The sequence below is a fragment of the Leucoraja erinacea genome, chromosome 5 (assembly GCF_028641065.1).
Source record: "Leucoraja erinacea ecotype New England chromosome 5, Leri_hhj_1, whole genome shotgun sequence".
NCBI lineage: Eukaryota > Metazoa > Chordata > Chondrichthyes > Rajiformes > Rajidae > Leucoraja > Leucoraja erinaceus.
The window spans coordinates 47,696,819-47,840,997 of record NC_073381.1 but is presented as its reverse complement, the minus strand read 5'-3'; the positions used below and the strand labels follow the sequence as shown (position 1 = coordinate 47,840,997).

General features: G+C 41.3%; 2 protein-coding genes across 4 annotated transcripts in view; both read right to left on the bottom strand.

Annotated features, from left to right (window-relative positions):
* Positions 1 to 41,394: 41,394 nt before the first annotated feature.
* Positions 41,395 to 94,160, bottom strand: ccm2 (CCM2 scaffold protein). Of its 3 annotated transcripts, XM_055635529.1 has the most exons (11): positions 93,870 to 94,160; positions 86,102 to 86,234; positions 66,393 to 66,569; positions 61,516 to 61,599; positions 60,310 to 60,493; positions 57,798 to 57,919; positions 56,508 to 56,643; positions 54,494 to 54,551; positions 52,960 to 53,089; positions 51,145 to 51,283; positions 41,395 to 45,017 (listed from the first exon to the last, which is right to left on the bottom strand). In XM_055635529.1, the coding sequence occupies exons 1-11, from the start codon at positions 93,890 to 93,892 to the stop codon at positions 44,737 to 44,739; spliced, it is 1,467 nt and encodes a 488-aa protein (XP_055491504.1). In that variant the 5' UTR covers positions 93,893 to 94,160; the 3' UTR covers positions 41,395 to 44,736. The 3 variants fall into 3 exon arrangements, with proteins under 3 accessions (XP_055491504.1, XP_055491506.1, XP_055491507.1); XM_055635531.1 differs by lacking the exon at positions 86,102 to 86,234 and having other exon boundaries at positions 93,870 to 94,159; XM_055635532.1 differs by lacking the exon at positions 86,102 to 86,234 and having other exon boundaries at positions 93,878 to 94,159.
* Positions 94,161 to 131,614: 37,454 nt separating this feature from the next.
* LOC129697201 (XK-related protein 6-like) overlaps positions 131,615 to 144,179 on the bottom strand; it is a 357,932-nt gene continuing 345,367 nt past the window's right edge. Inside the window, 1 exon segment of the mRNA XM_055635528.1 lies at positions 131,615 to 134,423. Coding sequence (XP_055491503.1) covers positions 133,459 to 134,423 — 965 coding nt within the window. The 3' untranslated portion in view covers positions 131,615 to 133,458.

Genomic DNA, 144,179 nt, shown 5'->3' with positions numbered 1-144,179 from the left:
ATCTCATTTCTTGAGCTCTTACTGCAGTGCCCACATAATTCCACACTTCACTGTTAACAGATGGAACTCCTAACAGAGCACAATTCTGCGGGATTTCATATTTGTTCACAATTTCATCCATCGTTGGTTCTTCCAAATGATGGGAAAGCAGGTAATTTATACTCTCTGCTATCTCCTCTGGTAGAGGTTGTCCCTTGTGTCTGGGACTAGAGAACGTTTGGGCCAGCCCTGGTACTTTTCTTTTTTGCATTGGGCTCTGGTCCTCAAATGATTCGTTATCAGAGTATTCTGGATATTCCTCCTCATAATGGTTTTCACCTGGATTTTCATCATCAGGTATTTCATGCGATGGCTCTGATAGGCCTACGCTTTTTTGTCCCTCTTTGGGGTACATCAAGCTCTTCCATTGAGCTGTATATTGGCAGCCCACTTTTGGGTGCTGCTCCATATTCTGGGTCTCCTGTAGACCAACGCCTGTATTGTCTTTCAGACATTTCTGGTGCTGCCTCCGTGCTAGGCCAGCCCACATATTCATCTTCATCATCAGGCATTTCGGTCGCTGGCTCAAATCTGGGCCAACGTTTCCCAGAACCTCTTCTGGGTGTTCCATGCGGTTGCTCTTTAAGCCCACGTTTTTTATACTCCTTCTGGAGTTTGCCTTTATAAATCATTTTACCCATGAGGAATTCCAGCTGAGAAAGTCTGTCTGATACGATCTCTGGTTCAGATTCGTCCAAGTCTACCAGCCGATTAGTTTTCTTTTTGGCTTTGCTCCCTGCAGGAGTTTCAACGGGACTTTTTTCTCCCGGTTTAGAAGTACTTTTTAGTCGGGCGCCTGCTACTCTCGGACATTTTGTCGTCTTGAGTGCTTACTGTGGTGCGCTTTCCCTTATTCCTCCCACCTTTCTCCATAAACTAAGACTTGCCTGTCTCTGCACGCAGTCTCCCAGGAGAAAAGCAGCCTGAAAGTGAAAGTAAAAATACTTACTTTCAGGTTTTCTTTCACTCACCGCTTGGAGGTCCGTACCTCCTACCGCCGTCGCAGCGCAATAGTCTGACGAGATGACTGGACGGCCTTCTTCACGTAGTCACTCACGTGACTCCGAAGTAAAATATATATTATAAATCTTAAATTAAATGATGGATGAAAGAACTGAGGACTTAAATAGCTTTGAGACAGACTAATCCACTGCTGCTGGACCACTTCTTCCCACTTTGCTTCCTGCATAGACTCCATCCATACTCCATCCCCTACCAATTCCATCATCTATATCGCATTCGTGCCCAAGGTGAGGTGTTCCATACCAGAACATCTGAGATGTCCTCATTCGAGGCCCTCACGTTTCCTCAGTACGTCGCAGTTCTGCCCTTGCTCCCCCTCGTCATAACAGGGACAGAGTCCCCCTAGTCCTTACCTTTCACCCCATCAGCCGTCGCATAGAACACATAAATCCTCCGACATTTTTGCCACCTCCAGCAGGATGCCATCACTAGTCACATCTTCCAATCGCCAGCCTTTTCCGCACATCAGTAGAGAATGTTCCCTCCGCTATTCCCTGGTTAACTCATCCCTTCCCACACAAACCACCCCCTCCCAAGGTGCAACTGCAGGAGAAGCAACAGCTGTCCCTCTACTCTGTCCAGGGACCCCGCAGTCCTTTCAGGTTAGGCAGAGGTTCACTTGCATCTCTTCTAACCTCATGCACTGTATCCGTTGTTCAAAATTTGAACTCTTATACATCGGCGAGACCAATCGTACATTGGGTGATCATTTCACTGAACAATTCGCACAGTCCGCCTCAACCTACCTGATCTACCAGTTGCTGAACACTTTAATTCTCCTTCCCATTCCCACACTGACCTGTCTGGCCTAGGCCTCCTCTATTGTCAGAGTGAGGCTAAATGCAAATTGGAGGAACAGCATCTCATAGTTTGTTTGGGCAGCTAACAACCCAGCAGTATATTGATTTCTCTAACTTCAAGTAACCCCTGCATCTACACTAAGAGACCTGTATCAGCACATGCACACCCTTGGGTTCTCTTTCCAGCAGCAATGGATGAATCTGTCTTAAAGCTATTTAAGTCCTCAGTTCTTTCATCCATCATTTAGTTTAAGATAACTTTCTTACTTCCAGCTGTCAAAAAAGTACATTTCAATGAAAATGCAAGAATTTTACAGATGCTGAAATCTTGAGCAAGACACAAAGAGCTGGAGGAATTCAATGGGTCGGGCAGCATTTATGGAGGGAACGGACAGACAATATTTTGGGTCGGGACCCTTCTTCAGACTCAGTTTTTTAGGTAGTTTGTAAATTGGTGTTTAAATGACTGTCTTGTGGGTGAATATGCTAATATTAGAATTTTGCTTGGATTTATCCGAATTACATTATGTTTTATAATGCCTGGCCAAAATATGGTAATTTAAAAGGTGTGCTCCATACCTACAAAACACTTGTATCTCACAGCCAAGTCAATGTACTGGGCAACTTCACATAATAAGAGCAGGTTTAATCATTGCTCATTTAGCAGAAATAAACCACAAATGGAAAACAAAAACAACATTTGGGTATTTACAGCAAAGCACTCTGAATCAATTGATAAGTACATTGATTAAATCAGGTTCAAGACCAATCTGACCGCTCACCGTTCTCTATAATAAAACTTAAGTTTTGGTTATCAAACACTCCCAGCATCATTTTCTCATTTGGGTTACTCAAGCCAATCATTAAGTCTTTTACATTATTATCCTGAAACCTTATCCTAAATGTCCCTTCTTAATGATGTTGCTGGCATAGATAACGATGCCATAATTGCTGACAATTAACTATGATTAATGAACGTTCAAAATGTATTAATAATTAATTTTAAGCTTGGGGGGGTCAAATGGTCACAAATAGCGTAGTAATACCTTTATTGAAGCTGCTTCAATTTTTTTCTTGGGTTAATGGGTCTCACATCTACAAAGGATTATTGATCAAAAGATCTTATGTTGAATTTCTTAACTGCAAAACAAGCTCATTAATCATTAAAAATATATTTGAGGAACGGTAATACTTGAAACAGGAAGACGTATTATTTTGATTAAGATAATTTTTACTGTTTCTAACATATTTTATCCAAAGGTTTTGATGAAAGTTTATCAATCCGAAACATTAACTTTGCTTCTCTTAACAGATCCTGCCTGATCTATTGAATGGTCCATAATTTTTGGAATTGAATCAAACAGGCTAAAAGCCTGTGGTGCACAATATACAAAGCATGATATTCTTTTTTTGTCTGCTCTGAAATCTTCAATACAGACCCGACATAAGCATATTAGCCTAATTCAAATCTTTCATCCATCAGACCTTAACAACCCAATATAACTAAACTCTCCACAGGGTGTCCAGAAATACAAGACTTGCACAAAGGTGCAGCTGGTAGAACTGGTGCCTCACTGACGCCAGAGACCCAGGTTCGATCCTGACCCTGGGATGCTGTCTATGTGGAGATTGCATGTTATCCCTGTGACCGCATGGGTTTCTCCAGGTGCTCCGGTTCCCTATCACATCCCAAAGATGTGTGGGTTTGTAGGTTTAATGATCTCTGTAAAATTGTCCCTAATGTACAGGGAGTGGGTGAGAAAGTTGGAATACAAGAACCAATGCGAATGGGTGATCCATAGTCGTCAGCATGGACTCTGTGGGCCATGCTGTATTTCTAAACTAAACCTACTCTTAGAAGGCAAGCTGCCCCGAGATGCCTGCCCACCCACTGTGCGGGATGAGGCTTCTTGCATTGCTCTCAAAATGGCTCTCAATAATAAGTGACCATAACTTTTGACAGAAATTAAGATCAGCATGTTTGTTAAAACTAATCATGCACACATGCAGGCGTGCATGTTTTGCTGTTATCCAGGGGATAAATCCATGTCAAAATGGCATCAACTGTCTTGCTTTTCCTCAAATAGTTTCAATTCCTTTTGAGAGAGCAAATTAAGTAATTCCTATCTCACCTCATGCAGTTTTGTGTAAGTATTGCACAGCTGTAAGAGACAAATATTTGAGTTTCTGATATCTAACCTTCTGATTTAGCACAAGCCTTTTATGCTCCGAGATTGCTTAAAATAAAATAAATAGGAAGACTTGTTAATGTATCATACATTGTTTGAAGTTTGAAACAACCAACCATAACCTTATTTCAATCTTCAAACAATTTAAGAAAGAAGGCAATTTCATTGACCACATTATGTCCAAACTTATATATACCTCTGGCTTTCACTAATGAGTGAAATGCAGAGCAACTAGTCATCTTGCAAGCGGAATACCACGTAATTGCTGCACTCTTTTGACCATACATGCAAACTTCTCTTACTGTATATAACCAATAGAGCACGTCCTCGATCACCAAGGAGGACAAGGACTGCAGGAGTATGGGAACACCACAAGGGTCACCTCTAACTCAGCTTACACCCAGACTTGGAAATATATTGCTGCCCCTTCATTGTCCCTGGGTCCAAATCCAGGAACTCCCTCTCCAGCAGCACCCTGCGAGTTCCATCACCAGAATGAGCACTGTGGTTCTAGAAGTGAGCTCACTGCCAGCTTCAAGTCATTTAGGCTTGGACAATTAGTACTGATCTTGCCAGAAATGTCCATGTCCCCTATATTAATAAATAAATATACTTATTTTCAATCAAAAAATAACACCCGCATAGCAGAAGCGCGGCATTCATACTTTATATGCTCTTGGATTATGGATTGATGATGTTGGAAGAGGAAGAGTCAGAGTATCGCATTACTGCAGACATGCTAAGGACAAACACCATTTTTGGCTTGGAAGTGTGTCTCTGATTATAAGCAATGTTTCAGTGATAAAAATCTGCAGCACATACAAATGTTTTTGCACAGAGGTATTACTTCCTTGCTTGGAATTAAATCTGGCACCGGTGGAAAAAGCAAATGATCGTACACGTGCAACATTTTCCTCACCACTGACCCATGGAGACCCAAGTCTGAAGAAGGGTCTCGACTCGAAACGTCACCCATTCCTTCTCTCCAGAGATGCTGCCTGGCCCGCTGAGTTACTCCAGCTTTTTGTGTCTATCTTCAATATATGTACATGAGGTATGTTAACACAAAGTCAGCATTAGACAATCTCCTGCACTGGATTACTCAGGAGCAAATCCCATGTGCTTTCCAACAGGGCATTTACTTTATCAAATGCACTGAAGCACAGCAAATACAAGAGAGAGGCTTATTTATATGTCTGTACAATAATTGCAGTCCTCATGTGGAGCCTATTAGCCTTTGCTCCAGATCTGGGTGCTGTAAAGCTGTAACATTGTTTGCGAAAACAGCATATTCCATGCTCAATGATACTATACATTTTACCACCTGGTATCTAATAAGTTCTAGCAACCAAAATATCACACACAGTTCTAGCCACCCCAACCTGCAGAAAGATTTATTTGTGAAAGAGGAAATACAATGAATGCTCACTGGATTCTTTCCTGTGAGTGTGTGTTTGCTGCATGAGGGTAGATTTAGAACATTGATTCTATGCTCTCCAGAATTTAGATGAATAAGAAGGTGATCAAACAGAAAGGAACACTATTTTTAAAGGACTAAATGCTGTGCTCATGTTTTCCCAAAATGAGGTATCTATAGCCAGTGATTACAGACTCAAAATAAAATCATTCAGGACAGTGTGAAAGAGAAATTTCTTAAACCAGGGATGATAAATTGGTGGAATTCACTCCTCGAGATGGCCACATTGCTCAGTGACTGAGTATATTCAAGATAGATCAACTGTTTGTCAATATTAATAGAATCAAAAGCATTTGGGGCTCATGCAGGAAAGAAAAGTAGAACTAAAAGATCAACCATGGTCTTGTTGAGTGGTGGTCTAAAATAGCCGAATCTCCTGCTCCTATTTCTTATAACCATATAACCATATAACAATTACAGCACGGAAACAGGCCATCTCGGCCATACAAGTCCATGCCGAACAAATTTTTTTTCCCCTTAGTCCCACCTGCCTGCACTCATACCATAACCCTCCATTCCCTTCTCATCCATTTGCCTATCCAATTTATTTTTAAATGATACCAATGAACCTGCCTCCACCACTTCCACTGGGAGCTCATTCCACACCGCCACCACTCTCTGCGTAAAGAAGTTCCCCCTCATATTACCCCTAAACTTCTGTCCCTTAATTCTGAAGTCATGTCCTCTTGTTTGAATCTTCCCTATTCTCAAAGGGAAAAGCTTGTCCACATCAACTCTGTCTATCCCTCTCATCATTTTAAAGACCTCTATCAGGTCCCCCCTTAACCTTCTGCGCTCCAGAGAATAAAGACCTAACTTATTCAACCTATCTCTGTAACTTAGTTGTTGAAACCCAGGCAACATTCTAGTAAATCTCCTCTGTACTCTCTCTATTTTGTTGACATCCTTCCTATAATTGGGCGACAAAAATTGTACACCATACTCCAGATTTGGTCTCACCAATGCCTTGTACAATTTTAACATTACATCCCAGCTTCTATACTCAATGCTCTGATTTATAAAGGCTAGCATACCAAAAGCTTTCTTTACCACCCTATCTATACGAGATTCCACCTTCAAGGAACTATGCACGGTTATACCCAGATCCCTCTGTTCAACTGTATTCTTCAATTCCCTACCATTTACCATGTACGTCCTATTTTGATTTGTCCTGCCAAGGTGTAGCACCTCACATTTATCAGCATTAAACTCCATCTGCCATCTTTCAGCCCATTTTTCCAAATGGCCTAAATCACTCTGTAGACTTTGGAAATCCTCTTCATTATCCACAACACCCCCCCCTATCTTGGTTTCATCTGCATACTTCCTAATCCAATTTACCACACCTTCATCCAGATCATTGATGTACATGACAAACAACAAAGGACCCAACACAGATCCCTGAGGCACCCCACTAGTCACCTGCCTCCAACCCGATAAACAGCCATCCACCATTACCCCCTGGCTTCTCCCATTCAGCCACTGTTGAATCCATCTTGCTATTCCTGCATTTATACCCAACAGTTGAACCTTCTTAACCAACCTTCCATGAGGAACCTTGTCAAAGGCCTTACTAAAGTCCATATAGACAACATCCACTGCTTTACCCTCGTCAATTTCCCTAGTAACCTCTTCAAAAAATTCAAGAAGATTAGTCAAACATGACCTTCCAGGCACAAATCCATGTTGACTGTTCCTAATCAGACCCTGTTTATCTAGATGCTTATATATATTATCTCTAAGTATCTTTTCCATTAATTTGCCCACCACTGAAGTCAAACTAACAGGTCTATAATTGCTAGGTTTACTCTTAGAACCCTTTTTAAACAATGGAACAACATGCGCAGTACGCCAATCCTCGGGGACTATTCCCGTTTCTAATGACATTTGAAATATTTCTGTCATAGCCCCGGCTATTTCTACACTAACTTCCCTCAATGTCCTAGGGAATATCCTGTCAGGACCTGGAGACTTATCCACTTTTATATTTTTAAAAAGTGTCAGTACTTCTTTTACTTTGAACCTCATAGTATCCATAGCTACTCGACTAGTTTCCCTTACCTCACATAATTCAATATCCTTCTCCTTGGTGAATACCGAAGAAAAAAAATTGTTCAATATCTCCCCCATCTCTTTTGGCTCTGCAGATAGCTGTCCACTCTGTCTCTCCAATGGACCAATTTTATCCCTCCTTATCCTTTTGCTATTAATATAGCTGTAGAAACCCTTTGGATTGACTTTCACCTTACTTGCCAAAGCAACCTCATATCTTCTTTTAGCTTTTCTAATTTCTTTCTTAAGATTCTTTTTACATTCCTTATACTCCTCAAGCACCTCATTTACTTCATGCTGCCTATAATTATTGTAGATCTCCCTCTTTTTCCGAACAAGATGTCCAATTTCCCTTGAAAACCAGGGCTCTTTCCAATTTTTACTGTTTCCTTTCAACCGAACAGGAACATAAAGATTCTGTACTCTTAAAATTTCCCCTTTAAATATCCTCCATTTCTCTTCTACATCTTTCCCATAAAACAAAATGGCCCAGTTCACTCCTTTTAAATCATCTCGCATCGCATCAAAGTTAGCCTTTCTCCAATCAAAAATCTCAACCCTAGGTCCAGTTCTGACCCTCTCCATAGTTATATTGAAACTAATGGTATTGTGATCACTGGACCCGAAGTGCTCCCCAACGCATACCTCCGCCACCTGTCCAGTCTCATTTCCTAACAGGAGGTCCAGCACTGCCCCTCCTCTAGTAGGTACCTCTATGTATTGCTGCAAAAAACTATCCTGCACACATTTTACAAACTCCAACCCATCCAGCCCATTTACAGAATGTGTTTCCCAGTCTATGTGTGGTAAGTTGAAATCTCCCACAATCAACTACCTTGTGCTTACTACTAATCTCTATAGTATGTCATTATACTTATAGTATGTCATTATTCAAAGTAACAAAATTCCCTCATTGGTTGAAATGGATACTGGGATCACGATCACTTGTCCCATTTTCCAGGAATAAAATATGAACTGTAAACCAAAATGCATTTTACTCCACTCAATTTTAGTGAAAATTAGTTGGATTCTCCTTGGTTCTCGTAGCTCTTAAAAGTATTACAGACACTCCCCGACGTACGCAAGGGTTACGTTCTGTGGACCCTTGCATAAGTCAGATGTTATTTAAGATGGAAATGGAAGTGCTACTGCGCACACGTAAATTTCCTATTCGATGCAGAGACCACATGGGAACATCCATGAGAACAGCTGACCGACCTGTGGAAATAGTCACACGCACTGTAGCACATTGCTACCGAGATGCGCAATGCTGAAATAAAGCTACAAGCTTAAAGAATTGCTTACTTAAGAGCAAGTATACGCAAGTCACCCATTATGTAAGTCAAGAATGCCTGCAGTAGTGGCTACTCAAAAAAAATCTTTAACTGGACTGAATAGAATGAAACTATGCTATCATCGTATCTATGATCACAGAAATGATTAATTGGCTCTTTCGATGTAGATTGCAAACCATGCAGCTCAACTATGAATTTTGTTCCTTCCTGATTGGAATGTCACCCAAGAAATACCATGTGGCCAGAATAGTTTGCTTGCAAAACTTAATCCAAAATCTCCCCAGTCAAAATGCTCAACTGCAGCAATATGCCACATAACAAAATATCTAAATGATTTCTGTTATTAGATAACAAGAAACTAGGACATATTGCTTCACATAAAATATTGTTGATAATTTGAAATGAATTTTCTCTTACCATTTCCTGGTGAAATTAATGCCACCGTGAAGGCCACAAAACTAATCAACTCAAAGGTCGGCTGCATTTCTGGTAGGCAAATTACAGTGGTATGACTTGTTGAGATGCTGCAGAGAGAAATAAGTTACCGGTAACTATCTGTACTATAAAGAACTGTAAAAAGCTCAGTTATAAACTTTTTACATGACTTTTTAATGAATTGTATTTGAAGTAACTGTTATTGGTAACAAAGAGCTTTGAGATTATTAAAAGTTCAGAATCCTACTTGGGGAAAGTCCAGTCTGTGACCATTTTGCTCACGGAACGCCACTATGAAGCCGAGATGTTTGCATTTCTGAAAATGACATTCAATGTCTTACTTGATGGAGGCAGCAGCTAATGATCCGACCTGGTAGTAACCTCCGATCCATTTCTCCCATGGCCAATTCAGAAAGACATTTTCTCATCAACATGAATAGTTACTTTATAATGGCTACTTTCTTCTTTAGTCCATCTATTCTAGCTATTACTTGCATTCCCTAACACAAATGCATGGTGGATTACAGTACTAAATTATGGACTTTCATAAGCAAGTCTTTTGGATAGTCATAATAAATTACAAAACTTGCGCAATAACCAGGCTTATATTAACAGCAGAAGAGTTGACATGGTTGTCCACCTTTCTTTCCTATTAGCCAATTCCACTTAAATGCTTTGAGATTTCACGTTGCAGAAATTGCAGAAATTAATGTTGCAGAAATTAATGTTGTGGCTGAAGATAGGCACAAAATGCTGGAGTAACATAACGGGACAGGTAGTATCTCTGGAGAGAAGGAATGGGCTTCTCTCCAGAGCTGCTGCCTGTCCAGCTGAGTTACTCCAGCATGTTGTGTCTATCTTCGATTTAAACCAGCATAAACAGTTCCTTCCAACATTTAATATTGTAGCCACTGCAGAGAAGAATAATGTCAATGTTGTTCCATGCTGCAAAAGCTTCCTTTTTGAATCCATCCTGTACTAAGTTGTTGTAATTTGTCCTGAATTTTGATAAAATAAAGTGTTAACTTGGCATTACACATAATCTGGCTAAAACATATCAGAGATGTGATATACCTGATATGACATACCGTATAATAATTGTCAACACAAATTAATGACATTTTAAACCAAAGCACTTAAGGGTCAGTTCGAGAAACGTTAATTAGACAAATATTAAATAGTACATGATGTCACTGACAAGGTTGCTTTGCTGTATTCGATGTGGTGCCACATCTGTGCAGCATTAGTTTACCGGGCTGCTGCCACAAAATTTACTCAAAATTTCAATATTAAAGAAAGAAAATCTGCTCCTTTTTCAAGGCTTTGTGTAGATCTCCAGCAAAATTTGACTCTACAAGATTGCACAGTACATACTTTTCAAAGTCTAATTGCTGACTTGAAGTGTGCAACGGGACATCAGAAACCTGGTGACCTACTGAAGACATTCCACCACAAGGCCTTTTTAGAGGTTTGGTGCTGTAAAATACTAATTTCGACACCATTATTTCATAACATTTTAAACTACCAAAGTAGCAGCGCAGCACAGAATTTCTCAAGACTCTGTCAATGAAATAAGAATGCAACTGTCACAGAAATGACTAATTAAGGATAATTTAAGAAGTAATTGATTGAAAGTGGAGGCAGGATGGCAAATGAAACATTTGAGCCTTGACCCAATGTCGTTCTCCAATTTATCCTCAGTTTGCCATGAATCATTCTCATTGTGAATGCTTATCAATCTCTGTTATGTTCCCATTTACCACAAAAATCATCGTCCGTCCCCGTCCCCCCCCTCTCATTGATGTGTAATGATGACTTTGTTTTTGATGTCAACACAAAGGAGTAAAATACTGTAGATTGTGGAAATGTGAACCTTAAAATGCAGTCTGCAGGTGCGGTGAGCTGTTAATGGACTTGCTGCTTGTTTCCAGCATTTTCTGTTTCAGCTAAGTGCAGTGCTGAAAAGGGTTCAGTTGGAACAGCATCAAATTATTTTTATCTTGCTATTCACGGCACAAGCTTTTGGTATAATGCAGACCTGAAGTGATTTAGCACATTGCCATAGTTTCCTGAAGACATGAGACGGAAGCATTCTGAAAGCTTTATTAATAACTGGACCAGTTGGGTCCCGTCCCCTCAGAGCACAGTTGCTGAGGCTGGAAGGGGGCGGCCTGTGGCGTCACACACACACACACACACACACGCACACACACGCACACACGCACGCACACACACGCACACACACGCACACACACGCACACACACGCACACACACACACTAACCCCCCTCCCCTTGATGTTATTTAATATTATTCATTTGCTCTTTTTCCCCCATCACCCGCCCAATCCAATAACCCATAGCCACCACCTGCGCAGGAGCGGTTACTGAGGGAGTGGGGTAGAAAGGGAGGGGGAGGACGTAGAGAAGGAGAGGGTGAGGGTGGTAGAGAGGGAGAGTGGAGGGAGGGGGGAGGGGGGTAGAGATTGAGGGTTAGGGGGGGCGTGTGGCGTCACAGGGGAGTGCGGGTCCCCCAACGCAATACGCCATAAGTAGTACTCCATACTCACCACTCTCTAGAGAGGGAGGTGGGGGGTAGAGATGAAGAGGGGGGCAGAATGGGGGGGGGCAGAATGGGAGGGGGACAGAATGGGAGGGGGACAGAATGGGAGGGGGGCATAGAGGGAGGGCGCAGAGAGCGAGTGGGCAGAGAGGGAGTGGGCAGAGTGAAAGGGGGATGCAGAGGAGGGTGGTGGGGGGGAAAAGAGGGCAGGGGAGGGGGCGGGGGGGAGGAGGGGAAGGGGGCGGGGGGGGCGGCAGGCAGAGGGGGGGAGGGCAGAGAGGGGGGGCAGCAGAAGAGAGGGGGGGGCATAGGCGGGGGGCAGAGAGGGGAGGGGCAGAGAGGGGAGGGGCAGAGAGGGGCAGAGGGGGGAAGGGGAGGGGAGGGGGGGGAGAGAGGGAGGGGGACGACAACTTGTTCTATTTGATCTTATTAGATTGTGCCCGCCAGGTTGATTGCATTTGTGGAAACACATGATGACGACAGGACGACAAGGGCAAGTTGAACTTTGACACCAGCCCGGTGAATCCGGAGACGGGCGAGGAGATCAAGAGCTGGTACAAGCAGGGCGAGACCCGGGACAGCAAGTTCTGCACCATTGCCTCTACCTACGAGGAGTGCCGTGAAGAGTGTGTCGGCTTGTACCTCTGCCTCAGCCGCGAGGTACTGAAGATCTTCGGCCACGAGGGCAGGGACGCAAGGCATGACGGGACACTCCGCGCAAGAGGGGGACTCAAGCGCTCCAAACACAAAAAAATCAATCCACTCTCAAGTGGGGTCCTTGGGTCAATGCCCGCTCGTGGCCTCGGGTCGACGCCTAGGCTGGAGTAGAGCCTGGAACTGGAGTGAGGGCCGAGCTTGGGGCATGGGATGGGGCCGTGACCGGCACCGAATAAGAAGCCGCCGGTGGAACCAAGGACGAGCCGGGGTCAGGGCCGAGCCCGGAGATAAAGTCGGGGCCTGGACTGGGGACCATGCAGCGGCCGAGCTGAAGGCTGCAGTCTGAGGTTTAAAGGTTTATAGCTCTAGTAATACAATTTGAATAAAGCAGAATAGAAACAAAATGCAGGATATGAAAATAATCCTTCAAACGATGCTAAGAAAATGTTTTCAACACAAACTTATGAATTCACTTGACATCCATCTCACAAAAAAAACATTCAACAAGCCACAATCTACAGCAAAAAATGAACAGCTTACAACAGTATTAAACACGGGACCAGGAAAAATAAACTGAAATCAGACCCAGCAGTGGCTACATCCCACATCTCACTCTTGCAGATTTTCTTAACGATCACAATGGAGTACAGGAGCTATTTAGTTGTACTAATCCTTCGTTGTCACATGGTGATCCTCAGTTGTATTATGTTCAATTCTGGGCACTGCATTTTCGGTGACACTGGGTGTTTGAAAACAGAAAGAGAATTATGAGAGTGATGTCAGGAATGAAATGGTTTTAGAAATGTGGAGAGCCTGGATAATCTTTTGCTGTTCTTGAATCTTAAAGGCTTAAGAGGTGCCCAAAAAAGTGCCCAAAATCATGAATGGAAGAATTAATTATTGGCTCAGTGTTTGATAAGGATTAGGAAAAGAATCATCAATGTAGAAATCTATGAATATTCAAATCCAGTGTTTCCATGGCACAATTAATACAACTCACTTAAATTAAAATGTTTGGCATGCTGCATCTCATTCCAAGGTTAGAATTTACATTTGACCACTTTTGGGAATACTCTTTAAACATTTGCATATTGTTTAATTATATTCTCATACGAGTGCTTTAATGGGTTTAATAGTTAGAGGAATGGACTGGGCCCTAATACATGTGCACATACAAATATCTAACATTCCATATTCAAATATATGATCTAGTAAGAGAGTGTTGCACTGGTTTGCATTAAAAGCCTTTTTGTCATTTATAGACTTGTTCAATAAAATCTTTTGTGGGAACTATTTGAAAAGAGAAGAACCCTTTCCTGAGATCTAGGCCAATATGTCTTTCACAACTAACAAGTATGATGAATTTCATTCACTGAGAGCCCAGTATGGGCAAAGTTAATTAGCTTGCTTAACAACAGTGTCTTTCATGTCGTGAGAAATACTCTAATTAACAAAGAAATGCCTAACTGTAAAAGCACCCAGTCCTGTCAAAGAGCCATCTAGTGCTAAGCTTATGGAATTCCTACCCCCACATTTATGACTACTAAAGGAAGTTTTGAAAAAATGCTTAACAGCTTTGTTTTTTTTAATGTGAATCTCCAATTAAGATAAAAACTCCAATAAATTCCAAAATAATAAGATATATTGCCAAGAGGTTTTGACATCAGGATATAAAGATATCCGTGAAAAACTTAAAATTTCCATTTGCAGCCTCAAGTTGCTTGAAAAATATTAAGTTCGTGGAATATTCTAAATTTCAAAATAAAGAGAAAAAACTGCTGAATTTACAGCAAATAAAAAAATAGAAACAAAGTTTTATGTGATTAGAAATAAAGTTTTGTGTAATTAGCTTTTTTAACAACAGTCTTTAATGCTGTGAGCAATACTCAAATTGACAAAGAAATGCCCAAGTGTAAAGAATCGTGAGAAGCAATATTTCAAAAATTCTATTGGCTCAATAAAAATAAACAAGAAATAAAAAGCTCAAAACATCTTCTTAGGCAATGCCTTGGGATTCAGGAAGACTTGCTTCCATTTTGCTTCTACGAGTTCTGGGGTGCAGATGAAGCCAAAGTGGGCCTGAGGACTCTGCCACAGCTAGTGCAGGAAGTACCTGATGGGTGTGAGTAGTTTGAAAGGCTGCACGTCCTCTGCCATGTGCAGTGGGCATCTCCTGACAACAGGATTGAGATTCCTAGTGCCATCTCAAATATACAGTTTCCAATTTGAGTGGACATAGGTCAAGGATTCCCATAAATTGGTAGGAATCTTACACTTCCAAGGAGGCTTTGAAAACATTCTTGAATCAGGCTTTGAGAATATCCCGAATCTCTGTCTTCAACGTAACCTCTTGCAGTGATGCAAATCGGACCAGAGTCACTTTTCAGACAATAGCTCTTTGAAAGTGAGACCCTGTAAAACGTGGACCACATCCAACATTGAGAGTTCTTTTCCAATGCTCGGCAGGCAAACAAGTGGGCATTTGGAGCGGTAAATGAAGTCTCCATGTTGAGAATGCTTTCCGAGAATCTTAGATTACTAGAATATTAGTTTACTTATCCTATCAATGGATTTGGGGATTTTCTGATGTATTGATGGTTTAAATCCAGTGATTTGAAGTGTTTATTGCAGGTAGTTCAGCTATCAGAAGAATACAAGAAAGCACAGATAACTGCTGTCCAGAGACACACGTCTCTATAGATGCTGGAAGTTTGAGCAAAAATGAACTGCTGGAGGAACTCATTAGATCAGGCAGCATCTGTGGAGGGAAATGGACAGGCGACGTTTGGGTTTAGGACCCATCATAAGTTCATAAGTGATAGGAGAAAAATTAGGCCATTCGGCCCATCAAGTCTACTCCACCATTCAATCAGGGCTGATCTATCTCTCGCTCCTAACACCATTCTCCTGCCTTCTCCCTTAACCCCGGACACCCATGCTAATCAAGAATCTATCTATCTCTGCCTTAAAAAATATCCATTGACTTGACCTCCACAGTGTTCTGTGGCAATGAATTCCACAGATTCACCACCCTCTGATTAAAGAAATTCCTTCTCATCTCCTTCCTAAAGGAATGTTCTTTAATTCTGAGGCTATAACTATTGGTAGACTATGAAGATGTAGAGGTTTACTGAGGCAACAATGTTTTTCAACATTTGTCTTCATTGAGAAAGGTGACTCCCAAAAATGGAAGATAGACAAAAATGCTGGAGAAACTCAGCGGGTGAGGCAGCATCTATGGAGCGAAGGAAATAGGCAACGTTTCGGGTCGAAACTATTCTTCAGACTGATGTTAGGGTGGGGGGGGGGGGGGACGGGAGGGAAGAAAGGAAGAGGTGGGGTCAGAGGGCTGAGGGAGAGCAGAGAGAGGGAGGAGAAAGTAAAGACTACCTGAAATTAGAGAAGTCAATGTTCATACCACTGGGGTGCAAACTGCCCAAGCGAAATATGAGGTGCTGCCCCTCCAATTTACGGTCGTCCTCAATCTGGCCATGGAGGAGGCCCAAGACAGAAAGGTCGGATTCGGAATGGGAGGGGGAGTTGAAGTGCTGAGCCACCGGGAGATCAGGTTGGTTATTGCGAACTGAGCGGAGGTGTTGGGCAAAGCGATCGGCAAGCCTACCCTTGGTCTCACCGATGTAGAGCAACTGACATCTAGAGCAGCGCATGCAATAGATGCAGATGAACCTCTGCCGCCCCTGGAAAGACTGCTTGGGTCCTGGAGTCAAGGGGGGGGAAGTAAAGCGACAAGTGTAGCATTTCTTGCAGTTGCAAGGGAAAGTGCCCGGAGAGGGGGTGGTTCGGGTGGGAAGGGACGAATTGACCAGGGAGTTACAGAGGGTGCGGTCACTGCGGAAAGCAGACAGGGGAGGAGATGGGAAGAGGTGGAAAGTGGTGGGATCACGTTGGAGGTGGCGAAAATGTCGGAGGATTATTTGTTGTATGTGACGGCTGGTAGGGTGGAAGGTGAGGACAAGGGGGACTCTGCCCTTGTTACGAGGGGGGGGGGATGGGGAGTGAGAGCAGAGTCATGGGGTATAGAAGAGACCCTGGTGAGAGCCTCATCTATGGTAGAAGAAGAGAACCCCCGCTCCCAAAAATTGAACGTGGCTCACATTTTCCAGGGTTTCACCATGAACCTAACGGTGTGCAGCCAATCCTCTTGTTTGTTTCTTTAAATGCAAATCTCCAAAACAAGAGTTTTAGAAATTTACCAACCTGTCTATGTACAACATCCCTTTGAGAGTGAAATATAGTTGACGCATTCAAAAGAAACAGAGGAATAGTACTATACATCAGCAAAAATGTGTGGATTGTGCAATGTATTGCAATAACGGTGATGTAGGTTAAATAGTTTCCAATTTGCTCTCTGGATAGACAATAGGCAATTGACAATAGGTGCAGGAGTAGGCCAATTCGGCCCTTCGTGCCAGCACTGCCATTCATAATGTTCATGGCTGATCCTCCACAATCAGTCAGGGGATATGGGGAGAAGGCAGGAATGGGTTACTGATTGTGGATGATCAGCCATGATCACAGTGAATGGCAGTGCTGGCTCGAAGGGCCGATTGGCCTATTCCTGCACCTGTTGTCTTTGTTTCACTGCCTCATGAAAGCAGTGAACATAATCAAGGACACCACTCCACTCTCCTGTTGGGCAGAAGATACAAAAGCTTGAAACTACATGGATGGCACCTGTTTAAAGACCAATTTCTTCAGTTATCAGACTCTTGAACAGACTTCTCCCAAACTAAGGATGTATTCCTGACCTCCAAATCGATCTCATTGTCGCCTTTACATTTTCATCGGCAGTTTCTCTGTAGTGATAACACTATATTCTGTACACTGTTTTCCTTCTCTTTATGCACAACCATAGCAATCTGCTATGGCTTGATTGTAATCATGTATGGCTGATTTATCTGGATAACATGCAAATAAACTTCACTGTGTCTTTGTGAACATGAAAATAATAAATCGATACTAATATTGGCAGGAAAAATAAAAGTGCATTCTCATATTATCTAAATAGGATGAACTCCAAAGGATGTGTGTGTTCCATTGCTTAATTAACAGAAGGCTGGTATGTTAGCACAGTAATTAATTGCTGGGAACACCAAAAAACATATTTTACACATTTTAATCGCATTAGCACAAAATATGTTCAAGGCCCATGAGTGTATTTAACTGTGGTCTGTTCATCATTGGTGAAAGCGGATATGCCTATCTATTCCACTGCTGGTAAATAGGTTTACTTTTATGTTCATGGTAACTTTTATGTACATTGTGTGGATTGTTGCATTTTTAGTGTGGCTGTATGATAATTCTAATATCACTGTACACGTGACAATAAAAGACCTTTGAAACCATTTGTTTAAGAAAGAATTGCAGATGCTGGAAAAATCAAAGGTAGACAAAAATGCTGGAGGAACTCAGCGGGTGAGGCGGCATCAATGGAGAGAAGGAATAGGTGACATTTCGGTTTGAGACCCTTCTCGAAATGAAATCATTTAATTTGTTATACACTTCACTCCTCGACTCACTGCCGAGTGCTATTCTGACATGCAATTGGGTGGCAAGTGTTGTGGGAAAGATCAAACACTCCACTGGGTATCAGAGGCATTTGGATATGTCTGGATGTTGTAGGAAGTATCATGGATAAAATTAGGCATCGAGAGAATATATTGATGAGGAATGGGATTACACTATGTGCTAACATTGAGTTGATGGGCTAATGACATGTTGAAATACGGAATATGCCGATGTGCTGATGGGTCAGATACACAATTGGGGACGCAGAGAACTCAGATACACAATGTTTTGTGAGTGATTGGACACTAAATTGGGTACCGGCGATCAAATACAAGATTAGGTATTTGGAACTATTGGACATATGAGTTGGTATTGTAGACCCACTATTGGGATTTGGGAAGTAGTGGACGAATGCTTAGATGTTGTGCGGTACTGACACATTATGTTCTATACCCAACCCTCTGATTCAGGGTTGGTGTTGGACATAAATATTGGGTGGAAAGGACCGGTCTGTGAACGGGTGTTGATGGGGTCAGACACCCATCTAGTACAGGGTCGTGAGTAATGTGAAGCTTTCAGACTGGTCCATGGATGGCTTAATTTCACATGTGTGTTGTTTCAATGTATTATGGAGAAGATAATTTCTGGTTGGTTTCATTATCTAACACTTCTATAGTTTGAACATAATTAATTGGTTCTGCGGCTGTAAATGTGATGGAAAAAGTATTCATTAAAATTTCTATGGATTATCTTTGAAACCCAGTTCAAATGTGTGATTTATTTATGCCTCTGTATAATGCAGCACATTGCTTTATTGTAGAAGTGTGAAAGAAGCAGCAGCATAGTGCTGAATACTAATGGCCAGAATCAGTCTTACTGTTAGTCACATGGATTAAGTTGACATAGTAACCAATTCATTCTGAATCATGAAACGGTGTGACGACTGAGCTGGTGGGAAGTTCCTCTTCACAGCTTGTTTGAATGGAAATAATCTGGAAACCATGAGGCATATTTAGATGTGTTTTAACTTATGCATTAGAAAGATATACAAGCCATTAAAAATCTTGAATTGTCAAGGTATCTATCGACCTTGCAGAATATTTGTCAAACACCTTTCAACTGTGTAGACAATTTCCTTCAATAAAGCAGTTCTAACATTTAAAATTAATGCAATCTGATAAGAAATAGTAATTTTATTTGTATTTAGGTTATAGATGTATTTTCTACCAGTCAATCTTATGAATAACAAAGTAACATTAGAATTTAATGGTGAAAGATTCCTGAATGCCTTGTAGTTTTAATGGTAATATTCGGCACTGCCCCATCATAATTGTTTTAAAGATTGGCAAAGGAGAGAGAGCAATTTAATGATTCCATGTTAACATACTGTGGAAAGATCAGCACTCTCATCTATATTCTAGTCTGCATACAACATTCTTCACAGGGGAAAGAGCTGCACTGGTATTTGCTCTTATATGCATGTGTTTCTCCCATCAAGTGACACAATCTGTGAACTTGTACACTATTGACTTGAATCTTTGTTTAAAATTACATTAGTGATTAGTTCCAGCTGCCAAACTGGACAGGAATCATCTGCTTGGGATCCACCTTAACACCTAGCCATCCTCAGACAAATAGCCTGTGATGTCAATCAACATGAAGCCTTCCTGACGGAAGAACTTGACTAAAATAGCTGCTATTTAGCTGGCACAAAAATAAAAGAACATGACTCAGTGTTTGACATTTGGATGTCAAGGGCTCCTCAGCAAACAAATGGACTGTTCAAATGGCAGCTTCAGGAACCAAAAGTTTCTTCCAAAGTGCTTGGACTGTGCCTACTCGATCTCCGTTGCCAAACACAAATTTATTCAAGTAACCATTACTTTTCCTCTTTCCGTCCCTCCCTCATCCTCGTTTTCCGACTAGTTTCACTGTCCTCTTGATTAATTTTACTGATTGTATGTCTCCTTGTCACCTCCCGCTCAATTAGCAATGAATCATTCTACATTTCCTTATCATCGCCTGCTTTGATAGAAACATAGAATCATTGACAATAGGTGCAGGAGAAGGCCATTCGGCCCTTCAAGCCAGCACCACTATTCATTGTGATCATGGCTGATCGTCCCCCATCAATAACCCGTGCCTGCCTTCTCCCCATATCCCTTGACTCCACTAACCCCTAGAGCTCTATCTAACTCTCTCTTAAATCCATCCAGTGACTTGGCCTCCACTGCCATCTGTGGCAGGGAATTCAATAAATTCACAACTCTCCGGGTGAAAAAGTTTTTTCTCACCTCAGTCTTAAATGACCTCCCCTTTATTCTAAGACTGTGGCCCCCTGGTTCTGGACTCGCCCAACATTAGCTATTCTCCAATCCACAGGAACTGATCCTGAATCCATTGAACATTGGAAAATTATCACCAATGCGTACACTATTTCTAGAGCCACCTTCCTGAGGACCCTGGGATGCAGACCATCAGGCCCAGGGGATTTATCATCCTTCAGTCCCATTAGCCTACCCATTACTATTTTTCGCCTAATGAAAATTTATTTAAGTTCCTCTACCCCCTTAGATCCTCTGTCCTCCAATACTTCTGGGAGATTGTTTGTGTCTTCCTTAGTGAAGACAGATCTGAAGTACCTGTTCAACTCTTCTGTCATTTCCTTGTTCCCCATAATAATTTAACCCATGTCTGCCTTCAAGGGACCCACATTTGACTTTGCTACTCTTTTTCCCTTAACATATCTAAAGAAGCTTTTACTGTCCTTCTTTATATTCCTGGCCAGCTTCCCTTCGTACTTCATCTTTTCAGCCCGTATTGCCCGTTTTGTTTCTTTCTGTTGTCCTATGAAAGTTTCCCAATCCTCTGGCTTCCGGCTACTCTTTGCTGTGTTATACATCTTTTATTTTAGTTTTATTCTATCCCTAACTTCTCTTGTCAGTCACGGTTGCCTCCTACTACCCTTAGAATCTTTCTTCCTTTTTTGGAATGAAATGATCCTGCGTCTTCCGGATTATGCCCAGAAATTCCTGCCATTGCTGTTCCACTGTCATTCCTGCTAGGATCCCTTTCCAGTCTACTTTGGTCAGCTCCCCTCTCATGCCTTCATAGTCCTCTTTGTTCAACTGCATCACTGACACTTCTGATTTAAACTTCTCCTTCTCAAATTGCAGATTAAAACGAATCATATTATGATCACTACCTCCAAGCGGTTCCTTCACCTCGAGTTCTCTTATCATAACTGGTTCATTGGACAACACTAAATCCAGAATTGCCTTTTCTCTTTCGGCTCCATTACAAGCTGCTCTTAGAATCCATCTCGGAGGCACTCTACAAACTCTCTTTCTTGAGGTCCTGAACCCACCTGATTTTCCCAGTCTACCTGCATATTGAAAGCCCCATCACCACAGTGGCATTATTTTGTTCCATGCCAGTTTTAACTCCTGCTGCAACTTACACCCGACATCCGGGCTACTATTTGGTGGTCTGTAGATAACACCAATTAGTGACTTCTTGCCTTTACAATTCCTCAACTCAATCCACAGTGACTCTACCTCATCAGTCCCTATGTCTTCCCTCGCAAGGGACTGAATTCCATCCCTCACCAGCAGAGCTACCCCCCCCCCCCCCCCCCCCCCTCCTCTGCCCACCTGACTGTCCTTTCTATAAGATGTATAACCCTGAATATTAAGTTCCCAGGCCCGATCCTCCTGCAGCCACGTCTCAGTAATCCCCACAATGTCATATCTACCAACTTCTAACTGAGCCTCAAGCTCATCTACTTTACTTCTTATACTTTGCGCATTCATATACAATACTTTTAATTCCTTACGCATCTCACCTTTCACATCGATCCCTATTACACTTGGCCATACTCTCCTATCCCTTTGTGAGCTTCCCTTCCCGTTAATTCTCGGGTCATTAACCATCCCTTTACTCTCTTTCCCTTTAACTCAGTCCTTGACTACCCCTTTGACACCCCACCCCTGTCGTTTTAACACCTTACCCATCCATATCTCTAGACTCCCTCTCTCCTGACAGTCTGAAGAAGAGTCTTGATGCAAAATTCCTTCAGAGATACTGTCTGACCCACAGAGTTCCTCCAGCATTTTGTGTATCTTTGGCACTTTCAAAGAGCAATGTACTTGTACCCCTAGGTTCATCTACTCTACAAAACTCCCGGGCTTTACCATTCAGTGCTTTTTGCTATCCGACACAGGTTTGAAAAGGAATAACAAGGATAATTAAAAGGGACGAGGGGCAACTTTTATCACACAGAGGGTAGTGTGTACATGGAAAGAGCTACTAGAGGAAATGGCAGAGGCAGGTACAACTACAACATAAAAAAAACACTTGGACAGGTTCATAGATAGGAAAGGGTTTGTGTAATATGGGCATGGATGAGTTGGGCCAAAGGGCCAGTTTCTCTACTACATAGCTCTCTCAGACTCTAATCAAGGAAAGCACTGCCAGCAAATTAATGCAGTTACAATTTTTAAAAAGAATGCTTGTTAATCATATCTATCTTGTTTATTTATCAACAGCAGCAGCCACATAATGCAGAGTCAACAGATTAAATAGCCGTTAATGCTGACCCTGACCTTGTACTTCCAACAGTTAATACATTCATGAACCATGACATTGAAAGAGCAGAGGGAAAATTATCAAAGTAATTGAAGTCATTTATTGCACATTAATTCCAAGACCTATTCTTTCTTCCAATTATCTCAGATGCAGGCTTCATTTGCCCGTGAAACTAATCGGTTGTTTCAGCCAAATTAACATTTTCCAAATACAAAATATCAGTGCCATGATGCATTGGGTTGGTGGTGATCTATGGTTGGCAGGGGGGGGGGGGGGGGGGTTGTTGGGACATACCCACAGCTGATCACAATCCCCATTTCCCAAATAAATACATGAAACGAAGCCCCAGACTCACCTTTCTTCCCAATGAAGAACCGCTGAGTTCAATTGGATTCAAATGCCACAATCGTACCTAGGATCAATTCACTCAGCACAAAGTTTGGTTTGGGACTGTATCACAACTTCCATGGAAAGTGTTGCACTTCTCTATTGAACTGCATTGAAGAAATATAAACTTTTATTTATATCTTTTGCACACCTGAAATACAAAATATTTTTACTAATCAACTTTTTTTTTTTGAAGAGAAAGGAGAGGAAAAAGTACACAGGATGTGCATATGCTTTTCTGTTAGACTGTTAGTGAGATGTCAAATAAGAGACACTCAAAACTCATTTTGCCAGAACTGTTGAGGTTTGAATGATTTATTTCTACACCTTAGCAATCTATGAATTTTAAAACAATTGTTTTTCACGGAGGTCCAGAGAAAATTTGGCCACATGGGCGGCACAGTGGAGAAAAAGGCAGCACAGTGGCACAACGCTAGAGTTGATGTTTGTACAGAGTTTGTACGTTCTCCGTGATCACGTGGGGTTCCTCCCACATTGCAAAGCCGTGCAGGTTTGAAGGTTAATTGGCTTCTGTGAATTGTCCCTGATGTGTAGGATAGAACTAATGGGTGACCGTTTGCCGGCGTGGACTCGATACAATAGATACAATACGATAGAACTTTAATTATCCCAGGAAGGAAATTGATCTGCCAACAGTCATAAAAACACAAAATACATTAAACATGAAATTAAAGTGACAATATTAAAGTGACTCGGTGGGCCGAAAGGCTTCGTTGAACGCTGCATCTAAACTAAACCAAAGTGACAGTAGTTATTCTATTTAATTGCAACATATGTTGCTGATAATCTCATGTTTAGTAATATCAATGGTGTGCTTTTTCAGAAAGTAGCATGGCAACATCGGACTTCAAAACCCACTTGAAAGGTTCTGAGGAACTAGCTGACTGACCCTGTTAAAAGAAAAGTACAAAAAGTCCCAAAAAATCCATTGCATTTTGGTACAAAATTCTTGCATGAGATACCACCAGACAGCGACATCAGTTTTAAAATTTCAAGCTTGAAACATTTTTAAAGCAGACTGCAGAGAATGCTTAATTTCCAATTTGTATCATACCCCTGAACATTACAGAACTACAGGCAATAATCAATGCAGTGGCTTCACTGCTGCACTCTGCTGGATATGCTCTGGCACTGCAATCTACTCAGAAGCCTGCAGACCCACCCTTGTAAAACTCCACAGATAGGAACCAATTCCAAGTATAATGAAAATGAACTGCAGATGCTGGTTTATTCCATTATTGAAGGGTCCCAACCCAAAATGTCACCTAGCTATTTTCTCCAGAGATGCTGCCTGACCCATTGAGTTACTCCTGCTCAACCAGCCTGACCCATTGGGTTACTCCTGCTCAACCAAGTATAGAGTTTTACAATAAAAAACATTGTCATAATGAAAATACTCATAATCACAATAAATTCTTCCTCCAAACTCTTTCAAGATACAATACAGAAGTTTTCAGTTTTTGAGAATTATGGAATATGTGGTATGGTCAGAAGCCCATTATGCCTTTAAAAAACGCGAAGTGGTTGTGCAAATAACGTTTCCCGCTCAGTCCGTAAACTTATAGATCATAACACAAGTATGTGAATGGGAAGAGTTAAAATGGTTAGCAACCAAGAGATCCAGATCCAGTAGCTCTTGGCAGACCCAGCAAAAACGTGTTCGGCAAAACGGTCACCTAGTCTACACTTGTACTCGCCAATATACAGGAGGCCACATTGGGACCACCATAGATGAGGTTAGGGAGGTACATGTGAACTTCTGTCTCACCTGGAAGGACTCCTGGGCTTGCTGGATGAAGGCGAGGGAGGAGGTATCATGACAAGTGTTGCATCTCCTGCAGTTGCTGGGGAAAGTACCTGGGGCGGGGGGAGTTGGGATGAGGAAGCAGTCTCTGGACACAGAGGAGACGTGGGTGACAGCAGGGGGGAAACCACTTTTATTAAAGAAAGACAACATGTCGGATGTCCTAGAAGGGAAAGCCTCATCTAGGAGCAGAAGAAGGCAGAAGATGAGAGTGGAGGATACGGTCATTGCAAGAGACATGGCAAAAGATGGTAGATTTGTAGCAGATGTCAGTCAATAGTCTCTCCCCTGTGTTGGAAGCAGATCAAGAAAGAGGAGAGGTGTCAGATAGTCCAAAGTGAATTTGCTGGCAAGGTAGAAGTTAGCAGTAAAGTTAATGAAGCCAACTTGCTCTGCACGGGTGCAGGAGGCAGCCCCAATGTAGTTGAAGTAGTGGAGAAAGAGTTGGGGGTTACACAGAAAAGCTGGAGAAACTCAGTGGGTGCAGCAGCATCTATGGAGCGAAGGAAATAGGCAACGTTTCGGGCCGAAACCTGCCTGTCTGAAGAAGGGTTTCAGCCCGAAACGTTGCCTATTTCCTTCGCTCCATAGATGCTGCTGCACCCGCTGAGTTTCTCCAGCTTTTCTGTGTAACCTTCGATTCTCCAGCATCTGCAGTTCCCTCTTAAACACTGAGAAAGAGTTGGGGGTTTACTGAATTTCCCAGTTACCAACCATTTTAACTCCTCTCCCCATTCTAACTTCACTGTCCTGGGCCTCTTCCACTGGCAGAGCGAGACCACGCACAAACTGGAGGAACAACACTTCATATTATGCATGGATAGCTTACAACGCGATGGTATGAACATTGAATACTACAATTTTAGGAAACTAAACAAACACCACCCCCACCAGTCTCCTCAATCCATCTTGCTTCCCCAACACTCCACCTCATACGCCTCCGCCCACCCACCACCAAATTCCTTCATCTTCTTTGCAACTCTTCAATCCTTTCGTTTCACACCTTTTGTCACTTTGTCTCTGGCCTTTGTCCACCCATCTGTCTAAGAAAAAAACCTCACCCGAATCCACCTGTTACCTGCCCGGCTTTGTATTGCCCCTCCTCTCGTCCTGCTTTTTCTCCCCCCACCCCCCACATTCAGTCTGAAGGAGCATCCCAACCCCAAACATTACCTACTGAGTTGCTCCAGCACTTTGTATCTGTTTATGTAAACTAGCATCTGCATTTCATTGTTTCTGCAGAACCTCAGAATATATGCTTGACATATGATTCAGGTTTAGAAGATTGATTGGAAAAAAACAGCATTGATTGAAAAATATAGATCTTTGGCCTACCAATCCATGCTGACCATCGATCACCCGCTCACACTGGTTCTATGTTATCCCACTTTTGTATCTACCCCTGACACACCAGGTTCAATTTAGAGGCCAATCAACTTACAAACCCATATGTGGTATGTGGGAGGAAATCTGGGCACCTGGTGGAAAGCCATGTGTCACAGGGAGAGTGTGCAAACTCCACACAGACAGCACCAATGATCAGGATCGAACCCAATTCCCAGGACCCAAGAGATAACCAGCTGAAGATGTAGATAGTATTTGTGGGGCGAGGTAGTAGAATGCAGGAAAAAGGTAAAATAGCCAGGGAAAATCGGCAGTCGTGAGCGTAGTGGTAAAGCCCCGATAAGTCAGCCGTGCCAGGAAAATGTATAAATCAAGAAATGTTATGGCATTTTAAATTAATGGTGCATTAATCAGGAGTAATTTCAATCTTTGCACGGAATGCATTAATCAAATTGCGAGCGACAGCCATGAGAATGCATTTGGGATAGTTTCCAGGAGCAATTCATGATGCAGCCAGGCAGAGAGCAGGTCTTTTTAGATCTGGTAATTTGTAACAACCAGGTTTAATAAATGACCTCAAAGTAAAAAATCCCGCAAGAAGTTGTAACCACAACATTTTAGAAATTAGCATTCAGACAGAGATTGTTAAAAATCCTTGATCTGAAGCAACTGTTGAACTTGATTACGGGAAATTACAACAGAATACGGAGAGTGTTGGGTAAAGTAGACCAACGAGTAGAATATCAGATAATTAACAGAAAGCAACAGGGATAAAGGACTCATTTTCAGGATTTCAACCTGTTAAACACTGGTACTACAGGGATCAATACTGGGACTATAATAGTTCACGTATAAATAATTTAAAGTAAAGATATTTAATATCACATAGCCAAATATGCAGAAAATACAAAGTGTTGGTGGAAACAAGAGTAGTTGAGTATAGGAGCAAAGTGGTCCATCTGCAGTTGTACAGGGCCCGAGTGAGACCACACCTGGAGTACTGTGCGCAGTTTTGGTCACCAAATTTGCTATCGAGGGAGTGCAGCGACGTTAATTCCCGGCACTGTCATATGTGGATAGAATGGAGCGGCTGGGCTTGTTTACTCTGAAATTTAGGATGAGAGGTGATCTTATTGAAAAATATAAGATTATTAAGGGATTGGACATGCTAGAGGCAGGAAACATGTTCCCGAAGGTAGACAAAAATGCTGGAGAAAGTCAGCGGGTGAGGCAGCATCTATGGAGCGAAGGAAATAGGCAACGTTTCGGGTTGAGACCCTTCTTCCAAGAAGTGGAGGCCCATTGTGACTGGTGCAGTGCGAGTGGTATTGTGACATCATCACTGGAAAAAGGGCTGTCTGTGAGAAGGCAGTTTCCTGAGGTGAACCTGATTACGGCGTGGAGGGGAGTCAGAAGTTAAGGAGCAGCCCATTCAGATATTAGCACAGTGGCAGCAACCTCGTTACCATTGGCAATGTCCCATTGTGATGTCATTGTGGCAAATGGCAGCCAGCTTGAGAGCCCATCGCTACTGTTGCCAACGTCCCATTGTGATGTCATTGTGGCAGTCGCCTTTCCTACCACTATAATCCATTTATCCATCTCAATTCCAAATTCCTTTACCTAACAGAAATGTACAATTTCCATTTTGAGATATTTATCCCAGCCTCTACAGCTTTAAAAATTACAGATTTCCATTACTCCTCATGTAATGAGATGTTAACTTATCCTGCCTCCTAGAACCCAGCTTAACTCAGTTATGCTTTCTTGTTCCTTAGAACAAAAAAAGCATTGCTTTGGACTTAAGAGCAAAGTTTTAGTTCTGATCCAGCTTTGCCCTGAACTGTGAACATTATTCCTTTTTCCACAGATGCTGCCTAACCTGCTGAGGATTTCCAGAATTGTGTTTTTATTTCCAGCATCTGCAGTTTTTGTTTTGACTTCTAAAATTTTTGATTTCCTCATCATATCATTTAATGATCTAAAGTCCTCAGGTAAAAAGAAAAACGTTGTTATGTCTTATATACACAAGAATACGAATAGATGTCTGGTTCATGGGACCAATATTTAATTTTAGCCTTGCATCACTTAAGATTCTGCACTTCACCGCTTCAAGGACATGCAACAACCAAATATTTGAGGTACAGTAAAAAAAAAGCTTTTGTTTGCGTGCTGAGCAATCAAATCAGATAATACCATACATGAACACAATCAAGCCAAACAAGTACAAAGGTAGAGCAAAGAAACCAGTGAGCAGAATATAGTTCTCAGCATTGTAGAGTAACAGTTCCAATGGAAACACTCCAATCTCCACAATGAGATAGGTTGGAGAACAAGGACTGTTTCTTAGCTTATGAAAAGCTTGTTAGATCGGGGTCATAAATGTCCTTGATTATCTTGGACATTTTCCTGAGGCAGCACAAGGTGTAGATGGAGTCAATAACGGAGTCTGGTCTGTGTGAAAGACTGGACTACATCCACTACTAATTTCTTGGGCAGTGCAATTCCCAAACCAAGTTACATTACATCACAAAACTTTGTAATTTAAAGACTAAAATTGGTGCAAATCTTCCAAACAGCCAACATGACTGCAATGCTAATGAAGCGGACTAATGAGCACTGGCAAGTTAGTGAAGTGAAAGAATGAGTAAAGCAAAATCCAGAAGGGCACATAGTCCCTAGCACAACCTCATCATTCAGTATCATAGCTATTCCTTTGTGCATTTTAACACCCGGTTTTCCATTGTGCCCAAGATTGTTGAGTCCCATAATGATTACTTCGAGCATCGACATGACACAGATTGATAATTCCAAAGATTCGGACATGAAATCTAATTTTGGTCTAAATAAACATTCCCTGATCTTGAGCCAATGCACCCCAGATATGGTCATAACCTGCCATTCTTAAAAACTACAACTTTAGTTTCTCCTTACAGGACAACAACCCCCTTGCCTCAGGAACAATCCCGCACACCGACACAAGCATTTACATCCTAGTGCCAGGGATCAAAACTGTAAACAGTACTATTAAGGCTCTGATATGTTTTTCTATCCAAATTCATTCAGATAAAGGTTTTCCTTAATATTTGCAGTCATGAACAATGGGTTTTGGACCATAAGTTAGCACACCAAGACCAATCTACACACCAACATTTACTAGTCTCCCACCTTTTGCATCAAATATGGATGCATCAATAGCATAAATCATTGGCCTGTTCTGACAATTCACTAACAAATAGGGCAGAAACAGCTGGTAATGAACAAGGAAGGTGGATGGGTGGGGAAGGGGCAGTGCCTCTGCTCAAAATTTCCATTTCACTAGAAGCTAGATAGATTCTCGTAGCACCACATTTTCATCTTTGCAATGATCTAGATAATAAATGTTTTCATTGACCCTGATTTGCTGAGTGGTCTCTTGCTCATATCCCATTAAAGAATGGGACATGGCTCTATCCAAGATTCAGACTGAAAGAGGGTTGATGGTAATTATATAGAACTTGTGTCCACAAGTTTAGATTGCACCAGAAAAAGTTTTACCTATCAAAAATGAAAACTTATTTTCATTTAATTACACAATATCTTAATAATGCTTAATTTTTATAACTTCAATCTAATTTACCTTTTATTGACACAAAATGCTGGAGCAACTCAGCGGGACGCAGAATCTCTGGAGAGAAGGAATGGGTGACATTTCGGGTCGAGACCCTTCTTACCTTTTGTTCTTTATACAATGGGAAAAGATCACTAAAGGATCTCAAAATTAGGACTGCTTATAAAACTGAGGGGCAATGTTCAGTTTGATATTAAAACCCAAGAAGTTGTTCAAGCTGCACAGGAAACCATTTTAATGAAGTAAATACTATATAACCCAAACTCATCAAATTAATCTCTCCATTACATGGCATCTCAGCACGTGATGTTTCGTGGACTGTGTGGGATGGGAGGACCCGTTGCTCCTCCCGTGCAGCAGGTGGCGCTGCACAGGACAAAGGGAGTCTTGTATATAGTTTATTCCAAAGATTATAGAGCAGAGCAAGATGCGCCACTCTGCGAAAAAAGCGTAGTATGACATGGGTATGACATGACGCCACTTTATTGATCTGTAATTTACAATAATATTAATAAAATTTACAATAATATTAACTAAATATGTAAAGTGATCGGTGCTATATAAAACACTGTTCCCTACAACACTGATTACACCAAAGATGATAGAGCGGATCAATCTTTGGAACGGATTACACCAAAGATACTAGAGGAGCATTGCCCGCTGCCTCGGGAGCGCCAACCGCGGGCAGACGCTTGAGGCTCTCCCGCCGGCTGCCTTCATCTGGTATCGGGGGGGCCGGGAATCAGTCCTGGATCAACTCAGGAGTGGAGAGACTCAGGAGCCTCTAGTATCTTTGCTTTTTCCTGCGACCTGATATAAGAGCAGATTGTAGAACAGTATAGTCCGTCCCCGCTACCAAAGATATCGCATTTGGCATAAACAAATGGCGGCCGTGACGTTCCGTTACGTACTACACGTCAGTCCATCGGATTTTGGAGGAGTGGTCTATCTTGCTCTGCTCTATAATCTTTGGTTTATTCTGTGGGCAGACAGTATGCGGGCAGCCATTGTGACTAGTCTTGCTGCCAGCATTGAGTGAAACATCAAAGACTTCTGTTGTAAACTAAAGGCTCTCACATTTTTGTGCAGACCTAGAAAACGAACACGAAAGTGGTGTCAGAAGTGGGATACTTCGGATGCGTCCAAAGACCCAGATAAGAGCCGAATTTACAATTAAAAAATAAATTTAAAAACATTTGAGTTCTGTAGCGTACTCAAACTAACATACCTCGGCTATTTGATCGTTTTGATCCCGAGCGAGTAAGGTGGTCATCATATTTAATGCGAGCTGAGTTTTATTTTGAAAGTATGGCAATTATGACTGACCAGAGGAAGAAGACTCTCTTGTGTTCATCAATGTAGCAATGTTACAAAACTATGAGATTTTAAAAATCAAGTCTGTAATTTATCCCATCAGATAAAGCATAAAAATAAGTTTAATTTGACGCCTAATTCACTAATTCACTTTCATATTTTCTGTATTAAAAAAGTTCATAAAAATGTCCATTTTCATACTCGGAAATTAGCATCTTGTTCCCTATTGCTTTTCTATTGACAACACAAAAGCTGTGATCGAGAACAGTCAAAACCCCATAACCTTCTTAAAAATTAAGAGAACTGAATGACATTTTCAGTTATTATAGATTGAAGCATTCTGAAACAAATATGAAACAATCTTACTTAGATGACTTGAAATTAAAGCATATAATTAGTTAGTTACCTAATTGTAGCTAATTACAAAATTCAATTACTAGATCTAAACATCTATCCATTTCTTAAGAATAGATTAACATTTTTAAATAGCCTAAGTGTCCAAATAACATTCACACAAGAATTCACAATATAACATAATTTTTAAATCTCATTGTCATGGGGTTTATAGGCCAAGTGGAAGGAATTTAATGTTTAATACCTGTAAATTAATGGCCATTTAAATCAACTTGCGAGTGGGTTTTTCTGGAACGCGATCAATTGGAATGTTGCAGTTGCAGTGGATTTAAACCCGTATCGGCAGCAAAAATACTGCCGGTTCGTGCGGGGGAAAAAAATCACCGTTTCGCAACCTAAAATGTGAATTAAAGGCATCTTAAGAAACACTTTTATACATAAAAATAAACAACTTTCTTTTACCTGTCACCTACGTAAAATCCATCCCCGTTGTCGCATTGACAGCTTCAGAAGCTGATTTTAAAGTCACTCCAGCGATTAACTTGTCGGGCGAATTTTTTTTTAAAACGCAGAACGGCCGTCGGAACGATTCTTCAGCAAAAGCTTGCAATCCAACAAAATATAATCCAGGCCAAGGTAGGAGAAAACCGCGTTTTAACCCCCCCCCCCCCCCCCCCCCCCCCCCCTCAAACGCTTCAAAATCGCGCACACGGCCAGTGACAGAATTGCAGCGCCGCTGAAGTTAAGTATTGTAACATACCTAATCAACGTCTCCAGAAACTTTTGCACTGCTTCAAAATTTACTTACAGAAGAAGTAACTGAAGCCTCATATGCTGAAATCACAATGGCTTTGCAGCTGCATTTCGAAGAAAGTCGAAATTTCCTCGCAGCTCGCCTAGATTTCTACAGGACGGTGCAACAGGAAGGGCAATCGATTACCGAATTTCTTGCCGAATTTCGCAGCAATGCAAAGACATGTGATTTTAAAACTCAATGCTGCAAAATGTGCCAAGCCAATGCATTGCGGGATAGGCTGGTCCTGGGCTGCAGGCATGCATTCATCCAGCAGGCGATTCTCAATGAATCAGACGCCTCATTGAAGAATGTGCTGCAGTGTGCTAAGATGGCTGAGCTGCTGAGCAAAGAACTGCACAAAATGGCCTGCGAAACAGCGTTGAAGCTCCCTCAGGAGGTGCATACAGTTTGTCAGACTCGTCCTCAACGCCAGAAACCAGTTGATCGACCCAGAGCAAATCCGGAGGTGGGACAGTTTCAGAAGAGCCATCCCCCGGTGGGGGGAGGATCGAAACCCTGCTATCGGTGCGGCTCAACTGCTCATCATCATCGTGAGTGCCCGTATATCAAGTCCGTTTGTTATGCCTGATACCAAAAAGGTCACCTCCAGGCAGTGTGTCAATCCATAGGACAGCAGAGAAAGGGCAAGAAAGCGCAAAACACAGTCGACCAAATTGCAGAGACCATTTCTATTGAAGTGCTCGGTGTGTCCACGATCACTGACAAGCCGAGGATTTAGCTGCGGATCTCAAACGTCGATCTACAGTTCCAGGTGGACACTGGTGCGGCTGTGTCGCTAGTGGGTAAGGACATCTGGGAGAGGATCAGATTGCCGAAACTGAAACCGGCCAACATCCGCCTTTTTGGATATGGACAACAGCCTATTCCCACGAAAGGCAAATGCACTGTCGCTGTTTCCTGTAATGGTTGACACAGATATTGCCGCTGATCGTCGTTGGTAAAGAAGGTACATCCCTGTGTGCCATTGACTGGATCCATGCTTTCAAGCTTGACATGAACGCCTTGATCTACGTTGGATCAACTATGGTATTGACATAGACCATGGGTTGCAAGATGGTCAGCAAGTGCGAGAATAACCTGCGAAAACAGGACATCAAAAGACACTGGTCCAAAGAGTGTGACCACACATTCACTAGGTTGAAGGAGATGCACGCCTAGAAGACGCGTTTGGTCCACTATGAACCATCGAAGCCGATCTCGCTGGCCGCCGATGCATCGCCGTATGGTCTTGGAGCTGTAATCTCACAAACAGCAGCAAACGGCAAGGAAGACCCAATCGCGTTTGCATCCAAAACGCCGACGACCGCCGAGAAAAACTACAGTCAAGTGGAGAAAGAACAGCATACAGATAAAGCAAATATTGATATCTCTTCAAAAGAGAAACACTGAGAAAAAGTTGGAGCACAACTCAGCTGGAAAAAAGACAGCACCTGGAGAGCAAGCAAATATTGATATTCTCCTTCCTTTAAAAAACAGAGAGGACACTGAGGAAAAAAAAACGCCGTTGATTCTGAGCCTTTGATAGCAAAGCAAATATTGTTCTCTTCAAAAGAGAGAACACTGGAAAAATTAAGTGGCAGTTGATTCCAGTCCAAATTAGAGTCGGAACAGTCCATATACAAAAAGGCTGGAAAAAAGTTGAAGCGGAGGTCCAGTGGACATGACCCGTCGTTCAAACTGGCGCTGGGGGAGTGTGATGTGGGTGGGAGGACCCATTGCTCCTCCCGTGCAGCAGGTGGCGCTGCACATGACAAAGGGAGATGACTTGTAAATTATTCATCCTGTCGGCAGACAGCATGCGGGCAGTCATTGTGACTAATCTTGCTGCCAGTATTGAGTGAAACATTAGACTTCCGTTGTACATTGAAGACTATCAAGTTTTTGAGCAGAACACGAAACAGCATAACCCCCAAAATTATTATAGGCAATGATGATCACTTGGTCTTCAGCACGTGCTTTATTCAGAATTCCTGACAAGTTGACAGCCAAACTCCATTGGGAAATTGACAACATAGAAACAAATATATAAATAAGTGGTATCAGGACCTGGTAACGGGAGGTAGAACAACAAAAACAGACTTGGTTGGTGGTCCCCTTTCTGCGGAGTTTAATGTTATAATAGAGCGATTGTTTCTATTTTCTCTCTCTTTCTTTTCTAGGGTCTATTTTCTCACTTTACTTCCTTCTCTAACTTCTTTCCTAAGGGGCTTTCTTTTCCCAACACTCTTGCACTTCACGACTCTCTTGCACTTTCTTTACTTTCCTTACTTCTACTTTTTTCTTAAAGCTCAAAAAAAATGAAGCGGTACAAAAAATGTATTAAGATATATGTGTTGTGTAGGATTGTAATTTACCGTACTTCTAATAAAAATAAAATTAAAAAAAATAAAAAATAAAAGAAATTGCAGGCGTTGCGGCCACATAGAATGTAGCTGGTGATAGATTAATTAAGCAGATAGCTCAGGACCCGGATGTAGCACCTAGTTTACAAACCGACAATAACATAGAAATTAGGTGCAGGAGTAGGCCATTCGGCCCTTCGAGCCTGCACCGCCATTCAATATGGTCATGGCTGATCATCCAACTCAGTATCCCGTACCTGCCTTCTCTCCATACCCTCTGATCCCCTTAGCCACAAGGGCCACATCTAACTCCCTCTTAAATATAGCCAATGAACTGGCCTCGACTACCCTCTGTGGCAGAGAGTTTCAGAGATTCACCACTCTCTGTGTGAAAAAAGTTCTTCTCATCTCAGTTTTAAAGGATTTCCCCCTTATCCTTAAGCTGTGACCCATTGTCCTGGACTTCCCCAACATCGGGAGCAATCTTCCTGCATCTAGCCTGTCCAAGCCCTTAAGAATTTTGTAAGTTTCTATAAGATCCCCTCTCAATCGCCTAAATTCTAGAGAGTATAAACCAAGTCTATCCAGTCTTTCTTCATAAGACAGTCCTGACATCCCAGGAATCAGTCTGGTGAACCTTCTCTGCACTCCCTCTATGGCAATAATGTCCTTCCTCAGATTTGGAGACCAAAACTGTACGCAATACATAGAAACATAGAAATTAGGTGCAGGAGTAGGCCATTCGGCCCTTCGAGCCTGCACCGCCATTCAATATGATCATGGCTGATCATCCAACTCAGTATCCCGTACCTGCCTTCTCTCCATACCCCCTGATCCCCTTAGCCACAATGGCCACATCTAACTCCCTCTTAAATATAGCCAATGAACTGGCCTCCAGGTGTGGTCTCACCAAGACCCTGTACAACTGCAGTAGAACCTCCCTGCTCACATGTGTTTTTCCTCCAACAAACAACCTGTACAAATGTTAACTTTAACACCGAGCCCGTGAGCTCCAACACAAGTATTGATAATTCCAATGAAATACATTAATCGATTCCCCATTATCTTTCATGCTAACAATCTTCAAAGCATTGACAACTGAGTTTTATTTTCCTTTCAGAAAATCATTCGTTGAAATTTTAAATGAACATGGAATGGGACATTATCCTTATTGATGAAATCCAGCAACTTGCCGAGAAAAGATTATGCTAACTGGTCTACTTTTTTCCTCCTAACTGATTAAAATTGCAGTATTATGTTGCCTTCCAATCTGTTGTTCTAGATATCCATTTCATCTGTCATTAAAAACATGCAATTCTGCAGGTTAGTTTTTAGTCCTTTTAAGTTCTCCAGTACTTTCTCTATTAATAAAACAAAACTTATTAATTTCACTGTCATTATGCTATCAATTCCCTTCAACTTCTGCTATACAATACAATATACAATTCGGTTTTATTCGTCACAAGTGAAATGAATTTACCAGCAACGGTACAATGATAACGAACACACAATACACAATAAAAATTTAACACAAACATCCACCACAGCATTCATCACTGTGGTGGAAGGCACAAAATTTGGCCAACAATTCTAGTCAGTGAAGATAAGCAATTTCATGCCTTGTATTTCTTTATTCCTTTATATATCTATATAGCTAAAAGTCTCATCTTGACCACTTCCTGTCTGTGCTGTGTATTGATTTTAGAAAAAACGCTACCATATATCACTATGATTTTTGGTCATCTTACTCAGTCCTCAGTCAGGCAGCCCTGAGGATTTTTCCGATCAATAAAAAAAAAAAAATATGAGTGTTTAAAAAATCTTGAGATCAGCTGATTGTTAATCTTGAGATCAGCTTGTTAATAAATGATTTGTTAGCCGTTAATGACAATGCAATGAGTTGTTTGGCAATTCGGTGGACTACACTCTGCTTGAAATGCTATGAAATTGAATATGGTGGCCTGCACTCTGCTTGAAATGGAATTTCAAGGAATAGCCATGAGTGAACTGCCAGCCCTGAGTGACTGAGCTGCCAGCCCACCAGCCATGAGTGGCTGAGCTGCCAGCCCACCAGGTCTGAGTGACTGAGCTGCCAGCCCAAGAATCCATTGGGCCCACAATGTCCATACTAGCCCTCTGGAAACCAGACCCTTTGGCCCACAACACCCATTCTAACACTCCAGAACCCCTCCCACTAGCCACCAATATTGGAATTGGTGAAGAGGTGAAATATTACGTTGGGGGACCAGCCCTCCAGTGTGAACATGGGACCCAAGGGGTCCCACTTAGTCTAGTATTCTATTATTTTAGCTCTAGGACCCGTATCAACCCTCCATATACATATCTCAAATTGCGGAGTAAAGGCAAATAAATAGATGTGACTTTGTCCCCAAAATTATGGAGGGCACTGTATTTCCACCAGCCTACTAGATTACCAAGGAAGAATGTGATTTATCTTTGACATTTTCTCGTCCAGTGTTAGACAATAGACAAAGGAGTAGGCCATTCGGCCCTTCGAGCCAGCACCGCCATTCAATGTGATCATGGCTAATCATCCCCAATCAGTACCCCGTTCCTGCCTTCTCCCCATATCCCTTGACTCCGCTATGTTTAAGAGCCCTATCTAGCTCGCTCTTGAAAGTATTCAGAGAACCGGCCTCCACCTCTGAATAAGAGAATTCCACACTCATAACTCCATGAGAAAACGCGTTTCCTCGTCTCCATTCTAAATGGCTTACACCTTATTCTTAAACTGTAGCCCCTGGTTCTGGACTCCCCCAACATCGCAAACATGTTTCTCGCCTCTAGCGTGTCCAAACCCTTAATAATCTTATATGTTTCAATAAGATCCCCTCTCATCCTTCTAAACTCCAGAGTATACAAGCCCAGCCATTCCATTCTCTCAGCATATGACTGTCCCTCCATCCCCGGAATTAACCTTGTAAACCTACACTGCATTCACTCAATAGCAAGAATGTCCTTCCTCAAATTAGGGGACCAACACTGCATTATTCCAGGTGCGGTCTCACTAGGGCCCTATACAATTGCAGGACCTCTTTACTCCTATACTCAACTACTCTTGTTATAAAGACCAACATGCCATTTGCCTGCTGTACCTGCATGCTTACTTTCATTGACTGATGAACAAGGACCCCCAGATCCCGTTGTATTTCCCCTTTTCTGAGCTTGATTTAGATATTAATCTGCCTTCCTGTTTTTGCTACCAAAGTGGATAACCTCACATTTATCCGCATTAAACTGCATCTGCCATGCATCTGCCCACTCACCCAACCAGTCCAAGTCACCCTGCATTATCATAGCATCCTCCTCACAATTCACACTGCCACCCAGCTCTGTGCCTTCTGCAAATTTGCTAATGTTACTTTGAATCCCTTCATCTAAATCATTGATGTATATTGTAAATAGCTGCGGACCCAGTACTGAGTCACTGCCTGCCATTCTGAAAGGACCCCACTAGTCACTGCCTGCCATTCTGAAAGGAACCCTTTAATCCCTACTCTTTGTTTTGTCTGCCAACCCATTTTATATCCATGTCAGCACTCTACCCCCCCAATACCATGTGCCCTAATTTTGCCCACTAATCTCCTATGTTGGACCTTATCGAATGCTTTCTGAAAGTTCAGGTACACTACATCCACTGGCTCTCCCTTGTCCATTTTCCTAGTTACATCCTCAACAAATTCCAGAAGATTATTCAAGCATGATTTCCCCATCGTAAATCCATGCTGACTCGGACTGATCCTGTTACTGCTATCCAAATGTGCTGCTAGATTTCATCTTTTATAATTCACTCCAGCATCTTCCTCACCATCGATGACAGGCTAACTGGTCTATAATTCCGTTTTCTCTCTCCCGCCTTTCTTAAAAAGTGGGATAACATTAGCTAATCTCCAATCCACAGGAACTGATCCTAAAGAACATTGAAAAATTATCACCAATACGTCCACGATCATTAGAGCCACTTCCTTAAGTACCCTGGGATGCAGACCATCAGGCCCTGGGGATTTATCCGCATTCAGTCCCATCAGTTTATCCAGTACCATTTCCTGCCTAATATAGATTTTCTTCGGTTCCTCCATCGCCCCAGATCCTCTGGCCACTAGTTCCTTAGTGAAGACAGATCCAAAGCACCTGTTCAACTCATCTGCCATTTCCTTGTTCTCCATAATATATTCACCCTTTTCAGTCTTCAAGGGTCCAACTTCGGTCTTAACTAATTTTTTCCCCCTTCAAATACCTAAAGAAGCTTTTACTATCCTCCTTTATATTCTTACCTTTGTGGAAGATGAACATATTCAACCCAAGTGCACTGGCCCACAGGAGTGACAGAGGCACAGAAATGTTGGCATTGCTGTAAAAATGAAAACTTGTGGGCTTATTTTCAATTCATCGTTGTTTCTTAAAACTCTGCCAGCCCTCTAGCAGTTTGACATGCCACATTGCCCCAAAGGTTCAAAGGCAGGTATCAATTATATTAAATGCAGTCTTCAATGCGTCAACACCCGTTGGCCAATAGGATAGGATATTTGAAAATCAACACGTCAGACCTGGTTACAAAACTCATGTACCATGCAACACTGAATCCTGCCCAATGCAAACTCTGAGATCTTTCTATTCATTGGAGATATATTTTGGAAACCAACATCACCATTAACAGGAGTGGAGGTGTTGGGCGAAGCGATCGCCAAGCCTGCGCTTGGTCTCACCGATGTAGAGTAGTTGACACCTGGAACAACGGATGCAATAGATGAGGTTGGAGGAGGTGCAGGTAAACATCCGTTGTTCCAGGTGTCAACTGCTCTACATTGGTGAGACCAAGCGCAGGCTTGGTGATCGCTTCGCCCAACACCTCCGCTCAGTTCGCAATAACCAACCTGATCTCCCGGTGGCCCAGCGCTTAAACTCCCCCTCTCATATTCAAATCCGACCTTTCTGAACTGGGCCTCCTCTATTGCCAGAGTGAGGCCCAGCGCAAATTTGAGGAACAGCTTCTCATATTTCGCTTGGGTGATTTACACTCCAGCGGTAAGAACATCGACTTCACCAATTTCAGGTAGTCCTAGCTTTCTCCTTCCTTCCCCTCCCCTTACCAGCTCTCCCAATGCCTACTGTGTCCGCCTCTTTCTTTCTTTCCACCCCAACCATCAACATCAGTCTGAAGAAGGGTCTCGATCCAAAACGCGGCCTATTCCTTCGCTCCACAGATGCTGTCTCAACCACTGAGTTTCTCCAGCTTTTTTGTCTACCTTCGATTTTTCCAGCATCTGCAGTTCTTCCTTAAACTTACCATTAACAGGAGACACATGAGTGTAAATACTAGCATCTGGAGCAACAAGCATTCTGCTGGCGGAACTGTTGTGAGTTGTGCAACATCTGTGCAGGGAAGGTTTGGTCAACTTTTCTTCAGCTGAAACTCCTGCATAAGATCTTCAACAGGTTGGAAGCGAAAAAGTTAAAAGGACATTGAAGCAAGACTAAAAAGGGTATAGAAGTAAAAGATCAGTTTTGAGAAAATAAATACTGGATGCACTTAAAGGGCCTGTCCCACTTGGACGTCATTTGCGCGTCACAATGCACGTGAGGCGTGGTGGCGTAGGCAGTGACGCACGGTCGCGCGCGGCGCCCCAGGATTTTGGGATTAACAAAACCTTTGGTGCCACCTGCGTGACAGGCGCTTAAGTATCCATAGAAATGAAAATTTGTTAGCTAAAAATATTAGTGCAAGGTTATTACCAGCAGCTACTGCCTAAAAACTGGAATCAGTCAAACAAAATTGTTGGATATTCTGTAGACCTTTGAAAATGGTGAAGAATTAAAAAGATGGTGGACTAAAAATCTCCAGATTTAATGGCAGTGTCGGAGAAACAGGACAAATCAGATGAGGCATGGAATGGGAAAAAATGCAGTGGAAAGCTCAAAGCTACGCCTGCATTATGAATACTTATTCAATTTGAATTGGGTTTCAAAGAAGAATTTTCATGAGCAGTAAATAGAGTATTATTTTGCATTTGGTACATTTGTTTTTGGCCCTGCATTCTAGGGAGGTGGTGAACAGATGTGCATTCTCTACTCATGCAATGGGATGGCAAGTAGTGTTGGGAGTAATGAGTGATCTGCAATGTCAGAGATTATCAAGAGGGGACAAATAAAAGTTTGCTGATGGCATCAAGCAAACTGAAACAACATTTAATGATTTGGAATGCAAAGATTGTTAATGAGACGACTGGTAAACTCTCACAAGGAGAGAAACAGTGAACAAATCTGTCGTAGTAAATTGGATAGACAGATGACCAAGGGAATCCTTGGCTAAAGACATTAAAAACTTTTGTAGGTTGCTTCAAGAGGTAAACTCTGAGGAAATAAGTAACTATGAATTTTACTAATATTAATTATTGGCAAAGTCAGGGAAGAAAAGTTGGAGATTGCTCTCAAGGGACGGAAGAGATTAAGTTAATGATTTTTTTAATACTCTAACCAGGAAACAATAGCACAATGCATTAGAAAACGTGAGAATGAGCCCCACAGTAATACAGAGAAAATGTTCATTATATTCCACGAAAAAGGAGGAGCAACAATTTGCTCCCAGAGCGACATCTTCATTAGGAGATAGTGAATGGAGTCATGATGAATTATCATAAGACTGGGTCCATTTGCCAAGGGTGAATGTGGATTGTGTTTGGCTGCAGACAATCTGTGCATGGCTCAGATGAGGAATAGCTATTCTCATAAAAGTGCATTTCATATTACAAAGTGAAATAATTTTTAATTTTTGTCAGTACATTAAATATTTGAATTATGCAATCTTTCTCTCAGATGTAACCATGTGCAATTAATACCCAAACTCAAATGTAAGGCAATAACTGCAAAAACACACCAAAACTTTGCTACATATGGTCCCAGTACACATCAATACTGACCATAAACACAAAATGTATCACGACAGAACATTCAGAGATACGAATCTTTAAAAATTGAGCAATATAACAATGTGGATTAAAGGTTTTAGTCATAGGCAGAATATGCAAGCTGGAACAATTCTCCACATAGGAATATAGCAAAGATGCCAAATGTATTAAACTGACATAAATAAATCCAAAAATAAATATGCATTTGACCTACTCTAGAATATAGCTTTATTATTTGCTGAAAACCGCTATACTTCCCATGGTCAGGAATTATTTTTTTACCAGAATGGATACTGTAGGTAAATTGCAGGAAATACATAATTTTTTAATGACTAATTAATTTCTTCACATGTTTAACACAAAGTGCACATGTCCCAAAACTACAGGATTAAAAATCAATTCTGGTATCTTCAAACAGGCAACGTTTTCCCCTTACTGCATATGTGCTACATTACTGTATGACCTTAGAATACTGCAACTGTTAATTTTAGTTTAAAGGAAAACTAACAAAATCTCTTGCCTTCAGTTTGCTAAGCCGCCATTTGATTTCTACAGTGGTTCTATTTCTAACTGGGACTATTACAGATAAAATGTCCCTTTGTAGCATGAACTTCAAAACAAAAAATATGTCACTGGCTTCAATTTCATCCACCCCACCACAATCAATGGAACAAGGACACCCAAAGAAAATCTGTGCTGAAAAAAGTAAAACCTTGGAGCGTGCCCATGTTATTTCCAACCCCCATCCTTCTCCAAGGATTAAAACTGGTAAGCAAATAGATGTGCTATCAAGCTATAGTACAACTGCCACGAGTGACTACAGAAAGCAGGATTTGGTGGGAACAGTTTCATTGCAAGTCTGGGCTAGAATCCCAATCTTTAAGTTAAACTTCTGGGTTGTATCAGATGATCCAGCTGACAGTGCAAGAAAATGTTAAATATTTAACACAGGTAACAGCAGATTGTAGCACAATCATTCTAATTGGCTGACCACTGCAACATGCACAAGTTTTAAAATGGCCAATCATTCCTTCAGTCATAATTCACAGTCTACATATTGAAAACAATGGCTAAAAACTTCATACAAAAACACTGGATCTTTAACAAACTTAAAATTGAATTTATAAAAGATCATTAAAAAAAATGTAGTCCTTGCATAAAAAGCCAGTTTGTGCTTGTCACAAAATGATAGATTGTCACAGAAACTAACATTTTGAAATATCTACTGTACAGGACTAAAATGAAAACCTTCAAAACATGCTTTCACTTAATCAGTGCATTTCTACAAGCAGGAATGATGTTTTGAATATTAAAATAAGCATGGATCTATCTCTGAGATAGTTGGGGTTCTAACTTGCCATAAGGTTTTACATCAAGTCTTGCCACAAACAACTAGACCATTATAAGTGAGCAAGAATTTGGACACAGGATTACAAAAGGATAATTTTAGCCAAAAATGTATTGAATATGCCAACATAGTTCCCCAATGACAAATGTTAAGAGAATATGGAAACTAGTTCAAATATTCTTATCCAGAGTGGGCTATTTACATTGCTTGATAGTTATATGATTATTCCCATCACATTACATGTACCTGAAATTGTTCACAAGATTGTACTTCCCCAAATCCTTTCCAATATTTAATAAAAGGCAATTATTGCAATTATACTATTCTCACACACACACACCATCTTGCATACATGCAATTAATGTTTAACACCTAGTCTGGGAAACCCACATTGCAACTTTACCAGAACAATGTCACTGGTGTTCAACTCAATATTTTAAATTACATTAATCAAAGGAGAGTAACTCTGAAAACAAACTTAAAGTAGCATATTGCAATTGTGAATATAACTCAAGAGTACAATTAAAATATTACTACTAATTGATTTCATGCATGAAAAAGATGGGATATTAAAACATACACTCGTAACAATAATGCATGTGGTTCCAAGGACAGTGATACTGGCATTACTAGCAAAACCGATTAATTCAGATTGATTGAGGTTTTCTAGGATTACATGCTACACAAAAATTCCCACATTCTATCCACTCCACATCACATACAAATAACAATACAGTACATGCAATATTATAAAATCCTGAAAGATTCCAATAAATAAATTTGTTGAATTAAAATGGGTCAAGGTGTCATTTATATGCAGTCTATATACAGCACCCAAAAGGACCATTCCCCAAGTTTTAAAGTTAATATTTGCTGTAATTTCATGATAAATGTATTCACTTCAGTTTTCATTTGATGACAAAGCAGCACATAATAGCAAAAGTGTTCAATTAATGGGATATGATTGAGTAATCCTTTTTAGAATGTCATTTTAGATTTTGAAAATATTTGCATTGGGTGTGCATAAACATACCACACAGTTTTAACAAAGTATATGCAGCCACCATTATGGTGTAGCCTATTATTTCATTTCACCAGAACATTAACCCTTTGTTTTTAAATAAAATTATTTATTGACATTTTCTTATGTCATATTACGATCATGAAGCGTTTAAAAAAATAAAAAAACTGGGAGTAGATTATTAACATTAAAGGAAAATAGGCGAATTGCTGCAGAAATTCTTAAAGCAGCAGAATGATGCAGGATCCTGGCACCTTCCAAACTCTCATCGTCCTTCCCCAAGAAAACAAATACATTGCCTATTTTGGTCACATTCAGCCAAATTTATAGTTATATTTAATGTGCAGCCATTTAGTTATGAAGCAGTTGAAGTGTGCAGTATTTGATGACTGCACCAGGGAGCATCTATCACACTGCATAAGAGTTGGGAAATACAGCTTCTTGAAACTACACGGTAAAAATAGATGATTTGTCCAGAAAAAAGTTTAAATCACCCCCATCACACCATACTGTAATATGTAACCTTGTGCAGATGAGATACAAAACCATGTGATACGACCAGAAAGGCCTTGCCCACTACTGGAACAATCAAGCCTAAAACTACTTGCTGTTACAAAAATGTTTGAATACAAATACGCAATTTTCTACAATAAAAAAGTTATGGCATGATTTCATGTTCTTCATTTTGTAGAAATGTTTTAACAATTCATTTAAATATTCACATTGTAGTAAACTTCATTTAGGAACACATCTGTATAAGAAACAAGTCTGAAGGCAATAACAGGATGTGCAAATATTACATTTTCAAGATGAATCATGATCCATGCTGCTACCAAGCGCTTCAATATCATGGCTGATATCGGAGATCATTTTGTCCCATTCATCACCTTCGGAAGGCACTGACTGATCATCTGAGCCTGCGGTTGCTCCATTGCCATTGGTAGTAGAATTGGATGCATTACTTAAAGTCCTTCTGCATCGGCCAAAACTGTCTGTTATAATGCCCCTTCCATCCTTGACACCAATGGTTTCTAGAAAGTTTTCAAAATGTAAGCTGTCTTTTTCTGGAATAAAAGGCCTGAGCCCTAGAAGACATAACAATACAAACATTTAAAAACATTGAAGTAAATCTTTGCTAATAGAACAAAAAGAATAATAAGAATCTAATGGGCAGATGTTTATTTGCTCTCAAAACATGGATCCTGATTTATTGGAATTACTGCATTCACCATTCTGAATTATGCAAAGATCTAACTTGGTAAATCAGTCATTTAAACCACATAAAAAAACTTATTCCAGTTCCATATTTGCTATGCCAAGCTAACTCCTTTGCTGCAATATGTTAAAGGAAAAATTAGATATACAATGCATTCATAAATTATTCAGACCCCTTCACTTTTTCCACATTTTGTTACGTTATAGCCTTATTCTAAAATTGATTAAATTCATTTCTTTTATCATCAATCTACATACAATACCCCATAATAAAAAAGCGAAAACAGGTGTTTAGAAATTTTGGGACGTCGAACGAGGGCAGGACCTACACAGTAAATGGTAGGCCTCTGGGTAGTGTTGTTGAGCAGAAGGATCTCGGAGTACAGGTGCATGATCGAGTCGCAGGTATATAAGGTGGCCAAAAAGGCTTTCGGCACTTTTCATCATTCGGAGTATTGAGTATAGAAGTTGGGAGATCATGTTGTGTAAGAAGTTGGTGAGACCACAATTAGAATAGTGTGTTCAGTTCTGGGCACCATGTTATAGGAAAGATATTGTCAAGCTTGAAAGAGTTCAGAAAAGGTTTGAGGATGTTGTCAGGACTAGAGTGTGTGAGCTATAGGGAGAGATTGTGCAGGCTGGGTCTCTATTCCATGGAGGATGAGGGGTGATCTTATAGAAGTGTACAAAATCATGAGAGGAATAGATCTGGGAGATGCTCAGTCTTTTGCCCAGAGTAGGGGAATTGAGGACCATAGGTTCAAGGTGAAGGGGAAAATATTTAATAGGAATCCATGGGGTAACTTTTTCACACAAAGGGTGGTGGGTGGATTGACCAAGCTGCCAGAGGAGGTAGTTGAGGCTGTGACTATCCCATCGTTTAAGAAACAGTTAGAGAGGTACATAGATTGGACAGGTTTGGAGAGATATGGACCAAGCGCAGGCAGTGGGACGAGTGTAGCTGGGACATTGTTGGCCGGTGTGGGCAAGTTGGGCCGATGGGCCTGTTTCCGCACTGTATCACTCTACGACTCAAACTCAAATTTTTCTGGAAGATTCTGGCCTCCGCCTAGTATTTAAACACAGTAACTCAAATTTAAATAGCTACAATACCACTTACTAACTTAATGTATAACACTAATGTTTACTACTACATTATACCATGTAAATGGATCTATGATGAAAATACAAAATCCTTAATGCAAACTCCAATGACTGGCAAGCCAACTATTAGGAGCAAAAGGAAAATACTGCATTGGTTTTCTAGGCTTATTTCTTGAATCAACATATTACAGACTGAGCACACTGGATCCTTTTTGATAGGTGTAAAATTCCATTAAAAGGTAAGACAGAGCAGAAGTAACTCAGCAGGACAGGCAGCATCGTTGAAGAACATGGATAGCAGACTAGCAGTCTGAAGAGGATTCCCACCCGCAACGTCACCTATCCGTGTTCTCCAGAGTTGCTGCCTGACCTGCTGAATTACCCCAGAACTTTGTATTTTTGTAAACCAGCATCTGCTGTTCCTTCTTTCTCCATCAAAAACTAAATTTGGTACTCAACAGAATCATGAAAACTGTTCACTACAAATAAGAAACAAATACCATAGTTAAAGCTTGAATGAGGTCTGAGCAAAATGCTGAAAATACACAACAGGCCAGGAAGTGTCTGAGGAGATAGAGTGCTAACATTTCCATTGATGATCTTCACCAGAAAGATTTTAAAAAATTGAAATCATAGATGCTTTAGGTTATGGATGTAAACAAAAATTTTGCAAAAGGCTGCAAACCCAGGCAGACCAATAGACAGATTGATGAGGTGCTGACATGGTTTGTATTTCTAAGCGGGAGTTAAATGAAAATAAGTGGGGAGATGCTGGAATTGTAAGACAGACTTAAGCAAAACAACCTTCTGCTATCATTGGTTTGGGATTAAGTATCAAAGGATAATCCACAATGAGATGCCGTTTGTGGCATGTATTGAGCTTTTAAGGAATAATACAAAATGCCAGAACAGAGTTGTAATAGAATGAAAAATTACTGCAGCAGACAGGGGAAATTCAAGGGTACTTTTACAAACTAAAAAGTGTTCTGCAAAGTAGTCATCCCAGCTGTACTGGCCTCTCCAATGATCACAGCTCTTTAAGCTGTTTTGCATAAAGAGTTAAAGTTAAGGTATCTGGTAGTGGCATTGCATCAATGGTGGCAAGAAAAAAGCAAGTGCAAAGAAAGGTCTATTATTTTTCAGGCTGGGAAGAAGCAAGGAGAGAGCAGAAGTGCAAGCAATTAAAGCAGATTCAGCTGATAGCACTATCAAGTTTCTTTTAGGGGAAGATCGTCGGATTCCAGACAGTAGTTCAGAGATCAGAACAGATGGGACTGTGCTGGATAAACTGGAAAAATAAACTTCTTACAGGAAGCAGGGATGGGCGTTGATGGAAAGTAGTCAAGATAGCTGTGGGAGTTGAAACTTGTAATAGCTTTGGCTGCTACTCTGTACTGATATGGAGATGAAAAGTGAGAAAGGACAAATCAGAAATTAACCATGTGAAAAAGCAGGGGAGAGGCATGGAGCAAATGTTCAAAAATCTGTGTTAGAACAATAATCTAGTACCAGTCATCAACATAATGCAGATTGAAAAAAACACCCAGCTGGAGAAATTCAGTGGAACGAGCAGGATGTGGGGGGAAAAAAAGGAATTGTTGATATTTTGGGAAAGACACTGCACAATTCTCTCTCCTCACTCGGCCCACTGAGGTTCCCCAGCGGTTTGTTTTAGCTCGATTCCAGCATCTGCAGTCACATGTTTCTATCACTTCCTCTAAAGCAACAGCAAAGACATGGAGGCAAAGACATGGGAACCACCTGGTCTATTTAAGCTATGCCCATCTTTTTCAACAAACCGCTATTTTCTTGCATATTTTAAAGATCCAGCATTACTTTTCCCATTCTCATCACACCTCACACTTTTGACACCTGCCATTTTCCATCTTCTCTATTTACAACTCCTCTAGATAACTCATGTCCAACTAACAAGCCTTAAACAAGCTCTCTCAATTGGCACCATCACTTGTGTCAATACTGATCTTGGTCCCAGCAACCACCAGGTTTTTGAGAACTAGACAACATTAACCTCAGCAACTCTCATCTACAATGGACCATGTCTCTCATTGCATTGCAGTCTTTGGTTTTTGCATTATTACCGTTGTGTAGTATTATGGCTATTCATTTATTGTATTTTTTATTATATACATGTGTGTGTTATTGCATTTGTGGGGCTGTTAATCTGCAGCAAGAATTTCACTGTACCATTGCCAGTACATACGACAACTAAACATTATTGGCCCAAAAAATGAACTATTTAATTTTCCACATATGTTGTTTGACCTGCAGAGTAATTTTTAGCTTTTTCTAGTTTTATTTATCTTAGATTTGAACTCTAGAAAGAGCTTAATGATTTCTAGCAAATATTAGCAAACTCTGAAGGTTTTAATCGAAGAAAGATAATTATTTATGGTAGGTTTTGTCAGATGCTGTAAACCAAAGTGAAAAAAGGTTGCAACTGAAAATATGCCACCTGTTGCATGGTGGTATCTGGAAATTGTGGAAAATCGATGCACTTTCTGTTAACTGAATTGATAGCCCAAATTGTAAAACAATTCAAGACCAACAAATCACAATTAGCAGGGATAACATGGCAGTAAGTTAAAATCATGAATAAAAAGATGCATGATAAAATATAATGGTATTACTTAAGGTGCAGGAATTTGTAAATTTTGCTAGTTGAACACTGCCATACATTAAATGCAGTATTCATTTTGTTTGGTTCTATAATGAAGCTATGGTCACCAAACGACTTCATACACTAGGAACAAAATACACCCCAAAAGCAACCCAGAGCGACAGGCAGCATCACTGGATCGAAAGAATGGGTGATGTTTCTATCACATCTCCGATATATAAGAGTCCACACCAGGAACAGCGGATGCAGTAGATGAGGTTGGAGGAGGTACAAGTGATCCTCTGCCTCACCTGAAAGGACTGTCAGGGTCCTTGGACAGAGTTGAGGGATGAGTTAACCAGGGAGTTGGGGAGCGAACGGTCTCTGCGGAAAGCGGTGGAGATGTGGTTAGTGGTGGGATCTTGTTAGAGATGGCGAAAATGTCAGAGGATAATGTGTTGTATGCAGCAGCTGATAGGGTGAAAGGTGAGGACTAGGGGGACTCTGTTCCTGGTCCGACTGGAGGGAGGGGGAGCAAGAGTGGAGCTGCAGGATATCGAGGAGACCTGAGTGAGGGGCTCATCTATGCTGGAAGAGGGAAACCCCAATTCCCTAAAGAATGAGGACATCTCAGATGTTCTGTTATGGAACACTTCATCTCGGACACAGATGTGGGATAGAAACATAGAAAATAGTTGCAGGAGGAAACCATTCGGCCCTTCGCGCCAGCAACGCCATTCACTGTGATCATGGCTGATCGTCCCCAATCAATAACCCGTGCCTGCCTTCTTCCCATATCCCTTGATTCCACTAGCCCCTAGAGCTCTATCTAACTCTCTCTTAAATCCATACAGTGACTTGGCCTCCACTGCCCTCTGTGGCAGGGAATTCCACAAATTCACAACTCTCTGGGTGAAAACGTTTTTTCTCACCCCAGTCTTAAATGACCTCCCCTTTATTCGAAGACTGTAGCCCCTGGTTCTGCACTCGCCCAACATTGGGAACATTTTTCCTGCATTTAGCTTGTCCAGTCCTTTTATAATTTTATATGTTTCTACAAGAACCCCCCTCATCCTTCCAAACTCCAGTGAATACAAGCCAAGTCTTTTCAATCTTTCCTCATATGACAGTCCCGCCATCCCAGGGATCAATCCTGTGAACCTACGCTGCACTGCCTCAATCACAAGGATGTCCTTCCTCAAATTAGGAGACCAAAACTGTACGCAATACTCCAGATGTGGTCTTACCAGAGCCCTGTACAACTGCAGAAGAACCTCTCTACTCCTATTCTGAAATCCTCTTGTTATGAACACATGGAGTTGGGGATAGCGTCTTTGCAGGAGGCTGGTTGCGAAGGTATAGTCTGGATAGCTGTGTGGTCAGTAGCTGTCCCCTTGATTACATTTTTATCTTTGTATGCTTCATTTGTCACCAAGCAAACAATGATCTATTTTACATTTTCCTTAATCTTCGTCCCATTTGATGTCTCATTTTCACATCTTACATTCTTTATTTCAGTGTCTCCCTCTCCCGCCTCCCCTGTCTGAAGAAGGGACTTGACCCGAAATATCACCCATTCCTTTTATCCAGAGATGCTGCCGGTCCCGCTGAGTTACTCCAGCATTCTGTGTCTATCTTCAATGCAAACCTGCAACTGCAGTTCCTTGCTACGCACAAAGCTACACAAAAGCAACTCTATGTGAGCTAACTGATTATAAAATACAACTCATTTGACAAATGTTGGTCTGCTAGGCTATTTAACGTAACTTTGAAAAACTATTCACACAAAAGACCGTGGAAATTTGGAATGCATTGGTGTATGCTGTATAAACTGAAACTTAAGATCTAAGAAACTTGTTGCTTAAGAACATGTGACATTAGACCAAGCATGGCAAGCCGAATTGTGATTTGGATCACATGGCTGAAAATGATAAAACAGCATCTACAAAATAGTTTGCTGTTATGCAGAGCAGTATGCAGTGAAATTATTTGCAGGAGTAAGAGGGGTAAAGAAGGCAAGAACAGCTTTGTTAACACAAAACTTAAAAATAATTGAAGCAGAGTAACAATAAGCCATAGATTTTTTTTAAATCGAAACTACTATGAAACAAAAATTGCGGCCTAATAGACATCTATGTTCTCCAGATATGCTGTCCGACCTGCTGACTTACTCCAGCACTGTCTCATTTTTTTTATACAAAACTTTTTGTTGTGACAATTAAAACACCAGACAAATATTATTCATTCTACTAAAACTGGTTTAATCTTTCACCTACCAAGCAATAGAAATTTTCTACCATCACCATACAATTGTCGAAGACTGATGCAAAATTCATGAATTGAGGCACCATTTCGATATTCATGCAGAAGCATAGCAAACTTTTGGATTTCTTCAGATGTCAACTTGGTTCTCAACTACAAAATAGAATTTGCAATTATTACAGTATTGGATCAGAGCTGATGATCAGAAGAACTTATAATCATCCCAATAATATAATTAAATAAATCTTCACTTTTTACATGGTTTACATCAACTCAATGAAAGTACTGTATATTATTAGTCTACAGACAACAAGCAGCTCATTCCTGATAAGGCAATTTGAAATTATTTCTTACAGAGCCGTCAACTCTTCATTGACAGAATTATTAGCTAAAAGGAAGACAGTTGATCTAGTAATGTTCATAAGATCAATTTTTTCCTTTTACTATAATAATTCTGCAGCAAACGATTTGAGATAGCAACAATAGAAATGTATCGACACAACCGTGTACTTTGGGAGTTGTAACTCTACCAGGTGCATTTGACATAATTAAACATTTAGTTCAAATTGAGAAGATTTACAAAATGTTAAATGTTAGCTATTTCAGGTAAATTACTGCAAGTAAATGTTCAATAAAAAGTGGTCAGGATAGTTGATACGATTAGGAATGTTTTAGACTGAGATCTACACCTGGTGTCAAATATAACCTTCTTACAGTTACATTACAGATTGAGAGGGGGAATTATATTTCACAAACTATAAAGTTAAGATCATTAAAATTTAAAATCTGATCCAATTTACTTTCATAAGGTGAATGGCAGAACAATCAAAACCCTGAGCAACAGCCAAAGATTAAATTTAGTAGCGATTATATAAATTATAGGACATCCGTGGTTGTCATGTAGCTACTTCATGAGGGCTAGTATCAGTCCATCTACATTCACTCTCAAGCTACCACCCCCTCAAAAAAAGTCAATGTGGAAACCAAATAGATTGACCAACTGTTGCATTAAGTGAGAACAATAAATCACACTGAATTACACACCTCCAAGTTTTACAAGTACAAGAGCAGAATATGTCAATGATGACTTGCTATATAGTGCAGCTATTATTCAAGATGTCAGAAAAACTAATGTTATAATTCAGACGATCTGGTTTGTGAAAGATAGTACACTTTCAATAGTTATGACAACTGGAGAGGGAGTGGTGACACAAGGGCTGACAATTAAGGGAAAAGTTTTAAAGGGCTTGGATCCATAAATGATTCCTATGAATTTCCATGATTAGTGAGTCAGAAATCATGAACAGCCCAATGAGCACACCTAACACTTATTTTTGTACTATTTTCACCCTAGCCTATTTTTATATTCTCCTTACATTCTTATGGTCCATCTCCAAGATTCTTATGCCTCACTTACATACTAGAGGGAATTTACAGTGTGCAACTAACCTATTAAAAAACACATTGAGATGTGGGAAGACACTGGAGCACCCAGCAGATACCCACAAGGCCACTGGGAGAAAGTGCAAGCTCCAGATGGCGCCAAAGGTCAAGAGTGAACGCAGATCAGTGGAGCAGAGGCAAGAACTCAACTCAGTGTGCCACTGTGCTGCCCAGTTGCACCACTATCCTTATCTACACCATGATTATCCACGTACCCTTGAAGACAGATATTGCACAATTCTACTTTCTAGGAATTGTCATTAACTATGGGACACTCTACTGGCCTGAATGGCAAACAAATGTCATGGACATAAATGGCAATATTTGGAATGAAAAGCACAAATACAAAGTAAAAGCTTGTTCTGAAGCCACAAACTGCAACTTACTGTCATCATATAATCCTGAAGGAGTTCAGCTGCAGAAGCACTTAGTTCTCCTTCGTTGATATTTTTCATCTGAGGAGATGGTAGAGTTGAAGATGGAGAATTTCCACCAGTATCAGATCCCTGAAAAGACCTGCATGAACAAAGTTAAAATTGACTATTCGCAAGTTACAACAGCCAATAAATCTCTACTTTAAAACAATTTATATTTTGGCTCCATTTAATATTTTCGATTAATGGCTAACAAATTTCTTCAATTCATTTTGACCGGATACATACGATCACGGACTGGAATTTATTGCCTGCTCCTAATTGCCAAAAAGCAGCTGATGCTGAGCAACTGAGTTATTGTTGCAGTCCTTCGGGTGAAAGGCACTCTCACAGAATTGCAGGCTAAGGAATTCCAAGTTTTAGGAATATATTTTGGCACAATAGATGATGAAAAGGTTTTGTGGAGTCAAAAGGTGAGCCAATGCTGCCCAACAGTCAACCTCTGACCTACACGTTATTATGATATTTATGCATCTAGTCCAATTGTGATACCCAGGTGAGTGTGATAAGTATGTCTTGCCACAATTAAACAAGGCACTGGTGAGATCACACCAGTAATATTGTAAAATTGTCATCTTTCTCAGGAAGGACATTTGTCTTAAAAGCAAAGGGCTTATGCCAAGTCAAGTCAAGTCAAGTCAAGTTTATTTGTCACATACACATACGAGATGCGCAGTGAAATGAAAGTGGCAATGCTCGCGGAACAACAAAACAACCAAACAAATTATAAACACAATCATAACACACATATTATTTTATGCTGCTTCGAGTTTAGGTAATAAAGGTCATCTCAGATTCAAAAATTCTGAATGGGCTTACTACGAGAAAGTAATTTTCCTTCCTGAAAATGGCATCAAACCTAGCGACACTTGTATACCATCTCAGAGTACTATTCCAGTTAACTCACAGTCCATGTTCAGTTATGAAAGCTCTACAAAGAAACTAAGTTTATTGAGCATGGAAATGTTTAAGCACAGCAAGTGTCATTGATCTTCAGCCAAAAGTGCTGCGTAATTGATCCTTATCTGCTTTGAAAACTCAGCATTACAGAACCCAATCTGATAAAACTGAAGTAAATGAGAATCAAGTTAAATAGAAATTCCACAGACTAATCAACAAAAGCACAAAATTAGGATCAATTATTGTGCAGATAAACATTTCAATTACAGCTCATTCAAGAAATTCTTCACAGCTAAGTCTTAGGCCCAACCTCATTTATTCTTGCGGAGGAGAAAAAGAGTGAGGACATTTGCAGAATGATTGGTGGCATTCTCAACTAAGAACAATGCAGAAGTAAAACAAAGGATAGAAATCTTAATATCTTTATTCCTGAAAATACAGACAGCACAATTTTAACATTGTTAAAAGTATCAAAAACATTGAGACAAAACAACTTGATATTTTAGATAAATAAAGTGAATTTAAACACAGAAACAAGTAATAATTTCAGATATTAAAATGTTGAGATAAAGAGTCAGATACTTACAAATTACTAATTTCTGCATCATAAGGTTCTTTAACATCTGCTTTACTTGAAGAATCATCTATTTTCAAGAGAAACATTAAACAGAATGCTAAGGAACATGCAAACCTCGAATTGAAACATTTAAAAGCAGAGTTTGGCATAACTGCAGTCACAAGACCACAAAAATGCTCGAGACAAAAAGGAATACATTTAGAATCAGTGAAATGTGAAGTTGAAATAATAAAGTATGGGTTTAATCTGTCAAACATGATACACATGTTTTCAAAATATAACTACAATTTGCAATGGTGACAATTATATAGTTAGCATGATATATCATGAAGTTTGCTGGATTTCTGGTGTGGCAAACTACTTGTGTTTTGTTGCAAATTTGCAAATAAAAATGCATCTCTATAAAAGCTCCTTTGAGGGTTAGCAGGAGTTTAAATTGTTTCCCCCTATGTTTGATTTTTTACCAGGTTCAGTTCTAGTCCACACAATGCACTAATTATCAGTTGAGGGAAAACACTTATCTTTAGCACAATGAGGTGGAAGACAGGGACAAAGGGAAAGTAGGACAAATTCAGAGAACACAGAAGGGCCCCCCAAAAAAATTACTTTGCAAACTTAATAAAAGCCAGGAACATTTAGTTTCAAGATCTTGGAGAAATCTTGTATGGGTGATGGGACGATAGAACAGACTGAATTAAGGGTTAAATGAAGAGGCGGTTTAACAAGGTTCTCAAGTCAACCAACCGGATGGTAGTTAGGTCGGACGTGCAGCAGATTTGACGTGCAGAAATTGGTGTAGGGTAAATCTTATTCAAGTCCGAATATCTCAGTTTTAATTCTCAAATGACCTTTGTTGAAAGCATCATCCAATTAATTCCATTTTTCACCATACCCATTTCTACACTGTAATTTACCCATTTCCCTTATAAAAATCAACATTAACATTTTAATTCAACCTAATGCCCAAGTTATTAAATTGATTGCACAAACAAAAATACCCCAACTACAACATAATCTGAAATAAAAACAGATCTAGGGTCACTAGGAGAGTACAATTATTTGTCATTTTTCCCCCTCAACTTTTTCATGTTGAGCCTTACTACAGACTTCCTGATGACAGGAAGTCTGTAGTAATTGAATCTGTATACTTTCCAATTAAACGGAGTACCTCTGGGTTACAAACGGCTGAGTTCAACCAAATTGAATAAGTGGTCAATCTGACTAATAAAATCTTGAAACAAATATCCACGTAACAAGTGTGACATTTAACTTTCAATTTATTACTTCAAATTAGGCAGGTAACAGTTAATTCTTCAGTTTCTGCACACTATTTAAAGTTTCCAGATTCAGTCTAACTCTTAACTTAAGCTTATACAAAATATATGCAGATTTAGGACTGAAACATTAAAACAGTTGTCTCAATTCAAATGAAAACACTTTCAATATCAGTTTGAGCAAGATTGTTAAGAGACAAATAAGCAAAATTAGAAATTGCAGTAAAAATTAGAATAGTATAGCACAGACATGATGCCTAGTTGATCTGATCTCATCTCCCTGTATATGATACATATTGAGGGAAAAAATAAATTGTATTTATATGTATCATGATCAACCATGGACCAATGCTTTGCTCTGGGATGGTTTTCACAAGAGTTTAATTTTGTTCCCAAAAAAAAAAATCCTTGGGAAGGATGGAGCTTGACATATGATTTTGGACAAATGTGCAAGGATGGGTTCATTCATGTAAATCTAACTTCCACCTCCACCAATCCAAACTAAAAATTTCACATAGGATGCTGAATTTATTTAACCCAGTAACGAAGCAGCAACATTTTGCAAATGGGCCAATATCAGTCTTGAAATTTGACACTAAGAATCCGATATAAAAACTGCAAAAATCTCAATGGACTAATAAGCTCACGCGAAACCAACATTTTATTAAAGTAGGCAGAATTTTCATTACATTGATAAAGATTATAATTAACACGTTTTTCTCCCCCTCTGGACCATTAAAGTTACCTACCACTGTATATGGACATGGGCTTAGTTGGAGTAGAAGCACCATCAAATATTGCTCTATCCAAAAAGTCTATTGTGGACTCTGTGTAAACAACTTGGAAGACTTGACTGAGAAGGGAACAAAGTTCTTCTGCAGCTGCCTACAAAAAAAATGAATACAATTATGTCAATTCAAAGGCAATTTGCATTTCATGAGCCAATGCAAATGTATTCTTTATACCGTCATGGGAGAGAAGTGCAACTGTACTCCAGAGAAAGATTTTATTTTGTTTATTATTGCCATGTTTACCGAGGTACAGTGGAAAGCTTTCATTCGTGCGGTATCTAATCAAAAGACTATACATGAATACAATCAAGCCATCCACAGTCCACAGGTAATGGATAAAGGGTACAACATTTAGTGCAAGATATAACATTGAAGTCCGATAAAGTCTGATTAAAGAGTGTTCAAACGTCTCAGACGAGGTAGACAGAAGGTCAGGGCCACACTCTAGCTGATGAGGACCGCTCAGTTGCCTGATAACTTCTTGGAGGAAACTGTTCCTAAATCAGGAAGTATCCTAACCTCTAGGCATCTGGCATTATCCAAACCTCTGAAATAGCGAGCACATGCAAAGTGCACAGTAGATCTTGGTTGTTTCAATCCATTAAAAGAGCTTCCTTCATTAATAGAAACTGGTTTGGTACCTCCAAAATTAATTTCACAGAAATCCCTGTAGTCTTGTATCCAGTTATTGGCTGGATTTGAACACAAACCTCCAAATAATGGCACACAGTCACCCTAATATGTTTAAACCAAAGAGAATTCTCATTAACAGGGGAAAATATATTTTACATACTCAAACCAGCAGTTTCCTCAGGATTAAACTACCACCAAATAGGGTTCACAAACCTCAATTGATCATGTGGCTACATCTAAGAAATAGTCACCCGATTGAGATTAAAAAACCTCTTCAGGAAATTGCGACAGCTCTAACCATTTTTGCAGTATTTCTATAAACTGTTGGTCATAATGTAGCCTTTAAAACTGAGGAAACAATGCAAAAAACGATCCTCTTTTCTCCCACAAATAGGAATGTCTATTTGTATTGACAGAAAGAATAAAAAGCAACTGAGAAACTTAGATCTCATGATTGCCTATGGAACAAAGTAGAGTTGCCAACCGCCGTGAACCAAATTATGACTGCTATATCGTTTGGAGAGTGGCGTTGCAATGATTTCATGTATTGAGGTGTGATGCCCATTTAACTCATTATCCTACAATTTAACAAATTAATAAAACTCGGAAACTTACTTTGTTTTCTACAACAACAACGACCAGAGTACATGCTTCCATGGTTCCAGATCTACTTTCTGACACCTGTAATTTAGTTAAACCTTCAGTGTTCTGATTTGTTGAATTTCCAGAGTCACTGGCTGAAAGAGAGTATCCACAATGAAAGGTTTATAATGTCCATCACATCCTTACGATGTCAGAATAAGATTGAAATGTAGAATGACACATGGGACAGGTTCACTGTTGTTAAATAAGGAATTCAAGGCTTGAAACTCGAGCCACCTTTAATCAATCAGCCTACCCATTATCTGAGACACTTCAAAAAGGTGAACTCAAAAACTAAATTCAAAAGTGGCATAATTCCTCAAATTCAAGAGCAGTTAAGAATGCTCAATGAATGTTGTCCTTGCCAGCAACACCCACATCCTGCAAATAATGATGCCATTATATTGCTCAGCTAGGTGATAATAGGTCTGGTTGTTTTTCTAAATTACTTTGGGGGAATTTTGACACTGAAAAGTACTAGAGGATGCAAATGATGGGCAGGTGGGAAGAACCTCTGTTCAACGTCTGGATCTGAAAGACACCACTTTATCGCAGTCACTGCCTCAAAAAGGCTGGCAGTATCATCAAAGACCCACACCATCCTGGCCACACTCATCTCCCTGCTACCTTCAGGTAGAAGGTACAGGAGTCTGAAGACTGCAACAACCAGGTTCAGGAATAGCTACTTCCCCACAGCCATCAGGCTATTAAACCTGGCTCGGCCAAAACTCTGATTATTAATAACCACTTTCTGCTATTTGCACTTTATCAATTTATTTATTCATGTGTGTATATTTTATATCATGGTATATGGACACATTTATCTGTTTTGTAGTAAATGCCTACTATTTCTGTGTGCTTAAGTAAAGCAAGAATTTCATTGTCCTATACAGGGACACATGACAATAAACTCACTTGAACTTGAACACTTCTGTATAATCTAACATTGCAGAAAGTTCATGGACTATTTGTGGAAATATTCCTCAAACTTTGTTCACTCAAAGTTTGAGTGAACAAAGTATGAAGAATATTTATTACAGACAATATGTTGAGGGTACTACAAAGGAAGAGGTGAAAGCTTAACCAACTGATAAGCAATTGGGCAAGGCAAGTGACTGAAGTGTCAATAGGCTAGCCTTTTACGTCCAGTGACCACATTTCTATTAGCTTTAAAAAAAGTTTATGCATAAGGACAAGGCTGGTCATAAGTTAAAGTTCTAAATTGCAGCAAGATCAACTTTGATATTTGACAGGAACTTGCTAAAGTTGATTGGACCCGCATGTTTGTCCACTGAAGGGACATAAAAAAGTGGAATGCTGTTAAGTGTGGCAGTGAGGGGTTACGCTATGCATGTTCCTAGTGAAGGACAATGCAAGTGGGAGTAAGGAACAATGGATGATGAGAGAAATTGCAGCTCTGGTCAGGAAGGAGGCATGGGACAGATTTAGGATGCTGGAACAACGTGCATCCCTGGAGTACACAAAATTAAGGAGCATACGTGAGGAGGAAATCAAGAGGGTGAAAAGGGTGTGCGAGGTAACTAGCAGATAAGATTAAGGATAATCGAAAGCGATTGATCTTCTGCTAGAAAGAGGTCCTTCTGTTAGAAAGAGGCCAAGGCCATCTACTGCTCTATATCTAAAGTTTGCATAATTAGTTTATTTTCAATTCGCAGAACACCGTTTATAATCAAAATTTGTAATTAGTGGAAGAAAACATTCTATCCATTTATTTATTTTCTGTAAAGATCCATGTTTTTTTAATCTATCACAAACACATAATGCTTCACCAGATATATATTTGTTTATCATGAATCAATTAAGCACAAAAAGTAGTGTTTGATTATTTACTTTACTATTAAAGTCTTAAATACTTAGGGAAGACCACATAACTCAAATGTATGTTTCCAACTTGGAGTCACACAATGTTTCTGCACTTATTGACTGCTATCAATAATGGTTTTTGGTAAACAGCCAATTCCAATGTCTTTCAGGAATGTTTTACAGAATATCCACTCTGATTAAAATATTTTTTCAGATGGTCAAAAAATGTCCAAGTATTTATTTTTCTAAAAGACAAATCCAACCCACACATTAGCAGTTAATATGCCAGCTACATTTTTGTTCATATAGGATCATTGTCAAATATTCTTGTCTTACTTTTTTGTCTCTATTTGAAATTTGCTGCCTTGACGAGCGTCGCAAAACATTCCCTCTAAAACTCAGTTGGGTTTGGGGAAACAAGTTGTTGATGGAAGTATACACATAGGAAAAACAGTTGCAAGTTTCTTTCAGCATGAGCAGTACTGAAATAGACATTTTTTTAAATGTCTGCAAAGTGACATTTTCCTAAAACTCTCACCACGTTTATTTCAGATTGTTGCTTTACCACAACAAACCTCAAAATATTCCCAGATTTGTAATTACAAAAAAAGTATCAAGTTGCTGGAATCAACTAAGGATTTCCCTCACAAACAGAACTTACCAGTTTTAAAAATGACCAGATGAAGGGAATCATCCCGAATATAAGAGACTGCTGCAATGTCATGGATTGGAACTCTAAGAATGATGTCTTCTCCATCCCGCCACACCAATTTAATATTGTATGCAGACACAGTAATTACTGCGTCCTGCTCTTGCGTTAGTGGTCCTGGGAGTTGATGTGCCCTCTAAACGAGATAGTAAATTAAGATATTGTTTACTTTAAGCTATTTTCTTAATGAATATGCAAAAACCTGATTGAGTTTTAAGTCAGATCACATTAACTTTTAAGTGCATACCTGTGAAACTGACTATCAGCTTTGTACTGAGCCAATATTACAATTATATAACACTGATACTCCAATAAATGGCTTTTTAAGTGCTCAGTTGTATATGTATTTCAAAAATGTTGTTACAGTATATGGTTGTATGCAATCTGTGCTAAAGCGCTTAGACAAGCAATGTGTGTCAAGCAATGTGTGTCAATCAATGAAATACTATTCATCCAAAGGCAGATGTAATTAATTGAAAAAGTAAACGTGTGATCAGCAAGGCAGCAAAAGTAGCAGAGAGAAGAAACAATAAGGATGGACAACCAGTGGAACAGGAATAACTAACGAATGAGGATGGATGAAAACTTCTGATGGAGGTTATTGACAAGTCAATGGATTGCAATGTTACAAGACTAGAAGGATGAGATGGTGTGGTGGCAATGTCAGAATGGATGTACAGGAATCAAAGCATAGACCAAAAATACTAAAATAAAAAGAGAATAGACCAAAGGTTCAATCCTGAATATTAATTTCAGAAATATTCCAAAAAGTACATTTTAGAACTTTTAGAATTAATGATCTCATTATGAAGAGAGCTAAATAGACAATGACCATTTGGCCAAATTCTAAATGCTTGGGCAGCATTTGTTAATTTTGAAAAATGTTACATTGTTTTGTTCACCAAGCATCTTCAAACCAAGTAAAAATTCAATGCATTATCTCTAAATTCAGCATCATGTTTAAAGAACTATTGCAACATTTACAACCCCTACTCACATTTACTATTGATTTACAATAGTTTGGATCATATGACAAGGAAGCTACTAATTATTTGAACATTACACCCACCATTAAACATTCCTAGTCACAGTTTTATGAACATGAGGATGTTTTATTTTTAAAAGCCTACTTATCCATATCAAAACAGCATTACTCACCCTTGCATTATCCAATAAGTGCAATATTTCAGTTCGGCTGGATGGATTTAGATACCCAGGCACCGATGCGAGCTGCCCCAAATACTAAAATTTAGATTAAAAAATACAATTGAATAATGAAAAAATAAGTGAAGGCAACTAAAATGCAAGTTACCTTTCAAATAAAAGAATACTAAAAGGTTATCAATTACAGGTCCACAACCAATTTTCTAGCACCCTTGGTTCCAGATCCGTGCTGGATTATCTGTTTTGCCAGATCAAGAGGTCACAGCCTCTGAGAGTAGTTAAACAGTACCAGAACGCCGGAGACCCAAGGTACCAAGATGCACAGATTGCCTCTGAAGTCAGCTATGGGAACGGAACTGGCAGTCCAGATCCCCGATCTCACGGGGGAAAATTTAATGCTGCTGATTGATCACGGAAATTGGCTATGGGAACAGGTCTGCCAACTCCGGCTGGGCCACAGGAGGCAAATTCGAATCACCGATCGATCGCGAAAGTCCTGATGAGCGTCGAGATTGGCCGCCTCACCCAGCGTAGGCGCCACATTTTTGGGGGGGACTTCTGAGGGGGGGATTTTAAGTGCACTTTTGTAATTTTGCCCTGATTAAAGGAGGTACAGGATCACCAGCTACTGGAAAATCAATGGCTAAAGCTAAAATTATTTTCAGTCAAAATATTCACCGAAAACAAAAGTCACAACTAGTTTTCTAGATGATTAAATACTTTTGGGAACTGGCTGCAATTCAGTCCAATGCAACATAATGGCATTCTGTACCTACAAAAAATGGGTCGGGGTGAAAGAGGGCAGATTAGAATTAATTGAAAATTTTAGATGCAAACTTTGAACCAAAACATGTGGGCATCAGCTAATAGCAGATAAGAGACCAGGCTATTATTTCTTGCAGTTTATTATTTCAGTTCCAACGCTAGCATATTGTACTGACAAGTGAGTGGCTTGACTGAATGCCTTTACTACTTTGTTTTGGCAATCTGGTGTCTAATCTCCGACTATTAAAGATAAAAAGGTTTGGACAAGCAGTGGCAGACCTCTGAGACAAACTTGTTGAACATAACTCATGAGAATGCCAATGTTCTGATGAAGTCTAGTAACAAAACATTTTTTGCAGATGCTGCCTGACCCATTGAGTGATCACAGCACTTTGTTTTGTTTCTGCTGAATATAGGACTTGAATCTATCAGGAATCTACCATTTGTAAATGGCCTATGCACACCAACTCTTGAAACTGCAAAATGACACGAGGGGCCTAGAACTCGCAGAGATAATGGAATCTGCACAGTAATTCTTTTTTCAGCAAAATAAAATGATTGGAAAGTAACACACAAACTTCAGAGGATGGTGAATTGGAGGTTGAGTGCTATGTCAAATTGGATGAGTCGCAGTCAATTTTTAGCTCTGGATATCAGTTATCAAGTGAAAACTGTTGTTGAAAGAGTCATCGTGTTACTAATCTCACCTCCAAATACACTAAATCAAGCAACTGCAACAACTTTATGACATTCAATTGTAATTAGGGCATTTTGCTCTAATTTTCATATTGGATTGGTACGATTCAAACAGAAATAGTGGACAAAATATTGTCCCGACCCAAAGACAAAAGGACGAGTAATGAATAAAGTGTCATTTAACACCATTTTGAATTCCAACTGCGGACATTAATCAGGTCCATTTTTAATGGATTCAGTTTTCTGTATCTGGAAGTCACCAACTGGGGTAGCATTTATTGCATAAAATTGTAAATTGTAGACCTTGAGTCATTGGAGATGTACTCAGACAAATGATGGTATTCCATCAAGCTCCTTACTTGCACCCTGTACATGGTCAGCTATCTTCTTTAAACTATGCAGTCCATCTGAATGTACTCCAGTGATGATGGGTAGGCAACTCCAGGATTAAGACCTCGTGGAGAATCAGTGGCATATTTCCAAATCAGAATGACATGCAGCTCGAGGGGAACCTGCCAGGTGTGATGCTCTCACACTTGATGCATTTGTCCTTGTGGTGCTATATGCAGTTCTGAAAATGTTGCTGGAGTAACTTGTGCAACAACAGCTGTGCATATACCAAACATACACACTACTGCAATTGTGCACTGTTGTTGGAAGGAATAACAGACTTAAGGTGAAGGATAATAAACCAAGTGGGGTTATTTATTCCTGGACCCAATTTTTTGAGTCACTGGAGCTGTACTCATCCAGACAAATGGGGACATTCCATCAAGCTCCTTACTTGCACTCTGTACACTGTGGAATGGCATTGGAGTGTCAGCTAGACACAAAAGGATACCTAACCTCCAACTTTCACATGCCCAAAGTATATTGTTATATCATGAATTACAAGTGCCTGTTTTTCCATCACAGTTTTCTTTCATTCAATTACTTTTTTGGATAAGTCTTCAGGACATGAAAACTCTGGAAACAAATACTTCTACTCCAACTTAATCCAATTTTCAGGAGATTGCCAAGCCAAGCTCCTCTCCATTGCCCAATGCAGAAGAGTAGACCTATCTGTATTTGAGAAATATCTGCTTGCGAACCTATGGTTGTTGTCAGGCATAAAAAGCGCCAAGAGGTAGCTCAGCTTGTGTGGAATATTGCAAATGTTTGGGGTCACCAAAAGGTAATATGTAAAGGCACACTGGGCCTCAGAGTCCAATGTACCATTCTCCACTTACATTCCTCCAGTGTTCGCACTGCTCGGTAAAGAGTATATTTAGGACATGGCTGTAACTTCTCACCGTTGTTTTGTCCTGAATGTCATTTACACAGCTACCTAAGATCCTGCCACCATCTTTAAGCTCATAGATCTTCATTAAAATATACAACTAAAAAAACAGAATCCATTGTGGATCCATTCCCTGATTTAACACCCAAGATTGACGTGCAGTAGAAAAAGAGCATTATTGTCAAAATCATCCAGTTAACTATTGAAACGGTTTAAGATTCAGGTTTCATCATATTCTAAGCACATTCCCCAAGTCACTGTTGCTTCATTATTTCCCAAAGCTTCATTTAAGACTGAGGTGAGAAAAAACTTTTTCACCCAGAGAGTTGTGAATTTATGGAATTCCCTGCCACAGAGGGCAGTGGAGGCCAAATCACTGGATGGATTTAAGAGAGAGTTAGATAGAGCTCTAGGGGCTAGTGGAGTCAAGGGATATGGGGAGAAGGCAGGCATGGGTTATTGATACGGGGCGATCAGCCATGATCACACTGAATGGCGGTGCTGGCTCGAAGGGCCGAATGGCCTCCTCCTGCACCTGTTTTCTAGGTTTCTACGTTTCTAAAGGAAAATACAAGGCAAGCAAATAATTGTTTGCCCTTCTTTCAGGATAATACTCATTTTTCCAAGTTTTATTTTCAGTTCCTAAAATTACCATGCTTACCAAATTGTTCTTTAATTGCACTTCAGCTCCCTCAAAATTTACATCTGTCGGCTTAGTTATGCACATATGATTATTGCAATAATTATTTTGGTCAAATCACAAATAACACGGACATAAAAGTACATCATGAAGGACTAATTAGGAATTTTTAAAAAAAACCACTAACCAGTTAAAAATAAAATTGCTATTTTATAAATTATCATTACCTGCAAATGGGGTCTGAAATTTAATGCAGGTTAATATGCTCCAGAGGCTTTGAGTAGGGTAGTTTATCAGAATACTGTAACTAGCTTCCTGACAGTGAACAAAAACACTGCCGTGAGGCCATGCTGGTAAATACACTCCAGAATGTTCACCCGAGTACTGAACAACAAATGAGCTACCCAAATAAGGATTCAACTAAGTTGACACTAAGGTGGAGAACCAGGAGAGAAGGAAAAAAATAATTGCTTTGAAAGGTCAATAAATTCACAACTCTATAGATTTAATTGTTACAGCAATTCAAATGAGTTACTTTTCAAACCTCAAAACAGATCTATTTAACATATTTGGTCCACTGTTGTGCCTAGTGGGCAGTTTGCTCATAGGAATAAAGGCGTAGACTATATTCTAAATGTGGAGAGAATTCAGAAATAGGAGGTGCAAAGGGTCTTGGGAGTGCTGGTGCAGGATTCCCAAAAAGTTAATTTGCAGGTTGAAGTGGTAGTAAGGAAGGTGAATGCAATGCTAGCATTTATTTCAAGGGGGCTATAATAGAAAAACAGGGTAGTAAGGCTGTGGTTTTATAAGGTACTGGTCAGACAGCATTAGGAAAATTTTGAGCAGTTTTGGGCCTCATATCTGACGAAGGATGAGCTGGCAGTGTGGAGGGTCCAGAGCTTTACAAGAATGATCCCACAAATGTTTGGGTTAACATATGATGAGTGTTTGAAAGCACTGTGCTTGCACTCGCTGAGATCTAGAAGGACGAGAGGGAACCTAATTGAAACTTACCGAATAGTGAAAGGCCTGGATAGAGTGGATGTGGAGAAGACATTTCCACTCGTGAGTCTAGTGACAGATCAGAATAAAAGGACGCATCTTTAGAAAGATGAAAAGTCATTTCTTCAGTCAGAGGGTAGTGAATCTGTGGAATTCATTGCCACAAATGACTGTGGAGAACAAGTCAATGGATATTTCAAGATTGACAGATTCTTGATTAGTAAGGGTGTAAGGGGTTATGGGTTGAAAGCAGGAGAAGGGTTGAGAAGGAAAGATAGATCAGTCATGATTAAATGGCAGAGTAGACTTGATGGGCCAATGGCCTTATTTTGCTCCTAGAACTTATGAAAACAGAACCAATGATTATGTCCTTTAAATGGGTATGTATCCATTGCAATCCCAACTAACCCAAGTGACATTCACACATCGATAAAATCTATAGTAAATAAAAACTTAAGCATCTAGGATTCATAAAAGTTTTATTCGAACCTTTACTTCCTTTTCAATGTAATCATTCAAGAGAATCTCCGGATCAACTCTATGATCTGGCAAGGCCAGTGTAACTGTATGCAAGGGTCTTCTCTCTGTAACCTTTTCTTGTGCCTTCTTATCACGCCCCTTCTCTCCTTTCAGGAATACCCGCTTAAATGGCGACACGATTCCAGGCTATTAATAAAGGCAGAGAGGTAGATAAATATAATGTTTTCAAAGAATTCCGTTAACATTTTTAATAAGAATTTAATAATCAGATGAATTAACCTGTTAAAAACAACAAGATTATTCTGGCTCTTTATGTGATTTTTGGCAGTGACACTAGCTTTTATATGGAAAAAATGTTCAGGCCACAATACATAAAGATCCTTTTGATGAAATTTAACTTGGATGAAAAAATCTAACCATTTTCAAACTTCTACACTAACATTTTTAATCCATTAGGTCATGCTTTTCCCTACACTTGGGCATACTTCCAAAATAAATAGTTCCAATAGCCAGTGGTGAAAATTAAATCACTATCATAAAATGGAATCTGTAGCCAGAAAATTGTTGAGTAATATTCTTATGTCAGAAGTACTAAACACGGGATGTGATCCATCTGGTACATTCATTTTAAAAAATGGAGCAACAAAATGCTAAAACAATAACGGAAAAACCAATAAAACAAGCAGTTACAGTGCCCTCCATGATGATTGGGACAAAGACGCATCATTTATTTATTTGCCTCTGTACTCCACAATTAGATTTGTAATAGAAATAAATCACATGTGGTTAAAGTGCACATTGCCAGATTTTAATAAAGGCCATATTTATACATTTTGATGTCACCATGTAGAAATTATAGTACAGGTGCACAACCTTTTATCCGAAAGCCTTGGGACCAGACACTTGTCGGATTTCGGACATTTTCGGATTTCAGAATGGAAGATTTTTAGCGTAGATTAGGTAGGTAGCGCGGGCGGCTTGAAAAGTCTGGAGCAGCTGCCTCCTCCCCGGAGACTGGGAGAATCATTGCATAAATGTTAGTCAGTTAGTTTGGAGGGATTTTATGTGGTGGTGGTGGTGTAGGGGTGAAGGGGGAAACTTTAATTCTTAGTCCCCTACCTACCTGGTCGGCGACTCCCAACCTCGCGGAGCTGGGTCCTCCGTCCGGCCGCGGGCGGCGCCGGTTGTAGCTCCGACCCCGGCAACTCTACCCCTGGCTGCGAGGCGCTCCAAATCCAGCGCGGCCCGCGGCCGGACGTCCCAGCTCCGGGAATGTCGGGAGTCGGCGACATCGCAGCGCTGGGATACCAGCGGGGAGCGAGCAATGCCTTACCGGGTCGCCGTGCGGCAAGCTCCGGAGCGCTGTGGCCGCCTTCTCCCAACATTCGCGGAGCGTCGCTGGATTTGGAGCCGCGGAGTTGGGGGCTCCGTCCGGCCGCGGGCGGCGCCGGTTGGAGCTCCGACCCCGGCAACTCTACCCCTGGCTGCGCGGCTCCAAATCCAGCGACGCTCCGCGATGTTGTGTGTCGGCGGCCACAGCGCTCCGGAGCTTGCCGCACGGCGACCCGGTAAGGCATTGCCCGCATCCCAGCGCTGCGACGCCGCCGACTCCCAACATTCGCGGAGCTGGGGCGTCCGGCCGCGGGCCGCGCTGGATTTGGAGCGCCTCGCAGCCAGGGGTAGAGTTGCCGGGGTCGGAGCTACAACCGGCGTCGCCCGCTGCCCCACCGGCCACAGCGCTGCGGAGCTTACTGCACGGCGACCCGGTAAGGCACTGACCGCTCCCCGCCTCTCCGACCAGGTAGGGGACTAAGAATTAAAGTTTACCCCTTCACCCCCCTTCACATAAAAGCCCTCCGAACTAACTGACTAACATTTAAGCAATGATTTACAGATGTTTAAGCGTCTCCCGGTCTCCAGGGAGGAGGCAGCCGCTACAGTAGTACAGACCTGGGTTGACCGTGGGTCGTTTTGGGTCAGGTTTGGCGCCAAACGCGAGCTTTGGTGCGCAGACGACATCTGGAAAAAATGGCCGGTTTTCGGAGCTTTTCGGTTTCTGGAACACCGGATAAAAGGTTGTGCACCTGTAGTGTTTATACATAGTTCCCCCCCCACCATTTCAGGGCATCATAATGTTTGGGACATAGCAATGTAATGTAAATGAAAGTAGTCATGTTTAGTATTTTGTTGCATATCCTTTGTATACAATAACTGCTTGCAGGGCTCTCACTTAACTTTTTTTCCCTGTTGCCAGCTGGGCGACTTTGGCAGCTTTTTAGGTTGCCAAATGACAGTTTAGGTGGTCATTTAAGACGGTTTGCATGACGCGTGCGTGAATGTGCTCGGACGAAGTGCATAGTTACCAGTCGGAATTATGCTCAATGAAGCATTCACATGTTATTTCTGCTTCAAATAAAGTCACAAACTAAACATATTCACCAATCAAGACATGATATATCCCACAATGACATACAGCAAAATTATAAGACAGTATCTCAACTCTTTTTACACATTGCAATTAATGCAATTTCTATTAGTTCTTTTCACTTCCAAACTAAAATGTGGTTGGATTATTCAGTGTATGATCAACCTGCGTCAATAAATCCTGGACCATGGTAACATATATGCTTAACAATGCACACTACAGATTGATGCAAACATGTTTTCTGTGAAGGACCGAAAATTACCATGACATGGCCATAGCATGGGTCGTTATTGCTATTGGTACAGAAACACTCTCGCTTCCCACATAATTTATCCACAACAAAATATACAGGTTGCAAGGACATTTTTATAGGCATTTTATGATAATAGCTGTTAAAACCGACTATACCCATCTGACAGGTTAAACATTACACTAACTGACAAGAGATGGCCAAAGGACATAACTGCAGCAAATGTTCTTTTGGTAATATGTTTAAAGGTGTCAAAACGCCACATTACAGGACATTCAGATTAGATGTACGTGTTGTGAACAGCAATGAAGATACCCAGTTTGTACACACCAGATTTAAAAAAAAATACTGATAAACACTGTTTCCATCATTCCCACTTCAGAATTAACATTAAGATTTCAACTGAAATATCTCCTGACCAAATTTGTGACTGTAGAAGTAAAATCTGGATAAATCCTATGTATAGTTGTGAATGTAGCTCACTACAGTACTAACTACAGTACTGATACTCCATATTAAGAGAATTGACTTGCCATTAAAATGAATTATGTAATAACGTGTCAATGGTAGCAGTGACAATCGAACACTGCGGTTTTAATGTTCCACTTGTTCACAATTTAATTAATCCATCTTTATGGACTAAAACAAATAATAACATTGGGAATTAAAACACATTTGATTGCATTCCGTTATCAAACATTGTCAATGTTCGCTCTGAAGCCATTTCCAGCACAATAGGGTCAGGGAGGGGAGGGTGTTTGAATCAGTGCGGGGTGGGTAGATGGCGGGGGGTGAGGTTTAGAAGGCAGTCGGTGCGGAATGGATGGATTGAGGCAGTTGAATTAGTACGTGTTGGTTGGAGGTAAAATTGTGAGGGGAGAGCAAGGGGGATGTCAGTGGTGTTGAATGGGGGGGTTCAGTACGGGATGGATGGGGGTAGACAAAAGTGCTGGAGAAACTCAGCGGGTGAGGCAGCATCTATGGAGCGAAGAAAATAGGCAACGTTTCGGGTCGAGACCCTTCTTCAGACTGTTCCTCCCCATTCTTCTTGAATGGGAGGATCAGTACAGGATGGATGAGGGGGGGGGGGTAGAGATCAGTGCAGGATGAATGGGGGGGGAGGGGGGTCAGTACAGTGTGGATCAGAGGGTCTGTGCAGGATGAATGGGGGATCACTACCGAATGAATGAGGGGATGGTGCAGGGTAAATGGAGGGTGGGTCAGTACGGGATAAATGGGTGGATTAGTACAGGATGGATGGGGGATCAGTACAGGATGGATGGAGGAGAAGTGCAGGATGTATGGGAAGGGGGGTAAGTACAGGATGAATTGGGGGACCAGTATAGGATGGATGGTGGGGGGGGGGGGGGGGGGGGGGGGGGGGGGGGGGGAGAATCAATGCGAGGTGATCAGCGCAGGATGAATAGGGGATGGGGGGGGGGGGGGGGGGGGGTTAGATGGGGAGGGGGAGAGCACAGGGGGATGTCAGTGTGGACTGAATAGAGAGCGGATGGGGATCAGTGCGGGATGGAGAGGAGGGGGGATCCCAGGATAAGGGGGGGGGGGGGGGAAGGGGGGGGGGTACAAGAGAGAGAGAGAGAGGGGGAGGAGGGGGGGGTGGGGAGGAAGGAAGGTCAGCGCTCCTCGGACAACATCGCCCCGCTGCCTTGGCCGTCCCTGTCCATCGCCAAAGGCAGAGGCGGTTGCTCTTGTCATCACTCTGATATAAGTTAATCTTTGTCTCATCTGTCCACAAGACCTTTTTTCCAGAACTGTGGTTGCTCTTTTAAGTGCTTCTTGGCAAACTGTAACCTGGCCATCCTATTTTTGCGGCTAACCAGTGGTTTGCATCTTGCAGAGTAGCCTCTGTATTTCTGTTCATGAAATCTTCTGCGGACAGTGGTCATTAACAAATCCACACCTGACTCCTGAAGAGTGTTTCTGATCTGTCAGACAGATGTATGGGGATTTTCTTAATTGTAGAGAGAATTCTTCTGTCATCAGCTGTGGATGGCCTACCAGTCCCTTTGCGATTAGTAAGCTCACCAGTGCTCTCTTTCTTCTTAATGATAACAGTTTTATGATTGTGTCACAGTCTCATAATGGCTTCTTTGCCTTTCATCGGCACAACTTTGGTCCTCATGTTGATAAACAGCAATAAAAGTTTCCAAAGGTGATGATAAGAATGGAGGAAAGACTAGGTGCTTAGAGCTCTCTTATACCTGCATTAAGAAGGCAATTACAAACTCCTGTGAAGCCATGTGTCCCAAACATTATGGTGCCATGAACTGGGGGGCACTATGTATAAACACAGCTGTGATTTCTTCTAATTTTCCATTACAATTATCAAATTGTGAAGTAGAGGCTAATAAATAAATGATGGGTCTTTGTCCCAAACATTATGGAGGGCACTGTATATAGAAATTCTAGTACAAGGACCAGCCAGGCAAATGCTACAGCCAGCCAAAAAAAGAGCTGGGCAGAAAAGTGAAGATTAATAAAATTGTCTATTGCTTCCACATTTATATTAATAGATACATTCACTTTCACTTGGAAACTAGGTCCCACAGCGAGGGCAATCCAGGGGCAACAGTAACATTAAGAATGACCAGAGTCCACAAATCCACTACGCAAGCAAAATTACAATGTTGAAAATTTTAAAAAGCACTCTCCTGTCAGACACCATTTGAACAAAAATGCTATGGACCTGGCCCCAAAATTGTAACTGTTATTCTGCCGATCTGACCATCTGCACAGAGCCTGATTTGATTATTTCATATTTTCTGTTAAGAACAAATCCAAGTATAATTTGTTGATTAATAAGAATGAAGAATAATGTAATGATTTATCTAATAATGAGACCACTCTAGATAGTGAGGTAACAGAGTAGAAGTCACAATTTTCAGCGCAAACTTGATTGCAATGATCCACTAGCAGGGCAGACATAAACAGGAGATGAATTCCAAGACAGAGTACTTTCCGGATTGTGAAAGTTTATAAAAATCTGATGGAGGAAACAAGTTTTTATATAAAGGTCAACATAATACAATGTAAACAAGACAACAGGGAACAAAAAAGTTTAAGTTCTATATTATCAACACTGTATACTGAATACAAGAGTGGGGCATCAAGTAATGGGGAGGGGGGTGGGGGTAGAAAAAAACGATGAGAAGAACATAGAAACATAGAAAAATAGGTGGAGTAGACCATTCGGCCCTTCGAGACAGCACCGCTATTCAATATGATCATGGCTGATAATAAAAAAATCAGTACCCCTTTCATGCTTTTTCCCCATATCCTTTGATTCCTTAAAACCGAGATGAGGAGAACGTTTTGCACACAGAGAGTGGTGAATCTCTGGAACTCTCTGCCACACAGGGTAGTTGAGGCCAGTTCATTGACTATATTTAAGAGGGAGTTAGATGTGGCCCTTGTGGCCAAGGGGATCAGAGGGTATGGAGAGAAGGCAGGTACGGGATACTGAGTTGGATGATCAGCCATGATCATATTAAATGGCGGTGCAGGCTCGAAGGGCCGAATGGCCTACTCCTGCACCTAATTTCTATGTTTCTATGTTTAACCTCAAGAGCTAAATCTAACTCTCTCTTGAAAACATCCACTGCCTTCTGTGGCAGAGAATTCCACAGATTCACAACTCTCGGAGTGAAGACGTTTTTCCTCATCTCAGTCTTAAATGGCCTTCCCCTTATTCTTAAACTGTAACCCCTGGTTCTGGACTCCAACATCGGGAACATTTTTCCTGTATCTAGCCTGTCCAATCCTTTAAGAATTTTGTATGTTTCTATAAGATTCCCTCTCATCCTTCTAAATTCCAGTGAATACAAGACCAGTCGACCCATTCTTTACTCATGTGTCAGTCCCGCCATCCGAGGAATTAACCTGGTGAACCGACGCTGCACTCCCATAATAGCAATAATGCCCTTCCTCAAATTTTGAGACCAAAATTGCACACAGGGCCCTGGTGCAGTCTCACCAGGGCCCTGTACAACTGCAATAGGACCTCCTTGCTCCTAAACTCAAATCCTCTCGCAATGAACGCCAAGTAGAATGTCACTCGGGGAACTGCTGTTTATGTACAAAGCCACAATGAAACTTGCATAATCTTTCCTGCCAATGATTTCTAGCTTACAGCGTCTCAGAAAATTGATTACGGTCAACACCTCAAGTTAGCAGGCTCTACTCTTACAGTATCAGCATATTGAACAATGGAGGACGCGGCGGGGGGCGGGGGGGCGGGGACGGGGGGGGCGGGACCATCATGAGGGAGGTGGGGGGAGAACAATGGACAATGTGGGGGGGGAAGTTGGGAGACAAAGGACAATGGGGACCCGGCGTGAAGGAACCGCTGTGGGGGGGGGGGAAAACAAAAGGTGGAGCCGGCATGTTTTGTAACTTTGTCAGTGCCGTAGGTGGCTGCTATTTGTATACATTGTGTATGCAAGCAAAGAATCTCACCGTGCCTATAAAGTATTCCTATTCCTATTCCAACTGTTCTTTCAGATATTTTTTCCTACCATCTAAACATCTGTCTGCTTGCATTGTTCTCAAAAACTGAAGACTGCTTCCCCAATTATATACCCCACCCACTAACTTGTTTTTTTTGCAAAGTAAAAGTGCACAGTGAATAACTTAATTATATGAATGATTTATTTCAGAAGGATTATCTTGTCAAATTGATAAAAATATAATTAAGCAGAAAAATTCATACCCTTGACAATACATTTTGTCAGTAGATCAGCAAACACAAAGTAGATATAGACTAATTTTATTCTTGATAGATACAAAACCTAAATGAGAGTCCTTTCCCAACTAGTGGTTCTCTTAAACGTGGAATTATATTAACATCAGTACTGAATTAGGCTGCACAATTTAAATGCAAACCGAATTTTGGTTTATTGGCTTCCATTTTTTCTCCTACTGGGTGTATCCACTGGGTGTATCCACAGAGATATTTAGTGCTCAGTTTGTAGATTTTTTACAGCACATTAACATGCAAAACCATGTAATTACAAGGAAGCTCGTATCCATGCTTGCAGGGAGCTAACCTAGCCAGATATTTGATAGCGAATTGCACGACATAAAATGAACTGTTTCTTTCAAATTAAATTCCATTAGTTTAATTTATACACTAAAATCCAAAATGGCAGTCAAAGGTTTGCTGAAAACTTGCAAATGCGTGCTGAATGCAAATCTGACTACCTTTGAGCTTTAATAGCAGTAAAGAACAGGAAATACTGTCACCACAGTTTCCTTCTCACTGTTTTATATAATATGCATTTCACATGTAAACAAAACATTCACAATGAAAGAATGGAGCTGCACCATAAAACATTTAAATGTTTTTTAAGCCTACATTCAAGGCACAAATCATTTGAACACTTCATTATTGCCCTGTCTACATTACTGCTGTTCTATTATAATTAACTTTACACAATTAGCTGCAACACCGATGTCAGTTGCTTGGTAAACCCTTGGTGGGACACATGCATCACATTGATTCTCAAAACCAAAATAGATGTCAAGTTGCAAATGTCTTGAACCAACCTGCACAACCCTGATCCTATGTCCACAGCAGAACACTATAGTCCACCTTCTACATTTGTTTTCTTTTCTAATTAAATTTTTGCTCTAAAGTCTTGTTTTTTTTGCAGTCTTCGTTTGTTTAGAAAGGTTGTGCTATGTATAATTTACTTTTGTGCGTTTCTGAGTCTATATGCCAGTGAATCTGCTGCAGCCAGATTTTTTAATGCACCTGTACCTCACCTTGTGTGTACGTGATAAATTCGACTTGCTCAATAGATTTTGCACAAATGTGCTAAATCATGCAACTTAAAAACTTGCGTTACATTCACATCATAGTGATCCAATAAACTGGTACAAAAATATATCATGATTATTTCACTGCAATCAGAACCAAAGTAGATTGAAATTGGAATGTTGCACTAGATTTCAGATTACCACTTCAGAGAAGCCATTCAGTCTAACAATTGCAGCTATTACTTTACCATCTAAAACCATTTTAGTGCTTAGTTGCCCCATGACAATCCTGCAATTTTGATATTGGTATTTATATAAATATATTGGGTAACAAGGCAAAGAAGTTACGAGATTGGTATCCTGAAGCCCAGTCCACAGATCTAAATGCACATTTGTATCTGATCATGTCAGCTGCTTCAATAGCATAAGAAAAAGACAATACAGTGGCTTGCAAAGGTATTCATACCCCTTGAACTTTTCCACATTTTGTCACGTTACAACCACAAACGTAAATGTATTTTATTGGGATTTTATGTGATAGACCAACACAAAGTGGCGCATAATTGTGAAGTGGAAGGAAAATGATACATGGTTTTCAAATTTTTTTACAAATAAAAAACTGAAAAGTGTGGCGTGCAAAAGTATTCAGCCCCCCCGAGTCAATACTTTGTAGAACCACCTTTCGCTGCAATTACAGCTGCAAGTCTTTTGGGGTATGTCTCTACCAGCTTTACACATCTAGAGACTGAAATTTTTGCCCATTCTTCTTTGCAAAATAGCTCAAGCTCAGTCAGATTGGATGGAGTGCGTCTGTGAACAGCAATTTAAGTCTTGCCATAGATTCTCAATTGGATTTAGGCTGGACTTTGACTGGGCCATTCTAACACATGAATATGCTTTGATCTAAACCATTCCATTGTAGCTCTGGCTGTATGTTTAGGGTCGTTGTCCTGCTGGAAGGTGAACCTCCGCCCCAGTCTCAAGTCTTTTGCAGACTCTAACAGGTTTTCTTCCAAGATTGCCCTGTATTTGGCTCCATCCATCTTCCCATCAACTCTGACCAGCTTCCCTGTCCCTGCTGAAAAAAAGCATCCCCACAGCATGATGCTGCCACCACCATGTTTCACAGTGGGGATGGTGTGTTCAGGGTGATGTGCAGAGTTTAGTTTTCCGCCACACATAGCGTTTTGCATTTAGGCCAAAAACTTCAATTTTGGTCTCATCTGACCAGAGCACCTTCCTCCACATGTTTGCTGTGTCCCCCACATGGCTTGTGGCAAACTGCAAACAGGACTTTTATGGCTTTTTTTCAACAATGGCTTTCTTCTTGCCACTCTTCCATAAAGGCCCGATTTGTGGAGTGCACGACTAATAGTTGTCCTGTGGACAGATTCTCCCACCTGAGCTGTGGATCTCTGCAGTTCCTCCAGAGTTACCATGGGCCTCTTGGCTGCTTCTCTGATCAATGCTCTCCTTGCCCAGCCTGTCAGTTTAGGTGGACGGCCATGTCTTGGTAGGTTTGCAGTTGTGCCATACTCTTTCCATTTTTGGATGATGGATTGAACAGTGCTCTGTGAGATGTACAAAGCTTGGGATATTTTTTTATAACCTAACCCTGCTTTAAACTTCTCCACAACTTTATCCCTGACCTGTCTGGTGTGTTCCTTGGGCTTCATGATGCTGTTTGTTCACTAATGTTCTCTAACAAACCTCTGAGGCCTTCACAGAACAGCTGTATTTATACTGAGATTAGATTACACACAAAATGGACTCTATTTACTAATTAGGTGACTTCTGAAGGCAATTGGTTGCACTGGATTTTATTTAGGGGTATCAGAGTAAAGGGGGCTGAATACTTTTGCACGCCACACTTTTCAGTTTTTTATTTGTAAAAAAATTTGAAAACCATGTATCATTTTCCTTCCACTTCACAAAACATGCGCCACTTTGTGTTGGTCTATCACATAAAATCCCAATAAAATACATTTACGTTTGTGGTTGTAACGTGACAAAATGTGGAAAAGTTCAAGGGGTATGAATACTTTTGCAAGCCACTGTATATGCCAGCCACCATCGATGTCTACATCTCACAAAAATATTACATTTTCTTGACAGATAAAATGTATTTCCTTCAATTGCAGTGACAAATGGTTTTATACTCTCAGATATCCATCTCTCAAAAAACTTAAGCACATGTAGTGATCCTTTCCAATTCCTTTTTATCTCAGGTCCACCCATATAGCCTCACTGGATGATCCTTCAGTAATGTTATCTCAGACTACTGCCATGATATTTTCCTTAACGAATAAATGAACACCCTCTTTTATCCCCACCTATATCACATCAGTACCCTGGAACATTATGTTGCCAGTCTTTGGCCAAGTTTCGATAATGACTATAACGGCCCTGTTGCACATACCCATCCACACAGAGTTCATCCGCCTTGCCCATCAGGCCTCTAGTATTGAAATAAATCCAATTTAATCCAACCGCGATTTCTTAGTTCCTGCCATGCTCCTGCCTATACGGTCTAGCAAACCTGTTCCCATTGACTCCTCTGCCGACATCCAGGCTCCCAACTGCCTCATTACTGCATTGGGATCCTATTCCCCAGCCAATCTTGTTTAAAGCCACCCGTGGCACTTGCAAGCCTACCTGCAGGATATTGGTCCCCCTCTAGTTCAAGTGCAACCCGTCCTTCTTGTACAGGTCACCTTTGCCCCAGAAGAGATAGCAAAGGCCCAAAAATGTGATTATCTGCCCCAGCTCCTTAGCCACATTTATCTGTCCTACCTTCCCATTCCTAAACTCACTAGTATACATCACTGGGATTAATCTGGATATTCCTGCCCTAAAGGTAAAGTTAGAAACGTAGTCAATAAAATCATAATGCAAGCTCCTGCTAAGGTTCCACGTACAAAAAGAGAACACAGGATGCCATCAAATGGCTATAAAACTTCAGCAAAACAACAGTTTTCAATCATTGCTTGCTTTAACCACAAGATCGAAACAGTACAGATGAGCACAATAGCCTTCAAATTTGATATACTCTATTTCCAGAGCACGTTGGTAGTGAAGAGCTATTCTTACATAAAAACATAGAAATTAGGTGCAGGAGTAGGCCATTCGGCCCTTCGAGCCTGCACCGCCATTTAATATGATCATGGCTGATCATCCAACTCAGTATCCCGTACCTGCCTTCTCTCCATACCCTCTGATCCCCTTGGCCACAAGGGCCACATCTAACTCCCTCTTAAATATAGCCAATGAACTGGCCTCAACTACCCTCTGTGGCAGAGAGTTCCAGAGATTCACCACTCTATGTGTGAAAAAAGTTCTCCTCATCTCTTTTTTAAAGGATTTCCCCCTTATCCTTAAGCTGTGACCCCTTGTCCTGGACTTCCCCAACATCGGGAACAATCTTCCTGCATCTAGCCTGTCCAACCCCTTAAGAATTTTGTACGTTTCTATAAGATCCCCTCTCAATCTCCTAAATTCTAGAGAGTATAAACCAATCTTACTTGATACTTACATTGCGACTCATGTGTTTGCTATATTGTAATGCTTGCTTCATGCCAGTAGCACCTACTTTAAAAAGTATCAACTTTCCAAAAATATGGGAATGATTGTTTTCCCGGCATCAGATCAGCAGCTTATTGAAATTGGTATTGGAAGAGGTAAATATACAATTCTTGCTGATGAGAATAAAAGTTCAGAGTTGGGTTCAAGAAATTTCCTCAAGGAGCAGGGAAGTGAAGAGGTAGATTCAAATCACAGTCTAGGTTCAAGTATTTTTTGTGCTTAATAAAATTATAGCAATTAATGGAAATATGAGAGACTTCAGTTTAAACAAAGATTTACAGCACATTAAAAGTAGACATTTAAGGACTGAGAATGTTTACCCCGCACTTTCAATTTTTGTATTTCAATTTAATCTCAGTTATGAAACTAGTTTTTTTAAATGTTTGGAAAAACATTAAGCTGCACAATTGCTAATTCTAATGCGTGCATTCTGTGCCGACTAATAAAGCCAGGCTAGTGGAGAATAATGATGGAAAGAAAATCTTATGTTCAAGAAAGCAATAAATACAATCTGCTTATAACATATAATTGGAAGTGTACGCTTTCAACATCTTCAGCAAAATAAATTACTGCCAAAAGCTCAATTTTCACTTCAAATTTGAGTACAAGGCTACCAGTCGCTACAATGTAATATTTTGCACAGAAATTCATTCTCCCATTACACCTGAAATATACGTTTACAGATATTTGGAAAATTATTCATGAATAATTTAAATGCTTCTTCACATGTTGTTACAACCGATTAACCCTCTTAAACTTGACCAGTCCCAGAACTCGGAATACTAGAATTAGACTGGAAAAAACAGGTAAGTTATCCAGAGCTCTCACTCAATTACATATCAATGGGAATACTGTTTAACAAAGTTTCCCGAACATAAATTAATAAAAGGGCATCATTCAAGCACGTTACAAAATGATTCCAGCACACGTGGCATTGTAAACTAGCAGTGAATCAAGGGCAACTGGGGAAAATCAAATTTTAAGAGAAAGTTCCAAAAGCCAAGAGAATAAGTAGGCATTGAAGTTTAACTACATAGGACCTGGCTATATTTAAGGTTCATAATCATAAATTATTTATTAAGCTCTGGTCATGTTCCCATTGGCCATGACATGGTCTGATTTATTTTTAATATGCAAAATCAATTACACTTTGGATGCAGCAATACTAAATTGTATTATCACAAGTTGGTTATCTTATGTGATTTTGTATTAAAAAGATATTTATAGACCAAAACCATGGAAAAGGTTTCTTCAGAGCAGAGCAGAAGACATTAATAGATCTCCACTGCGCTAAGAGACAAAATCTGCTGATCTCTATCATATATCACATCATATATCATATCATATCTATATACAGGTGCACAACCTTTTATCCGGTGTTCCGGAAACCGAAAAACTCCGAAAACCGGCCATTTTTTCCAGGATGTCGTCTGCACACCAAAGCTCGCGTTTGGCGCCAAACTTGACCCGAAACGACCCACGGTCAACCCAGGTCTGTACTACTGTAGCGGCTGCCTCCTCCCCGGAGACCGGGGAGACACTTAAACATCTGTAAATCATTGCTTAAATGTTAGTCAGTTAGTTTGGAGGGCTTTTATGTGAAGGGGGGGTTGAAGGGGTAAACTTTAATTCTTAGTCCCCTACCTGGTCGGAGAGGCGGGGAGCGGTCAATGCCTTACCGGGTCGCCATGCAGTAAGCTCCGCAGCGCTGTGGCCGCCAACTCCCAGCTGGGGCTGCGGGCGGCGCCGGTTGTAGCTCCGACCCCGGCAACTCTACCCCTGGCTGCGAGGCGCTCCAAATCCAGCGCCGCCCGCGACCGGACGCCCGCAGCCCCAGCTCCGCAAATGTTGGGAGTCGGCGGTGTCGCGCAGCGCTGGGATACCAGCGGGGAGCGGGCAATGCCTTACCGGGTTGCTGTGCGGTAAGCTCCCGGGCGCTGAGGCCGCCTTCGCCCAACGTTCGCGGAGCTGGGGCTGCGGGCATCCGGCCGCGGGCGGCGCTGGATTTGGAGCGCCGCGCAGCCAGGGGTCGAGTTGCCGGGGTCGGAGCTCCAGCCGGCGCCGCCCGCGGCCGGACGGAGCCCCCAGCTCCGCGATGTTGGGAGTCGCCGACCAGGTAGGGGACTAAGAATTAAAGTTTACCTCTTCACCCACCCACCCCACCACCACCACATAAAATCCCTCCAAACTAACTGACTAACATTTATGCAATGATTTACAACGATTCCCCGGTCTCCGGGGAGGAGGCAGTCGCTCCAGACTTTTCAAGCCGCCCGCGCTACCTACCTAATCTACGCTAAAAATCTTCCATTCGGAAATCCGAAAATGTCCGAAATCCAACAAGTGTCTGGTCCCAAGGCTTTCGGATAAAAGGTTGTGCACCTGTACTTTTAAAACTCTGTAGGTGTGTGGGTGTACAGCATTTTCCATTTGATTCATTATTCTGCGCAAACCAGATATAAAAATGCCGACATTTTTACCATTTCGCTAGCGATTTTACTTTTACATTTGCACATCCACTCCTTGGTCAATTATTTCCCCAGATTTTGAGTAAAATTGATTACAAAACTCAAATTTTAAGATCTGAACGGCTCTTACCAGCTCTGACGTCACAATGCCCACATGCCGACCAATCCAAGCCGCTTTCTCTCCCTCTGTCTTCATTTGGCAGCCCGGCTCTCCTCCACTACCCCCCCCCCCACCTCGAAGTACGCTCGCGCCACGCCTCCCACAGCTCCCACGCCCGCCCGTCAGCTGGCTCAGAGCCTCGCGACCAAACATGGCCGCTTGAGGCGTACGGCCACGCGGGACCGGTCCAGATTCGAACCGCGGAGGCATATGGTCCCGACATCATACTCACCAATCAGTTGGGCGGGAGGCGGGCCTACAGAATTTGGACATCGTATGGCGTCGGGCGGTGACATCATCAGGCAACGGCACGCCGGGCGGTGACGTCATAGCGCAACGCCACGCACTAGGCGTACGACGTCAAGACACTGCGTACGCCCTCAATGTGCCTGCGGGCCGACAAGCCGTTGGCGCGCGGGATTTTCGGACAGTGCAAGATTTTTGGAGCTCCGCGCGAAGTCGGGACCAGCCCAACGAGGCCGTTCCCCCCCTCCCTGTTCTCCCCCTCCCTGTTCCCCCTCTCTATCTCTCCCCTCCCTCTCCCACTCCCCCCCCCATTGTCCCCGTGTGACGCCGCATGCCCCCCCCCCCACCCCCACACCCCCCGCGCAACCACGCGTTGGAATAACAGACCAGGCACGTGCCGTGAGTAATTACTCAAGATAGGCAGTCAGTCGGCTTTAAAACAATACTTAAGGATAGGGGTACAGTGAGTGACATAAAAACTGACTGCAAAAGCTTTTATAGATACGTGAAGAGAAAAAGATAAGTTAAAACAAATGTAGGCCCCTTGCAGTCAGAAACAGGTGAATTGATCATGGGGAACAAGGACATGGCAGACCAATTGAATAACTACTTTGGTTCTGTCTTCACTAAGGAAGACATAAATAATCTGCCGGAAATAGCAGGGGACTGGGGGTCAAATGAGATGGAGGAACTGAGTGAAATCCAGGTTAGTCGGGAAGTGGTGTTAGGTAAATTAAATGGATTAAAGGCCGATAAATCCCCAGGGCCAGATAGGCTGCATCCCAGAGTATTTAAGGAAGTAGCCCCAGAAAGAGTGGATGCATTAGTGATAATTTTTCAAAACTTTTTAGATTCTGGAGTAGTTCCTGAGGACTGGAGGGTAGTTAATGTAACCCCACTTTTTAAAAATGGGGAGAGAGAAAACGGGGAATTGCAGACCAGTAGGTCTAACATTGGTAGTGGGGAAAATTATTAGTTATTAAAGATGGGACAGCAGCACATTTGGAAAGTGGTGAAATCATTGGACAGAGTCAGCATGGATTTATGAAAGGTAAATCATGTCTGACGACTTATAGAATTTTACGAGGATGTATTAATGATTTGGACGAGGGAATTGAATGCAACATCTCCAAGTTTGCGGATGACATGAAGCTGGAGGGCAGTGTTAGCTGTGAAGAGGATGCTAGGAAGGCTGCAAAGTGACTTGGATAGGTTGGGTGAGTGGGCAAATGCATGGCAGATGCAGTATTATGTGGATAAATGTGAGGTTATCCACTTTGGTGGCAAGACAAGGAAAGTAGACTATTATCTGAATGGTGGCCGATTAGGAAAAGGGGAGATGCAACGAGACCTGGGTGTCATGGTACACCAGTCATTGAAAGTAGGCATGCAGGTGCAGCAGGCAGTGAAGAAAGCGAATGGTATGTTAGCATTCATAGCAAAAGGATTTGAGTATTGGAGCAGGGAGGTTCTACTGCAGTTGTACAGGGTCTTGGTGAGACCACACTTGGAGTATTGCATACAGTTTTGGTCTCCTAATCTGAGGAAAGACATTCTTGCCACAGAGGGAGTACAGAGAAGGTTCACCAGACTGATTCCTGGGATGTCAGGACTTTCATATGAAGAAAGACTGGATAGACTCGGCTTGTACTCGCTGGAATTTAGAAGATTGAGGGGGGATCTTATAGAAACTTACAAAATTCTTAAGGGGTTGGACAGGCTAGATGCAAGAAGATTGTTCCTGATGTTGGGGAAGTCCAGAACAAGGGGTCACATACACAGTTTAAGGATAAGGGGGAAATATTTTAGGACCGAGATGAGAAAAACATTTTTCACACAGAGAGTGGTGAATCTCTGGAATTCTCTGCCACAGGAGGTAGTTGAGGCCAGTTCATTGGCTATATTTAAGAGGGAATTAGATGTGGCCCTTGTGGGTAAAGGGATCGGGGGTATGGAGAGAAGGCAGGGTACAAGATACTGAGTTGGATGATCAGCCATGATCATATTGAATGGCGGTGCAGGCTCGAAGGGCCGAATGGCCTACTCCTGCACCTATTTTCTATGTTTCTATGCTGCTCATGCGCAGTGCTACAAAGGCCCTCTGGGCAGCTGCTGATGTTACAATGCCTTTGCTGCTCTCGACCAGCTGCGCAGATTTTTCATGCGCAGACAGTTACGCTCCCCGCTCCCTTCCTCCTCTGCCCCCCACCTCTTTCCCCACGACCGTTCTTCAAAAGGTGCAGAAAGAACGCAAAAGTTCTGCAGATCGCGAGGTCACCGGCGCTCACGCGCTGAAGAACTTTCTCTCTCCTCGTGGCCGGCGCAGCTTGTGAAGCCATGCCCCTCCCCAGCGCGCTCACTCCAGCTGCGGGTTTCCAGTCAGGCCGGTTCTCTCTCCGCTTTTCGCAGCCCACTCACTCGCCCTTCCACCTCTCCCACCCCCCCCCCCCCTCTTCTCACCTCCTCCCCTCTCCCCCTCCCTCGCTCACCTCTGCTTTCCACCCATCACAGGGGACAACCTCCTCTCCGTCTCCCCGGCCCGATCGTCTCATGCTGGTGGGTGGGCTTCCCCCTCGCGTAAGCCATGATCAGCCGGTCCTCCGCAGCATTTGGCAGTCCTCAGCAGAGCCTATAGCGCGCGGGCCCTCGTGAGCTGCTGCCCCGCCGCACGCCTCCCTCTCTCCCCCCCCCTCTCTCTCCTACCTCCTCACACACCCCTCCTCTCTCTCTCCCACTCCCCTCCACCACCCTCCCTCCCCTAAACCCCCCAACCCCCCCCCCACCCCCCCCCCCCCTCCCCTTAGTGTGTGTGGGTGGTTCGTGTGCATGACGCCGCATGCCCGCCCCCCCCCCCCACCCCCCCCCCTCCCTGCAACCACGCGTTGGGGGAACAGACCCAACAGGTCTGCACTTGGTCTAGTAACTTATAAAACTCTGATCTTGGATGTGTGTGTGTGTGTGTGGGTGTGTGTGTGTGTACGTCTTTTCATATGTGATTCACATCTCCTCGAAAACCCGACGCGGTAACGGTGAAATTTGCACATATTCTGGTAGAGATTTACCTCATGACTTCAAAAATCCCCTCATCAGTTTTTTTAACTAAAATTGTTCACCAATCTGACATATTTTTTAAATCTAACTGCTGAAGCGAGCTGATGACGTCACAATGCCTTAGCTCCTCACGGCCAGCTGCGCAGAGTTTTCAACCTGTACCCATGAGCTGCGAGTTACGTGGCCCAGCTGCCCCCCCGGGCTCTGGATTGAATCCGATGACGAGTTACGTAAACCCCCCCCCCCTCCGACATTTTGTCGCCTCCCGACTCACAGTCCACTCGCACTTTTTTTTTCACAGCTGTGGCATGCAACAAACACCTGAGCTGCAACACGGAACTCGCCAGCCGCCCACCACCTCCGCGGCAGAGAGACCGTGCCCCACCTATACATGCAGTGTGAGACGCCGCAGCCCCCGCTCGAACATCCGAAGGGGCCGCTCCCCAAGCCCCGGACACATTCCAGCCCCACACTCCCGACACCCGTTACAGAAAGGGGAGGGCCTGGAGGGATGGGGGATCTTCCCATCCGTCTGCTCCTGGGCCCTGCCAAGATGGCCACCCGCGGGTCCAGGCAGCCGACGGCCGCACCGAGGTCGACCGCCTACCCCTCCTCCGGGAACACGCAGTGTCCACGGGGAACCCGGATGCCCTCCGCGAATGTTGGTCGCCGCAGGAGGTCGACGCTTCGTTGATAAAGTTGGTGATACATCAACTCGATGATCGCCTGCCTGCAAACTGTCAACACAGACAGTCCCTGATTGTGTCAAAACTCGCACTCGGGCCGGCCTTCCGCAGCGCCGCGCCCCTCCCTACCCCCCCTCTCCCCCTCCACCCCCCCCTTTGCCTGCCCATCCCCTCTCCCCTCCCTCCACCCCACCCCCCTTTCCCCTCCACCACCCTCCCACCACTCTGCCCCACTCCCCCCTTCCCCCCTCCCCCACCTCCTCCTCCCTGTGTGTGTGGGGGGAGGTTAGTGTGTGTGTGATGCCGCAGGCCCCCCACCCCGCAACCGCGCGTTGAGAGGATGGGACCCAATGGGTCCCCCCTGGTCTAGTTTATCTATAATAGTTCACAAAGCAGAGTGTGAGTTTTAGATAACATCTCCGAGATGAGAAATAGGGCATCGCAGACAGCTGCATCGGCAACTGTTCAGATGCAAGAGAAGCCATTACTGTCAATTCTCTAGCTGCACAGGACGTATAAAAACCACCAATGCTGGTGTCTCACATCTGGTGAGTATGTGAAGGGTGTCAAAGGTTATAGTGGTCATAACAGAAGGGATAATTTCTCATTTTCATAGTCAAAAGAATTCTGACTTTACCAAGAATGGATGTGTGACAATGCACAGGAGCAAACACAGCTTTGTTACTGAAAAAATTATCTAGAAAGACAGATTGATGACTCGAATGCAAGATCATATCGTACCAATGCAGCTAAGAAATTTAGTTAAACCTTGAAAATTGAAGTACATATCATTTAATCACCAGACTGTCAAAAAATCAATTTTGGTCATTAACATCTTTCAGGGAAGGAAAGAAAGGAGACAATCTGGCATCACCACCAAAGGATTGAATTATGCTCTTACCCACCGATTTAGAATGGTACCACAATTAGAATTGTACCACAATTAGGTTTTCCACATAAACACTTTACACTTGAATATTTCCTATGCAATTATTTTTCCTTCTCTACATTTAAATCCTGGTAAAGTTTCACCTCTAGATATGACAAAGGCTCCATATCTAAAAACACTTACTTGAATCTTCTGCCTATCAGAAGACTCCAAATTCCCAGGCAGTTCTGATGCATAAAAGTTACTTTGAGAATCAGTCAAGTCTTTCTTCATTCCTCCCATTGATCGAGATTTGAATGTGTAACTGACCCTCAAACTAGAGACAAAATAATACAAAAAATTACCTTTGCAAGAAATTAGCCTCTTCTCCTGCAGGCATTTCTTGTTATTAAAATGAACGGACACACTCCATTTCTGCTGAATGATTAATGCTTGCTGACATTTCCAGTCTTTTATTGGATTTTCATTCCAAGTTAATTTGCAACTGAATATTTTACAATATTCTCTTCCAGCTAACAGGAACTACAAACACTAAACAGCTGAAAAATACCAAGCACTAAAACTCATCTTTGTTGTTGTTGTTGTTGTTGTTATTTTCAACTTCAAATAAAAGTTGTCCACATTCAGAATTTTCACTCCCGAGAAATTTGGAGCCGTTAAACATGGGTACATCAGATTCTTTTGCACAATCAAATGCTCATTAAGAATGCAACCACACTGCTATAATTAGAGCGTTCATTGAGGCCAAATCGAAACAGATAAGATGTCATACAGCACATAACCCTCTGACCTTTTCGCCACCTCCAACGCAATCCCACCACTAGTTACATCTACCCATCCCCACCCCTTTCCGCAGAGACCGTTCCCTCCATAACTCCCTGGTTAGCTATCCCTTCCCTTCCCAACCAAACCATCCCCTCTCCAGGTACTTTCTCCTGCAACCGCAAGAGATGCAACACCTGTCCCTATACCTCATCCCTCAACTCTGTCCAAGGACCTTGACAGTCCTTTCAGGTAAGGCAGAGGTTCACCTGCATCTCCTCCAACCTCATCTGCTATATCTGCTATTCCTGGTAACTGTGTGGAATGAGCTTCCAGTGAAAACGGTGGAGGCAGGTTCGAAGTTATCATTTAAAAATAAATTAGATAGGTATATGGAAGGGAAAGGAATGGAGGGTTATGGTCTGAGTGCAGGTAGATGGGACTAGGTGAGAGTAAGTGTTCGGCACGGACTAGTAGGGCCGAGATGGCCTGTTTCCGTGCTGTAATTGTCATATGGTTATATGGTTGAGCAACTTCACTCAATCCGCCTAGACCTACACGATCTGCCGTTTGCTACATTTTAACTCCCCTTCCCACACTGACCTTTCTATCCAGGGGCTCTGCCACTGTCAGAGTGCAACCAAACGCAAATTGGAACAGCAACTTATATTTCGCTTGGGCAGCTTACAACCCAACAGTATGAATATTGATTTTTCTAACTTCAAATAACCCTAGCTTTCCCCCTTTCTCCATCCTTCCCCCATTCTGGTTCTCCGATTAGTTTCACTGTCTTCCTGATTACTTTTTCATTTGGTATGCCTCGTTGTCACCAACGAACAACTCTACATTTCCTTGAACATCGTCTGCTTTGATCTGTCGTTTTCACACCTTATATTCTCCTTGTACTCTTCCACGTATTCAGTTTCCTTATACCCCGACTCTCCGTCTGAAGAAGGGTCTCGACCGGAAACATCACCCATTCCTTCTCTCTAGAGATGTTGCCTGTCCTGTTCAGTTACTCCAGAATTTTGTGTCTATCATAGAAACATAGAAAATAGGTGCAGGAGTAGGCAATTTGACCCTTCGAGCCTGCACCGCCATTCAATATGATCATGGCTGATCATCCAACTCAGTATCCTGTTCCTGCCTTCTCTCCATACCCCCTGATCCCTTTAGCCACAAGGGCCACATCTAACTCCCTCTTAAATATAGCCAATGAACTGGCCTCAACTACCTTCTGCGGCAGAGAATTCCAGAGATTCACCACTCTCTGTGTGAAAAAAAAGTTTTCCTCATCTCTGTCCTAAAAGATTTCCCCCTTATCCTTAAACTATGACCCCTTGTTCTGGACTTCCCCCACATCGGGAACAATCTTCCTGCATCTAGCCTGTCCAACCGCTTAAGAATTTTGTAAGTATCATATCTATCATAGGCTTCTCCTAACGTGCTCTATGCCCAAAGACAAATTAGTCTAAAAAAGGTTCTATAATCTAAAAGAAAATCATTTTTTTTACCCAGATTTGGCTACAACCACAAACACAATTGATATTGGAGTGCATAAACATGAAATAAGAATCAAAAACTCAACAGTATTCTGCCCTCAGCATAATAAATGCTAATAATACACAAACCATGCTCCTTTCTGTGTTTCCCTGTTTCTCATGCCTCCTTTAAACTTAGCTGTTCACTCAGAAATTACAGTATTGCCTAGAACAGTATAAAAAACGAATTCAAAATGTTTCTGGGTATGAACAATTAACAATGGTACTGCAACATCTAGATTCTCAGACAGTCAAGTAGGAAGTAGTGCCCCCTTTAAAGTTGGTTACTGCTATCTTGCAGCCCAGCTGCATCTGATTGGTTGCAAGAGGAGCTGTTGCAGATGGAATGCAGCGTAGCAAAGTATGTGGTCATGCAATTTGGAAGTAGGAATAAGGGCCTTAGACTATTTTCAAAATGTGGAGAGGATTCAGAAATCAGAGCAGCAAAGATCATGCCGTCTGCACTGAATGCAGTACACTAGACTGGAAGTATATGTGAAAGATTGCACTTCCTGGTCAGATCAGAAGTGCACTGGAACTTCTGGTCCAACTGGAACAGTGGTTCCAGGAACCTAGAAAAAAAATTGGTACTTTCCTGGAAAGCTCATCAGGAAAGTTGTTGAACTTGGAAAGACTCTGTGTTCTTGGCTAGTGGGAAGAAAAGAAGTGAAAGGACATGTGCTGCATCTCAAACAAATGCAAGGGCCACAAACAGAGTAGCTCAGGGGCATGTTAGCGGCTCATAAAGAAAGCAATCCCTTCAAAATTCTGCGGGGGGAGGGATTGAAACATAGGTTACATAGAAACATAGAAAATAAGTGCAGGAATCAGCCTTTCAGCTGATTATCCAAAATCAGTGCCCCGTTCCTGCTTTCTCCCCATATCCCTTGATTCCGTTAGTCCGAAGAGCTATATGTAACTCTCTTGAAAACATCCAGTGAATTGCCCTCCACTGCCTTCAGTGGCTGAGAATTCCACAGATTCACAACTCTGGGTGAAAAGGTTTTTCCTCATTTCAGTCCTAAATGGCCCAACCCTTATTCTTAAACTGTGACCCCTGGTTCTGGACTCCCCCAACATCGGGAACAATTTTCTTGCATCTAGCCTGTCCAATCCCTTAAGAATCTTATATGTTTCTATAAGATCCCCTCTCATCCTTCTAAATTACAGTGAATATAAGTTCAGTCGATCCATTCTTTCATCATACGTCAGTCCCGCCATCCCGGGAATTAATCTGGTGAACCTATGCTGCACTCCCTCAATAGCAAGAATGTCCTTCCAAAACTGCACACAATACTCCAGGTGTGGTCTCACCAGGGCCCTGTACAACTGCAGTCAGACCTCCTTGCTCCTATAATGGAATCCTCTTGCTATAAAGGCCAACATGCCATTTGCTTTCTTCACTGCCTGCTGTACCTGCATGCTTACTTTCATTGACTGATGTACAAGGACACCAGCTCTCGTTGCACCTCCCCTTTTCCTAACCTGACACCATTCTGACAATAATCTGCCTTCTTGTTCTTGCCACCAAAGTGGATCACCTCACATTTATCCACATTATTCTGCATCTGCCATGCATCTGCCCACTCACCTAACCTATCTAAGTCACCCTGCAGTCTCATAGCATCCTCCTTGCAACTCACATTGCCGCCCTGCTTTGTCTCATCCATAAACTTGGAGATGTTACATTTAATTTGGTGGTGGATTATTTTGGAGCTGGTATGTGTTGTGAAGCATGATGTTTGGACTTGGAACATTGTTGGCTCTATGGATGCTGAGAGGATAGTTTTGACAACAGAATGATATTGATGTTGGTAAGGAGGCCAGTGCAATGGCAGTTGGAATGTAATTCTGATAAGAGCAAGGTGATGCACTTTACAAGGATGGTAAGGACTTACAGAATGAATGGCACATCTCTAAATTGTGGTGATGAACAGAGGGACCTAGGTGTAACGATCTCTCGTTAGCTAAGCCACTTAGCATTCAGGTTATGGTACAACTGCATTGTACCATATGGTACAAAAAAGCATTCAGGTTATGGTACAACTGCAAAAAAGCATGAATCCACATTGAGCAGTTCTATAGCAACCAGGCTACCAGAATAATGCGAGTACGCTGGAGAAGGCGTATGAGGGGGTAGAATATTTGTTTCATCCAAAGAGCGGTTGTAATCTGGATCACACTGGATGGGGTGGTGGAGGCAGGTACTCCCACAATGGGTGGCACAGTGGCACAACGATAAAAGCTCTGCCTTACTGTGCCAGGGACCCGGGTTCGATCCTGACTACAGGTACTGTCTGGACAGAGTTTGTACGTTCCCCTGTGACTGCGTCTGTTTCTTTTGTACAGGTTTGTAGGTAAATTGGCTTTGGAAGTTGTAAAATTGTCCTCAGTGTGTGTAGGATAGTGTATGGGGTAATCGCTGGTCAGTGCGGACTCAGTGGGCTGAAAAGGCCTATTTCCGCACTGTATCTCTTAAAAAAGGCCAAAGTGCCAAAAGCCTTTTTGACCACCTTATCTACCTGCGACTCGACCTTCAAGGAACCATGCACCTGTACTCCTAGATACCTCTGCTCTACACTACCCAGAGGCCTACCATTTACTGTGTAGGTCCAGCCCTTGTTCAACGTCCCAAAATGCAACACCTCACACTTCTGTGTTAATTTCCATCAACCATTCCTCCGCCCACCTGGCCAATCAATCCAGGTCCTGCTACAATCTTTCACAACCATCTTCACTATCTGCAAAACCACTCACTTTTGTCTCAGCAAACTTGCTAATCTTGCCCTGTACGTTCTCATCCAAATCATTGATGTAGATGACAAACAGTAACGGGCCCAGTACCGAACCCTGAGGCACGCCACTTGTTACAGGCCTCCAGTCCGAGAAGCAACCTTCCACCATCACCCTCTGCTTCCTTCCATGGACCCAATTTGCTATCCATTCAGCTATCTCTCCTTGGAGCCCATGTAATCTAACCTTCCAGAGCAGCCAACTATGCGAAATCTTGTTGAACGCCTTACTGAAATCCATGTACACAACATCTACAGCTCTGCCGTCATCGACCTTTTTGGTCACATCTTCAAAAAAATAAATCAGATTTGTCCTTCCACATACAAAACCATGCTGACTATCGCTAATCAGCCCTTGCCCATCCAAATGCCTGTTTAACCTATCCCCCAGAATACACTCTAGTAGGGCCATTCTTTGGAAAGTGAACCAAAATGTGACACGTGACCAGATGGCATCACATAAAGTAATACATTAAAAAATTCTTGTAATAGATCAATCTTATTCATTGCTATTTTCCTACCAACAGAACTCTAATGCACACCATGCTTTGGTCACACACGTGACTAAGAATGGGCCAGTAACTTTCACACTACAGCATGTTTTTAACATCCAAAAAATAGAGTAAAGCTGCACCTTAAACACACAGGACTTTTGCAGGGTACAATTGAGATTTAAATAACCAATTCTATCTACAGCTCAGAATTGTAGAACTGTATTAAACTTCATATTTATAAAATAATCACAAATGTAGTGAATCGGTACAAGACTTCAGACAACTGGTCCGATAGTCATACGACACGGAAACAGGCCTTTGGGGCCCCAACTTGTCAATGCCAACCGAGACAGTAAACTTCTTAATTTACACTAGTCCCACCTGCCTGCATTTGGCCCATATCGCTCTTAATCGTTGAACGTTAATGCCTTCCATCACAGAGAATATGTTAATTCCACTGTGGTTGATGTTTACGTTAAATTCTATTGCGTATTGTGCTCTTTTCGATTGTATGGCTGCTTGGTAACTAATTTCACTGTATCCTAATTGGTGCATGTGACAAATAAATATGAACTTGAACTTGGAAACATAGAAAATAGGTGCAGGAGTAGGCCATTCGGCCCTTCGAGTTGCCACGCCATTCAATAGGATCATGGCTGATCATCCAACTCAGTATCCTGTTCCTGCCTTCTCTCCATACCCCCTGATCCCTTTAGCCACAAGGGCCACATCTAACTCCCTCTTAAATATAACTTGACTTATCAATTGCTGCCGTTTTAGGTATACAACTCTGTGGAGGAAGGGTAAAAAGCCTGGTGCAGAATGATCAAATGAGTATATTAAGAATTAAGTGGCATTGGGATTATTAGAACATGATTTTATTATTCACCTGACGAGTTAAAGATTAGTTGAAAGGTTATGAGAAGTGACATTATTAGCATTGGCTAGCAACACCATAACAATTGAAAAGGGAAGGCAAACAAATAAAAGTTCAAAATGGGTGTGGTTAGAATGAGTTTCTTTGTCAAAGCCCACCTAGCTCAGAAATCGTACCATTCAAAAGGGGAATTTAACAACGGGTCAAAAAAAACAGGCCTTACAAAACGGTTGTGAAAAGCATATTATGGATGAGCCAGGCAACAGATTTGTTGGAGCAAAGCCCATTTATGTATTATTAAATATTATATATATTGAAACTGAAACCCCATTTATTGTCCGGACACCTTATGCCGCTCTCCCTAAAATAGCAGTTCGTCAAAGTGTGTAAATTGGAAGTTACTGAATATCAGGCTTGTGCCATATCAATCTGCCTGCAAAAGAAAATAAGTTATATGTTTGAAGCTATAGAGGTAAAGCCCATTAAGAAACCATATCGTTAAATGAAACAAGGAAAACAAAATAAAAAGTACAAGCCATTTTCAGCGTAAAATTCAGTTTTATATGTGTGCGTTATATCAGTGACACGGTGCCAAATGAAGTGAAATACTGCAGCCGCTGGAAATCATGTGGAATGTACTGGAAAACTACCAGTTTACATTTAGAGTAGGGACCGTTCTTTCAGTAGGATGGCAGCATAAACGTCAGTAAACCTCAAGTGAATTATCACCCACTGAAGTACCCACGCCTAAAAAGCTCCCCAGCGGACGTTAAAAAAGTCTCAATCGAAAGAAAACAACCCAACCCAAAACAAGCGACAGGAACGCCCTTCACTGGGCAGCAAGTTTTAAGGTTACCCGACTATAACTAGTACTTCAAAAGTGCCTCGACTTTCTATTTTAAGGATATCCTTTGAGCTTCAAACACTGCAACCACACATCCCCTCTCCTCCAAAAGAGTAAACATGTTTTTTGGTCCAACGACATTGTGGGTGGGGGACTCTTTAATAATCTTCTCGTCTTGGGGAAAAAAGACCAGAACGCTTCCCCCGCCCCCACCCTCATCAGAACAGTATAACCTCCTGCCACCCCTGGGTACCCCGTCCCACCCCACCCCTGGGTACCCCATCCCCATCCCTGGGTACCCCCCCCACCCCACCCCCTGGGTACCCCATCCCATCCCACCCCACCCTCACCCCCACCCCTGGTACCCCCTCTCCACCCTCACCCCTGGGTACCCCATCCCCACCCCCCTTGGGTACCCCCTCACCCCCCTCACCCCTGGGTACCCCCCCACCTACCCACCCCTCCCCCCTACCCACCCCACCCTCACCCGGCCCGGCTCCCCCGGTCAGAGCCAGAGGGAGGGTCCAAGTCACCCATGGGAAGCGCTGGGCACCAGGGACCGAAGAGAGAAGTGGGTGGAGTAGTTACTTAACGGCCACCGTCACTTGTTTACACCAGTTTAGGCCGGACTCGGACCTCACCTTTTTACCTTTCTTCGCATCATCCTCCATCTCTAGCTGAACAACCGGCGACAACTCCTTGCAATCAGGGCGACGGCGGCGACAAATCCCCCCGTTCCCGCCCACAATGACATTACTGCAACCGCATCTGACGGATGCCTCAACGCACGGCTACCGCGGCCACACCGACACGGCTGTAGCTGCTGCTGACCGCCGCCCGCCGCCCACCGCCCGGTTACAGCACAACCCGCCGGGCGAAACTTTTCAATCCTGCCGCCATCTTGGGCGTGTCTTCCCAACTCGCACCGGGTCGGCGCCGGAGGACTCCTCCCGCCGGCAGGGGGCAGAAGCGCACCCACTCCACTCCCATCCTCCCGCCGGCAGGGGGCAGAAGCGCACCCACTCCACTCCCATCCTCCCGCCGGCAGGGGGCAGAAGCGCACCCACTCCACTCCCATCCTCCCGCCGGCCGGAGGGCGTTCAAGTTTTTACATCGGCCGCCCGACCAGCAGGGGTCAGTGGCGGCAGGAAGTGGGAGGACCTCCCGACCAGCAGGGGTCAGTGGTGGCAGGAGGTGGGAGGACCTCCCGACCAGCAGGGGTCAGTGGTGGCGACCAGCAGGGGTCAGTGGTGGCAGGACCTCCTGTCTGCTTACTGCTTGTGAGCGCCATCTGGAGGAAGGCATCAGTTTTTATCCAGTTCCCAAGACCAAACATACTCAATAGGCTGTGGGCCGAGGAGCTTTTCTTGTGCAGTTTCGTGACCCAACTCACGGAATTACATGAAATGTTCACATATTGTGTAAGAATATTATATGTCATCCCTGAAACTCGTCACGAACAAAACTTGCAGATTTTTATGAAATTAGAGAAAATACGGAAAATTTTCAGGTAATTTTAGTCCAATCAAAGCATGTTTGACATTGAGTCGGACGCCAGTCACACGCTTTGTTTCAGGCTAGTTAGGCAGGGAGCACACAACATGGCTTTGATACAAATACATCGATAGATGCTCCTGAACACATCATCAGTGATGTAACCTGGGGTCATTGGGTGTTTCGGGTCTTTCAACATCAGACATCCTCACCCAGGCGACCCAGCTGCGGTTGATCAGACCACGACTTGTGTTCAGGTGGCATTCGCTCCTCCCCATGGACCTCCTCTCCTGATCCAGAGCCATCTTGAGGCCTTCTCCGCTGCCTCTGTGGTGTTCTTGATGGCCCTTCTCCTTGCCACTCTGTTGATGCCCACTGCACTCAAGGCTTTGTAGAACGATTGCCCTGCAAAACCTCTGCAGCCAACCTCGATGGGCATACACCTTGCTTTCCAGCCCTGCTTGCGGCAGTCTATGACCAGTTCTTCATATTTGACCATCTTTCTCTCGTGGGCCTCCTCCAGACGGTCCTCCCACGGCACTGTCAGTTCCAACAAGACGATGTTTTTGGTCCCCTCTGAGACCAGGAGGATATCTGGCCTCCGGGTGGTCGTGGCAATGTGCTGTGGGAACTTCAGCTGTTTCACCAGGTCTATGGAAAGCTGCCAGTCCTGCGCAGTCGCCTGGATTCCTGATGGATTCCTGGCTGCTGTGGTTCTTGGCAGCTGCACTCCGGCCTTCACGAATGTGATCATCTGGGTGGTGGGGCGTTCTCATCTGCAGCTGCTGATTCCCATGGTGATGGCTTCTGCAATGGGTTTCAGAACCTGGTCGTGATGCCATGTGTACCGGCCCTGCCCAAGAGCCTTTGGGCAACAGCTCAGGATGTGTTCCAACGTCCCCTTGCCTGAGCATTGCGGGCAATCTGGAGATTCCGCTTTGCCCCAGATGAAGAGGTTCGATGGGCTGGGCAGGACATCATACACTGCCTGGACCAGGAACTTGATGCGCTGTGGTTCAGCCTGCCAGAGCTCAGTCCATGTGACTTTTCGGTCCATGGCCTGCTCCCACCTTGTCCAGGCTCCCTGCTGCCTCAATCCAACTGCTCTGGTAGACCTCTCCTCCTCCACCACTGCCCTCACTCATTTCCTTCTGGACCAGCCTGCGCCTCTCCTTTTTCTTGGACTTGTCAAACTGGGGAGATGGGAAGATTCCCAGGCCTGCTCTTCCCGAGTCACTGCTCCCACCAGGACTCTGTGGCGTATCCGGGACTCTGCTTGCAGCACGGCTTTGCCGGCTCTCCACTTCCTCCCAGTTTTCACCTCAACCCCTGCTTGAGCCACCTTGGGGTCGCTGGAGTCCCTGTACAGCATCACCTCTCTGGCCCGAGTCACCTTAAACTCCTCCTCCAGGGACTTCAGGGGCAGCTGGAGCTTGGTGTTATTTCTGTAAAGGGCGATGCTGCTAAGGCTCCTGGGCAGTCCCAGCCACCTGCTGACTTTTCTCTCCAGTCTCTCTCCGATGTATATTGGGACCGTAGACAAGCAGTGGCCAGAGTATCCTTGGCAGGATACCATGCTGGTAAATCCATGCCTTGAACTTGCCGGGAAGCCCCGACTGGTCCACTGCTCTCAACCAGCTCTCCAGCTCCTGACAGGTTGCCTGGACAGATGCTGTATCCTTCAGGCTGCTGTTAAACACCTTGCCAAGACTCTTCACTGGCCTTTCGGAGACAGTTGGGATTGGTGTCCCTTCGATGCTGAAGCGGAACCTGTCCATGACTTTGCCCTTCTTCAGCACCAGTGACCTTGATTTTCCTGGCTTAAACCTCATCCTTGCCCATCCAATCAGTTTCTCCAACCCCTGCAGGATCCACCTGCCTCCTGGCACTGACTCAGTGGTGACAGTCAGGTCGTCCATGAAGGCTCTGATTGGTGGTTGGCGCATTCCTGACTTGGTCCGAGGGCCCCGGCACTCTGGCTCAGCAGACTTGACGATCATGTTCATCGCCAAGGCAAAAAGGATCACAGAGATGGTACAGCCTGTGATGATCCCAACCTCCAGTCTGTGCCACTCTGATGTTACTGACCCTGATGAGACTCTCATGCTGAACTGGTTATAATAGTCCAGGATGAGATAGAAACATAGAAACATAGAAATTAGGTGCAGGAGTAGGCCATTCGGCCCTTCGAGCCTGCACCGCCATTCAATATGATCATGGCTGATCATCCAACTCAGATCCCACTGAGATCTGCCACTTGGCCCGGCACATGATGCTTGGCCATGACTGTCTGGATCAGCTTGTGAGGGATGGAGCCGTAGGCGTTGGCCAGGTCAAGCGAGAGCACTATCAGGTCACCCTTGTTCTCCCTGGCTTCTCTGATGAGCTGAGTCACCACTCCCATGTGCTCTAGACACCCCGGCACTCCAGATAAGCCTCCCTTTTGCACGGAGCTGTCGATGTAACAATTGCTGGAGAGGAAGTTGGTCAGCCGCCTCGCCACTATGCTGAAGAAAATCTTGCCTTCAACGCTTAGCAAGGAGATGATTCTGAACTGATCGATCTTCTTGGAATCTTCCTCCTTTGGGATCCAGACTCCTTCAGCGAATCGCCACTGCTGCGCCACTTTTCCTGTCCTCCAGATGACTTTCAGGATCTTCCACAGCCGTTTCAGTAACAAGGGGCAGTTCTTGTAGGGGACTTTGCTCGGGCCAGGGGCTGAGCCAGATCTTGCTCTCTTCACAACGTCCTGGACCTCTTTCAGGAGTGGCTCTCTACTATCAACCTCCTTGATGGGTGGAGGTGGTTTTACCAGGATGTTGCACTGGCCTAGCTCCTGCTGCCTGACGGGGTCACTGTAGGTCGTCTGGATGTGCCGGTCGATCTCCTCCTTAGAGCAAGCCAAACTCCCACTGCGCTTCTGCCAGAGCAGTTGTTTGGTGAAGCCGAAGGGGTTGGCTATGAAGGATGCTCGCTTCCTGGCTCTTTCCTTCCGTCATCTTCGGTGCCACTCAGCTCTATGGAGGGTCATCAGCTTCTTCCTCAGGATGGTTCGGAGCACAGCCAAGGGGGGGATGTTGCTCTTCCCTGGCCTCTTTATACTGCTTCTTGAGGGACTTCAGCACCTGCCGGATCTTGTGGATCTTTGGTGCTCGTTGGTTCATGGTGAAAGGTGTTCTGGCCGGCTTCTTCTCCACTGCTCCAAACCTTTCCACTGCTAGGCTGATGATGATTGTCGTCATCGACCACAGCCTTCGGTCCAAGTCTCCCTTCGCAGTTGCTTCTAGCACCTTATCGACGTCCTCGTCGAACTTATGCCAGACTGCCATCTTGCAGGCCTGAGGCCATTTGACTCGTACCTTCTCCGGAGAACTGTTCCGAGGGACTAGTTGCACCACTTGGAGGCTTCGGGCTCTATGGGGTGATTCCGGGCCCAGCTCCTCCTGCATCTCACCAGGTATTGTGTAAAAATATTATATAAGTCATCCCTGAAACTCGTCACAAACAAAACTTGCACATTTTTATGAAATTAGAGAAAATACGGAAAATCTTCAGGTAATTTTAGTCCAATCAAAGCATGTTTGACATTGAGTCGGACGCCAGTCACGCGCTTTGTTTCAGGCTAGTTAGGCAGGGAGCACACAACATGGCTGAGAGTACTTCCACTGATGCCTGTTTTACTGGAGATTCCGATGAAGGCTCTTTGTAGTTTTGTGGAATACGTAGTGGAAACTTGCAGCAGGGTAATTGAATTTAGTGAGAAAAGCATTAAGAAGTCTGAAGAATGTGCAGCTAAGTGGATAGAAGTGGAACAAAGCCTTGAAAGCAAAGTCCCTGCTGAAGTGCTGCAGTCAAACTTTGTGAATCAACTGGCTTAAAGGTAAGATCTAAAGTCTGAATTTATGAAAATTAATCTGTATGGACTTTAATTAACCATATAACCATATAACAATTACAGCACGGAAACAGGCCATCTCGGCCCTACAAGTCCGTGCCGAACAACTTTTTTCCCTTAGTCCCACCTGCCTGCACTCATACCATAACCCCTCCATTCCCTCCTCATCCATATGCCTATCCAATTTATTTTTAAATGATACCAAAGAACCTGCCTCCACCACTTCTACTGGAAGCTCATTCCACACCGCTACCACTCTCTGAGTAAAGAAATTCCCCCTCATGTTACCCCTAAACTTCTGTTCCTTAATTCTGAAGTCATGTCCTCTTGTTTGAATCTTCCCTATTCTCAAAGGGAAAAGCTGATCCACATCAACTCTGTCTATCCCTCTCATCATTTTAAAGACCTCTATCAAGTCCCCCCTTAACCTTCTGCGCTCCAAAGAATAAAGACCTAACTTATTCAACCTTTCTCTGTAACTTAGTTGTTGAAACCCAGGCAACATTCTAGTAAATCTCCTCTGTACTCTCTCTATTTTGTTGACATCCTTCCTATAATTGGGCGACCAAAATTGTATACCATACTCCAGATTTGGTCTCACCAATGCCTTGTACAATTTTAACATTACATCCCAGCTTCTATACTCAATTTAAGCTTCTATAATTAATTTAATTGCACCCTTTTATAATGTGAAAAAATTAGATTTGGAGGCTGTTTATATTCACTCATTCACTCAATCATGCACTCATTCACTCACTCATTCACTCATCATTCATCCATGCATGCACTTATTCACTCATTCATTCATGAAGTTGAGGGCCTAAACTATGTGTTTCCATAACAAAGTAAATTAAACATTTTCACTAATGCCACCTTGTTGAAGTATAATAAGTTTTCTTTAACATCTATTCTCGGAGCTGCCTGCGATAACTTACTGGGAAAAAGTGTTCCAATCGCGGGGACTAGTGAAGTGAACATAGCGAAGCCACGGTCTCAATTAAAAAGCGGCCGATTCGCGAACGCGCAGCCGCGGAGTGTGTTTGTATCATCTCTGCGTGGGGGGGGAGAGCTCTGTGCAGCCAATGTGAAGGTTCTGTGAGGGAGGACCATGCTTTAGTAACCATCCACTGATAATAGACAATAGACAATAGGTGCAGGAGTAGGCCATTCGGCCCTTTGAGCCAATGTGATCATGGCTGATTATCCCCAATCAGTACCCCGTTCCTGCCTTCTCCCCATATCGCCTGACTCCGCTATTTTTAAGAGCCCTATCTAGCTCTCTCTTGAAAGCATCCAGAGAACCTGCCTCCACCACCCTCTGAGGCAGAGAATTCCACACTTACCACTCTCTGTGAGAAAAAGTGTTTCCTCGTCTCCGTTCTAAATGACTTACTCCTTGTTCGTAAACTGAGGCCCCTGTTTCTGGACTCCCCCAACATCGGGAACATGTTTCCTGTCTCTAGCGTGTCCAAGCCCTTAACAATCTTATATGTTTCAATGAGATCTCCTCTCATCCTTCTAAACTCCAGAGTGTACAAGCCCAGCTGCTCCATTTGCTCAGCATATGACAGTCCCGCCATCACGGGAATTAACCTTGTAAACCTACGCTGCACTCCCTCAATAGCAAGAATGTCCCTCCTCAAATTAGGGGACCAAAACTGTACACAATACTCCAGGTGTGGTCTCACTATGGCTCTGTACAACTGCAGAAGGATGCAAAATTGGATAGTTATATGGATGGGAAGGGTATGGAGGGTTATGGTCTGAGCGCAGGTATATGGGACTAGGGGAGATTATGTGTTCGGCACGGACTAGAAGGGTCGAGATGGCCTGTTTCCGTACTGTAATTGTTATATGGACCTCTTTGCTCCTATATTCGATTCCTCTTGTTATAAAGGCCAACATGCCATTCGCTTTGTTCACTGCCTGCTGTACCTGCATGCTTGGGCTGAGTCTGGTGGGGACATCCCTCAAACAATGGAAGGGACATGCCCCCAGGAGGGCACTTACATGGCAATGGTGTGATATGCAAAGAAATGGGAAGGTGCTAATGCTAGTGAGCAATACACTAGAAAAAATTAATGTTTAAACGCACAATTAATGTATTAAGAGTTTGAAGAGTTTTTATTTTGTCTACATGTTTTATTACTAATAAAGTTTATTTTTGAAATTAAAAAAATTGAACTGAACGTTTGACAGCACTGGGCCCCTACTCGCTGGAGTTTAGAAAGTTGAGGGGGACCTCATTGAAACTTACAGAATAATGTAAGGCATAGAGAGAATGAATGTGGAAAGGATGTTTCCACTAGTGGGAGGGTCTAGGACCGGAGGTCATAGCCTCAGAATTAAAGGGCGCTCTTTTAGAAAGGAGGTGAGGAGGAATTTCTTTAGTCAGAGGGTAGTTAGTCTGTGGAACATTGCCACAGAGAGCTGTTGAGGCAAGTCAGTGGATATTTTTAAGGCAGACATAGACACATTCTTGATTAGAACAGTTGTCATGGGTTATGGGGAGAAGGCAGGGTAATGGGATTAGGAGGCAGAGATCAGCATGATTGAATGGCAGAGTAGACTCGATGGGCCAAATGACCTAATTCTACTCCTATAACTTGTGAAATTGTGAAAAGTATTGGAACAAAATATACGGACGAAAAGATTGCTGAAACAAAGATGACCAATTGGTTGGATCAAGATGGGTGAACAACCTGCAGATGCTGATTTGGTTGGTGATCAAGTCAAGTTTGGTGGGTGGTCAAATTGTGAACTTTCTAAGCTGCCTTGACATTTAAAAAATAAACATTAGAATATTCAACAAACCTTCATTTCCCCCAAATCTTAATAGGTAAATTCCATTAAATATTATTAACATCAGGACCCCTGCCCTTCTGTTCTCAATCCTGATCCCCTGGTGCTCTGAAACTCAGAATATACCACATCCCCTCATTAACTCAAAACCCCTTAATGTAGCAGTAACCCTGCCACCCTTTGCAATGTGTAGAAGCCATTTATGTTTAGGCTAGTTACTGTTGGCATATTATATGTTTTTTTTAGTGATCTGTTGCTTTTAATTGTATGACTGACCTGGCCAATGAAATTCCTCGTATGTTGCAAAACATACTTGGCGAATAAAGTGTGATTCTGATTTTGATTCTTATATTATTTTGTCTAGATATTTCTTGCAGTATTATTTTGGACACTAGGGGGTGGTCATTTGATGATAGAGGGGCGTTGTAGTGACAGATTATTATATCGTTCAAGGAATCTTTAGCCACTATGATTGAAGACGGGTTAGGAGATTATCATCGATACGCATTCACGAGCTCTCCACGAGTCATTCAATGCCGTCGAAAGATCTTCAAAATAGTATCTTGCTTAATAATTTCTTTATTGCATTAGTAAAAACAGTAAGATATTCATCCAAACTTTTTCTTGTTTAAGTTCATTTGATCTTACTCATAGTCAAACTCGTGCATGGTGGAACTCGTGCATGGTCGAAAACTGTGACCTCTCCCCCATGCATCTTCAAACTAAACTAATTACTAGGGCGGAGGTACACAAAAATGCTGTAGAAACTCAGCGGGTGCAGCAACATCTATGGAGCGAAGGAAATAGGTAACGTTTCGGGCCGAAACGTTACCTATTTCCTTCGCTCCATAGATGCTGCTGCACCCGCTGAGTTTCTCCAGCATTTTTGTGTATCTTCGATTTTCCAGCATCTGCAGTTCCTTCTTGAACACTAATTACTAATTACTGCAGTTCCTTCTTGAACACTAATTATGTCTGCGCGAGCATCCCAGCCACAAACACACCTCTGACTACGTGATAAATCCCACCTACATAATTACAGGCAGATAAAATTTAAAGGTAACTGGTTATAGTTATAACATACTGAGTTAAGCTAAATGGCTATTACATACTGACCCCTAATTGTTCTGAGTATATAACGAGGCAATTACTAATAGACATCAAAAAAGGAGCTGTAAAAGCTTAACATATATGAAAAACCAAAAAATAGCATGCATTATATATCAGCATTCAGACTTCTTTAACGATTCTTCCGTCTTCACCTTTGCCTTCTAGAAGCAAGCATAACTTGGTTATTGGTCTTATTAAAACATTGTTCTTAGTCTAAAGTCGTATTGGACGCACCAAACCCTTAACATCAGGCATGATACCCAGTATATAGTCCAAAACACAAAAGTCCAAAGTTTTGACAGCATGAAACTTCTTCCTCCATGTCCGATCAATTCATGGATATGTCGTAACAATAATGTTGATATGTGAAAGTCATTTGAGAGAATAACAGGATTTCTAGCAACAATGTTCATTGTGATGTTTTGTTTAATTTCCGGATCATTAGGAGAGATTTCAAATCCCAGCTCAAGTTTTGGCCATTCTCTGTCTGGCTTACAGAAAAACTCTGGTCCATTGATCCATCTCTTATTGCTTAAGAAGCGATCTGCTGTTAGTCCTCTAGAAGCTTCATCCGCAGGATTTTCCTTTGTGTTGACATATTTCCATTGTGAAACATTAGTAGCTCCCAATAGAAAAGAGATTATGTTTGCTACAAATGTCAAAAAACGTTTGTTCTCATTGTTGAAGTATTTACGCACCGTAGTACTATCAGCCCAGAAGATAGATTCTTCCAGTTGGAGCTGGAGTTCTTTTTGCAGCAATGCATCAACTTTAACAGCTAAGACTACGGCGGAAGGTTCTATTGTCATTTGCTTCAATGGTGCCACTCTGGCCTTTCCTATTAAGAATGCAACATGTACTTCTTTGTTATCATTTTCTAGTCTTAGATGGGAAACAGCACCATAGCCACTTTCACTGGCATCTGAGAAATTATGCAGCTGTGCACTTCTGATCTTACCAAAGCTTGTAGGCTTAATGCACCGGTCCACTTTGAATTCTGAGATCTTGTTGAGATCTGCTAACCATTCTGTCCATCGGTGAGAGGAAGTTTGCGTTATACTCTCATCCCATCCAACTTTTTCCTTACAAAGATCCTGCAAAATCAACTTGGCTGGTAGTGTAAATGGTGCAAGAAATCCCAAAGGGTCATAAACGGAACCAATCACGGATAGGATACCCCTTCTAGTACATGGTCGCTCTTGAATCGAGATTCTGAATTTGAACACATCTGTTTCAATGCACCAGTGCAGTCCCAATGCTCGTTCCATTGGCAAATTGTCTTTGTCCAAATCCAACTCTCTGGTCTCCTTGGCTCTATAATCTGATGGAATGCTTTCCAATACAACACGGCTGTTGCTGATCCACTTGGAAAGCGTGAACCCTCCCTTATTGCAGAGGGAAGTCATATGTTTTACCATTTGAACTGCTTCCTGCTCTGAAGACATGGATTTTAAGCAATCATCCACATAGAAATCATTCTTCACAGTGGTTATCACTTCTTCTGGAAAGTGAGCTTTATTATCCTCTGCGGTCTTCTTTAATGCAAAGTTCGCACAACTTGGTGATGACACTGCTCCAAAGAGATGTACCTTAATTCGGTATTCAACAAGATCTTGTTATGCATCCTCTTCAGGCCATCATAAGAATCGAAAGTAGTCAATATGTTTTTCTGATACTTTAACGATGAAACATCGCTTTAATATCAGTCATCAAAGCAATCGGTTTTTGTCTAATTTTAATGAGAACTTAAATGAGTGAGTTGGTAAGATCTGGACCTTGCAGTAGTTGACAGTTAAGTGATGTTCCTTTGAAGACTGCAGCACAGCCAAAGACCACCAAGAGAATGGTCAAGGTCCCTTTCTTTGAAGTGATGCGCCCCATGCTGCGGAATGTACCAAAGCTCTCCGTCACTTCGATTTAGTTGGTTTGTTGGTACCATTTTGGTATAATCATTGTCAATCATATCCTTTAGGAACAGTGTATATTCCTCATGAAATTTCGTATTCTTGCCAAACTTGCATTTCAGATTTTGGGTGTGTGTTGCTTTGCCATACGACGATTATTCAGCAGACTAACACTTTCTTGTTTGAAAGGTAAGTCCAGACAATATTGTCTGCCGATCATCTTTACTGAGTAGTTCATAATGTCCAAGAACTTTAACTCTTCCCTGGACATTTCTTCAGATTCCTTACTGGTACTTTCATTGAAGTCATGATTGTAATGCTTGATCAACAGCTTTTCTAATTTACCAGTAGGTATGTGATTAACAGCAGCGGTAGGGTGGTTCTTCTGGTTCCTGCTTTTGGAGTTCCTTCTCAATGAGCCACAGATAACCCATCCTAGTAGGGTTTTCACAGCAAACAGTCCATCCTCTTGGCTTCAAGAAATATAAGGAATATAAAGAAAAGATGGATTTCTTAAAGGAGAAGGGAATCTGTTCTGGATGTTTGAAAAAAGGACACATGGTTAAAGACTGTAAGAGTCCTATAACTTGTGATAAGCAAGCAAGATCATCCTGAAGCACTGTTCTATTTGCTCCGGCTTCTTCTGCTCAGTGTGAAGTGCTTCAGGATGATCTTGCTTGCACCTATCACAAGTTATAGGACTCTTCCAGTCTTTAACCATGTGTCCTTTTTTCAAACATCCAGAACAGATTCCCTTCTCCTTTAAGAAATCCATCTTTTCTTTATATTCCTTCTTCTTGAATCTTCGACACCACCTTATGGTGTGACCAACTTCATAACATAACAAACAAAATCCTTTGTGCTTGATAGCAGGTACATCTCCTTTCAATCCACCTGTCGTGTCCACAGGTATTATAGTGGTAGCAAAACTGCCTCCCTTAGGTCCTGACCTTCCTTTTGTTTTAGTAAAGGTAGAACCAGTTTGACAGTTGCAATTGGTTTAGGATCTTGAATATTCCTATGGCGTCGGTCTAACATGAACTGTGTTTCCCTTTCTAAGAAAGCCACCAGGTCAATCAACATGGCTTCTTGATTATCCTTTTCCATTATCCGGCCTGCCCTATCTCTCCACTTATCTCTAAGCCTATAGGGCAGTTTTAGAATGATGGCTCTAGTATTACTAACAACATTCATTTCCTCCATGTGGTCGAGATTTTTCATCGATCTACAACAACCTCTAAGAAATATCGCAAACTGACTTAATGCCTCCACATCTTCTGACTTGATATCTTTCCAAGCATAGGCCTTCTTCATATATGCGTTAGCAATCCTCTGTTTGTTACCATAACGTTCGTTAAGCAACCTTTTTGCTTCTCGATAGCCATGGCCTCCAGGCTTATTTAGACAACTTTCTACAAGCACCTTTGCATGTCTGCTTGTGTAATGCACCAGAAATCGTAAGCACTCTTTTTCATCAGTAGTTTTCATTTCTACTCCTTCATGAAACGCCATTATGAAAGCTTCATACCGCAAAGGATCACCATCATATCTAGGAATTTCTATGGGTTGTAGGGTGGAAGAGAGATTTTGTTGAGCTATGAGCTTACCGATTTCAGTTTGATTCCTCACTAATTCATAGAATTCACCTTGAGATCCTTGGCTTGGTGCAGACGTACGATAAACAGCCTCTGAAAAGAATACTGGTCTGAGTAAGTTTTGTCACGAGTCATATGACTAATTGTTTGTCCCTGACTAGGCCTCTTCGTATCATAAACAGGCAACATCCAATCTTGGCTTGCTCAAGCCTGTGTATTAAGCCTCTGAAAAGAGTACTGAGTTGCTGGTTTGTTACGAGCCTCATCAGGAGGCCCATAAATTTGTTGCTTCGGTCTAACATCCTGTTGTTGGGGTAAAGCTTTGTCAGCCCACCACTGTTCCAGCTGCAGTCTCCAGCTCAACATCTCTTTCTGGGACTGAAGAACTCTTCCTCGGAGATACTTTCGAACTCGTCTCGAGCCTTGATTTTCCAGTATCTCTGCTGTACTTTTGGCAATTACCAATTTAGTGGCTAGTTCTAGCTGTTCTTTTTGTCTACTCAACTGCCTTTTTTCTTCCTCAGCATCTCTCTTAAACCACATTTCTTGTTCTTCAGCCTCTCTTAAGCCACATTTCTTGTTCCTCAATCTCATGCATTTCCTCCATCTCTTTAACTTTAAATGAAAGCGAATCTATGTCAGCTTCAGCTTGCACTTGAACTGATACCCTTGTGGATAAACTGGCTACAGAACCAGATTTATGTCGATCTTTGTGTAGAGACATTTGAGATACTATCTAGTGGTGTTGCGTCTTGTTCGATTTCCACACCTTGTTGCGTAGCATCTCCTGCTATAGCACACGTCGTCCTTTGTTCAACTTCAGCTAACCATCTCTTCGCATCTTCCATAAAATCATCAGATAACTCCACCTTTTCTTTGAACCACTGGATGTGTTTTTTGAGTTCTTCCTGAGGCAGCTGTGAACTCATCAATGAGTTTTACTTATCTCCTATCTTGTGACCAATGCTGAATAATTGCTCCAGATTAGATTGCACTGTCTTCATGTTCTCATCTGATTCCATTAGTTCCTTCTGGAATTCAAATACCTGGACCATCTTCTTCCATAAATTGTCTCTATCCTTCTGGGTTTCTTTCAGGTAGGCTTCTTCTCCACCTGGCTTACTTGTTGAAGATTCCATGGCTCCCTCTGGTGGTGCTCTGCCTACCTTACCTGCTTCATCTGGCTCTAATGCATTAAAAGGTCTTGGCAAACTGCCAAATCTGTTAATTGGACAAACAGGACCTCTTCAGTTTGCTTCTGTCATTATTGATAAGCATTCTGATGAGTGTTCTATAAACACCCGATAAGAATCCAAAACAAAACTGGACTTTCAGAAAACATCCAATTATTTTCAAAGTATAGAAGTGACTTCAGTTCAGAAAGAATATATCTTATCTCAACTTCAAAACATACCAAGGTCCCATACCATATGGGACCAATCTTCTACCTCCTGACTGTAAGGTAGCTTTCGACTAGATGTAGTGACAGATTATTATATCGTTCAAGGAATCTTTCCTCTAGCCACTATGATTGAAGACAGAGGTTAGGAAATTATCATCGATACGCATTCACAAGCTCTCCACGAGACATTCAATGCCATCGAAAGATAAATCTTCAAAACACAATCTCTTGATTAATCAACTACAGAGGTTTCTAGTCCACTAATACACATGATCAATGGGCAGCAAGATAAGATAATTAGGCAGGTGTGCAAAGTGATCAAGGAAGCGGGACTAACACCTAATACCTAGATACCATGATGCTGTCGTCCTGTGCTAGGATGGTTGATAATACTAATAAATAACAAATGTAATGAGGTGCGGGAATGTTATAAAAAATTCCTGATAGACTAAAAGCGACAGATTCATGGAGGCACCATTGCTGAAAGATTCATCATCGGTTACCATCTTGTCATGAAAACATATTGCCAAATCTTCATTGTAATCGTCAAAATCTAGGATTTCTCTGCCTCACAACACTGGGAGATTGCCTTCAGTACAGGATCTGCAGTGGTTCTATAAGAATGCTCTTCACCACCTTTAAAAGGGCATTTGGGAATAGAAATGATGCGTTGGCGGCCATCATGGAAATTAATGAATAGAAAATATGGCGGATCTTCCATGGTGCTAAGATCACCAACTGCATCATAGACTATGCTATTTCTTCCAATTGGGTCTAGGGCATAATTTTATACTGAGAGGAACCTGAGCGAAGTGCAGCGTTTATTCCATTGGCAAGTGGGTGGCTGTGCCTACTGGAAGGTGTTAATTCTGGTGTGAGCATGTGGACTCTTCTTTTTGATGGGCTTGCTGTCTCTGCACTAGTTTAACCGACATCTGGGAGATCCATTGAAGTTCATGCTGTTCTGTTGGACGACATGAAGAGTCCACTGGCATTAATCATGTGCATCATTTCGATATCCACTGCATTTGGTTGGAAACCCTGAAAATATGATCTGAGACTTTCTGGGAGTGGTGAGCCACATGATACCCACTTCCTCAGATTTTAGGTTCACATTTACTTCACAGCAATGTCATATGGAAATTATTGAGTACATTGGCATATTCAACCACATCCCACATTTAAAGTTGTAAACATATTTCAAAAGCAAATCATAAAAAGTGGTTAAAAATTTTAAATAAATAAGTCAAAATCTAGATAACTGCTGGCATTTCTTTGGACAGTCTGGTCATTAAATTAATGCAATGGCGTGTTTAAAAGACGCCTGACTTGTATTTTGACATGCATTTCTAGATATCATCACTCCTACTGCTCTCAGTTTGTTGAAAACAACCCCACATCACCCTTCAGATATCTTCCCCTCTGCCCAGCATCAAAGTATTCATATCTGGGCACATAGATTTTGCTGGTCTTGAAGATATCTTATTTGGTGGAATTTGTGTTATTAACATCCAATCAATGATGAGGTTTTAATCTAATAATTGCTGTAAGGTGTCATCACTTAATCAAATTTCTAATTGGCATACCTAAGTCTGCGAGTGTTTAAGTGAATAGTTTTACCAGAACTTATGGAAAGGAAAATCATATTTAACATATCTGTGATTACTTTTTTTTTTAAACTCAGAGAGCAGTTAAGGAGGAATCTGTAGTTGGGGCATATTCACATCAAAGATCACAAGGATTTTGGAAAGCAAGTGAATTAATGGGATATGACATAAGTCCACTCCAATGATCTGGAACTGTGGTAAAAAACAGCTATAACATGATTGCATGATAGAGCAGGTGTGTGGGAATGAATGGTCTATTCCTGCTTCTGTTTCTTGTATTGTAATTGAAACAATTGTCTGTTGTGGCCTATAATGGAAAAGCACAAACTGAGAGGATATTGCATTTTTATCAGCTTGCAGCCTCCCCTAAAGGCCTCATGAATGCACCAAAGCAGCTATTAACATCTCTTAAAAGCAAATTAATTGCAAGCAAGGATAGGAAATTTGTCCATATGAGCAACATGCAACTACTGCAGGATTGGATGGCAGCAGATCTAGCACATATGCTGCCTTCCAGCTCCAGTATCTCCGATTTAATCCTGACCTGCGGCGCTGCCTTCATGGAATTTTTCCCATTCTTCCTACGACTACATGGGTTTCCTTTGGCTGCTCTGCTTTCCTCCCACATTCCAAAGACATGCAGATTGGTTGTGGTAAACCATCCTCAGTGGTAGTGAGTGAGTGGTGGAACATGCAGGGATTTAATGGAAGTGTGAAGGGATGGGATTAGTGTAGGGTGATTGATGGTCGGAGCAAAATCCGTAAACCAAGGAGCCGATCTCTGTGCTGTATGACTCTAAAGGAACAGATTATAATTTATTGATCCTTCACAGTGCCAGCGCTATTTTAGGGAATAGGCAAATTGCCTGCTGGTGGATCAGTCAAATCCATTGAAGGTTTGTCTATTACAGCTAGTAAGGGATCTCAAACAAATGACTGAAGGACGTGGACTTGGACTCAAACTTTAACCTAATCTTTGTGGCAACAGCCAATGTTCAGAATAAATCAGAGGTTTAACCTAAAGAGGATTGTGTAAAATATTGTGTCTGGGCAAAATCACACAATATGTAAAATAGGAAACTTCAGTACATTCATGTTAGCAACCCTTATATTTTCTCAGTGTATGGCACACACCAAATTACGTTTTTATTTACATAACATATTCCAATTGTGGGCATAGCTCGCAGAAACCTCCACACTTTGACCACAAGCGACAGAGTTAGCAGAATTCAACTGGATGGTTGTGAACAATAATGTGAAAATGATTTTACCCTAATTAAAGATCCACACTGCTGCCTCAGTGGTCAGATGGTGAGCAGACATCTATTACTGAAGGCATCGTTATGGCATAACTGGTCATACTGGCAATGGCATTCTTACCTGCAAAGAGCATACTGCCAGAGAATCTTTAGGGACACCACATCCGACCCAATGATCAATGTGTCCATAGGCTTAAGTTTTTGAAGGCTGTCATCACTGGATCTGTGACAGGACCTTTGGTCTCACTTCCATACAGGTCAGAGAATTGGGGTTGGTAATTTACTTGGCTATTGTCAATTGCCGCTAGTGTGTAGGTGAGTAATATAATCTGGAGAGAATTGATCTGAATTTAGAGAGAATAAAAAATAGGATTAATGTAGGATTAGTGCAAAGGGGTGATTGATGGTCAGAGCAGATTCAATGGGCCAAAGAACTAGCTTCCATGCTGTATGTCTCTATGACCATGAGTACCAGGCTCAGTTTGGTTGAAAACATATGTTGTAACATGTAGCTACTGTCAAATAAAATCTGTCTGGTCTACAGCAGAGACTGTTGCATGAACTGGTATCCCAGCTACACAGAGAGATTGGAGGAATTCTTCCCACGTATGATTGACATAACATCCTCTTCCTTCATGGAGTGATCAACTATATGTGCAAGCTTTCATGCCAAACTGAACATGATACCTGATGCACTAGCCTTGCTCCGCTAATCTGCAGCAAAATCTTCACCAGTTGATTACTAGCAAGGAATTGGATGTGACTATGATGGTGCAAGATGTTGCAGTGTGGTCCCATATTCAACCACCCTTGTCATCATCGTTTGCTGCCCTCCCACCTTTCTGTCAATACTCCACATGCTGTCTTGTGTTTCGCTGGTTTAATCTCCCCTGCAAGGGTGTAGATCAGGCAGCCCACTGGGATCATCTCGCAAGCCATAAACCCAGAGCATCTCAGTGGTCAAAGTGGAAACCTCAATAGGTCATCTCGATGACTCACAATTTGCGCCACAAACAAATTTTTGAAAGAAGAGGACTAAAGATTTATAGGTGTGTGAAGGTGTGGGTAAAGGTATAGTCTGATAAACATGTAAACAAACTATTGAAGGCACCCTGGCCACCAACATGCACCACTAATGCTGCAATGATCCATATACAGCACAGAGGAAGGCCATTCAACCCATTATGTCCATGATAGCTATCAGGTACTCATATTTTGTCATTTTCACCGTAGCATTCTTTGCCCTAGCCTTTCTGGTGCTTGTGTAAATACTGTACTTCCTCCATCACCCCCAGAATTACACTTTAGGTTTCAAGCACCCACTGGGTGAAAAATGTCTTCAATCCTCTCGATATCACTTCCCCCTTATGTTAGCAAAGTGCTCTCTAGTAATAAACATTTCTGCTAAGGGGAAATGTTTCCCCCTATCTCCACTATCCATGGCCCATTTTATTTTGTTTATCTCTATCAGGTTTCTGCTCAGGTTTCTCCACTCCCAAATAAACAAACCCAGCCACCCAGACTCTCTTCTTGGGTGAAACACTCAACCCAAGGCAACATCCAGGTGAATATCCACTGTATCCTCTTTGGATTCCATCATCTTCCATTGACTCCATGTGCTCTGTGGCTTGTCTCCCAAATTTAAGCTACACAGCTGCTCAATGTAATGGGGAGCACAGCACACTGTTGAATAATGCCTCTCGGTATGTAAAGGCTCCTAAAATGCTTCTTTATCATCCCATTGATATACTCAGAGACTTATAGCCTTGATTATACTGTTGATGAACCTTATTGGTAATTGCCCTTTTTCTGTGAGAGCATATTCTTTTTCTCCAACAGCCAGTTGACAAGTTAGCCAGTGTACAGGTAGATCGGTGAGGTTAAGCTTTCATATAAGAAAGGCATCATGCCAGGTGCTGGCATTCATGTGACCTTCTGCATGGAGGTTTTCAGTAATTGCACACTACAGGGAATGGACATACATGCAGCTATAAAATACTTCTGGATAAACTCATGATGTTTTGATCATCATAAGCACGGGTGATGACATCTTGCACATGTGGGAGGCTGGCGAGACCCGTAGATCAAATCTATTTTTGTCTAGCTTCATTGTTGGAAAAGTTGATACAGTTTCCAGTCTTGGCAAGGAATCCATCAGTCTTTTGCATTTGACTAATATGCTGCAAATGTCTTCAGCACAACATTGATATGCAGAGGGATATTGGAGTCCAAGTCCATAACTCCCTGCGTGGCAATACAAGTAGAGAGAATAGGAAAGAAGGTATGAGATGTGGATTATATGCAGGCAAATAAGAGTTGGTACTGGCATCACTTTTGGCAAAGACTTTGTGGCTGAAGGCCCTGTTCTTTTGAAAATGGAGGTAATATTGATAGCCATTGGACAAGCATAGCCATTGTTTGCTTATCAACCTTGCATACTTGGATGATTCCTGCTGTCATGCAGAATGAATATAATCCTCTCACAAACGCTTTCCCTTTTCTATTGTAGGTGAAACACGCAGATTGGCGTTTATTACTCTTAAAGGGAGGCAAGGGTGTAGCAGTGTTATATTTTTTGTGATTTTGGAGAAGGTTTCCTTTATATGCAACATAGTTAGCGTAAAAATTGCCTGGTCCAATTTCTCAATTATCTGTGGATAAAGATGCATCATTGAGAATGGCATAGTTCAACAAACTTCAATTCCACACAATTCCTGACTTTATATAATTATTTGTAACTCAATGAGGAACTTAATGAAGGGCAATTGTTTATGGAGATGTCTGCCCCACCTATATCAAGTGGTTAGAGGAGTAAACCAGGGAGTTACAGACAAGTTAACATTACACCTATTCAGAAATTGCAAGGATCTGCAACTTGAGGTCTAAATAAATACCTTAATTGTATTGTATTGTATTGTATTCAATTTATTGTCATTGTCTCAATTTGAGACAACGAAATGAATTTTCCTTACAGGCAGTATCATTAAAAAAAATCACAAAGAAATTATAAAAATAAATAATAAATAAATAATAAAACATATTAAAAATAAAATTGAAATTGAATTAAATTTTTTTTAAAAAGCACAAATACAGAAGTCCACGACACAACATAACATAAATGGCACCCAGGTGAGGACGGCACCATAGTCCAGCCAGCCTCCCCTCCGTGTTCATCCGTGGACGGGGCCTTCCAAGCACCCGCAGTCGCCGCCCCGGGTCGCTTAAACCTCATTTGATCTTACTGAGCCAATATGGATTTGTAAAGATTTGATTATTTGTTATTAATCTGTTTGAATATTTTGCAGATGTGACCGAAGTAATAGACAGAGGAATGTATGTGATTATTATTTATATAGATTTCCATGAGGCTTTTGATAAAGAGCCTCGTGTGTCTGTAAGCTAAAGTTGTGACTTAAGGCAAAGTTTCTGCTTGATTAAAAAATGGCTCGACTGCAGGAAACAGAGAGATAATGGACACATTGTGATAGGGGTATCGCACAAGGATTATACTTTGGATGACAACATCATGAAAATTGTTAATAAATTTGCACCAAAGTTGATGGTATAGTAGATAGTGAGGAAGGATATCCAAGGGGGCGCTGTTCTGGCGGCAGCCATGGCAGCAGCGCGTCAGCCTTTCAATTTTATTTTTTTATTTTTAGTATGTTTTAAAGTGTGTATTTAGTGGGTTTTTTTGTATTTTGTGTGGGGGGTGGTGTGGGTGGTGTAAGGGGGAAACCGCTTCGGTCGCCTCCTCCATGGAGAGGCGACTTTTTCCAGGTCGCCTCCCCCGCAGCCTACCATCAAGGATCGGCGAGGTCTTTCCCGGAGACGTGCCCGGGGCTTCAGCGGCAGGCGCAGCGTGGACTCGGTGTGGAGCGGGTGAGCCCTCGCTGGGACTCGCCGGAGGGGAGTGCTCCGTTTCCCTGGCCCGGGGCAGCCGGCAGCCTGAAGTCGCAGCCTGAAGCCGCGGTCTGCAGAGTTCCAGCTGCTGCGGCGTCTACAGCCCGGGATCCCTCGTGGGGGACCCGGGGGAAGAAGAAGCCACCATTGCCGGCCCGCGGATAACTTCTACCGCGGGCCCGGCAAGAAGCCGCCATTACCGGCCCGCGGATAACTTCTACCGCGGGCCCGGCATGGACTTAACATCACCCCTGGAGGGGAGCTTCGACCGCCGGCCCTGCAGTCTATGGTGCTTCTGGCTGTGGCGGGGACTTTAAATCTCAACCGCCGGCCTGCGGCCTACACAATCTTGAAGCCGCGGTCTCCGGTGAGGAAAGACCGATCCTGGACTGGACTCTGGACTCTGGTCTTGTCCACAAGGGGGGGGGGGGGGGGGGGGGGGGAGGAGGGACGGCCAACATTTTTTGTGCCTTCCACCACAGTGATGAATGCTGTGGTGGATGTTTATGTTACATGTTGTGTCCTGTTTATGCATTTTATTATTTTGTTAACCCATCTTTATGCTTTGTATGGAACTGATTTTTAAATTATGTAAAGCACTTTGGGGTCAATGAAAATTGACTATAAATGTGCTATATAAATAAACTTATTATTATTATTATTATTATTATTAAGTTTGCAACAGGACCTAGATCAGTTAGGAAGGTAGACCAAGGGATGGTAAATGGAATTTTACTCTGACAATTGTGAGGTGTGAAGAGATTCACCAGGACGTTACCTGGGCTTGTGGGCTTGATTTATACGAGGAGGTTGGATAGGCTGGGACTATTTTCTTTGGAGTAAAGGTGATTTTATTGAGGTGGACAATATCATGATGGGCATGGATAAAATGAACGCTCACAGTCTTCCCAGGGTAAATGATTCTAATGCTAGAGATGAGAGGGAGAGATTGAAGAGGGATCTCAGGGGCAACATTTTCACTCAGAGGATAGTCCATATCTGCAATGAACTGCCGGAGGAAGCTATAGAAGCAGATACAATTATGCCTTTTTAAAGGCATTTGGACAAGTATATGGAGAGGAAAGGTTCAGAGAGTTATGGGCCAAATGCAGGCAAATGGGACCAGCCCAGTCTACCACTTGGTTGGCATGGACAATCTGGGCCAAAAGGCCTGTTTAAGTGTGGTGTAGCTCTATGACCCTATGACTTAGATGATCCTGCATTTGGTGGTTCCTCTGCATAGAAATGTTGATAGTTCGATGCAGAACTGCTGACAATTCCCCAGAAGGTACAGCCAAATAATAGATGAAACTAATGAGCAAAATGAATGTACTTGGATTTCAAAATAGACACAAAATGCTGGAGTACCTCAGCGGGACAGGCAGCATCTCTGGAGAGACGTTTCGGGTCAAGACCCTTCTTCAGACTCAGTGTCCCGACCCGAAACATCACCCATTCCTTCTCTCCAGAGATGCTGCCTGTCCCGCTGAGTTACTCCAGCATTCTGTGTCTATCATAGAAACATAGAAACATAGAACCAATCTTCGTGTTAAGCCAGCATCTGCAGTTCTTTCCGACACTCACTTGGATATCAATGTGGGCAAACATGAGTATTTTCTTTGTAGCTAAAAAGGATATAACATTACCCTTTAAGTAGTGAATAACAGGGCTCTAAGAGTATTCCGAGGTGTTGTAGATGGATCATTTCAATGTCATACCTAGAAACAATTACAGTAGCAAATGAATCCTGGATTCCGTATTTTAAGGACGGGGGGGGGAAATATTGTGCATCAGCTTCCAGATCACCACTTAGATCATATCAGGAACACTTGGTGCAGTTGCAGAATCCACAATTGGGGAAAGATATATATTGGCCTTGAGGTGAACACAATGTATGTCTAATGGAAGGATACGTGGACTCCAAATATTATAAATAGAGATTGCACAAATAAGGCTTGTATTCCATTGAATTTTGAGTGTTGCTGATTTGATTAAAGTTTTTAAAAGATGAAGGGAACCAATGGGATAGCTGAAGAAAAGCAATGTCCTCCAGCAGGGCAACCTCCAACTGGGGGCCATGGTTCAACAGGTAGACAAGGTCTCCCCTGAATCCTTGAACATATTGCAGCCTCCCAAATTCATGCCCATTTTACCCCAAAACCTCTACTTCTCCAGTCCTAATTCATACTAAACCACTTCCCCTTTGAGTTTCTGACAAATCCTTGTTACCTGTTAAATAATAACTTAGTTGCACAATTCTCACCGCTGTTGTCAACCCTCTTTATTGCTCGAATCTGTTCCAGCTATATCACCATTTGAGGTGTTTGTGGCTCTTTAATTTTAGCTCTTTGATCCTCAAACTTAATCATCCAAAAACTGTTTGCCTCGGATTCAGTGACTCTTTCCTTAAATTCCTTTATTTGTTATTCTTTGCTTACAATCCACCTCATTGATCACACTTCTGCTTATCTCTCTAGATAGACCTTTACTTGGCTTGGTCAGTTTTTTGTTTTTTGACAGAGCTTTTTTTTAAAAATGATATTAACGGAACTAGATAAAATATCTGTTTAGTGAAGATAGGAAGCAATTCTACTCTGCTCCACAAATAACAACTGATGCTAGTTTTCAATCTGAGGTTAACAGATTTTTGTGAACTAAATGAATTGAGAGTATAGTGCAAAAGTTGTCACCTAGGTCATGATCTCATTGCAAGGTGAAGTGGCATAAAGGGGTAAATAGCCTAATCACTCCTCCTGCGTTTTTACAATCATCGCACTTGTTAATAATGTGAAGTTTTAAAATCATGTTGTATTTGTACAGGAAAAGGCACAAGAACAACTTAATAAAATGAAAACTGTTTATATATATTTTTCATTTCAATCAATACATCATATAATGTATTAAAATGGAAAGGTACAAAATTTGAAATAAATATTTTCTGATTCATGTATAAATCTTTTGTCCAGATGATTTTATCTGTTCATGTTACAATAAAACATTTTAAATGGCATTTCACTTTTTTTTTTAATGTGTTCTGTGAAACAGAACATTAACAAATACAAAAAAAAAATTGTTTTGGCGTGATGTCTTGACACACTACGTTCCCCAAAACCATGTAAATAGTGGTGAAAACAGTAGAATTTGAATTTGTTAAATAAACATACTTTTAAAACTGCAATTTCCAATCAGTCTAAATAAGCAAGCCATGTTCTGCACTTAGGATACATACATTCATTAATGTCCAAGGGAAGACAGCCACAGACATTGAAAGTGTTGGTGAAGGTCAAGAGACTTTTTTTTTTATGGCTGCAGTAACTTTACATACAAAGAAGAAAAATCTAAAGGTGAATAATTTAAAAACACACGTTAAAAAATATCTGAGTTAAACCAAATCTGAAGGCCACTCACCAAGTTATTTGTTCGGACTGATAGTTTGGTTTGACCAGAATAAGCATTGTGATATGTGTTCCTGAAATTTTAATTGATATCAAGTACATCTGCATTATTATTATTATTATTATCACTACTAATTTTCAAGGGGTTTTGATTCTTATTTTATATTTAAGTTAGGAGCTGGACATCTTTTGTGACTTTTTTTAAACCTGCACCTGTTGTTCCTTGTGTCTCTGTCCTTTGCAAAGGATTTCTTGCTGAAATTAATCATCATTGTGGTCACCAAAAAAGCAAATTTCAAATTTTTTTTAGCTGCTCATGTGGAGCCAGGAAGAGCGGAAGTACTTTTCTACAGAAAAATAGTTGCCCATCCCTCTACTTTCACTGTAGTCTGTTCCAATCTTTACTCCCGGGACTTACCCAAGGGCTGCAGCAAGCAAAGTTGACAGCTGAATATTGATCTCTTGGCCAATTTTGATGATGCGGCCCATGTACAAGTTTACTCTCAATTCAGAGCACGCTTGTTGGCGGTGCCAAATATGGATCCTAGAATTGATTTAGCACAAATTTATCCAATGGTGTTTGTATTTTAAACATAACATATATGCATGGAGCCCAGAAAGTTGAGGTACAGATAAGAAATGACCTCTAACGATATTAAAAAATACTCCTCTGCCCACTATTATAGCACAGTTGCCAACAGTTTATTTTAAATAGATTTCTTTACTGAAGATGTTAATCAAAGAAAAGTGGAATTTGAACATGTTAAGTATTTATCTACTAATATTGGCAACAATAATGTCTAGGTCTAGAAAACTAAGCAATGGAATAAAGAGGAATAAATTGCTTATTAAAACACACCCCAAATAAAAAGCCTTCATTGTTAGAATATAACACATGAAAAGTATAATGTTATCACATTGCATTAATTAGCTCATTTTGTAAAATTTAAACTATAGAAATGCGATGCCATGCACAATGAATATATAAATCAATTTTGCAAAACATTTTTAAAGAAGGCTATTTTTAAATGCAATTATTTTTGTTGTTAACTAATAATAGATCGCTATGGTCGATTGAATGACTACAATGATCTTTAATCCAAGATGACCCTTGCATGTTTGATTAGAATTATCTTTAAATAATTTATGGTCTACGTGTTGGTAAGCCAGTGATATTTTTGGTCAATTTGTTCATTGGGATAGTTCAGTGGAGATTTATTGTTGGGCACATGTGTTAAATTGGCATTACTGAACAGTACTTTGGAAATGTGTGTAATGTGGTGCTGTTACCGTAATTGATGTTTTACTTGTGAAACTGAGGAAACATTTCTAATTCAATTGTTTGCATGTCTCCTTGTTGCTTTAACCAGTGTGATAGCTTTACATCTCAATTAAACAAAAGACCTTTTAAAAATTTGGTTTAACTCACTTTACCTGCACGTCATTAAAAAATGTTGCTATTGAACACAACAGAAAAAAATACTGTGGTTCTTGGACAGTAATTTGCCAAAGATCGTTTTAATCTCCACAACCTGGTTTTAAGGAACAGTATTAAAATACAGTGAACATAAGAAAAGTCCTAGTTGGAAACAAGATGCAATTAAACAATAAAATAGTTATTTTTTTGATCAACAACCAATCACCATTATAGTCAAAATGTAACCGTCCTGTGTACTGAAGACCTCAACAACATTTCTCAACATTTCACTAAGTACATCTGACCATGCAAGATTACACAAACATCTTAACTAGTTTTAAACTTTTAAACACTGACATTATGCAATTCCTCATAATTATATTTGTTAAACTAACAGCTATTAGCTGTCAAATATCAGATACATCATATACATATATTTTTTGTTTTTTGTATATAGAATCTGGACAACACAACATTACATATAGTATAGAAAACACTTCTTTCTCAAAGAATAGGAAAAGTATTTACTATCAACTTAAGTTTACATGAAATTATACAAAATACAGTACAATAAGAATCGACTTGCTCAAAACAAAATACATCCACGTTGCTTGGTGGCCTTTAAAAAGCTAATAAAAGACTGGACAATGACACAGAACATATAAGGCATATTCTTAAAATATAGAAGCATTAACATCATGCTGTCTGATTCCTATTAACATTTCCAACTTTTAAGGGCAAATTATTAACATGGTCCCTGTTGTCCATGATGCATTGTGCACTGATATCATCCTGGGTAATTCATATGAGTACGGTGCAAAGGACTATTCATACCTTTAGGTATTTGGACATCTTACATGAAATATCTTTTCCCCACACCACATATTTTGGTCAGAACAAATGTTTATAATATTGCAGATGTAAGTACTAGATTATTTATTAGAAGGATTTTTAATTTTTTTAAATTTTAAGTCTTCAATTTGGTCACAATAAACATGGAGCTTGGTATAAATTTGGTTCTCTTTCATGAGCAGGTAGACATATTTGATTATAGTTTATTTTGCCCAGTTGTCATTATAAAAATATTATAAATCCAAACTGATTCAGAACTGCATGTCATACTTGAAGCTGAGATAAAGCCATTGCCAAAGCAGCTATTGGCAGCACATCTGTAAATCAAGTTAACATTTGATAGCATTTTGGATGTAACTTTAACAACTAGACTGAAATATGAATTCATTTGTTTATGAAAAATATAACCAGATAAGTTTCAGATGAACTTTTAAGAGAAATAATTAAATGGATAAAATGGATAAAATTAGATTTCAATTCTGTAGAAATTTTGGAGAAAATATATACAAATGTCATTTCGATTCCCTTATATTAGTACCCCAAATTTAATAGATTAATTATGCCCTTCACAGCCAACATTAATACACATAACCCAATGTTGTCTCAGTTTTGTACGTGCTGTACTTAAATGTGAGTATTGCCCAGACTGACAATACTTCAAACAATGCTCATGGTTATTGTGAATATAAAAATCCTATTAGAAAATGTCATTAATTTGTTTAAATAGGGTCTGTTCTAACTGTTTGGACAGCAATAAACATTGGGGTTAAATTACTTTACACAATATAGATATTTTCTTTGAAGACTAATGAAAAGTAACATTACAGTCAATAGACAGGCTTTTACATTTTAACCATTACTATGCAGTTACCATCTTATTAGAATGAAGGAAAGTTTCACGTAATTCAATTGCTGTTGTTAATGTTATACAGATTATCTCTGACATATGCACCAGTCATTGAGAAATTCAGCACAATAAAGGTTTGAAGAACAAATGTATTGTTTTACATTTATAAAATGATACATTACAATTACTTTTTTACAAACAACTTTCTTAATTAACATAGCAATTCCTAAATACAAAGAAAGAAGATACAAAAAACAATTTAGTCAAATATCTAATTTAATTAAAACATTGTATTACTCCATTGTGTGCCAAAATGTTATCATTAATCAAGAACCTTCTAAAAAAAATTGTGATGATTTATCAAAGTAGGGAAAGTATATTGAGATAATTTTGTAGTAGATAATGTGCATTTAATTGTAGTCAAAACAATTATTTTGCTTTTTTTTGTGAGTTTTCAGACCAGAATAACCAGTAAATAAGAAACAGAAAATTCAGATGGCAACCTTATTGAAAATGGGTACCATAATATATTTAACAAATGGAATGCAATTTTATGTAATGTTTTGTTTTATTTTTCCAATGATTACTATTCACTACTCATTTTCCAATATAAATAGAACTTCTGTTCAGCTGAGATTGAATGGATCCACTATTTACTTTGGCCAGGTGATGCAGAATGGTTGTAATTGAGACATGGAAGACTATCTGCTTTACCATTTCCACTGTGCTATTAGTAACAAATCAAAATTGTTAAAGTAAGTTTAATTATATAGTTATTTCATAAGGTCATGTGATAGGAGCAGAATTAGGCCATTTGGCCCATCAAGTCTACTCCATCATTCAATCATGGTTGATCTATCTCTCCCTCCTAACCCCATTATCCTGCCTTCTCCCCATAACCCCTGTCACCCGTGCTAATCAAGTACATGTCTATCTCTGCCTTAAAAATATCCATTACCAATTGCCTTTCTTACTGCCAATTTGTTTTTCTGTTAAGTATTTATGTTTTTTCCATCAATTATTAGTATTCCGACATTACTAGGAAATTGGAGCTACGAATATTGATTAGCATCAGAATTAATTTTTCTGAGTGAATGGCTAGTTTAACTTTTTTTTTAAACGCACTGTTTAGCTGCAAATTCCATTCTAACTTTATACGATTCATATAAAGAACATAAAATTAACTTCTTTGCAGACATACATTAGAGTCCTATTTTAAAAGGCAAAATAGAAATAATGAAGCATATATTCTGTTTAGAAAACTTTAGCAGTTACTGTCCTGACTACATTTCCGTATTTAACTGGACTACTTTGGACTACTTTATTATAATAGCAGTCTTAGAAAAGCAAACTATTCCATACATTACTTGCAAATGAAAAGGTTCAAATAATCGCTGTTGCCATTTAGAAAAAGAAATTGGGGTAGTTATCATAAGCAAAATAGCAACAATTTGCAGTTTGAAAAATTTAGCCCTAGTTAAAATAGCACTAATCTAAAAAAAATTAATTATATCTCTGGATAGCTCTGGCTATTTTCTCGCATGTCAAAATATAGCTACAGCATTTGCCTGATAACTGGTTGTAACCAAGTCATGTGGATGTGACTAATGATGAGTTCTACCATCCTCAGCAAATTCATTTTTATTTTGGTTTGAAAGATATAGTAGATTGCTATGATGAACATTTTTTTCTTAAAACCAGTGGGCGACACAGTGGTGCAGCTGGAAGAACTGCTGCCTCATGGCACCAGAGACCCGGATTCGATCCTGGCCTAGGGTGTTATGTTGTGCAGAGTTTGCACATTCTCCCTGTAACCATGTGGGTTCCCTCCAGGTACTCCGGCTTCTTTCCACATCCCAAAGACATGTGGTTTTTGTAAGTCAATTGGCCTCAGTAACATTGCCCACAGTATGTAAGGAGTGGATGCACAAATGGGGTAACAGAGAACCGGTGCGCACAGCTGATCGATGCTGGGCAGAGGTTGGTGGGCCGAAGGGCATGTTTCCATGTGGTATCTCTCAATCAATCAAGTAGAGGAATTGCTCTGAGAGCCAATATACTGGATCTCCCCAGGTGCCGTTCTGTTCCTGAGAACTGTTCATAACCCAAAGTTTGCAAATTAAAACGTGGGCACTTGGCAATATATTGAAATAAAAAATGTGAGCCAGCCAACATTCAGGTTTCTCTGCAAGATGCAATGTTATTGTCGTAAACTGAGTTCCCACAAGGTAGAGGATGACAACAGCCCCACAGCAGCTGGCAAATCCATGCCACTTGTCTCCCAAGTGCTGGCATAATACAAGCTGTGCTTTGGCTGGAGGTTGGTAATCTGGGGTGGACATGTGGACTGAATGGTTTTCTATATGTATTAAAATATAACATGAGGAAAATTGGGGGATTTTATGAATTTTTCAAGTTAATTTTATGACTGTTTTAAAGTTTATTAGAAGACCTAATGGCATGTTGTAAATCTGCTATAAATGTGCCATAGCCTCAACTGCTTACTTAGCTTTAAGGATAACGGTATAAAGATTTATATGTTTCTGTAGCTGAACCAGAGTCTACACTTGCCCCATAATTAAGGGATTCCATAAACGTAAAAGAGAAGTTAAAACATTATTTCCAACCCTGAATTGGATATTTATTCCTCATTATCACAGAAACAATGACAATAACAAAAGGTTAGATTTTGAAAGTGCTATAATGATGTTCGATTTTAAGGATTTATCCTTTGTTAGAGTCATGGAGTCGTAGAGCACTGAGAGAGGCCCATTCACCCCAACTTCTCCATGCGGACCAAGGTGCCTGATGTAAGTTGGTCCCATATGTCTGCAATTGTTCCACACACCTCTAAACCTTCCCTATCCATTGGTCCAATAATGGTATAAACAGTCTCATGGCAGTGGTGCACTGGTTAAATCACCAGACTAATCATCCAGACCCGAAATTCTACCCTGGCACCTGTGGAATTTAAATACAGCTAGTAATCTGGAATATTAAATAATGATGATAATAAAACTACTGGATTGTTGTAAACTCCATTGTATCATCAGTCCCTACAGGAGAGGAAATGTACCAACTTTAACCAGTCTGCCATGCCTATGGCTCCAAGTGCACAATGTAGTTGATTTTAAATACGGAAAACCAGTCAGATCGAGAGCAATTAGGAATTGACAATAAATGCAGGCCTTACCAGTGATGCCCAAATATTCAAAAATGAATACGTCTTTAAAGAGTCTGCTTAAGCTCATGTTAGCTTGGTTTTACTGGACTTGTATTTTAATCTAAATTTTAAACGAGGAATATACGGTGTTCAACAATATTATATGCATATGAATCATGATTGGATTGTAGAAGGCTGAAGTTCATAACGTTCCTCACCCTTTTGGTTCAAAACATACAAACAAATGCTCCTTAACTAAAATTTGTTCAAAGAAAGATATGAACATTTCATTTTTATCTCAACAGAAGTTCACTGATATAAAAAGCCAAATCAACTGTAATGACTCCATTCCTGCTCTTTTTACAAACATATGCGTCTGAAAGAGATTAATTCTTAGCAGTTCAGATTTGTTCTCGCAATTGGAAAATGTGCTAAAAGTGCTTATATTTTATTTTTATAATGTTTTGCATTAAATTAATTTGTCAATGATCATTTATAATAAGTACAGAAAGCAATGGCAGCATTTTTATAAGTACCATTCCTTGTGTTTGTGGGGCCCTTTTGAACCAAAAACTTAGGTGTGCAGATAATTAAAGTTTTGAACTAATAATGTAATCCTGTGGAAAGTACACAAGGGAGTAACATTGCCTCAATTAAATGAAACATTTGGAAGCTTATGTTCAAGTATTCACAACTTTTTCAGATATCTTTTTGATTCCAGGTTCCAACTACAATCTACTCCCTTGATTCACAATTCTACCTTCTGCAGACAGTTAATGTAATACACAGGAAGAACTGACAAAAAAAAAACTGCATTTGTCGACAGTAATAGCGATCACTTACTTAATTTATTGATACCACATCCCAATACAAGTTCTTTGTGAAAAACGCTAACATTGCTTAACTTTTTTTGGATGTTACTCTAAATGCTATTATAGTTATATATTACTGTATATACTGATTGGATTGTTGAGTGTAAGGACATGAAATATGACACTTTAAAACACATTTCAAAATGATTTAACACCATAATGTACTGTCAATAATGTAAGTTCTCATAGAACATACTGGACAGTGTGCTTTAAGAAATAATAAAGTAGGCAAAACGGTTTCAGCATATATAATGTAAAGGACGCCACAGAAGAAAATGTGGTATACATTACAGAATTTTTTTTCTATATAACAGGTATCTAGGTGATTGGAGCTGCCTACACTAAACAGCCCATTAGAACATGAATCACTGGTGCAGTTACTTGGCGCCATTTATCTTTCCCTAGTACACACGAGAAAACTGATGCAAAATTGCAGTTGGTTAAAGCAGGAACATAATTTTGTGTATCAATAATAATAGTTCTGGGTGTTTTTTTCTATACAGCTGTAATATTTATATATTTGATTATAATTGTAGCAGGGACTAGTCAAGGCTGTGATCAGTGATTATTAAACGAAAAATGGTCATATTTACCTATAATCTACCACTCACTTCGAAAGTTTAAAATAGAAAGTAAATGCTAAATTCACGAGAAATCAGAGAAATTATAATGAGGTACTACAATACGGTAAAACTGAAGCAATACTAATTTAGAAAATAAGTCTGGCATAGATAGAAGATGCCATTTCATATTAAGATCATATTAAGTCGCCATGACTAGATACTTAAAGAAGAATTCTGTGGTGTTTTCACCTTCTTGATACGAAGTATTGTTAGAAAAACTGCTAGAGTATGGGAATAACTATTTAGAATTTGGAGGTTAGAGTAACTGGAAGATTGCATAGTTGGGAACTGTGCCTCGTATCAAGGTGAAAATAGCACTATCAGAAAAAATATTCTTTGAAAATCCTTTCTGTTTATTTTTTTATTTGATTACTTTTAATTGTATATCTCACAAAGGAAATGTATGTACAGTACACACATGCTCACAAACTCCTAACATTTACAGCCATATAAATATCCTTTCTTAATTACTTCATGCACATTTTTAAAATAAATTTGTTATCACTTTTAAGCCTATGAATTTAACTCAGACTCATCTCTTCCTCAGAAAGAAGGGAAAAAGCACCTGGGCAAAGTTCAGCTTCACATGGAATGCTGCAACTTGAAAAAGGAAAAAAGTAACTACGAATTTCTCAACTGTCTTGAGGTAAGAGTAGTTCACTAACCAAACACATTTGAACATATACATTACGTTATAGGAAATAGCAAAGATTTTCTTCAGTACATTATTTACAATTTCTTTGTGTTGTTTTTGGATAAACAGCTTTATCAATCTACAGTAAGGCTTCACAGGAAGTATTCGGTTTATTTTTTGTTTTCTAAAAACCACACTATAAAATTGAGGTTCGATGTTAGCACCTTTGATTATTGATGTTGCTCCCATTAACACAGTAGCTATTTCCTGTTGAGAACCTTATCTTTTGAAACAATTTTGTCACTACAGGAGATAAATTCTCCATGCAGCAGAATGAGAACCTCACAGGTTGTACATATTATATGTTATATTATATATATAATATATATATACACACATATATATTATATATACTATATACATATATTATATACACACATGCACATACATGTGTACATATAATATATATATGAAATACAGTGATTATTTTATATTTTACTGCACTGGCACATAATATTTAAAGGTACTGGCATTGTTGTTTGCTGTAAGTGGCTGCCTTGATAGGAGTACCGTAAGCACCTAGAAAAAAGGCACCACAAGGTTGAGAAGCAGTATTTTTCTTTCATTTATTTAAAATGACCTTCTACTCTAATATCATTTAAGAATATAGGGCTTTCACGGTCAGCGGATTAAATAATAGTTTACCTTCATCAACACAAATATCATTTTCAAAGACTTCAACACTGAATGATGATAACAGATTGAACGAGGAATACCTAGAAACATATATTGAAAGAGGGATATTTAAGGTCAAGCTTTTTTCAAAATAATTAATTTTGATTTCGACCAGAGTTGTATGGGATTCTCCTAATTATGGAATACTTCATTTGGGGTTTCTCCCAATTGAACAAAAGAGATAAAAAGAAAGAAGAGGGTAGACAGGATTTAAAGTTGTTAAATATTGATTGATACAAGCTGAATATGTTTGTTTAAAATGCATTTTATACTGGGTAATTGAAGTAAGTTTTTTGCTGAATTCATATATTTCATTTCTAGCATTAACAGTTAATTATAAGGTGTATTTGAGTACAATCATTCATAATTTGGCCCTAAATGAATTGTTTAAAACTGTTTTGGTGTATGGTATCCCTAGGAAAATAATATCAAACCTTCCAGATAATAACACAACGTTCTGGGATTCCTTTCTTTGTTACTAATTTTAAGTGTTACTATTTATTTTTCTTGCATTAAAATATACTGGTCCAAAGTTGATTGTAAGAGGACCAAGCCGTGCATTGCCAGCTACCACATAATCCATGTCATTAACTGATATATTCAAAGGTAAATGTAAATGATTGCAAATGTGTATGGGAAAGATTTTGACCTGCCCATAAAGGAAGCACAGTGTCATGGAATACTATTGCTGCTACTTAAGCGCATAACATAATTTCTTACTTAAAGATACAGGTAATGCCCACATTTAGGGAGGGGGCCGGGAGGGAGGGATGGGGGGGTAGTGTCCCTGGGAAACTGTCTCTATTGCTATTTTCCATCACGCCATTTGCGCCTGCATTAAGAAACGCGGGTTGAAAAAATACATTTTGTTTTAATTTATTTACTTTTTTTTTTAAATTCTGTGAGAGTAAAATTTATTCTGCATCAATTTTTGGGTAGTAATTTGAATTCTGTAAGGGCTAATTCTCATTTACCGAACAGCCCAAACGCGGGGGTTACCTGCAAAAGGAACTTGCAAAACAATAAATGGCACATAAACATGAAACCTCAAATGCACTCTCTGGTAATTGTGTAGCCATAAATCAATGACCAATTTTAGGGAACAGAATAACTGGTGGGCATCTTATATCTTTCAGATTCAGATTTTCACATTGACAGCTTTGCACCTTAGTTTATTTGATGACCAGTTATTGTTATTTTTGAATGTAAAATGCAACCTGCAAATCTGCAAATTGCTAGCACCAGTCTGAAATGTTTTGCTTTGGCCCACTGCTGTTAAAGAGATTTCCAACTTGATGTCACTGGAAAACGTAAAACCTGATCGACTGCCTCTAATTTAAGAAATCACCTCTCAAATGTTAATTTCCTGGGAAGACAACCTAAGCAATAATGGTTCTGTATCTCAATTAAAGTAGCATATATATTTATTAATATTTTATGATTAACATAATCAGGAGCGTTAAACTAGAAAACTAGCTAACCTTGAAAGCCCTTTGGATGATTCATGATTTACTAACTAGGTCCTTCAAGTGGTGTAAAATTACAATTGCTTGCGTCTTTTACATCATGCAAATGCTACAGCACATTTTCTTATGTGTATAAAGATATAATGGTATTACATATGATGAAATACGATGACACAAAATACTAATTTGCTTCAGTGATAAGGAACAGAAATGTGGTGATTATCAGATGGTAATGTGTGCCAGAATAGATCATCTTAAAGTGCAAATTACCAACCAATAACACATACCATATTGTTCATTACCACTATTATATAATGCCTCAAAGCATTAAACATCAGTTTATAAAAATAAATCATACTATTTCTGTTATTAAAAAAGTACATCAATTTAGTGTGTTTGGAAATTTAGCACCCTTACAATTTATTGTTTCAGGGATGGTATGCTTACTTGTTTGCTAATACATACCTGTCAGCCAATCACACTAGGCGACATAGACATTGGCATTATATAATGAAATTAAATTATTGCAACCCTTTGAGTGCTGAAAAGACTTTACTCCATCATCTCAAAGATAGACGACTTCAATAAGGTGGCATTAGTTTTGCTTTTTGACTGTCTGTTGACATACGAAAGTCTGTTGTAGTAGATGATCTATGGATTGTAACAAGAAGTGTGTTGACCTTCTCAGTACACAAAGGGTTAACTGACTAACGTTGTGTAAACATATCATACTAAGAATTCTAGTATAACAAATCATGACTATTGTGCGAGGCAGTCCAGAAATTAAAAGGCAGATTTTTTTGATTCATTGTTGGCGATAAGCTTCATCTTGCTCGAGTTCATTCGACTCCCCAGCAAACAACAGTGCACCACAGTCTGAATTAAACAATATTCCTTAGTAATGTGGATAGATATTTCACTATATTTACACAATGATGTGCAGGATCTTTAAAAGATCTGACATGCTGTGCCTTCTACATTGTGCATTACCTACACAAGATACAACTTATCTGAGACAGAAGAGTTGCTGAACCTTATTGTTCTGGCATGCTAGCACCTATTATTGGCTGGAACAACAAATCTGTTTTAAAAGCACACACAGAAGGTTTACTGACTTAATCTGTCTCATTTCATGTGCTTTTATAAGGATGGTATCTGTGGTCGATAATCTCAGAATTCCTGCAATTTGAAAAAATATTTTCCCCAATTTATTATAATACAATTAAAATACACTGTGCTTTACTGATTCTTACATTCTTTTATATAAATTAAAATGATGCATAGAACTGAAAACAGCATTCAAATGAACAGAATTACGTTTCTCGCTGAGTTATCCAAACACTTCACAGAATATACAGCCATGGGTTATTTGATACAACCAGTCCATTTTAGCTCTATTCCATACTCCTCTCATCCTTCCTCATATATCCTCTTTAGCATTAAATACTTTCAAACAGAAACTATTTATTTAAGGCTCGGATAGATCGATTTCTAATCAGTAAGATAATCAAAGCTTATGGCGATAGGACAGAAAAGTGGACTCAATGAATGTCAGATCAGCAAAGATCTTATTGAATGCCAAAGCACAATTAAAGGGCTGAATGGCCCAACGTCTGTTTTCAATTCCTATGGTTGTAGAAATTGTTGAGCAAAACTATACACTCTCCTCTTACTTTATGGATTTCTAATGCATTAGTCATCATACTGGCTTGAAGTTTTCCTCAGAGTTCAATTTATTAAAGAGTCTTTCAGGCAAAGGTCAAATTATAAAAAATGTCAATGTGAAGGTTGGTCATAGTACTTAAATACATAGCCCTTTTGCTACATGCAACTATTAAGTGGAAAAAGTAAAGGGGAGGGAATAAATAGATGTGTGCTTAGTTTGGTAAGATATGAGAAATTACTTCTCCAAGGATCAATGCATGGATTTCTGTTTGTTTACGTAAATGATTTGTGTCTAGACATTATGGGAAGGACACTAGGCCTGAGGAGTTTGCAGGGCCAATTCTAATTACCAGCATATTCAGGATTTCTATGCAAATGCAGGGATTGAATTTACGAGTTATTTTCAGTTGGCCATTTCCTAACTGCACATTGTCATCAGGCTCCTCAAGGGGCACCTACCATAAAGACTATAAAAACACAGTGGTATCTATTTTTGTACATAATGTTGAATGCATTGATTAGAACACAGTTGAAGCCCTGAGTACTATCCCATTGGAAGAATATTTGAGCTATGAAAAAGATTATTGGAATATCAGGTGTGAAAAGCTCATAAAACAGAAAGTATTCAGTTAATTATTAATAGTTTTTAAAATAATGAATGATATTGAATGGTGAAAAACACCATTTACTGGGTGATAAGTCAGTAATGACATAATTAAAAATATATAATTGGCTGATAAAATGATGCAGGTAAAAGTATGCTTATCCCATACTAAAGATTATTCATTCTGAGATTTTTACGCAACAATTGGTCATGTGGGCAGACTAACATAATTTAAAATAAATTGTGAAATATTTAATACAGAGGGATTACATTAATTTGGACAGCTTTAGATTGAAAAACCTATTTCAAAGTGGGCAAATTGACTTTTTCAATGCTGTAACTTTTATAGTGCACAGCTGGTGATTGGAATGCATAGTTCCAACTATTGGGAAACATGGCAACTATACTATAAGCACTTAATACTTTTGTACTTACACTTAATGGCTTTTTACAAAGATGGGTGAGAAAATGAGGTGCCTCACTTTTGGAAGTAAAAATTGGAACAGAAATAGTATTTGTGGTTTCTGGTCGTCACATGAAAGTGCAAATTGAATTGCAATACTTTCTCGCTAAATGTCATTGATATTTCATATATGTTATACTGAAATGTGCATTTCAATAACTTCTGCTGGCGAAGAAATAAAAAATGGACATGGAAATTGTAAGTATGATTTGGACTGTGAAGTGTACATGTGAATTCCCGGCAGAAGGAAAACAACACAGAAATTGTTGTTCCCCCATTTCACATTGAGAACATGACTTTGAGGCCAATTAATTAATTTTTTAATTATTAATTTATATTCAAATTGGTTACCTATCTACTGCACTGGGACATTGTGAATATAGATAAATACAACGGACCCAAAACAAAATCGGCTAAAAAATCTCTCATTATAAATAAGAAATACTTTATTTTGGATAATCAGTTATTAAATGATTTTGCTTCTGAGCAAAGAACAGGTATTTGAGTTATCTTTCACTTAATAGAGTATAATGCTTTTAATAATCCTCACTTTTCCATAATGCCATAAACAATTTAAAAAAAATTATACCATTAAAAAGCAGTGACCAAGCCTATATGGTACTCCTTAATAGGTGATTATCATCTAACTCATGGAAAAGGAAATAGTTGGATTTGCAAGACATTTTTGCAAATTACCAACATCATGTGGATTATAAACTATGAAACATTATCTGCTTGATGAAACATAAATAACATGGAAGAACTCACATTGGAAGAAATGTACAGAAATGTTGTTTGGAAAGTTCCACCAGATCTGTGGGAAGACTGTGCAAAGTGGTGCTGAATTTTTGAAATGGAGGAGACTAAAAGTATATTTAACTGTGGTGTGAGGGCTGGATAAAGAGGATCAATCTGCCATAACAGAGAACTCAATGGATTCAAGTAAAAAGATTAGCAGGGAATTGAATGAATCATGAACTCACTGCCTGAAAAGGCTGGAAGACAAAGAAACTTTCATCACATTTAGAAATAACATTGTGCTCTGTGATTAGATAATTAAATAACCTTTAAGTGAAACAAAGGTCTAATGTACAGGATACATTTTGATGGAAGGCAAAATGTTTCAAATAGTTTGGAGCGAAATTGAGGATTTATGATAGCTACAATATAAATGTACCTTTGCTAAATGTTCATACTAAGGATTAAAATTAAGGAAAAAAATGCAAGATCTCTTACAAAGTGTCCTGACAGATAAGTTAACCTACTTTGATACACTCAACTTGAGTAACACATGGACTAAACATTGTACAAAATCAAATACATGTGTTGTATCTTCTGTGCACAGTGAAACACATTGCAATAATTAGAGGATTGAGTATTGTCTCCTAGCAGTAAAATCTCTATCCACATTATTTCAAGGAAGCTTTAAGTCTCCTAACTCAAAGATTTCTGAAAATCTCTGCACCAGAATACACCTGAGCTGCACAAGGAAGTCAAACGAGTAACCCTTTTTTCAATGGTTGCGTGGTTTTTCCACGCAAAGGCCTGATCAGGTACACAAGAGCTAAACAGATAGCTAGGCTGTGGGTGGGTTGTAAATTGGCTTGTTTAATCTCACCATATGGCTTTGGCCAGAGTATTTTGGCCTGTCCCTGTATGGCAGACAGATTTGATGGATCTATCATGGATGTAAACCTCCTTTGTAACACCGTGCCTCATGTTATTGTAACCATTTAAAATTCAGGTATATTCAGGTGAAGAAAAACTCCAGTTTTTCCCATGCTGCAAGTTATAAAATTGATAATTTTTCTGCAACTATTTAAATAAAAAAAGCACTCTGTAAATTACAAAAACAAACAGTAATATTCCAGTTTTTAAAAAAACTATATGTCAAGGATCTGGTGCAGTGTGCTTGACATATGGTTGCACCTTGAACAGTAATAACAGGTAGTTATTACTTGAATAAAAAGCCCACGTAGACAAAGAAACACACAGTATACACGTAGAAACAATTTTTTTTTGCCAAGGATGGGATTGTGGAACTGAAAAAACCCCACATGCTCACAAAAACCCTGAAAGGGATTTAAAATTGCACCAGTTTTTAAGTTTTCTTGTTAATTGATGTTGTATGATTTGCTTTTTCAGTCCCACTCATCATCAGTCCTTTAATGCTCTGCATACAGATAAACCGAGTGCATGTATGTGTACTTTGTCTGTGATATCTGCATCTGCATGTGAATGAATATGCACCTGTATTTGTGATTCCTTTTTAATAACAATTGGAAATTCTTGATGAAATTTTCCACCATTAAATATACAGTATTAATACTGTATTTTGTTGTGTAAAAAGATTTTTTTTTCACTTTTTTGTTACATACAAAACATATAGAATATCTTTATATACAGACAGCTACCAGGAAAACAAAAACATATCTGTGAGTTTTGTGTTTTGAGTTGTATGAGAGTGTCTGAGTGCCCGACGTAAACATAATTACTTCTTTGTCAGTATCAATGGGTGAAGCTTTAAAGTGAAGATTCATACTGTAGCAGCTCATATACAAGTGGTCCATCTCTATACCTTATACCAACAGATGAGGGAGTTACATACTGCAATATATTAACAGTTCTCCTCAGCCTTCTGTCGACAAAGTGGGCATCCCAGGCAGGGTATCGTTTCCTTGGCATGTCGATCTTGATGATTGGTCCCTCCGGTAGGTAGGGTCGGCCAGATGGTGTAAGTGGCACTGTGGGTCGCACTTGGAATACAGGCAGGCAGGACTCTGCTGCATCCTCATCCTCCTGATCACCTGCCACCCTGGTTGGTGTAGTCTGGGATCCTCTGTGTGCTGCTGGCGTGGCTGCCATGGCCTCGAGCTCTGGAGGCAGAGGGATCCCCCAGAGCAGTTCAGCACAGCAAGAACTGGCAAGGATCTTTGTCCTTGGTCCCATGGGATGAAGTAAACCATAATACAGAAACATGAATGCTGCCCCAGCAACAAAACTAATAAAAACTGTACACAGTGCTGTCATGGCATAAAAGTCAGTGGCTGTGGGATCTCTGTAAAGATACCAAAGAAAAGTCAAGGCAGCATTTTCTGTCAAGATTACAGCATAATAGGCAAACATTCGATATCGTGTCCGTCCTTCTTTGACATTAAACCAGCAGAATATGTACACGATCCCTATCACCATATTGAACAGAATTTCCTCCCACTTGGACATGCAGAAATCTGTTCCGCCGTGAATAATCCAAAATGCCATGGCACACCAGTGCACAACCACAAATATTCCAAAATATAACTGAAAAATAGATGCAAATAATGCAAACGAAATGACTCTGGATGATATGGTGAACAAACGCCAAAAGATGTGGATTAGGGCACCTCTGTAGCTCATGCTTTTTTTGTCATCCCTGGAGTCTCGCAGCAATTTGTGATATGAGGCTAGCACCCACGCAAGGGACATCAGGGAGGCCATAGACGATAAGCCTGGCATGGCAGAGAGAGAAAAGACACAGAATAACAATAATTAATACAACATTAAATTCTCATTGATTGAAGCAGACCTTATGATAAAGGGAGGAACTAGTCACTGACTGGTTAGCACACAACAAAAAATTTTCACTGCACCTCAGTACATGTGACCATGATCATATTAAATGGCGGTGCAGGCTCGATGGGCCGAATGGCCCACTCCTGCACCTATTTTCTATGTCTATGTTTTCTATGTGACAATAAACTATAATGAAAATCTGCTCCACAAAATATAAACTCAAATGCTATCAATATTACCAACTACTGGCCAATGTCCTAAGCTTTTGGTTTATGTTTCCATGTACAGGTATAATTAACTCATCATGACATTATGAATCCAACTCTTCTAGGTTTTTTTCTCAATGGATTTGAATTTTTCTAGGTTTTTAACAACAAAAATAAAAATTGCACCACCTCTAAGTTTTCTTGGTATTTAAGTTGTATGATTCGCTTTTTCCATCCCACCTATCTTCAGTTTTTCGACAGACATCACGTTTATCTGTATCTGAGTAACATCTGTGATATCAACCTAATATTTCAATATTTCAATTTTTCATTATTTTACAACAATTATACAGTAATTATGAAGTGGATGAACATAGCCATAATCTGTAAAACTATTTTTTTCATTGAAATATACGTAAGCCTCTTGCTGAAATAATAGTATATTGAAAACAGCACACAGTAGCCATATTCGAATAAATGTTATGATAAACACTGAATCGATTCAAGTTAAACAGAAACATCTTTTTTTCATCATTCTGAGGAAAACAAGAGTGAATCCTATAAACCTTAAAAGATGCAGATGAGGTTTTGCCAGTATGTAAAATATTATGAGTTGTAAATTTCTATAGAATAGGATTAGTTCAGCAGTATATAGGTGGCACGGTGGCGCAGTGGTAAAGTTGCTGCCATATAGCAACAGGGACCTGGGTTCGTTCAGATAACAGCAGCTTGGCTGTGCGTAGTTTGTATGTTCTTCCTGTGACCTGCGTGGGTCTTCTCCAGGATCTCCGGTTTTCTCCCACACTCCAAAGACATACAGGATTGTAGGTTAGAACTGCAGATGCTGGTTTAAACCAAACACAAAAAATCTAGAGTAACTCAGCGGGTCAGACATCATCTCTAGAGAAATGCTGAGAAATACAGAGATACTCTCTGAGCTGCTGAGTTACTCCAGCTGTTTGTGTCTATCCAGGTTTGTAGTTAATTGGCTTGGTATAATTGTAAATTGTCCCCAGTGTGTAGCATAGTGTTAGTGTGCGGGGATCGGTGGTTGGTGCGGACTCGGTGGACCGAAGGGCCTGGTGCCGCGCTGTATTTCTAAACTAAACTAAAATTGAAGTCTTCATTGTCCTTGAGTTGGTCACTTACCATCTTAGAGTCATCACAATTTTAAGTAATCCCTGATTTTTGCAGATCTAGTATGCGTAGACGGTCTACGCATGGGATGTAAATGTGCAAATGAGGTTGTAGAGTTAAAATAAGAATCATGGACTTCAGTTGATGAACTATTTGGGTGACTATTTGATTTTGGAATGAATGAGGCCAATTCACATAAAACAGACTGGAGCATGGTTATATTGGCATGTTTTTGAATGTCACAGCAGCATTGTGAAGAATATTGTTTACACCAATGGCTGCAAACCTACAAAATCAAATGTTCAAAAACCCCAAATGAATGAGTTAATTTATCTTATGTGCAATAAGGGTTACCAATATAGTATTCATTAATTTTGTTATTTGAGTTCGATCTTAATATATTGAACAATACAAGTATTGCCTAAGTGGGAAAGAAAACAAGACCATACAGATCTTGCAATCCTGTGGTTGCACAGAAAAGTTCCTCATGGAGTAGTAGATTGGGACAATACCATCCTATTGGTGTCCCACAGTTAGGAGACACTTTGAAATGCTGAAAATGGAGGAGAGTGTTATGTGTGTCAGGATGTGGAGTCTTGTTAGAGTTGATGGAAATTACAAAGTTACAAAGGTTGATTATTTTGAATGTGGAGGCTAGTGGGTTGGAAGGTGGGGTCCTGGGGAACCCTGTTCTTAACCTGTCCAGGAGGAGACGGGGTGAGAGCAGAAATGCGGGGAATAGATGAAGTACAATTAAGGTAAAATGTTAAACAAAATTTCTGATGCTGGAAATCAAAAATAAAACAGTAAAAGCCTGAACCATTCATCAGGCCAAATCTTATCTGTGGGAGGAGAAACAAAGTTAACATTTCAGGTTGAGGGCACGGTTCACAATGGTTGAGGGAAGTTAAGGAAGAAGGAAGGCATTTCAAAGTATAGTATAGGTTTGAGTATAGGAGCAGGAAGGTTCTACTGCAGTTGTACAGGGTCTTGGTGAGACCACACCTGGAGTATTGCGTACAGTTTTGGTCTCCTAATCTGAGGAACAGGGCCGGCCTTAGGGTGTGCGTGGCCCAATTGGGAACAATTTTGGTGAACCCCAGATTCCCAGCCAAGGTCTGTCAGCCCAGTTATTTAGTATATATTATGAAATTGTACACTAGGTGCTATGGATTATACACTGTGTGAATCTCTCCTGCTGCCTCCCGTTTGACTGTCAGTGGCTTCCAACCTTTACCGTAGCTACTACTTATGTGATTGGACACAATGCCCTTGGAGACAGCGGCTGATTGGATGGGAGGAGACCTATTTGTTAATTGGACGGGAATTTTAAGGCAAGCTGGTTGGTGATTGGATGCAACCCCCTTAGAGACAGCGTTTGATTGGCCGCCAAATAAATTTGTCAAATAGGAAAACATAAATCGCTGGTCGGTGCGAACTAAGTGGATTATCTGGTTGTATCTCCAGACTAATCTGGTTGTATCAACCAGACTATATGGTTGTATCTCCAAACTAAACAGTATAACATGCAGGTACATTCATTTAAAATTAAATTCAGTGATTATTTCACATGATTTCTCACTGTGTAAAGCTCAATATCTGACCAATTTCTGTTTAACACATTTGGTCTGCCGTGAGCATTTTTCTCTCCCAAAACAGTTCATATCTAGCAAACCGATCAACGAACCAGACAGCAGTTGGACGCAGTCATAGAAACATAGAAAATAGTTGCAGGAGTAGGCCATTCGGCCCTTTGAGCCTGCACGGCCATTCAATATGATCATGGCTGATCATCCAACTCAGTATCCTGTACCTGCCTTCTCTCCATACCCCCTGATCCCTTTAGCCACAAGGGCCACTTCTCCCTCCCTCTTAAATATAGCCAATTTATGGCCTCAACTACATTCTGTGGCAGAGAATTCCAGAGATTCACCACCCTCTGTGTAAAAAATGTTTTTCTCATCTCAGTCCTAAAAGATTTCCCCTTTATCCTTAAACTGTGACCCCTTGTTCTGGACTTCCCCAACATCGGGAATAATCTTCCTGCATCTAGCCTGTCCAACCCCTTAAGAATTTTGTGCGTTTCTATAAGATCCCCCCTCAATCTCCTACATTTTAGCGAGTACAAACCGAGTCTATCCAGTCTTTCTTCATATGAAAGTCCTGACATCCCAGGAATCAGTCTGGTGAACCTTCTCAGTACTCCCTCTATGGCAAGAATGTCCTTCCTCAGATTAGGAGCCCAAAACTGTGCGCGATACTCCAGGTGTGGTCTCACCAAGACCCTGTACAACTGCAGTAGAACCTCCCTGCTCCTATACTCAAATCCTTTTGCTATGAATGCTAACATACCATTCACCTTCTTCACAGCCTGCTGCACCTGCGTGCCTACTTTCAATGACTGGTGTACCATGACACCCAGGCCTCGTTGCATCTCCCCTTTTCCTAATCGCCCACCATTCAGATAATAGTCTACTTTCCTGTTTTTGCCACCAAAGTGGGTAACCTCACATTTATCCACATTATACTGCATCTGCCATGCATTTGTCCACTCACCCAGCCTATCCGTCACCTTGTAGCCTCCTAGTTTAGAGGGGTTTAAATGGTTTAGAGTTGTTTAGAGGGCTTCAGATGGGTTCAGGTGTGTTTAGAGGGGGTTTTAGAGGGGGTTTAGAGGGGGTTTAGAGGTGTTCAGAGGGTCCCAGAGGGGTTTAGAGACGTTATAAGCCCCCCGTGAGAAATTGTATATCTCTGAAATTGAAGATAGGCATAAAGCTCGAGAAACTCAGCAGGCCAGGCAGCGCAACGACTCTGGAGAGAAGACCCTTCTTCAGACTGAACTGAACTCTCTTCGGTGAGAGTACTTGTGATTGTCTGAAGAAGGGTCTCGACCAGAAACGCAACCCTCTCCCCAGAGCCCATGCCCGACCCGTTGAGCCACCTTCAACTTCAGAGCCAAACAAAAAACACAGAGTGCTGAAGGAACTCAGCGGGCAAGGCGGCTGCCTCACCCGCTGGGTTTCTCCAGCATTTTTGTCTACCGCAAAACGTCAATGATTCCAGGAATGCCGAGGTGACAGGGTGATAGAGAGGGAGTGGGAGAGCTAGAGAGAGACGAGATGGGGAGCGGGAGAGAGAGCGCGAGAGAGAGAGAGGGAGGGAGGGAGAGAGCAAAACACAGAGAGACGTGGGTTGGTAGGTGAATGACTAACCTGCACACCAGGAAGAAGCCCCTTCTCGCGTTCCGGGGCCCTCACTCATGGTGAGTTTAAAGAAATTCTCAATGTATCATCGATCTACATTCCTCAGTAAATGTAATTGTGTTTTAAACAAGTATTATTGACACTGCGTGAATTTTATTCAAAGGAACATGGCGTCATTAATACTCATTCAAAACACAATAGCATTTACTGACAGATGTGGATGGATGCAGATTGACGACATTGTATAACAACTTGTTAGCTACTTCATGTTAAGAAGTGCTAACAGTACGAGTTAACAAATCGTTTGTGTCTGATGGCCGTGCAGCGGTTGTTATACATGTTCGTTTAAAAAAAAAATCCGGATGGCGAATTAAAAAAAAAATCTTTATTTAACAAAGAGAATTCGTATTTCCATACGAAATACGGAACATTAGTGCGGGGCCCCCATTAGGTGCGGGGTCCAATTGGGAGCAATCGGTCAAATCGGCTTAAGGCCGGCCCTGCTGAGGAAAGACATTCTTCCAAAAAGGGAGTACAGAGAAGGTTCACCAGACTGATTCCTGGGATGTCAGAACTTTCATATGAAGAAAGACTGGATAGACTCGGCTTGTACTCACTAGAATTTAGAAGATTGAGGGGGGATCTTATAGAAACTTACAACATTCTTAAGGGGTTGGACAGGCTAGATGCAGGAAGATTGTTCCCGATGTTGGGTAAGTCCAGAACAAGGGGTCACAGTTTAAGGATAAGGGGAAATCTTTTAGGACCGAGATGAGAAAAACATTTTTCACACAGAGAGTGGTGAATCTCTGGAATTTTCTGCCACAGAATGTAGTTGAGGCCAGTTCATTGGATATATTTAAGAGGGAGTTAGATGTGGCCCTTGTGGCTAAAGGGATCAGTGGGTATGGAGAGAAGGCAGGTACAGGATACTGAGTTGGATGATCAGCCATGATCATATTTAATGGCGGTGCAGGCTCGAAGGGTCGAATGTCCTACTCCTGCACCGATTTTCTATGTTTCTATGTAAAGGCAGCCATGTGGATGTTGTCATCAAAATAAATATGATGGAAATGGAAGAACTGAGAAAATTGAATGGAATTCTGTGCACAGTTTTGATCCAATGACCTAAGGAATTTTATGATAGCATAAAATATTCTGTTGGTTAATTCTTGATTATCCAGTGAAAGGAGGCTAACGGGTTGTCAGTATTCTTTGGGGTTTAGAAAAATGGGGATATTTTATTGAAAGAAACAAGATCTTTACCGTGCATAGTTCCTTGAAGGTGGAATCTCATATAGATAGGGTGGTAAAGAAAGCTTTTGGTATGCTAGCCTTTATAAATCAGAGCATTGAGTATAGAAGCTGGGATGTAATGTTAAAATTGTACAAGGCATTGGTGAGACCAAATCTGGAGTATGGTGTACAATTTTGGTCGCCAAATTATAGGAAGGATGTCAACAAAATAGAGAGAGTACAGAGGAGATTTACTAGAATGTTGCCTGGGTTTCAACAACTAAGTTACAGAGATAGGTTGAATAAGTTAGGTCTTTATTCTCTGGAGCGCAGAAGGTTAAGGGGGGGACCTGATAGAGGTCTTTAAAATGATGAGAGGGATAGACAGAGTTGATGTGGACAAGCTTTTCCCTTTGAGAATAGGGAAGATTCAAACAAGAGGACATGACTTCAGAATTAAGGGACAGAAGTTTAGGGGTAATATGAGGGGGAACTTCTTTACGCAGAGAGTGGTGGCGGTGTGGAATGAGCTCCCAGTGGAAGTGGTGGAGGCAGGTTCATTGGTATCATTTAAAAATAAATTGGATAGGCATATGGATGAGAAGGGAATGGAGGGTTATGGTACGAGTGCAGGCAGGTGGGACTAAGGGGAAAAAAATTTGTTCGGCATGGACTTGTAGGGCCGAGATGGCCTGTTTCCGTGCTGTAATTGTTATATGGTTATATGGTTATATGGTTATCTAAAGGGGGCATGACAGGATAGATATTGAGACGTTTTCTCACGTGGATCTCAAACTAGGGAATATTGTTTAAAAATAAGGGGCTCCTCCTTTAAACTGCAGTGTGTGGATTAGAAAGAAGCGTGGAAAGCACAAAGAGCCTGCAAAATATTATAGATAGTTTAGGTGCGTGGTCAAGCCCGAGGCGATATATGTAATGTGAGTTTATCCATTTTGAAAGGAAGAATAAAAGAGCAAATTATCATTTAAAATGGTGAAACTGCAAATCGTAGAACAAAAAAAAGATCAGTGGAGGATCATGGGTACAGTAATTAATTAAGAAGATTAATAAAATATTAGTCTTTGCATTATTCTTTACAGTCCTCATTCACAGACCACAGACTGTTCCTATTGGTGGAAATGTGTCAGCCTCGATAACAATCAGCACGGGAGCAACTCAAGGCTGCGTGCTTAGCCCCCTGCTGTGCTCACTCTATACTCATGACTGCGTGGCCGGTCATAGTGTGAACTCATCATCAAGTTCGCTGATGATACCACTGTTGTGGGATGTATCACTTATGAGGACGAGTCAGAGAACAGAAGTGAGGTCGCCCAAATGGTGCCAGCACAATAACCTAGCCCTCAGGGCCGGCCTTAGGAGATGCGGGGCCCAATTGGGAACAATTTTGGTGAGCCCCAGGTTTCCAGCCAAGATTTGTAGAATCATAGAAATACAAATAAAGTCTATTAGAGACTTCATATCTCTATGATAGAATGGAAAGTAATCAAAATGTGCGCTTAAAAAGTGCCTGCGAGTTAATGGACCAAACAGATCTATGCAACATTTTAATATAAAATTGCATACATGTAAGCCTACAAGTAACAAGCAATATGTGTGGATCACCTCTGAAAAGTACATCGTTACAATACCACTTGTTTTAGTGACTGTGAAATGGAAAAAAAAATTAACTAGATCCTGGAAAACCAATAACTATTGGCGAAAAACCAGTCCAGGCATAAATGTTTGGGCTCCTGCCCTTTGTGTTTGGGGGGGGGGGGGGAGAGGGGAGGGGGGGGGGAAGGGAGAGGAGGAAGGGGGGGGGAGGAAGGGAGAAGGGCAAAGAGAGAGAGGAAGGAGGGAGGGAGGGAAGAAGAGGAGGAAAGAGGGCAAGAAAGGGAGGGAAGGAAGGAGAAAAGGGAGGGAGAGAGCCGGCGGCGGGAGCGGATGCCAGGGCCCGTGCGGACGGGTGTGAGCTGAGGCCGAGGTTTGTAAACGTTGCTCCAACCCCCGTTCACCGCATCTTCCCGAGTGGAGAGAGAGGGGAGCCGTGGCTGTGTGCGCGAAGCACGGCGACTGGAGGGGCTGGAGCGCTGCCCCGGGTCCGTAAGGGATTGACCCACCTCCCCCTCTTCATTCCCCCTCACACTACTCTCCCTGTCTACCCCTTTCTTCCCCCTCCACCCCTCGACTCTCTCTCCACCCTCCAACCGGAGTAGATCTACCCGAGCCGAGAGTAGATTACTCCAAAGAAAAGCTGAGAGATTAAAGGATAGATACAAACTGCAGCGGGTCGGCGGCATTTCTGGACAAAATGAATATGTGACATTTCCGGTCGAGACCCGTCTTCAGACTGAGTCGGGGGAAAGAGGAACTCAAACCACCCCCACCCCCTTCCCTCCAACATGGACACGGAGCGATCGCCGCCCCCCCCCCCCCCCCCCCCCCCCCCCCCCCCCCCCCCTCTTTCTTTTGGTATCCATCAGGTTTTTTTTCCTTCGGAAAAATCCTTCAAGTTTTCAGGAAATCCTTCGGTTTTATTTTTTAATTTCCCCCTTACCATTTCTGTACTTTTTCGATAGCTGCCATGACCCGTTTGATGTCATCCTTCGCCCTGCTCCTCAAAGCTGCTCCTGATCTTGGCCCGCACCGATCTGCCAGACATGCTGCGTGTGTGGGTGTGTTTGTTTGGCGGAGTCTGAGGGGAGAAGCGCCAGTACCAAGAGCGAGTGAATGTGTGGACAGATGGACGAAAGCAACGCTGGTTCAGTTATGCCTCTCGTAGCGTCGTGGGGGAACAGTTGCGGAGCTCGAGGATCTTTTGATTACTCTAGCGCGGGGCCCCCTTAGGCGCGGGGCCCAATTGGGAGCAATCGGTGCAATCGGCTTAAGGCCGGCCCTGCTGGCCCTCAACACCAGCAAAACCAAGGAACTGATTGTAGACTTTGGAAGGGGGAGGATGGGGACCCACAGTCCCGTTTATATCAACGGGTCGATGGTGGAAAGGGTCAAGAGCAAATTCCTGGGCGTGCATATCTCTGAAGATCTTTCCTGGTCCGAGAACACTGGTGCAATCATAAAGAAAGCACATCAGCGCCTCTACTTCCTGAGAAGATTACGGAGAGTCGGTATGTCAAGGAGGACTCTCTCTAACTTCTACAGGTGCACAGTGGGGAGCATGCTGACTGGTTGCTTCGTGGCTTGGTTCGGAAACTTGAGCGCCCTGGAGAGGAAAAGACTACAAAAAGTGGTAAACACTGCCCAGTCCATCATCGGCTCTGACCTCCCGTCCATCGAGGGGATTTATCACAGTCGTTGCCTCAAAAAGGCTGGCAGCATCATCAAGGACCCACACCATCCGGGCCATACACTCATCTCCCCACTACCTTCAGGTAGAAGGCACAGGAGCCTGAAGACTGCAATGACCAGATTCAGGACCACCTTCTTCCCCACAGCCATCAGGTTATTAAACTCGGCTCGGACAGAACTCTGAACATTAATAGCCAATAATCTGTTTATTTGCACTTTATCAGTTTAATTATTCATGTGTGTATATACAGTGGATTGCAAAAGTTTTCATACCCCTTGAACTTTTCCACATTTTGTCACGTTACAACCACAAATGTAAATGTATTTTATTGGGATTTTATGTGATAGACCAACACAAAATGGTGCATAATTGTGAAAAACTGAAAAGTGTGGCATGCAAAAGTATTCAGCCCCCTTTACTCTGATACCCCTAAATAAAACCCAGTGCAACCAATTGCCTTCAGAAGTCACCTAATTAGTAAATAGAGTCCACTTGTGTGTAATCTAATCTCAGTATAAATACAGCTGTTCTGTGAAGGCCTCAGAGGTTTGTTAGAGAACATTAGTGAACAAACAGCATCATGAAGCCCAAGGAACACACCAG

Excerpts from the sequence above, each read along its gene's own strand:
- ccm2 (XM_055635529.1), bottom strand. The coding sequence starts at position 93,892 with ATGATGCGAAGAAAGGTAAAAAG. Across the intron at positions 86,235-93,869 it reads ATGCGAAGAAAGGTAAAAAG|TTTGAGGGTCAGTTACACAT; the intron begins GTGAGGTCCGAG and ends TTTTGTCTCTAG. Across the intron at positions 60,494-61,515 it reads ACTTATTGGATAATGCAAGG|AGGGCACATCAACTCCCAGG; the intron begins GTGAGTAATGCT and ends TATCTCGTTTAG.